Below are 112,500 nucleotides of genomic sequence, written 5' to 3' on the forward strand. Positions count from 1 at the left end.
GTCCTGCATTTATTTGTATAATGAACACTGTAATTTTGTAATATATGCGATTATGTGTTTGATTCTGTCTGTTAGGTACACCCTGAGCACCTCCAATTCAGCCATCGCCGCTCTGCTGTGCGCTCTGTACCCACACTTCCCTGCTCACAGCACCGACAACCGGTGAGAAACACACACACACACACACACACACACACACACACACACACACACACACACACACACACACACACACACACACACACACACACACACACACACACACACACACACACACACACACACACACACACTGTAATAAAAAGACCTCGGTCAAATTGTGTATGTAGTTGCTTCATAAAGGAACATTTTGTTTATGATTGATGGGTGAAAGACATTTAAGATATTAACAAAATACTTGCTGTCAGTCGATCAAGTTTTTCCCCAAAAGGATATTCCTAAAACCTTTTAAAAAAAACTAAAAGATATGATACATTTATTTATAAACTCGGCAGGTTTTTCAGTTGTTTTTGTAATAGAGAAGCTTCCATCATGCAAAGATAATGACCTGCCTGTTATTCTCTGAATGTGTTACTGTGTCTCTTTGTTTTTTCATCGAAAGATACTAAACTACTACTGTAGTCATTAGCAGAGTGTTGATGTTGTGTGTCTGGCTGCAGCTACCACCTGCAGGCCCTGCGGCACCTGGCTGTTCTGGCTGCAGAGCCGCGGCTGCTGGTGCCCGTGGACGTGGACTCTCTGAAGCCCTGCTACGCCCTCTTAGAGGTCACCTACAAGGTACGTTGCAGCCTATCCTGAGATCCTTTAACCGTGCCTTATGATTGCACTTTTAGCTACAGACAATATTTTAATCGCTTTTATGAATTGTCTTTTTTTATGTTTTTGTTTTGAATTATTATGTTTGAAATGCCTATGTGAAGCACTTTGAATTGCCTCTGTGTCTTTAAATGTTCTATACAAATAAGTAACCTGACCTTGAACTTTACGTTCATCAGGTCACGCCGACAGCTACACACAAATAGGGCTGCACAGTTAATTTAAATGTTATCATAATTGCAATATGGACTAGTGCAATTTCCAAAATATGTGAGAAGGGTTATCTGGAAAAAGTATTGTGGTACTGCAGAGAAGTCCTGGCCTACAAATATTAATCTACAGACTTAATAAAAAATCCTTGTTTGGTACAAAACCTATTCAAAAATCACACCATGATTATTTTTAACATGTTTCTTAATGAAAATGTGTATGTAATGTTCTCAGAACTGGTCATTCCCTCTCGTCCTTACAGTGCTTAAGTATAGAGCAATCTTTTTTAGCATTGCTTCACCTCGGCAGTACCTTCAACATCCAACATCTACAAGTTAACATGCCTGACTGACCTTTGTTCCCTTGTTTAATATGTGTAGTGAAACATGACCTAACACTCAAGTAACATATTTTTCTCTGTATGATGGCATGTACTTCCTTCCTCTCTCTTTATCGCTCTCTATCTCTGTCACACATGTTGTCAATATCTGCATTTCCTCTTGACGAGCTTTTTGACATGCAACCACACATACTGCTTACATGCGAACACAAACTGTAATGTAGGTGAGAGAAAAAAAAACCTCCGCCTTCACGCCAGAAATACTTTTCTGTTTTTCTATTTGCTAGCATTACCGCTGTCAGCTGGACAGCTTCCTCAAACTGGAGGTGTAATTGGTATATTTTGTTCAAGCAAAGACCAGCTCTTGACCTGTAACCTTAAATTAAGTTCACTCTTTATCGGAAAACGTAAACTACCACTGCATAACAACTACACTGTGGCATCTCATCCACATGTATGCTTTACTTGTTGGGTAAAGCAGTAGATGTATGTGTTTGAGTAGCTGACCAGCTAACATTTATCATTGTTAATGTGATTCCCAATTGCTTCTTTTGAGCAGTCTTCTTTGGGATCGTGAATACACACAAATTGTACATGGGGAAAACATCTCCACATCATTAGTGACAAATAAAGAGGAATATAAAATAAGAAATATATAATACAACACAAATAAATAAATACATGACTACAGAGTTAGGTGTTAACACTAAAACGATCCTAACTTGAATATATTTCACTTGCCGCCGTTTAGATAACAAATGCATTTGAGGAAGCTCTATAACGAACTCTCTTAACAAGCAATGTGTTTTCAGAAACATGCACAGTAGTTTGTAGTAAGATAGTGGTCCGGAAAAGACTTTAAAATTGTTTGGGATTGCTCTGAAAAACGGCATCTTTTCAAATCCAAAAGCCCTCCAGTGACACAAGGAGTCACGGTGCCTCTTTGTGCCAGTTGGAGCCAATGTGGTTCAGACTTCCGGTTTTGCGTCTCCAAAGTGACAGTGTGTCCATTCATTCACATCACGTGCGCTCTGTCACCACTCTTTCCACATTTGGAGACTCTTTCATAAAAACAACAACCCGTTATAATGTTCGACCAGAAAATGAGACGGTTAAATAAGAACTAGATGTTTCTCCATTTGTTCGATATTTTTACCCTGCTATTATTATCCTCCAGTCTGTGAAGTGCATCGGCTTTTAAAACATGTACTTTCAACAGCAATTGCTGCAATACCGTAGCTGTGTCTCAACAGATGCAGTAAATAGCTCCTGAATTACAGGAACAGTCATTTCTACACATTTTCATGCTGCTTTTTTTAGATGAGGCTATTTGAGAAATCGGTTTTGTTTCAGAAGCACTGTGAGGTTCTGCTGCTTGAAGTTTTGTAGTTGTGAAGTATTTTGATTTTAAGCCATACTGAATATCTTTTATGTTTTTCACAATACTTCTTTAATGTTTGAGTAAACAATCATCCACGTGGCTGTGCTTAAAGTAAAATGTCTGACCTTTAGAGAAAATGGGAAACACCGAATATAGTCTAACTGTTTCTAAACCAATGGGATTGTAGGTGGAGTTTTATTGGAGGCCTGTGACTGTAAGTTTGCCCATATAAATCCACGATCATGTGGAAACATATTTTAGAGGAAAGTGAATTAGCAGCACCTCCAGGTTTATGCCATTTTTGTGACAGATACAGAGATGACAGGAAATGAGGGGGAGATAAATATGCAAGACATCCCAGGATAGACTCAAACTGAGGAAGTCAGGACCACCTCTGAGAGCATGCCTCACCTCAATTTAATTCATATCTGAAAGCTCAGTGTGACACTGTGAACATCATCAGTGCTTACGTCACTGCTTGTGTGAGCGAAATGCAAATAAATTATACATCTTAAGCCTTGGAGGTGTGTTTTTATCTACTGTGTAACAGCAGGACCAAGTCCAGAATGGACATTAAAGACAGTTCGACTCAATCTGAATTAAATTGAATGAAAACATCTTTACATCAATGAAGTTCTGTTTATCTCGAATCTGTTTTTGGCATCCAGCTATTTAGTTTTACTGCTTCTTAAACCAAATGGTCTCTTGTACTCTTTCATTGATAAAGGCTATATAGAGTAAGGCAATGCCACATGAAGCCACGCTGGGTATCAGTCCAGCTTTGATGCAATGACGCCATTTTCTATTGTTTTAGGAGACAAAGTGGTACGACGAGACGACTGTAGAACTGATGGCTCCCACCATGCTTCCTGAGCTGCACCTCCTCAAAAAGGTAAATCCTGAGAACAACAGAGTCTAGTAGAAACGACACTGTTCAGTGTAGCTCCCTCTCTACTGAGGACTAGCTACGTGATATGAATGAAGGATATTGATAAACGCGAAAAGAATATAAACGGCATCAATCACTTAATCACTCAAATGGTTTAAACAAGGCATACCCCCATTTATTAATTATTTTATTTTCTGATGTGTGTGTTCATTTCTTTATTGCAGGTAAAGGTAAAGGGGCCGAGATACTGGGAACTGTCCGTAGACCTCAGCAAGGAAACACAGCATCTAAAGTAAGTATAGAGGGATTCAACAGTGCTTGCATCTAATCAGTCAAATAAAAACCACTAAATAGACAGTGTGTGAAAATGTCTAGGGGTAGAGAGAAACAACATACACCAGTGTAGAATTGGTATAATTATAGGTATTTATTTATATATAATAGTGGTAACAAAATGATAAAGGCATACAGCCTGGCACAAACAAAGGGCCAACATACCGGTTGACAACAACCAACAGAAAGAGAACTCCAAAAGGGAGTCTTACAGATTATTCACAGTATTGCATAGTACACAAAAGGGAAACAAAAACCTCACTTTTAACGTGGTACCCGTAACTGAAAAGGCTGTAGAAAACACAGCTGCTACTAATCGACAGGTGCTAACCGCTAAGCTACCCTGGATCCTATTTACACAATTACACTGCAATATCTACCTAAACACAGAAGCTCTAAGTTAACACGCTGTTAAACAATATAGCTTTCACACAGAAGTCACTAAACCATCACAAGAATATCAAGAGGCTCGAGGCGTCTGTCCCACATCACAGAGCCTTCAGAGTGATAATTGCCCCCAGGCTTTGTAGTCATCTCCAGCCGGCTGTGCGCTGCGATTGGAGTGCGTCGGGCCCGGCGTGCTCCAATTACAATCTTCAGGCGTGGACCAGAGGATGGGCAGCCAATGACGTCAGGGCTACCGCACATCTCACACACACAGCTGAAAACACTCACAGACAGATTACTGAGCAGATAGAAGGCGGAGACCGTAACACCCCCCCCCCCTCCCCTCTAACCGGAGACGTGCGAGACAGACCTCTCGATCACTCCCTTCCTCAGAGTCCGAACTGCCAGGAGACGGTGGATTGCAGCGAGGCGGAGTGAACGGTGCTTTAAACTGCCCACCGCCCTCACTGTCACCACCCCTTCCTTTAGCAAATGAAAACTCTGCCTCATCCCTCTGACTTAACATCTCTTCCGATAGGACATTTGTGGCGAAGGTGGCTTCGTCACTATGGACTGACGGCTTCAGGCCGGGTGATATGGCAGTTTGTTGGCGTGATTGCACAGTATAGGTTGTCTGTGGCTGATGATTGTGTGCACCTGGTGTCCTGTGGTGTCTCCTCCCCCCTCACCTGTGTCTTGTTGTGATGATTGGAGTGTGGGTATTTAGGCTATGTTGCCCTGTCTGTTGAGAGGGGTGTGTGTGTGAGATCCTTGTGGCTGCAGGATGGGTGAAAGGAGAACCGCAGATTGAGGCGGTGAACTTTGTGCCCATGTTTTTAATAAATGCCCACGCCGGGTTATATTTTTGGACGTTCTGCCTCTGCCTCCTTGCTTGGTCGGGCCGCTCAATTGTCAGCTTCACAATTGGTGTGAGAAGTGGGATTTGACCAAGTGAGGAGGTGAAAATTGCGTGAGGGAAGAGGAGGGACCAAGGAGAGGAACCGCGGCTGTGAGTGGCTGTGCCTGGAACGGACCAGGGGGCCACGGCTGTTTGGGCAGCAGGAGACGAGAGACCAGCAGGAGGAGCAGCGTTTGCGGGTCGAGGAGGCGGACCCGGACCCACGAGACTGTAGAGACACTGTGCTTCCGGGGGAGAGGGGGAAGGAAATGTGGCGAAGGTGGCTTCGTCACTATGGACTGACGGCTTCAGGCCGGGTGATATGGCACTTTGTTGGCGTGATTGCACAGTATAGGTTGTCTGTGGCTGATGATTGTGTGCACCTGGTGTCCTGTGGTGTCTCCTCCCCCCTCACCTGTGTCTTGTTGTGATGATTGGAGTGTGGGTATTTAGGCTCTGTTGCCCTGTCTGTTGACAGGGCTGGGTGTGTGTGTGTGAGATCCTTGTGGCTGCAGGATGGCTGAAAGGAGAACCGCAGATTGAGGCGGTGAACTTTGTGCCCATGTTTTTAATAAATGCCCACGCCGGGTTATATTTTTGGACGTTCTGCCTCTGCCTCCTTGCTTGGTCGGGCCGCTCAATTGTCAGCTTCACAATTGGTGTGAGAAGTGGGATTTGACCAAGTGAGGAGGTGAAAATTGCGTGAGGGAAGAGGAGGGACCAAGGAGAGGAACCGCGGCTGTGAGTGGCTGTGCCTGGAACGGACCAGGGGGCCACGGCTGTTTGGGCAGCAGGAGACGAGAGACCAGCAGGAGGAGCAGCGTTTGCGGGTCGAGGAGGCGGACCCGGACCCACGAGACTGTAGAGACACTGTGCTTCCGGGGGAGAGGGGGAAGGAAATGTGGCGAAGGTGGCTTCGTCACTATGGACTGACGGCTTCAGGCCGGGTGATATGGCACTTTGTTGGCGTGATTGCACAGTATAGGTTGTCTGTGGCTGATGATTGTGTGCACCTGGTGTCCTGTGGTGTCTCCTCCCCCCTCACCTGTGTCTTGTTGTGATGATTGGAGTGTGGGTATTTAGGCTCTGTTGCCCTGTCTGTTGACAGGGCTGGGTGTGTGTGTGTGAGATCCTTGTGGCTGCAGGATGGCTGAAAGGAGAACCGCAGATTGAGGCGGTGAACTTTGTGCCCATGTTTTTAATAAATGCCCACGCCGGGTTATATTTTTGGACATTCTGCCTCTGCCTCTTTGCTTGGTCGGGCCGCTCAATTGTCAGCTTCACAACATTGGACACAGTGAGCTCAGCTGGTGCAGCCAGTATAAGTAACCCCCTTTTCACCAACTCATCCACTACCAAAGCCTTCAACTCTTTTTTTTTAATAATTGCTTACTCACCGCAAGACTGAAATGCTGCAATATCTCATTCAAATCGTTCTTACGACACCGGTCCAGCTGCTCATAGACTGACAGACTAAGAAAGACTCAAATCGAAAAGTGCCATACTCAGATGAACTGCTTACAAACCTTACCAAATTGTTTCCAGCTATAAAAAAACACCTATAACCCCAGGAATTATGTTAAATATCCCGGACGAGCCCCCATGTATGTTACGCCCCTCTCTAGGGGTAGAGAGAAACAACATACACCAGTGTAGAATTGGTATAATTATAGGTATTTATTTATATATATATATATATATATAATAGTGGTAACAAAATGATAAAGGCATACAGCCTGGCACAAACAAAGGGCCAACATACCGGTTGACAACAACCAACAGAAAGAGAACTCCAAAAGGGAGTCTTACAGATTATTCACAGTATTGCATAGTACACAAAAGGGAAACAAAAACCTCACTTTTAACGTGGTACCCGTAACTGAAAAGGCTGTAGAAAACACAGCTGCTACTAATCGACAGGTGCTAACCGCTAAGCTACCCTGGATCCTATTTACACAATTACACTGCAATATCTACCTAAACACAGAAGCTCTAAGTTAACACGCTGTTAAACAATATAGCTTTCACACAGAAGTCACTAAACCATCACAAGAATATCAAGAGGCTCGAGGCGTCTGTCCCACATCACAGAGCCTTCAGAGTGATAATTGCCCCCAGGCTTTGTAGTCATCTCCAGCCGGCTGTGCGCTGCGATTGGAGTGCGTCGGGCCCGGCGTGCTCCAATCGCAATCTTCAGGGACGGACCAGAGGATGGGCAGCCAATGACGTCAGGGCTACCGCACATCTCACACACACACAGCTGAAAACACTCACAGACAGATTACTGAGCAGATAGAAGGCAGAGGCTGCAGTCGGATAGTTTAAAAATCAGCTCCTAAGTTCTAACCCTATCGTCTATTCCTTGACCTCTGAGTGAAACGTCACGGGGTTAAGGGATAGTGGATAGGAGAATTCAAAAGGATTTAGGAGAAGAGACTGCGGTACTTTAGAGAATCCGAATGCACTTTCACTATCAGACGTGTTTATGATGCGCCAGCGGACGTCATTGTGTGCGTCTGCTGCTGTGGGGAAACTATGGAAACCACAGTTTTCTATACAGCGGACGACAACATGGATGTTTAATAAGAACGAGGGACTACTGTGAACTCATCTAGAGACTCTGCACCGGGCTCTGAAGCTGCTGCTTTGCTTTATGAACGTGGACAACAGAGAAACATATTCTTCATGACCAAAGTTGGAATTGAAATAAAAAAGGAAAGTGAAACTTATGCTCGTCACCCTCTCCCTCCGGTCCACATTAATACAAATGATCCCAATACGTATGATTGTATGAACTAAAGATCTTAAAATCAATACAAATGTATTTATTATAAACGTTAGTCCTTACCATCTATCACTGTGTATATCACCATTCAAACATCTTTTAAAAGTTGAACAAACCCCACACAGCTCAGTAAAGACTGAAATGTTGACTTTATTTGATCATTTCAGTAAAAACTAACGTTCATATTTCTCTCTTTGATTATAATACTGATGAACGTTCAAAACAAAGCACTTTGGCAACTTACCACCTATGTTTTAAAATGCTTAATAAGCACCGTAACTTTCATGATATCATTTCTCGGTCATAATCGGTTGTTTCCGTGAACGGCCGAGACTCGAGTGACGGCAAATGCTGCGGCTGCAAGGCATTGTGGGGCAGCATTTTCGCTTCTGCTGTCGGTTAGGGAGGTCCAGTGGTTCCTAAGCTAAAGGAGGTTATAAAGGAAGTTTGAAACCTCCTTTCCTTTCATTCTCATCATTCTAGAGAATTCGAACGGCACTTATCATGGCTGCCACTGAGGGACTTCCGGGTCATTTCACTCCTTTAGGAAGGTTCCTAAGCTAAATGGACTATTCGACTTCAGCCAGAGACCGTAACAACCTTCTTTGTCTTTTTGTGCCACAGATTGATTAGCAGAATCCCGAGGGAAGCTCTGATCTCATGTATTGACCAATGAGTCGTCAGATGTAAAGGTCAACCTGTCTCTGAATACTTACCTCTCCCTCAGGTCCATCCTGTGCAGAGATGGCGTGTTGTACGTGAAGCTGCGGGCTGGACAGCTGCCCTACAAGGACGACCCTCAGGGCTGGAAGAGTCTGCTGGCTTCAACCGTCAACCGCCGCAACTCTGGAGTCAGAGCGTTCAAGGTGCACACATGGATATCACATGCCCAATATCAGTAGAGTCCATTTAGTTTTTGTAGTGCTATGAGGATATAACTGGGATACATATTGTATTTTCCTCTGTGTGTCTATTATTGTGTCTTAGTAGGGGCTTTATATTGAATACGTCCAGCTGTAGATGTTGTGACGCCGTGGCTCAAGGACGGACAAAAGAAGGAGACCACACATGATTCATTTCCAATTAAAGTACATTTACTTAAAGGGGACCTATCATGCAAAATGCACTTTTTGATGTCTTTTATACATAATGTGTCCCCGGTGTGTCAGGGAACTCACGCAGCGGCAGAAAATAAAACCCTCTCTCTTTTCCTCCGTACACAAATCTCTAAAAACGGGGCTACAACGGAGCTGATCCAGATTTGCGGCCGATATGACATAATATCGGAAATGTAGGCTGGTTTTACACCCACGGCCCTATCAGAAACGTTGCTATCAGAAACAATGCCAAAGAAACTGTTTTGGACGTAATATGGTCGGTGTTTACATTAACATCGCTAACACTCAGAGCTAACCTGGACTGGAGAGCATGTGTGTGAAGAAGCAGGAAATAAAAAGGAACTCACCTTGTGGTATAACCGGCAAGAGAGAAAGCCTTTGAGCTCCATACTGTTTCAGAAAGAGTCCTTGATAACCCATGATATCGTTTCATCACGGCAGTATTTAGTTTAGACAGTAGCTGCCGGGTCCCGCATGAGCTCAGACCCCTCCTTTTTTTAATCAATTTTTTTTTTTTTTTTTAAAGCTTTATACCCCAAATCAGCACTTTTGAAACAGGAAGTGAAATAGAGCGATATAAGGCATGGCTAGAATGGGTGATCTGTTTGGTATTTTGAGCAAAACACTTCATAGACATGTTTTTTATATATCTGAGACCTATGCTATTGCCTAAAAATAGGTGACCTTTAAAGAAACTAAGTTAATTAGGAAGTCAGTTAATCAGTAATGTGTGTAGTGTACGGGTATGGGGCCGTCACAATGTTCTGACACATTTTCAGAATAGATTACATCGAACAGTTTATCACTAACAATGTTAATTGGTTTTTCACATGTCGTTGCTGTCAAACAAACTACAGGTCTGAAATGCCCTTAGTTTTGCATTTCATATAACATTTAAAAACCTAAATCTGCACTAATAACCAGCTATAAATAGACGTGAGTTGAACTGAACTGACCCCCTCTCCAGTGGCTGGATGTGTCCGGTGTTGGCAGGTTGTCACTACAAGTAACGCAGGCCGCTGTGTGTTTGACAGACTATTACTGGTTTCCTGATGGCCTCAGTGTGAGCTGTCAATACACCTGCAGGTCCGCAGAGATACCAACAAACATTACTGTTTTATTCCTGTCTTTGTCTGTGTCCTTCTCCCCTTTCTCTTTTTGTTTATATGCATTCATTCTTCAGTGAACAACTTTTCTGGCACCCTTTTCTTCCTTACCTTCCTCTTTTGTAACCTTCCTTGCTTCTCTATACATTATTCTGTGCTGTCTCATTAAAATAATTGTGAAATGTTCTTATGTGTGTTTCTGCAGCCTGAAGCCATCTCTACGTTCACCTCAGAGCCGGCCTTGGTCTCATTTGCAGAGTTCTTCTGTAAAACATCTGAAGAAATAAAACAAGTGAGTTGTACACACAAATAGCCGCTTTCACACCAAATACTTTGCCGCACTTAGTTCCCAGCACTTAGTACCCCCATGGAACTAAGAGCCGATCGCGTTCACACCGGAATACCCTGAGGGAAGATTACGCAAATGAAGCCGCTGACTTCTTCTTCTGCTTTGGGTTTACTGGCAGGCCGCAAACAACTTCACGGCGTATACTGCCACCCGATGTCCCCGGCCCGAAGTCCCTGGAGTTGGGGACTGGCTTCAGTAGAAGCTGCTAAGAGTCCCAGCAGCTTCTACTGAAGCCTTCCGAGTAAATCACCAGAACGCCGACACCTCCTCATCTCCACCGCTCCCATGTTTTTTTTTGTGTTGCCATAAGTTATTCTCTCTCCGTTGGTGCGTGGGGCTAATGCTAATGCTAATGCCAGCAAATACAATGGCGGCTTCACACATATTTTTGGTTTGCAATTCGCCCAGCCAATCAGAAATGTAAACTTTTTACCACCTCTCTAGCAGGCCCTAAAAAGGGGGTAAAAGTTCTCATGAACTAAGTTCTCTTTTCCCAGGAACTATCGGAACTAAACGGGAAAAGTACTCCGGTGTGAAAGCGCCTTAGTTGTAGCTGAGGCCACTGTTGCTCCTTGATTGCATGCCATCTGCTATTTGAGTTTCCATATTGTTTTGTAAAAGGTAATGAAGTAAGAGATTACAGTTGTCTCTGGATTAGCTAACTAGTTTCACCTGTGTCTGTGGTGTTGATGGAGATCTTGAAAATATCCAGACAAAGACATTTAAACATGACTTAAATGGCCCAAAACAAAATATTAATCTCTGATATGCAACTGCCTTAAAAGGCTTGGAAACTTCAAATGAAATTAACTTAAATGTAGAACACTGAGAGCAGGCACCAAAGGTTTTTCTGCTGCAAGATGGCAGTTGTTTCAGCCTTAAACACAAATGACTATTTATAGCACATGTGATTCACTGAGTACCTAAAGAATTTAAATAGATTGTATAGATTGTCATGAACAAATGCTCACTTTGCTTATTAATCACTTGACTCTTATTTTCCGAGTTAAGAGGTGGTTTAAGGTTAATTAGTTGGATTGCACATAGTTCACTGGTTTCAGATTGAAATGGAATAAAATGACTCATTCTGTCGCCTAACATTCGGTAATTGAATTTAATGACATGGCAATTTTCAGTCCTTCAGTTTCATTCAGAAAACCTTTAAGGTCATTTGAAGTCATTCATTTGTATATAGGAAGCCTGTTTAGAAAAAAAAAACTTAAGATGAAATGCACTTTCTGATACGTCAGTAGTTGTTGAACTTAAATGTCAAACATTTCCTGAAATTTGAACTCTTGCTCACAAATGAGGAAAAAGTTATATTTTGGCTGCTTTTTCGCAAATAACTTATGAGGTTAGTTATCTGATTAACAGCATATGTGCTCAAATGGAGAAGTGCAAACTGTTTCCAACAAACCATCATTCAAACTTTTACACACCAAACCAGCTACAATATGAACTATGAACTATAGGCTCAAATCAAATATAAATGAGTTTGGCATATGAGATTCTAGGAACTGTTTTTTTTTTTTACTTTTATACGTTTTGAACCGTCACCTAACCTGTGTGTTTCATGTTTGCAGAGAGATGATACTCTCGTGTTGTTCTCGGCGATGCTGTACGAATGTGTGACGCAGGAATGTCCGGAGATGCTGCCCACCTATATTGCTATTGAGCAGGTAAAACACACACACACACACACACCCACACCCACACACACACGCAAATATTTAAACTTTACTTTAAACAATCTCGCCATGTTTAGTACATAACTTTACCAAGCAACAATAACTTGACGAACAATTGGTAGTTAAAGGGGGAGTTCACGTTTTTTGGTTGTCGGTCTTCAAAAATTGATTTACAAACCACAGTGAAATTAACTGAAATCATTTGAAAATCATCTATGCTTTAGAGAATGATAGAACAAAATGTAAAACATTTGCAATTTAGGGATTAAAGATAACATTTAAAGTTGAAGGTAGAATTTTGTGAATTGTCAAGCATGAAAAGCTGTTTGCTGGTTGCAATTGTGTTTCATTGTTGCCTGTCTCTACACCAGAACTTATACAAAACTTTCACCATGAGAAAAATGCAGCTGTAACGTTACTAAAGCTGGAGTTATGCTTCTGAGGAAATATTTGTAAATGTATTTTTTTGTAGACCTACACAACTGAAAAACAATTCTGATCAGGTTGAGATACATGTGAGGAGTCATACAGTCTACTTTAGAGAAGCCTACATTTTTACTATTTGTAATCATGGGAAGGATCTTAAAGGTAAGAATGGAGAAACCAGCTCGAGTGCGCCGAAAGAAATCGGCCCTTTCCTTCAGACTTCCTTACAGAGCCCCTCCTCGAACACACACGAACGCGCACATGACCAATGAGGGCACGAGATAAGTTTGTGCACAGATGGAAGGCTGACAAGCAGGTAGGCCATCCAGTTATTTTAGCCGGGCCGGCTCAGATGATTGGTCGTGCTTTTTACAGCGCCACGGCTTCCACAGATGACATTTTTTTATGTATTTATTGTCAAAGCATTTAATGTATTCATTGCTATCGGGATGTTAAGAGCATTCCATGGAATATAACAAAAAGTGTTTCTGAAGTGAATTACCTACCCCACCTTTAACATCAACCCAAAAAATTATTTTGCAGTAAAGTTTTCTTTTTATAAACCCATCCAATTAAAAAACTAGACATATGAAAACATATGATTTCTACCTCAGGTATCTCCACTTTTCAGGGCCTCAGTTCCTCTAATTAAGGATGTTGTCAACCTTTAGGCTCGCTCATGTGAAATATCTTGTGATAAAAATCTATTCTGCGTTCGACTCATGGCTCAGTGGGTAAGACTAGCTGTCCATGAGGTGGGGCTGAATCCGGGGCCTGCAGTCATTTAAAGGTCCCATGTCATGCTTTTCCGGTTATTACCCGTCCCCTTGTGTGTTATGAAGGTTTTTATGCATGTAAACGGTCTGCAGAGTCAAAACCCTCAAAGTGCACCCTGTAGGGTGTAACAGAAAATACCTCCCCAAAACGCCTCGTTGGAGATACGTCACTGTCCATTTGATTCTTCCGGGTACATCATGATGTCATGTCGTCCCCGGAACGAAATGGACCAATCCGTGGAGCCGTTACGTTAAGCCCCCGCTGATTGGTCCAAATTGACCAATCCACGGACTTCCTCACACACTCAGTGCAGGCAGCTCTGCTGATCTCTCCTCCCTGGCTGCAGGCTGATAACGGACAGTTGGGATCGCGGCGAAATTCTCTCTGCAGACCCATTCTCACAGCGTTTATCAACCTTTTTCTTACTCAATATCAAGCCACACTTATTGTTTTTACTTCGGCTGTGACTTTGTGTGTGCTCAGGGTGAGTTTGGCTGTGTTCCGCTGTGTATCGCTAAACAAGGAAATCACCCCTCCACGGCGCTCAGCGCGATTCACAACGTCCCGACTGGTCCCGACCAATCGGAGCACACTGGGCTCGCGGGGGGGGGGGGGGGGAAGAGCTGCAACGGGCCGTTTAGTGGAGAGAGTGAATACACAAACCAATGTGAGTTTGGAAAATTGCACAGTATAAATCTATTCTAGTAGACCTCAACAATGGAATTATGATCAGTGGAAATGGCCATGACATGGGACCTTTAACACAGTGATTCTCAAACTTTTTTCAATAATGTACCCCCTTTGAAAAAAATATTCAACCAAGTACCCCCTGATCAGCGTAAAAACTAATTGTTAGGGAACATTCCTATAAAGAGGTACAGTACAGCCTTGCACCATCAGTGTCTGATTTATTAAAACAACAACATTGTGCGGTCTCCCAGGCGGTGGGGGCTCTGCGTCGGAAGGATCTGCTCCAGACCTTCCCCCTGTGGCAGATGCGTCTGGTGGTGGAGCTGTGGGACAGCCGGGTACAGCGGGGGCCCAACAACCGCCACGACGCGCTGCTCACCTCCGAGTTCCTGCCCGTCATGAAGAACATGGTGGATGTGGCACTGGACAGCTGGCTCAAAGGTGAGGTGTGAGGTGTGAGGTGTGAGGTGTGAGGTGTGAGGGTGTGTGTGTGTGTGTGTGTGTGTGTGTGTGTGTGTGTGTGTGTGTGTGTGTGTGTGTGTGTGTGTGTGTGTGTGTGTGTGTGTGTGTGTGTGTGTGTGTGTGTGTGTGTGTGTGTGTGTGTGTGTGTGTGTGTGTGTGTGTGTGTGTGTGTGTGTGTGTGTGTGTGTGTGTGTGTGTGTGTGTGTGTGTGTGTGTGTGTGTGTGTGTGTGTGTGTGTGTGTGTGTGTGTGTGTGTGTGTGTGTGTGTGTGTGTGGGCATATAAAAAAATGTCACAGAAGAGGCACAAAATACCAAATATGTACTGAAAATGACCATAATATTGCCTCTTTAAAACCCATTAAAGCTTTTAAAGGGGTAATATACTCCTTATTCTTAAAGGTCCCATGTCATGGCCATTTCTACTGATCATAATTACATTGTTGAGGTCTACTAGAATAGATTTATATTGTGCAATTTTCCAAACTCACATTTTTTTTTTCTCATACAGCATCTCTGTATGTGTATTCACTCTCTGTCCTAAACGGCTTGTTGGAGCTCCTGCCCCTCCCTCCCTCCCTGTGAGCCCAGTGGCCGTCTGCGAGACACAGCAAAACGAAACACACACACACACCCGCAGCCTGGCTGGGAGTTTGTGTGTGTGCCCAGGCTGAGTTCCTCGCTGTCTCGCCGACCCCACACCAGTGAGCCAGCTCACAGTGTCCCGCTCCTCGCAGCAGCGAGCCTCGCAACGTCCCGCCGTGTGTGTGTGTGAGGAAGTCCGCGGGTTGGTCGAAACGTCACGGCTCCACGGACGTAACGTCACTATACCCGAAATACGTCACTATACCCAAGAAGTAAACAATGGAAAAAGAGAAATCTCCAACGAGGCGTTCTGGGGCAGCATAGACAGTTTTACTCGCTACAGAGAAAACTGGGTGGGACTTTTGGAAACAGTTCTAAATTGGTTTGAATCCTACCAAAAGGACAGAAACAACTTTGTTTCTATCGGTAAATACACATCTGAGTTGACAAATATGACATGTGGGGTTCCTCAAGGCTCCATCTTGGGGCCTCTTCTCTTTAACATCTACATGCTACCACTGGCTCAGATAATGAAGAATAACAAAATAAGTTACCATAGCTATGCAGATGACACACACATTTACGTAACAATTTCACCAGGAGACTATGCTCCAATTCAAACACTGAGTAAGTGCATTGAACAAATCAATGACTGGATGTGTCAGAACTTTCTCCAATTAAACAAAGATAAAACTGAGGTAATGGTTTTTGGAGCCAAATCAGAACATATAAAAGTTAGCGCTGAGCTTCAGTCTGCAATGTTCAAAACAACAGATAAAGCCAGAAATCTAGGTGTAGTCATGGACTCTGACCTGAGTTTCAACAGTCACATTAAAACAGTTACTAAATCAGCCTACTATCACCTAAAGAACATATCTAGGATTAAAAGACTAATGTCACAGCAGGATTTGGAAAAACTTGTCCATGCTTTTATCTTCAGTAGACTCGACTACTGCAATGGTGTATTCACAGGTCTCACTAAAAAATCTATTAGAAAGCTGCAGCTGATTCAGAACGCCGCTGCTCGAGTCCTCACTAACACTAAGAAAGTGGATCACATCACTCCAGTTCTGAAGTCTTTACACTGGCTTCCTGTGTGTCAAAGAATAGATTTCAAAATATTGCTGCTGGTTTATAAAGCACTGAATGGTTTAGGCCCAAAATACATTACTGACCTCCTGCTAAACTATGGACCATCCAGATCTCTCAGGTCTTCAGGGACTGGTCAGCTTTCTGTCCCCAGAGTCAGAACTAAACATGGAGAAGCAGCGTTCAGTTATTATGCTTCAAATATCTGGAACAAACTCCCAGAAACCTGCAGGTCCGCTGCAACTCTTACTACTTTTAAATCCAGGCTGAAGACTTTTCTTTTTGTCGCTGCTTTTAATTGAACTATTCATATCTTAAACTGCACTGTAACTTTTATCCATGTATTTTCCTTTTAATGTTTATTTTATTAGCTTTTCTTTTTTAATGCTTAATGTCTTTCATTTTTTGTAAAGCACTTTGAATTGCCTTGTGTTGAAAAGTGCTATATAAATAAACTTGCCTTGCCTTACAGGGTGTACTTTGAGGGTTTGTGACTCTGCAGACCGTTTACATGCAGAAAAAGCTACATAACACAAGGGGACGGGTGATAACCAGAAAAGCATGACTTTAAAGGTCAGGGAGTTAAAGTCCCTCTACAGGAAACCTGCGTGAGCTGAAAGTGAGAAAGCATTCCTCAAACAGTTCACATCTCATATAAATGTTGATCAGACGAGCGAGAGGAGTCATTTCTTAACATTAACTAAAGGAATTCACATTTTGGGAGTCTAGAAAACGAATCGTTGACTATGTGTTTCAGCTGGATTTCCTGTAAAGGGTGTAGCACGATAATGACTGACAGCCTGTGTATCACTCCCACAAACACACATTCCATACCTTGTGTGCACACACATGCACACACACACACTTACAATAATAAATGCACACTGAGAGGCGTGGGAAACTGCTGTCATGGTAACAGTTCGAACATGCTTTTACGTTCATGTCTCATGAAGACTTTGGCAGACATTTCAAAGGGAAAACAAACTAGCAACTTGCTTGACATCAACTTTCAGGAATGTTGCTTTTGACTGGAAGTCACACATGATGAAATCGGTTTTCTGATACAATCCTGTTTTTGTAGGATTTTTTGTTTCTACTTGGTTCCATTTGTCTTTCTCAGAGGTCCTTCTTTTTCGATAAAATACTGGTAGTGTTTTACAGACAGAGAACTATCCTAAGGGATGCAGTTCAGAGGAGTTTTAGTTGATATGGTTTTTAAATGATCTAAGTGTTCCAGTTTGTGTTTAAAAATGTGTTTATTATTTACTGTCTTTATTTTGATTTCTATTTAAAATCCAAATGAATTCAGATGAGGCATTATAAATCTAGTTTCCCCTGTGCGCAGATTGTATTTACTGGCCAACAGTGATGTGAGCAAACGTGTTTGATCAAATGTTTTTACATCTCACACCCTTTTTTTTCCAATCATAAACCTGCTTTTAAATGTGTCTTTTATTTGTATCCTGTTTAAAAAAGACATTCATTTATTTAAATCCCCCCTGTAGGTACACCTGATAAAACATTGTGTGCCTTGTTTGTGTTTCCTAGAGAACAGCTCAGTGTTGAGGTCCTACATGAGGGGCGAGGCCCTCCCTCAGAACGGACAGTCCATGGCGCTGGCCTGCTTCCTGGTGTACCGCTCCATCCCCTGCCTCAGGAACACAAACACTCAGCTGGAGAGTAAGACACACTCGCTCCTCTCACTGTCGCTGAACAGACATAAGAACACATCACACACAGTTCAAGTAGAAACAAATGTAAAAAGATGGGTCGTCAGTAGTTTTTAACGCGTTAACTTGACAGCCCTACTTTATACGCTTATACAAGTTACTTTATACAGTAACAAACGAGCATTTGCTGTTTACACTTCTCAGATTGTGTCATTATCAACTGTTAAATATGAAATAAAGCAAAGATTAGGAAAAGTGCTTTGTTCTAAACCTTTGTCAACTTTCTTCTGGCATTAATGGTCTAATGATTCCCCTAAGTTTTAACTTCACTACCCCACAGTATACTTGATATACAAATAGTTCACACTAGCTCCATCTCAGACTAACAGAGTATTTATAAATTAGAAGTACTTTGACAAATTAATGAACTTACTTTTATCAAGTTACATGATTGAATTAAACGTGTAATGTTTTTTTCTGCTGGAGGATATCACTTGGCAAAGAGAGCATACAATAATTTCAACATCAATAATAACTAAATGTTTATGACCCCATGCAGCTGTCTGGTGTCTCCTTAAGCCAATCCCCATCCCAACATCCTCACGCAGGACTCTTCTGATGCTCTCTCCTCTCTCTGCAGGCTGCAGCTCTCTGGGAGATGTGTTGTCTCGTAGCAGCCAGTTGAGGATCCCTCTCAGAGATCTACTGCGCCTGGTTCCCGTCCTGCTGGGCTCTGGCTCCGGAGCATTCCCTCTGCAAGCATTTTGATCCCGATGCTCAGTACTAGTCACCTGGCTAGCTACCTCTCACAGGTGCTCTTCGTAACCGTACGTTCCCACTGCGAGCACAGGTAGGATCTGATTTCTGTAACACCTGCGAGTGTGGGCAGGAAGGGGAACAACGTAACGGCTGTCCTGCCTCTGAGATGAACTGGAAAACACAGACTTTGTTTCCTTCTCAGGCACTAATTAGTAGAGTTTTGTAAAATAATGTTGCCATTTAGTTTGTTTTTTACAGCATGAAGACATTAGGCTGCAGTAATGATGCAGCACATGTGCCATTTCTTTGGTACAACAAATCCAGTACCGTGGCTTTTTTTAGATAGGTGCCTCTTCCTCAATGTTCCAACAGAAAACACATTTTCTCCACCGCCAAACAAGGACATAAAGGACCGGTCAGTACACGATGGGAGGATTCGCCGGTAGTTGTATTGATGTCGCCTGTGAGCTCAGGCCACTGTGTTCTGTCAACGAGAAGACAGGGGCTATCAAATAAAAAAGTACCTGCACACTTGATGTTACTGTGAGTAATTATGTGTCTACATTTCCCAGTCAGCCAGTTCTGGTGCTGATCCGGACGACTTCCTTTTTATTTTTACTCATAGTATGTCCGCTTAGATGAATTACACTTCTTTAGCTGAAACTGCTCAGGCTTCTTAAAGCGTGGTCCATCATGTCTTTAGTGTTTTACACAGATGTCGTTGTGGTTACGATCAAAATTCACTGTGGGTTTTCCGGGTGGTTCCCTGCATTAAGGGAGTCCCCTGATCTCCTGTAATAAAACACTTTTTTAACAGCTCTGATCATCTGGCCTGTAAAGAAGCTGCTTGCCTCTAATGTTTGTTATTTAGGCAAAGTAATACAACGAGAAACCAAGTTCATGAAAATAACAATAAACAAATACTTATTTTAGCAGACCAAAGTGCCCAAAATACACTTATTCAAACCACTTAAGGTTAAATGGTGAGGGCTGCTAAAAACCAGACAAATATTATAAGAGTTTGCAAAAAAAAGGGTAAAGACTGTTTCAGTTATGTGCAGGAAAGATTACAAATGTTGCCGATGGGAATAATCTGACATTTAAAAGGCACATATAGCATTTAGAAAGTCCCAAAAATACAGTCACACAGCAGGAAACATGCACACAGCTTGTAATGTGATATAGTCCACAGGGCCAGGGTGCTTTCTTGAATACATTTGCACAGTTATGTGAGACTGTTGAATTTTCTCATGCAGCTGGACCTCAATGATGTGTTCAGCCAACAAACCCAAGAATGTGGGACTTTCCTGCCGGTGCATGAACGCAGCATAAAAACCAATAACATGGAGACAGTTTATATAATTCTGAATAAGGGGATCCCACAGTGTCAAATTTGGAATGCCTTTCACTTTTAAAATCGTCGAAAGGTCTTGGATTTTGATAACTAACTGAGTTTGGAAACCTTAATGTCATGTAGCTAGCGCGTGGGAGGATACAGTGTGTGTTTGCACCGAGTCTTTGATGTTTTCTAAACAACAGCTCTGAGGACATTCCAGAGCAAATGGTAAACACACGAACAAACAAGCAAAACACACCCTCCGCAGAGAGCTGCAACACACAGATCTGCTCCTCACTCACATCAGCGTCTTTCAATTAGCACTTTTAATTGTTTTACCGTAAAGTTAGTGTCAGAGTTGATTAAATAAAGTACCTCATAGCCAAGGTCATCATTATTATGAATGGTAGTCAGTGGTTAGCTGCACAAAAGCAGGATATAGTGATGTCTTTTCTATCTGTCGTTAGTCTTCTCTACCTCATATACCGGGGATCATTTCTCTGGTTTTTGGGCCGAACAAAGCACAGGATTTGAAGCATCTGTTTAGCTCTGGTGTTTAAATGTGGGCAGACTAGCATTTTCATTGTGCTTTTTGCTGAGCAAAGTATTTAAAAAAAGCCTTCTCAACGTTTTTTCCCAGCATTTGAATTAGGAAAATCCCTTATAATATCCCCCAGACATGACACATACTTTTTTATAGTTTGAAATACTTTTTTTAGACCTGACTGCATGTTCTTTATTTTTCACTTTGCCACAAAAGCACATTTTGTAGTTATGTGTATATATATATCCAAGTACTTCCTGGCTTTTAATTACCACATCAGTTATTATGGTGGAAATTGACCTGAACTATAATACTTTATTGTGTCAGCACTGTTGTGCTCTTACTTTGTGGATATTTTACTGGTTGTGTGTGACAATGGAAGTTTCTTTGTGCATCCTTTTTTCTTGAGCGCTAATAACGTTTACATTTTTAGAATCTTTGCCAACAGCAGATCCTGGAGTGATTGAAATAGTGATGGGGAAAATGACCATCTTTCTCTGTAAAGTCAAAAGTAACTTGACTGAAAATGTTCTCGAAAAACAGTCGATACAGTTAACTCTAGAAAACTCACATTTAACAGTCTCTTTCTGCTCCAACAGTGGTACAAGAAACCAGAAAACCACGAGGTAGCAACCTCTCAATCACAAGGTAGCCACGGTCTGATGCATTCACTGCCCTATTATGTGCTTTACTCCAAATGGCGACATAATTCACTGAACGGACACCATGACCAAATCAAGGGTAATCTATATAGTCCAATATCACAAAACAGATTAACAGATTAATAACAACATTGTAAACAATATGAGGTAATGAAGAAGACTTGAAAATAGCTATCAAGACAAAAAACTCTTAATGAAAATGTTTAATAAAGTTCACTATCAGTTCAGAAGTCGGGCCAGCTGGGCATTTGAAAGAAAATGCAGCTTCAAAGCACTTTGCGCTGGCTTCACTTGCAGGTTAATCATCACATTTACCTCAGAACACATGTCGTAGTCCATTTTTTAAATAAAAAACATCTATATTGATTCTGACTTTTCTACATCCAACTCACAGGTTTATCATTACTTTGAGAAAAAATATTATTAATATAACCCTTTTAGAAGGGAACATATGGTCATTTGTTCTGGGAATGTCATTTTCTAGCCTGAGACCTGAAAAACAGGCTCAGGGCTTGACAGGTTCAAGTCAAAGTCAGGTGGTTTTAAAGACCTGAAGTCTCCACTGAAAGCCTGTTTAAAAGACTCTTCAATATTTACTTCTGTTTCATTGAAAGTAAATATTCATTCATTCATTCATTCATTCATTCAAAAAGCTGTTTATTGGCAACATTTCACATTTACGCTTATTTGTTCTCATGGTTATGTCTTGCAAATGTGAATTCACCTTTAGAAATATAATAATTTTAAACCTTTGGTATCATAGTTTAATGTTTCCTATTCGGCAAACAGACCTGGTTGAAACTTGTGATAGAGATTAAAAAGAGAATTCAAACGTTTCAAAAGTGAAACTAAACTGACTCTTACTTAATCTGTTCTTCGTTTCATTGTGGTACACCAGCAGATAACACTTGGCAATACTCAAATAGAAAACACTTTTGACACGAATGTGACTTATTAAAATGTCGAGTGTGTTCAGGAACCGAGGCGGAGGAAATTAGGCCAGGTCAAATTAACCCATTAAGTCTAATATATAAAACCACAAACATTAGCCTGATTTCCTTCTGGTGAGCCTGGTTCCTATAGGTCTGTCACATTAATAACGACTTATTGCACAGTATTTTAATGACCTTGATTGCGTTTGCTCATCTCAAAATTGTGCATTGTGTTTACGTGCCGATTGTATACATTAGTTTGTCGTCAACATGATGCCAGAGTAAAAACCATTATAAGATTTGGTCATTGAGTATTTTTTTTAACAAAGCCCAAGAGTGAATTTTAGCTATTCTATTTGTTGGGTGGTTATTTTATTTCTATTCTAATTATTGCGAGTATTTACCTTTTTTAGTGACATTGCAATAACAAAAGTCAATGACATTATTTTAGGGAATTAAAAGTTATATAATACGAGCATTATATCGATGCTGGCCTAAAATAGTTTTAAAATTACAATAACATTGTGGAGTTTGACATTTTCAGGTTGAACTTTAAAATGAAATCACAAATAAATGATAGGTACACCATTCTTGCTGTAAACCTGTCAGCCTCTATTAATTTTCATTTATGTATATTGTATATGTTATGATGAAGATTACCTTGTACATTGAATAACCCGTAATATTGGGGGCTTTCCTGTTAACTAGAGCTAGCTTTCCACTAGTAGGCAGGGGCGGACTGGGACTAAAAATCAGCCCGGGACTCTCGAGCGGCCCACTTCGGTACCGCTAGTAAATACCGCTAGTAAATACCGCTAGTAAATACCGCTAGTAAATACTGCTAGTAAATTGTCAAAGTGGGGGGCTGGTGCTAGTGACTTATCTGACCAGCCCACCTCGGTACCGCTAGTAAATACCGCTAGTAAATACCGCTAGTAAATACCGCTAGTAAATACCGCTAGTAAATTGTCACAAGCTGGTGCTAGTGACTTATCCGACCGGCCCACTTCAGTACCGAACGTCCCGATGGCCAGTCCGCCACTGCTAGTAGGCCATCTCGAAAGACAATGTGGAGATCCAACCTTTTACAAGGGTGTTAGATCACTAAATGCGCTTCCAAAATCAAAACCCCAGTACCAAAATATTAGTTTTCAGTTTGGCTCATGTCCTTCGCCTCCCTCGCTTCTGGTATGTTGATACTGCGTTATGCTGTACTTACTTTAAAATAGCTCTTGGTGGTGAGAACACAAGCTCAGACAGGAATGCAGATTGAGAAAGGAACAAAAAACAAACAAAACTACATAGCAGAACAAATAACACGCCAAAATACAAATATTATCGTACTGTATCTGTAGAGGTTACATAGTCATGGGTTGAGCTAACTTTTAATAGATCACCACAATACTGAATCTATAATACAGGTGGTGTGTAATCTAAACTTTCTATCGTTGCTTTTTTTGAAAGTCACACATCAGATTTAAATGACCAGGATTGTCATTGTGTAATAGTGTGGGAGTTGTGTTGTGTCCCAGACTACACCGAGGCATGTGTTGTGAAACAGACAGCCTCGAGTGTTTTAATAACCGTGTGTCTGTATGAGCCTGTGGGAAAAAAGAGTTCTGACTATAGGAAAATAATCCTGTTTGTTTCCACAATAAGCCCAGCTAAGTGTCATAATGATCACACCTTCTCACCCACTGGCTTTTCTCACATCTGACTGTACAGAGAGAGTTTTGTTTCAACCCTTTACATAAACAACCTCACAAAGGACACTTTAAAGCAGTGGTTCTCAACTGGTCAGGCCTCGGGACCCACTTTTTACTTTGTCAATACATCGATTTGCGACCCAACATTTTTGAACCACTTAAATCTATTCAACAAAAAATCTATATAGATATATACGCTTTTCAGCATACAATATTAATTAAAGTGAAGTACAGTGCATATGTCCCTTATATCCCTTCACAGAACTACAGTATGCTTTAAAAAAAGGTTTAATGAGATGATGGAATCAAAGCTGAACATAAAAACGTGACATTCTGAAAAGCCAACCCCAGAAGGGGGTCTGGGGGATTTTTTAGAAATACTAACATATAAACTACGCATTCTGGTACACTCTGAGAAGAAGAAATATATATATATATATATTACCCGACATATTAATAATATTTTATGCCATTGTTTGTTTTTCACTTTGTTCTGACAACTGAACTTGTCTGTGTGAATTACTTTGTGGGTAAGGGTAGATAGCCCCCATTGTTCTGTGACCTGTCAGTCATCAAACCGGGGGTCATATTTCATTGTGTTCATTTTTATCTGAAGTTGTACCCATATAAAGAGTTGTTCTACCGCAAAGTTATTCTCAGTGGGGACGTCCGGCAACAATCTTGATTCTGATTGGCCAGAAGACTCGAAAAAACATCAGCAAAGATGTTTTATTGACTACTTCATGCACAGCGTTAGAAAATCGGGCCTTCAAAATAAAAGTTTGACTTGTTTCCCATAAAACAAAAACAAACAAAAATAGTTTTTTTTACATTTGTTTTCTTCCCTCACACATCCGACAAGGGTCCGCGACCCACTTTTGGTTTGCGACCCACCAGTTGAGAACCACCGCTTTAAAGGACTCTGATCTGACAGCAGCTTCCTTATAAAACCATATTTAATAAAGCACAACAAAGAAAGAGTTAAACTTCTTTCTATCCTTTGACATTTGTTCGCTGCGTCCTGGCAGCTGGGGGATAAAAGATAATCCACATTTACTTTCTCTTTATAGTTTTGAAATTGCACTCCTCAACCCTTTAAATTACGAGTAATTGATACTAGAGCTTGATTTTGAAAAGAGAGAGAAGAAATGAAAGAGCAATGACTAACACGTCTCATCTTGTTCGCCTAATATCTACAAAAACTAACGTCTATTTGTGAGTTATTAATGGTTTTCATGTTGGGTTATGTGCTGTTAGCATCTCTTGACCTAAGTATAACAATTGTACGTTGCTCTTGCCCCCTGTTTTCAATCTTTATATAAACTAAGCTAATCACCTGCTGGCTCTTAAAAATATTAAACGCACAAATATAAAGGTGGCTTCACTCTTTTCAGTTTACTAATGGCAAGTAAATCCCATAAACAAATGAACAAAACAACAACTATTCCTGAAAGAACAAGTTGTCTCCTTGCAATACCGTCGTCACGTATATTCAAGATCAACCTGAAGAAATAACAACTTATAATTCTATAGAAAAAAGGATAAATACATGCATTTGTTTAATAAAATTGCATTTGTCCTGCATTCTTACCCTATAAATCCCAATCAAAATGATCTTGGAATTCTAGGGACACACTGATCTGGGTTATATTTACTTTTATTACTCACTTCAGTGCGAGTCCAAAAATAAAAATCCTACAATAGATTCCTTAAATTTAGAGGATGAAAGGGTTATTTAAACATCTATACTAGGACGCGTTTCCACACACATGTCAATCGTAACAGGACATTTCGCACTTCTCATTCACGCAAACACTGGGCAGGGCATCTCTTCGTCCATTTCAAATACAGAAGTGTGTATCTACAAGAGGAAGTCATCATATCTGTCCCATTGCAGCTTCAGCAGAACAATGACTGACAGAGGTTGACACTTACAAACATGCAAAGCAGTGACAAGACACACAACACACCTCACATTTCCCTTTTTTCAAAACCTGGTGACGACCTTTGAGTAAGGCATTAAACGTAACATGAAACAAGCTGCAGGGAAGTCGCCCGAGCTCTTGACACAACTTCTGCTTTTACTTCCTCTCTGTGAGGTGTGTGAAAATGTGCTGAATTTCCCTGACATTTTTTTTTAAATGCATGACTTCTTGTCATATATCTGCACAATCTCCTGTATTATTAGTGAATGAAGCATGAGGGGAGGAAAAGAGGAAATATCCTCTGCATGTGTCCAGTGGAGCTTGTTTTGTTGAACGCAACACTAATGTAATGGTATATTTGTGGTATTATTTGAAAAGTAATTGAAGTGATTCATTGAATAAAATAGTCTTCTTGAGTTATTGATCTCTGGTTTTTGGTATTTAGTATTTAATCAGTGTTTGGGGGTCGGATTGGATGGAACAACTGTTATTACAATGGTTTTTGGATTAAAAAATGCAACTTTGAAGCTTGTAACTTAGACGTAAGAGACGTATATCATGTTCTTTGTAGCCGAAACAAATGGGTACAGGACTTCTTACAAAAAACAAGTTTTAATTTACTCTCCCTGGACTCCAATGGCTGGATGAAAGAACTTGAAGACCACCTGCTGAGAAACATCAGCCAGGTAAGTTTTCACGAGGTCGTAAGGGTTAGTAATAGGTTTGTTTGTTCAATGAATGAATATGTCTATGTGCATTACAGTATGTCTCACTGTCTGTGAGGGATCCAGTACGCTACTGACAACCATAGAGCTTCATTCACGACGAGGCGTCCCTTCTGCACAGAGAGGGAAGGACTGAAAGGAGGTGGGTGTGACCAAAATTACAAAATGCATTACACTGCAGGTCTCGCAGCCACTTCAGTATGAATGGTAGAGCTGCTCAGGACATCTGGTGCAGCAAGTAAGAAAGTTAGTGAGGGAGATAGAGAGGGCGAGGAAGCGCTCACGTGCTTTGCTCTGTGTCCAGGATGACTTTTACTCCACCAGACAAAAGTTTTAAAGTGAAAGAAAATGTCAGGTTTGGTGCAAATCTACAGTCTATGGTGCAAATGCGCGCCGTGCAAAGTAGAAAGGGAAAGGACGTGCAAAGTTTGCGCCTGAAAGCCAGTGATGAGGGGTAAGTGCGATTTTTTTTTAATGAATAAAACTCACTTCTAAGTTTTAACTTCACAGGTGTACTCTCTTCAAACTCCAAACCAGTAAGCTGTTGGTGGTTTTGATACAATTGCATTCACTTAGGTTGAATGTGTGCAACTACACAGTGATATTTCAACACTTTACACAGAAGTAGACATTGTACAAACTGCAGTTTCTAAGAAGTGAAATGCATTGCTCACTCATGCGTAATGGGCGGTTTGCAAGATAAAAGGAAGTATGCGGTGTCAGACAGAGATAGTAACCAGGTCTTCCTCTTTCTTTTGGATTTCAAAAAAGTTGTTGAATGACATGACTGTACACGCTTTTCTATGTTTGTACCCTGTTTGTTCTGCCTGTATGTGTGTGTTGTATCCATGAATGAACCACAAGCGTCAGAGGAGCAGCATCCGGGTTTTATTAACATTCTTGTGACTTGTGTTAACTTCACTGATCTTTTTATAGTCTGATGATCATTATCAGCATGTGAAGTTTGGATGGTGAGCGTCACCTCCTGGAGAGAGTTACCAGAATCCGGTGGGCGTCACTTAAATACTTGAATACTGCACTCTCAGTAACTAGCATATGCTGCGTTCAGGTGCTGTCGGAAACGAGTAAAGCGGCCTTTTATATGCACCTGCATCAGAATAAACTGATTGGCCTTTTATTTAAACATTATGACAAAACAAACTGAAAATGGTGATATTTAGCTGTTAACGTGGTATGTGCTGCAGCAACAGTAAAGAGAATATTAGACTCATAATTCAGGTTTTCGTTTGAAAGAACCACACATTTCATGACTGAATTTGGTACCACTTTACAATAAGACTACCCTTATAAAGGACTCATAAAGGGTTTATAATTAGGTTATGAATTAGGTTGTAAACACTTTATTAATCATTAAGAACGATTTATAAACCAGTTCTAATAGTTTTCATACATCAACGCAGGCTCACTATTTGGCAAAATGACTAAGCCTTATATTGGCTACTTAGCGGGAATCAAGTCAGTGAACAACAGATACCAAGGATGCTGGCTGATGAAGAAGACAAAGTAAGCTAAGTAGCCAATATAAGGCTTAGCAGTACAGATATGTGGGCTCACTATTTGGCAAGCAACCGGTCACAGTTGCCCTGTTTATCTCATGTCTTATAAAAGCTTATTAATGATTTATAAAGTGTTCACAGCCTAATTAATTACAAACTATTCGTAAACCCTTTATAAGGGTAGTCTTATTGTAAAGTGGTACCCTGAATTTTACAGTGATACACTTAACATAAGTGTGGATGTTGCCTATTCATACTCTGCTGCCTTGTCAGAATCAGTTTTCTTACAATTGCTCAGGACAAGTACTAAACATTTTGCCCCAAAGTCCATTCAGTAATTCAACTGCTTTGGATTGCATCACACAATCTTCCAAAATATGAAAGCCATGAAAAAGACCACAAGAGGAAAGAGACACTCCAGAAAAAATTCTACCAAATGTTGTCTTATTTTCACTTCCTAAGAATTTTTTTTTCTCCCACTCGGAAATGTTCAATGACTTTCAAGACTCAGAGATCTTTTATCTTAGCGGGACTTACCGTCTAGGATAAATTGATCAAGTTGAAAGAAAAAAGCCTGACACGACATCGCTCAGCTTTTTATTACCTTCCGTTACCCGTCATCTTGTCACCATTTAATTTCTCCATCATTTGGATCAAAAAGATAGAAGATGAAGATAAAGTTGGTGTGTGTGTGTGTGTGTGTGTGTGTGTGTGTGTGTGTGTGTGTGTGTGTGTGTGTGTGTGTGTGTGTGTGTGTGTGTGTGTGTGTGTGTGTGTGTGTGTGTGTGTGTGTGTGTGTGTGTGTGTGTGTGTGTGTGTGTGTGTGTGTGTGTGAGTTTCATAATGAGTGACTTGGGGTTTCCCTGCCCCTGTTTCTTCCATTCATGTGGCTGGAGATGGAGGGTATAGAGCTGTCAACCCCGGAAACCAGCTGAATATTGAGTGAATGAGTTTGAGGGAGAGAGAGGAAGAGTGACTGTAAATGTGTGACAGTGAGCAGGAGTGTGTGCGTGCCTGCGTGTGTGCTACAGCAGTGAGATAGATTGTGTGTGAGGGAGAGGCAATACAAGGGAGTGTTTGCATATTTTATTTATACAACATACCTTTGTGTGTTCTTTCAGATCGTTGGTGTGTGCGTGTGTGTGCGTGCGTGCGCTTGGCCTTATTAGCACAAGCTTCCTCTTCCTAACTTTCACCATTGTGCATCCCTAGCGACTAAATAATATGATGCTTAGCAGGAAGGAACAAACACACACACGTTAACCATGACATCATATGTTTTTGGCACCGACACAAGCTAACATATAACATTAAGAATACCTATACATTGGAAAGATAAACTGCATTATTCCCAGACAGATTTGATGAGATGTAAATATTCCAGCTGCTGCATACATTAAATTAAAGATAATCTGTAACTCACATCAACATCCAATCATCAATGGCAATGTTACTATGGCTGGTAATAAACAAAACTATTTATATACTTGTATTTTATTATCATGGAATCATGATTATGAGTAAACATAATTCCTGCAATTGAAATACTGCTTGTCTGCGAGTCAGTCGTGGCCTCGTCCGCCTCTGTTGATCTTGTTAATGCTACTGGGGGCAGTGCTTCTCCAGAACTGTGTGCGGTCTTAAATTCGTTTTGAAATCAAAAAATCGGAGCAGCTTGCAAAGCAATCAAAGTGAGACTTAAGGATTAGGACAGGTGATCCTTTCAACCCTTGCACACATGTTATATTTCATATGGTAACAAACAGTACACAAATAAATCAAAAAGCCAAACAATCAAACCTTCTCTGTTTATAGTTTCTCAGACGTTAGGAATGGCTGATTTGTAGTTTCGACTAGTATGGGACAAGACATCTGAAAATGTCATATAGTGCTCTTTGGAAATGCGCTGGGATTTTTAAAAGATAGACAACAGTACTTATTTCATTCTCAATTCATTAATTATGAATATCCCATTATTTTGCAACCCAACTTAGGCAAGCTTTGCATAGAGACTGGAATCGGGGGTGCCGCTAGCCATATTATTAACCTTTTAAATGTTTTCCACCTGGATATATTGTAGATATTTCTGTAATATGAAGCCTTAAGGATGGGAATTGATTCAGCATTATGAAGTGGCACTTTGATGAGAGTTAAGAATGACCTCTCCATCATACCTGGGATATTCAGCTTTTGTGTCGTGTGCTGAGGTGCTGCATGGAAATGCATTCAAAGCAGGAAGTGACTGATAATAGGTGGCTCTATTTGCTACGCCACCGCTCACACAAATGAGGGGAAATGAACATGAGAGATGTTGCTATGGAGATGCAAGCAGAAGTGGAGAAAGGTGTGAGCCAAAGGTGTGAAGTTCATCACAGGTTCAAATTCATCCGTCACAGCCGAGTGAAATAACAGTTCAATATATCGTCAGATGGTCAGTTGAAGTATTTGGTAGAGAGAGAAAAATACAGGAAGAGGAACCAGACTTCATCTAACCAATCAACATATGGCTGCAGAGGGAAGTGAAAGCATGTTGAATGCTCGACTAGAATAACCTAATATAATCCCAGTTAGTGTTGCATAGTCAGGCCTCCCCTTTCTGTCATGCTCAATGAAGTCTGAGGATATTCCTTCTGGAAATCTGAGCACACTGTTGTTGGAAAGAGGCTAGACGAATAAGAACAGGGCAAATAAACTTTTGTCACAATTCAAACACTACAGAAAACAGAAGAGGAAGCAAACAAAATGAACTGTCCAATCAAATGGCTGAAAATGACTGCCTAAAGAAATTACCATGTTTTTTTTTTTAGGAACAAAAAGATTTAATTGCTAAATGCGCAACTGGGTTAACAGCAGGTAGCTCATTTCTGTCTGATGTTTGATGCTTGGTAGGTGGGGTAGTTGGAATGAAAACATCTGCTACTTTTGGTGGCTTAATTGATAAGAAAAAACCAAATCGTTGACGTTGCAGATCATGTAAAACCAAAACAATGAGCTAGCAGATGCTAAAGCGCTCTGCTGAGCTGAGGGGAACTGCTGGGTCATGTCGCGTTCACACCACCGGGACTACTCAGTGCCGGGAACTCTTTTGGTACTTTTTAGCATAGATATATATAAACACTAGATGACTCACCCGCGCTGCTGGCCAATGGAGACCGACGTTGCCACTTGGCCGCCATCTTGCTACAGGGAGTTCTCTCATTCATAACATTATGGTTTACTATTTAAATAACCATAGCTTGCTCAATTTTCAACCAATTTTCAAACGGTTTGGTTTTTTATAAACATCAAAGATGTAGTTATGATACTGCATACTTATAATCATGGACTTTCATATGAAAATAACATTAATCAGATAAAGCAATAGCTATATACACACACACACACACACACACACACACACACACACACACACACACACACACACACACACACACACACACACACACACACGGTATTTAAATTAAATATTTGCCGGTGTATATATTTCCATTTATTTTATTATATTGTTAATATTTAAAATAAATTATAAAATTAAAATACATTTATATTTTATATATAAAAATCGGTCTCATGTTACCACTCTGTAAGACAAGAGTTGTTAATTTAGCAATGCCTTAGCTTTAAGAACAGGGACACAACTAATGACAATAGCATATGTTGGTATATTATTTAGATATTCACACCTTTATCAGAAGAACCAAACCAACATAAAATGTACTCACAGACAGGCCAGTTCTGTCTAATTTATCACAATTATTTTTGACATGAGATCTTCATATCATCCTAGTTTTGTATTTAGTTTCTAGATTTGTAAACAAATCCAGAACCTTTGAAATATGTTATTGAAAAAAGACCAAGAATAATATAAACTGTACCATGTGTCCTTTTGTGTCCTTCTGTAGTCCATTTGTGGTTTGTCTCATCCCGGCTGATATATCACAAAATCCACTGTTTAAATTGTTCCCTATATTGCCCCTATGCAATATAGGGAACAATTTAAACATAAACTATCCTATGTGTCCTTGGGTGTTATGAAAGGCGGCCCTCCAAAATAAATGTATTATTATTATTATTATTATTAAGAAGAACACATGGCACACCAACAATCAATCATCGTCCAGCCTCAGCTTTGGTATTCTTTCACATGTTATGGGTTTATTAGACTGAGCAAACATAAACATATGTGGGGAACATAGTGCTTCGTCTCCTGTCCGGTCAAATTCCTCACTCCTGAAGTGCTCACTGCAGAGCAGTGTCCTGTCACAGGAAACAAAACCGTCCCTTCTTTGGGCGAGTTCCCACTGCCTCCTCCTCTCTTTGGTTTTGGGAAACCTTAAAAACATGAGAAAGTAGCCAGATATATAAATTATTATCAACATGTTCCTCCCTTCTTTCCTTTAACATTAAGGGTAGGACAAAAATACAGTATGTATGCATGTATGTATAGCCTACTTTAAGAATAAGACAATCACACTAAGAGTAATAAAAAAGGTGTCCAATAGAAACATTAAATTGTGTAAAGAAATGGTAACAACATATTCTAAAGAGGCTGGGTCAACAACAATCTTGCAATACTATTATCTCACATAGCCCCACTGATCCTGTGTAGCAGGACTTGTAATGTACATACATCCACTAAGTAATTAACGATTATCCTAATTTTAGTCATAATATTGTCATATCTTACACGTGAAAGGTGATCCCACGGGTTCTTGTTTCCAGACTGCAGTGATTGGAGCATCCGTAGGCTGCACAAAAGTCCGGCATAGTCAGGTACTTCTGTAAACACAAAGCCAGCAAATTCCTGTATCATAATGCACGATGTTTTTAACAAGCCAAACCACTTGGAAGAAATCATGTGTAACTTAAGTTGTGTTGAAAGAAAGAGCAGTTCTGCTTCTCCCACTGGTGTAAAGTTGCTGGGTCAACTTTGTAATACTAGGTCTCACTGACAGCCTCTTGTTATTAGCCAGCTAATAAATACAACCACATACACAAAGAAAAGCTGCAATTTCAACATGTCCAAGCATCCTGTATCATAGCCATGCTAATCATGTTTATAATAAACCAAACCGTTTGTAAATCAGTCAAGATTTCAGTGAGTTAAGAGTATTTTTGTGCAGATCACTCACCTTACAACAGCTACCATAACGCGAATCAGAGTAACTGTTAACTGTAGCAAGATGGCGGCCGGTCAGCTACGCTGGAAAATCTCCCATGAGCCATCTAGTGTTTATATATATCTATGCTTTTTAGTCCCTGCTAGAGAGGTGGTACGAACCTGGTGACAAAAGAGTGCCAATTTCTATTCTATTTCTATTGGCTGGGCGAATTGCAAACCACGCCCCGTTAGACTCTGAATTTGTTTTGTTAGGCAGCCATGTTTTTCCTCGCTACAAAACCACATCCACACCTGAGCGAGTAGGTTGTTTGTAGTTGAAAGCAGTTATGACAACACGTACTACAACACCGGAGCGGTGGAATGATGAGGAAGTGTCGGCGCTTCTGGCAATTTACTCCAAGGACGGGATGCAGCAGCTTCTACAGAAAGCAGTTCCCAACTCTAAATGTTTTGAGCGATGTTCGCAAAAGCTACTTGAAATGGGAATCGTGCACAGTGCACACGGATGCCGGATAAAAATTAAAAAACTCAGGCAGGACTATAAAAAAATTAAAGACCACAATAATAAAAGTGGTAACTATAGAAAGACCAGTAAATGGTACGAGCGCTTGGATGATCTGCTCGGCCAGAGACCCTCGTTCTCCGGGACAACGGCGACCATCGACTCGGGCACGCTGCCGTGGGAGCTCGCTGAAACGGCGGATTCAGTCGGCTGTGAAGTGAGCAACGACGACAACGACGAAGGTAAAATAAACTACTTGTACTGGGGTTTTTAATATGCACATTACTGGTCTCAGATGTACTTTTATTTGCTCAGTAGATCGAGGTAGCCGTGAGCAGGCTGAACTGGCTAACACTGTTAGCCAGCCCTGAGCTGGCTAATAACATAACATCTAACTAGCTATTCTCGGCCGCCATGAAAACGTTTTGTCTTGTGAATAAGTGGGCAGTGTTTTCTGTAATGTGCTTCACTAACTCATGGCACTACATGTGTTTGTTTCAGGCGAGGCGGGACAACTCGCTGGATTGGAAACGAGTGGACTTTCCTTTCCCGATTGCAACAGCAGCCGTTGCTCGTCTCCCTTTCCATCAACCAAACGCAAAAGTACGTTCACGTTTACTTCATTCATGGTACAATTAAGAATTATGAAACATCGTGGAAAACGTGTTTGCCTAGGCAGGCGTTTACACTTTTCGCGCCCATTTTACGCTCACAAAATTGTAAACATCCGGGCTAGGTCACATGACTTCCGGTAAGAAAACGTAACGTGTGTGTCTGTGCCTAACCCTATCAGTCGGAATAGCCCTAACAGCCTGACCGTGTCCCTTCTGCCTGTAAAACTACATGGTGATTAAATAATGTTTCCTCTTAGGAAAGCGCGCACAGGACACACGTGATGAGAACTTCTTTGTCACCATCGAGACTATGGAGGACAGGCGTGCCATGGCCAGCAAGGCGATGCACGAGGACCAAATGATGCTTTTACACAAGGCCCAGGAAACAGAGGACAGGCTGATTGCGATGATGGAGCGCCAGGATGAACGGGACGCAGTCTTGGCACAGCTAATGGGGCAGCAAATGGAGCTTCAAAAGACTTTTCAGCAGGGGTTTCTGGGAGTGCTTTCAGAGCTAGTGAAGTCAAACAGGCCTTCCTCCCTGTAGTATTGTTTTAAATATTGACACACAGCGGTGTTTCCTGGACATGGAAACATTCAGGGCTTAGCCCACAGTTCAACTCTTACAGTGCTTTTTTTATATATTTGTTATAAGTGTATTTTTTTGGGTACATTTTATTTAAGTTGATTTTCTATTGTTATTATATATATATTGCCACTGTTTTTTAATACTGACACCTAACTTGCACTAAGGTGTGTCTGTTACATTGTTTTGAACTTCATCGTTGATGCTGAATTCACTATTTAGTAGATAATCATGTGACACTTTAACTTTGCACTACGGTCTGTCTGCTGAGCCTACCTATTGTATTTGCCAGTGTTATGTTTTGATACTGACACTTATTGATCTGCTGCTGATAAATAAAAGATAACCTCCATGGCGATTTAACAGATAATGTATCTTGCTTATTTCTCCTCTGACACTATCTTTACAGTGACCTGTGTAGCACTAGCATCCTAAAATCACATTTAAGTGATTATTCTGATACCATCATGTTTCATCGGTTATAAACTGGCGAAGCTTTAGTTGTGTCCCACCCACAATGTGGCTTTGAAATGGATAATTTCATTGTATTTCAAAATGGCGTCCATCAACACAAGCACTATTTATTTATTTATTGAAAGAGAAATGGTTAAGTTTGTAATTACCAGTGTTGTGAGTTCAATATTTTAATCAATTATAGTAAGGGAACATCTTAGTGTACCGAGTTCCTCTCAGGAGGATATATAATAAAGGTGTGTTAACTGCTGAGCCTATTTAATGTGCATACGACACCTGGCAGTTTATTATATTGCCACACTGTTTTGATACTGACATATTTTCTTTGCACAAAGGTGTGTCTGCACTATTGTAATTGTGCCCGTCTTGAATGTGGTAAATAAAAGAGAGAACCAAATGCACTGTACAAAAGATCAAAAGATTTTATTGTCAATTTACAATATACAATTTAATCGATGTTGAGATGCCTCATAAGGGCTGTGCGCATTTCTTTCCCCCCAGCCTCGCCAATATTGGCTGGCACATCAAGCTAGGTCGCCGCTGGTAAGGCAGTCCATTCATCCCTGTATTCATCACCATTACTCTCACACAGGTTATGTAATATGCAACATGCTACCACCTGGGTTCTGATCTTGTCAATGTTGCAGTCGTTTCTTTTCATCAAGCAGCGCCACCTTCCCTTCAGTCTGCCAAAAGCATTCTCCACCACCACTCGTGCTCGGCTTGTTTTGAAGTTGTACACACGTTGCTCGGGTGTGAGCCTTGCATTGTCCTGGAAAGGTTTCATCAGCCATCTTTGCAGGGGGTAGGCTGAGTCACCAAGGATATAGTAACCCACATCATGTCCCCCAATATTCCTTGTTACCTAAGGAAGTAGACCACCCCTATCCACAAAACTACATGTGAGGACATGCTGAACACTCTGCTATCATGCATGCTACCTGGTAAGCCAACAAAAACACTCCAAAAGAGGCCCCTAGCATCCACAACACCCTGCAGGACGAGCGAGTGCCAGCCTTTGCGGTTGAAATACTCGTTATGGTATTCCTCTGGTCTCATAATGGGGATGTGTGATCCATCTACTGCACCAACACACTGTGGCACACCCCATTTGCGCTCAAAAGTTAATGCCATCTCCTCTAACTTCTCAGAGTTCGGCCATGGCATACACTCAGGAAGAAGTAGGCTCACAACAGAGGAGCAGAACTCCTGCACACAGCAACACACCGTAGAGATGCCGACTCCAAACAAATGAGAGATGGTCCTGTACTCTGAGTTGGTTGCAAGTTTCCAAGGCGATTTTTTTAGGCACAGGGACACACTCCCGGAAGTTGGTGTCGCTTCTCCCCAACGTTGCTCCCAGGCGACAAATTAGGTATTTGAAAGATTGCTTGGACATTCGGAAATCTTTCATCCACTGCTCATCGGTGTACGTTACGTTGGAACCACCGTCTCCCACCAGGCCGATGTTCTATTGTTCACCCAGAGAGAGCGCGGGACACGACGCGCTCCGTAGTATTGGCATATCTGGAACACATACAAAGGCACAAATTAGCTCTACATAACTCCACAAATCCTACGTAGTATTCATGTGATTTTACTGAACTTACCATCGCTGTTCTTAGGGCGTGAAAACGCTGATCGTCATCAGCCATCTTACGGCGAAACATGGCTATAGTGTGTGCCTTTCGTCGTCCAATCCTTTTCCGAAAGCTTTTTAACCGCCTTCGATTCCGAACCAGCATTGCACTTACAGCATCCGACGAGTGGGTCAAATCCCTAGTTGGCTGCAATAACCCAGTTACAAAGCTGTATAACATGAGTACAAAGACAACAAGCTCATTGAACTCCATCATGTCTGAAAGTAAACAAACGCCTCATACAGCGGGTGGGCTTTATACCCCCTCCCCCGTGTAGTTCTTCTTCTCTCGTTTTTTTGTTGTACTCGCCGTGAAGTGGTTTTGCGGCCTGCCAGTAAACCCAGAGAAGAAGAAGACGAAGTGACGTCAGCGTAATCGTGCCTCAGGGAAAGTACTGCGGTGTGAATAGCCGCTTTCACACCGCAGGACTTGCGGTACTTTAGTGCCGGCACTAAAGTACCACTAAAGTACCACGGCACTAAATCCGCCAGGGGGCTAGTGCCAATCGCATTCACACCGCAGTACTTTCCCTGAGGCACGATTACGCTGACGTCACTTCGTCTTCTTCTTCTCTGGGTTTACTGGCAGGCCGCAAAACCACTTCACGGCGAGTACAACAAAAAAAACGAGAGAAGAAGAACATCAACCCTTGTTTGGTGTTTTTCCCTTATTTATCTAAAACAAATGACATGATAAATGACTTGTGTTTATGTGTGTAAGACTTGTGTTTCTGATAAATTCAACCACCTGTCTGCTCTCACATTCTTCTATTCTGCAAATTTGGGGTGGGACACAATAAATAAAGCTTCGCCAGTTTGTTTGTTTTATTGCACAGTCAAGACATAACAATAACGGCATCATGCTGTTCCAGGTGTGTCGTATGCATGTAAATTGAAGTTAAATAACAGTGTGAAATGTAAAATAAAGTGTAAGTAGTTTCAAAACAATGTAACAGTGGCAATATATATAGCAGCAGACACGCCTTAGTGCAAGTTAGGTGTCAGTATTAAAAAACAGTGGCAATATATAATAACAATAGAAAATCGTTACCACTCTTATTATTGTGGTCTTTAATTTTGTTATAGTCCTGCCTGAGTTTCTTTATTTTTACCCGGCATCCGTGTGCACTGTGCACGATTCCCAGCTCAAGTAGCGAACATCGCTCAAAACATTTGGAGTTGGGAACTGCTTTCTGTAGAAGCTGCTGCATCCCGTCCTTGGAGTAAATTGCCAGAAGCGCCGACACTTCCTCATCATTCCACCGCTCCGGTGTTGAAGTACGTGTGGTCATAACTGCTTTAAAGTACAAAAAAACCACTCGCTCAGGTGTGGATGTGGTTTTGTAGCGAGGAAAAAAATGGCTGCCTAACAAAACAAATTCAGAGTCTAACGGGGCGTGGTTTGCAATTCGCCCAGCCAATAGAAATAGAATAGAAATTGGCACTCTTTTGTCACCAGGTTCGTACCACCTCTCTAGCAGGGACTAAAAAGTACCAAAAGAGTTCCCGGCACTGAGTAGTCCCGGCGGTGTGAACGCGACATTATTGGTACTAACGGAACTAAAGTACCAGGGAAAGTCCTGCGGTGTGAACGCGGCTAATGCGATTGGCACTAGCCACCTGGCGGATTTAGTGCCGTGGTACCTTAGTGGTACTTTAGTGCCGGCACTAAAGTACCGCAAGTCCTGCGGTGTGAAAGCGGCGGTACTAACGGAACTAAAGTACCAGGGAAAGTCCTGCGGTGTGAACGCGGCTATTGTTCTCTGTGCATTTGTCACTGCTAGAGACCCCTTTCACATATTTGAAGTAATTCGATCCATTGTGAATACAAATATTACTCAGCACTAACAATTTCAAACCGTCAGAGCATACAAACTTAAAGCCAAACTTACTCCCACCAAAGTGACCGAGCTGGCTGCTACAGTTCAGTCATTAACAGAAGAGTGAGTGAGTTTGCTTCACTTCCCTGAGCATGCTGCAGTCAGCAGACGTCTTTAGAGGCTTCCTCTGCTGCAGAGACATGCAAACCACAGGTAGCTCATTCAAATGAAAGTAAACCTTGTGTCTATTTGTGCAGGGTCAAATACAAATGTGTAGGCAGCGATTTACATCACACACACACACACACACACACACACACACACACACACACACACACACACACACACACACACACACACACACACACACACACACACACACACACACACACACACACACACACACACACACACACACACACACACACACACACACACACACACACACACACACACAAAGACTAAAAATAGCTCGAGTCATCTTAAGGCCCTGACACACCAAGCAGTCACCAGAGGACTAGCCGACGCTGAAGTCGGCTGTTGCCTGGCCGTGTTCTCCTGCGTTTTGGCCATCTGTCGCACGGGAACACACCGCACCGACTTCAGTGCATGAGTGGCAATAACTCTCCTTACCAGCAGGCGGCGGTAGTGTGTATTCGTCATTCAAAAGAGGCAACAACCGGAAGACAGAGAAGAAGAAGAGTATCTTTTCTCCGTAATAGAGAGGCGAAGTCCCTCCCTTTCCGGGAGCCTCCATGGGACCCCGGAAGCGTAAAATTATACATTGAAGTCAATGGAGAGAGAAAGGTTATCTTTTGATCCCGTTTGAATTGTGCCACGAATGACACATATGATGTTTGTCAATTTAAAAGAATATTTTGCAAGTCAAAAAAATTAAAATGTGTCGTAAAACTGAAGTTACACATTTTTTTGTGTGAAACCGCTGAGTGAACTACAGGTCTCTTGGTCTCGCACAATACGCGTCACCATCACAAAGATGGCCGTCACGTTAGCAAATGTCACCTGTTTCTTTCAGAATGAGAATACAAGTATAAAACGAGGTGACTACAAGTCTGGACACGTTGAGAGCTGTACATACACGAAAGGGGAGTTATTCGGTTCTGTAAGAGCAGCGGGACCGGCTTTACAAGATGTTGGTGAGTAATATGAGTGCAATGTGTAACGTTAATGTCAGCTAGCTAACATTAGCTAACAAGGTACACTAACGTGTTTTGTTTCAGTAACTAGTGTTCTCCTTTAGAACTTCGTGGTCTCTGTGTATGCTGTGGATAACATTAGTGTTCACAAGAACAAGGTATACTCCTGTGTTTTGTTTTAGTTGCTCTTCAGATTGAAACGGCCAGTTTTATATCGACTATACTACTGTATGTGTGATCTCCTTTTACATCTCGTTGTGTCGTTTGAGTTTATTTGCTGTGTGTAGATTCAAGGGTTTTGGTTATCTTGTCAATTTGTTTGGTTATCCAGGCACAGCTGTGCGTGACTCCCTCGGGTACACTGGTATGTGTTTTCCTAATGTAGAGAGCATTGATTAATTAATAAACTACACACTGAGTCTAGATCCTGACCTAGAAGTCCTTTTTTATTGTTGATCAAATGTTTTTCAAAAATGTATTCATACACATTTAGAAAAATACAATGTACAATCACAACCAGTACAACACAAATTACAAAAAATACAGAAAAAACAAACAATAACAACAATCAGACAAAACTATGGAAAAATAACCCCTCCCACCCCAGATCCGGACCATCCTTGTATTATTGCTCATTCAATCTATTATAGCATGCTAACAAACATGGTACTTACTTTATTTGTACAGATCTGCATGGGAGGCGATGGCGCGATGCAGAGCGCTGTCTGTGATTGTGCACGGGGGATGTACAAATGCAGCCACGCTGCAGCATTGGCAATATGTGCCATGTGGCAGATCAGCTCCACAGATGTTGAGTGCCAGTGGAGGAAGCCTGGCACTTCCAAAGTAGTCCAGCCGGTGTCTCAACTCTACCAACAGTGAGAGGAGACATACAACCCACTGGCCAGAGACATCGCCACTCAGGATGTAGACTGGTTCAGGTCTGCACTGAGGGGCGCACAGTGTGGCATGGCATGGCTTCACCTGAGCCAGAGCCGCGGCCTCAACATCAGGCCATTGTCACCGTGCCGGAGCTGGTGAAGGGGGTCGGGGGCTTGAGGCAATTCTTGCCTCAATGCGACTGAGCAGAGACCAGCAAGCTGCCATCCAGACAGCCACCGGAGGACAGCGGACAAAGTGGCAGTTACACAGGCGGGGCAGGTTGACAGCCAGCAAGTTTGGTTCTGTGCTGCGGTCGGGACTTTCATCCACTCCATGCGCGTCCCTCATGAAGAGGGTGCTCGGGGGGTACAACTTGGACGGAGTCATGGCTATCAACTGGGGGGTTTTAAACGAGGCCGAAGGGGTGAAGGCTTTTGTGCAGGCCTCTCAGGAGACAGTGTTCGAGTCTGGTCTCTTTGTGAGTGAGTCGGTGTTTTGGGAGCATCCCCCGATGGACTTGTGCAGCCATCTGCCCTGCTGGAGGTGAAGTGTCCACCATCATTATATAGGATATATATATATATATATTTGTATACATATCTGTAAATTGTATAATTTTATTTGATTTAAAAGTATTTTTGATCTCTGTCTATAAACACAAACTGAGTAAGATTGACAATAAAGTTGACTTTATTGTATATAAATATATATATTCTTTATGAAAATAGTTGACTGTTGGAGAAATGAATCCAAATGAAACGTTGGACTGAACTACAACTACGCCTTTAAATCTCTACGGACTGTTTTTCAGTGGGATGGCAAGTTCCTATCTTTAAACATTTATTAGTTTTTTCTCAGAACAGATTTGATTTTCTGAAGTTAATTTAACTTAACCATGTAAGGTCATTATTAAAAAGGTACAATCAATTTGTTTAGGGTTGAATAAAATAATGATAAACATTTCATTTGGATAATTTACTGACAGAATAAGAAACTCAATGATGCTCTACTCACCTGTTCCTTTTTATAAAGTGAAACAGTTGAAACGATAGATTTTAGTAAACTTAAAAACAACCTTCTCCAAAAGCTATCAAGGAATATACCTAATACTTGTTTTAGAACTTTATTACATATTTTTATATAAATAGTTTGAGTGATCCATAATTGACAGAAGCTTGTGTTTACACTGACCTGTCACTCATATATTAATGTCTTTGTAACTTCAGTAAACCACGACCTCACTCATTTCTTTCATCACGGTTCAGTAAACTAAGTGACACATGAACCAGTTTAATAATTATAATAACGTAGGATTGCAACTCTTTGAAACTGTAGGTGGCTCTTAAAAGAGCCGTTGTGTTTGGGTGTGCTGGTCTCAGGTCAGTCTAAGCCCTCTCTCGCGGATGCGGCGGGCCAGCTGGATGTCCTTAGGCATGATGTTGACCCTCTTTGCTTGGTTCATTTTACTGGGGGGCAGCTACATGGATGTCGGTGCAGTCCACAATCATTGTGCAGTTGAAGGCAGAATTAATGTATTATCGACTCAGAATGAAGCACAACTTCATGTCATACAACACATTGACTTTATTTGTAATTGTGTAAAAAAATAAAGCATTGATTAGCAAGCAGGACCTGCAGGAACAGAGCACGGTGATGGATGGAGCTGGGAAGAGAGAAGAATAAAGAAAACAGATCAACTTCATTATCGGATATTAAAAATTCAATTTCAAAACAAGTTGCCGCTCCTACAGTTTTCTAGTGTGTAAAGATGATTTCACTTGACCTATGCACAATATCACACTCAATACATGTGTGTCTCTGGGGGGTGCATTGTGCCTTTGATGTATATAAATAATATACCATAACCAAATACTATTACGTACAGTGGAAATCAGGTTGCCAGAGCAGGTCAGTGTGCATGTTCCTCAGGGTCTCAGCAGTTACAGGTGAGGGAAAGGAAACAAAAGAGAAAAAGGTCAGTAACAACACTTTGAAGTAACAACACTTTGAATAATTATCTCTTCTAATAATGTTCTCTCAGTAATCACTCAACTACTGTCTTTCCAACAAACAGATTGACTCACTATCATCACGATGAAACACGTCCAGAAGAATGGACCACAGATGGAAATTAGCTATTAGCTATAATCTGGCATATTGCATCTCTTCTCTTTGCTGAGATTAATGTTTTTGTATGCATGGTCCTTCTATAAATAAATACATGTCATGCAAAGCTGCCTGCCTGCCTGCCTTCCTTCCTTCGACTCTCCCTGAACTGCCTGATCTTTTAATGTTCAATGTTAACCATTTGAGCAGATAGCATTAAGTAGAAAAGATCGCATATGCTAATCTGCCGTTAGCCTACCTCCCGCCCCCTTAGCACCTGGCGATAGGCTCCTCTTCAAATGTTTCAGAAAATACTTAACATCATGACTACTCTTACTGTTTAACATTTGGGTTCACTTCATGTTAAGGCTAATACAAATGACAAGGCTAAGTAATGTGATGCTAACTAACGTGCTCGCTACTAGCTATGTAGCTAGCTTGACTGTGTTCCATGCACAACATGTGTATTACCTGAGATCTCTGATCCAGCGACTCCTGGTCCTTTCATCAGACGGGAAGCGATAGAACGAGCTATGATCTATAAGTATGATCACTTATGTGATTGCAACCTGGTACAAAGCACACAGGCATCTTGTAAAAGTGAATTTATTTTTAGCAATCTCTTATTTATTGGAGGGAATAAATCAGTTATGAGATCTTCTTCTTCGCTTTAATTACGAGTCGCTCGCAACCACTTGGAGCATTATCGCCTGTGACATCACTTATGCGAGCCAGAATGGGATTTGGGATTTGTAGTCTTTGTAGTCGCGTATTTTTCATAGTCTTATATTTCAACAGTTTTACGACAAAATGTGACTTTTTTGACATGGAACTTATTGTTTAAGATTGACAAACATCATATGTGTAGTTCGTGGCACAATTCAAACGGGATCAAAAGATACGTGTTCTCTCTCCATTGAATTCAATGTTAATTTTTCGCTTCCGGGGTCCCATGGGCCGGAAGTAGATGGGCGTGACTTCGCCTCTCTATATCATACAGAGCTGGCCTCTCCTGGATCAAGGTGATGAGCAGGTCTTCGTTTGCATCATTCCAGATCGCCATGATGAGATGAAAATGAATAGCAGTCTGTGTGTGCCTTCTTAAATCGTTTGTTTACGTCCCTCACTTCCGCTTCGCTTCTCATGCACTGATTTGCTAGCTGAACAGCCAATCAGAGTGATTATTTGGTCCGACTGCCAGACCCGATGCATGGCCGATTCAACATGTTGAATCGGCCATGCATCGGGTCTGGCAGTCCAAATAAGGCGTGTCATGGTCGACGGTGTGGGACACACCAACCTGACTACGGCGCCGCGAATGCCCGACAGCCTCTGACGGCCTCTGACGGCCTCTGACTCCCAAAATCGGGTTGGTGTGTCAGGGCCTTTAGTCCCATGTGTAGTCCTTTTGGAAGCCATTGAAACATAGATTTGTCCTGATTCAATTAAATGAAAGCTGCAACTATGCATGGAGGGGATTTACTTTGAACTCTACTAATACAGGATTCTGTGTTTGATTAACACCTTAAAAAAAAGGTTGCAGCTGCATTTCCATTTCCATGTTCTCACTTCAGTTGAAGCAGTACCTTGTTCCTCTGTGTGTTCCTGCTGTTTCACAACCTTTAGTTCCCTCTTCCCAACCGCGGTGGATACAGTCACAGCTAAAAAGTGGCTTCTCTTAACTTTTTTTTGTTGAACATTGTGTTTTCCCAAGCAACTACTATGTCTCTCTTTCAGCAGGAGTAGTTTCAGGGAAGTGTTGTAGACTCTCATTATGGTCTTGAATAATTAGTTTGACATACAAGGAAATGCTTATTTGCTGAGCGTTGGATTAGAAGACCGAGCCCTCTTATAAATGGAGCCAGGGTCGGCAGATAATGAGTATAGCTTAGCATAAAGACTCAAAGCAGTGGGAAACGGCTAGCTAACTCCTACAACATGAAGCCACCATGAGGAAACGAGCAGAGCAATCAGGAAGTCACTGTTGCTGTTCGTCAGGGAATGATTACAGAAATCTGTATTGGCCAGAGATGCTGCTGAAAAGATAACCTTGTATTCTTTTGAGAAATATTTCCCGCACACAATTCACCCTAAATGAAAACACTTCTGTATATGTAGATTGAAAACACGAGCTACCATGCTGTTTGTAATTAGATAGCTTTATCGTTGGTAGGCACGTTATTGAACTTTGGTGAGAACAAGACTTGGGCCCCTGCCTCCAGTCTCTATGCCCAGCTCAACCAATCACATCATGGTTTTAACTTCATATTTAGTACAAACATGAACATCTTCAAACTATTGGCAAGAAAGCCAAATAAATGTTTCCCTAATCGCCACCTATTCCCTTAATGTTCTTGGATTACTTTTCACCCTGATATGAATACGTCCTGCATCATATGAAATGAAATTGCACAGAAAGAAGTACCTCCACCCTTGAATCATAGTTCAACTTCATACATTGTGCAGCCTTACTTGGAAGTGCTAAAAGCTTTCACATCCTCTTTTGGCCCTGAAGATGTCGGGACATTGCAATGGTGACACGATGTTGAATGACAGAGTGTTTGAGTCCCCATTGGAATACTATTAAAAAAAGGATGTGTGCAGTGTGCACTTCCTCTTCTGACTTTGTCAAGCCTCGAGCGATTCGGACATGATACCCCTGCCAGGCAAAACCCCTCATCCTCACCCTCACCCTATCTCACTCATCTACACTTTTCAGGAACTAATAACAGCGACCTTGTTTGTAGCTCGACAGTCAGCATGTTGCATATTTCAAACTAGCCAATGGGCTTTGAGCTTTTTCCGAAAGCCTGTGAATTTATGAGAAACAAGATCTTTTATCTGAGGTTGAAAAACCACAAATTGTTTGAAACAATTTTCACATGACAAGAGCATTGTTTCCGTGAGGGTTTTTAGAAAAGTCTGTGAGGGAGTGAGAGGAATGCATGTCTGTGCTCACCTTAGTGGGAGTGTTTAGTCTTTTATGTGGATTTTATGAGGTTGTTTGTGCATACTATAAGAGTGAGTGGGTGCATACCTGTCGCTCCTGTGGCCAGCTGTAACCTTTTATACTATTATTTTGTTGGCATGCTAATGAGGACAACCTTTCAGCAACAGTCATGTCAGGTCTAAATGTGTCTGACTGTGTGTGTATATATATATATTTGCACACATATTTTCACATGTTTATATACATTTGTTTTTATATTCGGGACTGTGGGAAACAGTTTTTCGATCTCTCTGTCTGCACACACAAACTGGAAGATTGACAAGTTGACTTTGACTTATCAAATTAACTGTTTATCTTCTGAAATCTTATCAGCTGATAACTGATGAGAGTCTGTGTGGGTGGGTCTTATCACGTGTTTGTTTAACTACCTCCATGAAGACAGACGACAGGAAGGCTGTTTTTCTTTACTTTCTCTTTCTCAGAATGATGTCTCAGAAAGTGTCTGATGTGGTAGCACAAAAAACAAGAAAATAGCTAATTTGTTTTGTTGCCAATGCTATCCAGATGCTTTATTTGCTCATTGGTGTCACAGAAGAGGTCTAGGCCTGAGGGCTAAATGTGCTAATAGGGAGAGAAGAGGATGAGGAATAAACAGAGAACTAATGTGTAAGAACAGGACTGTTAAATAAGAAGATGTCACAGGTTTGTTATAGATAAGCAGAATGCAGTCCATATAATAGTGCCGGAGCCATATTGCCAAAATCTTCTGCCAAGATTTATCTTACTGTCCCAGCGATGTAAATAACCATATATAAAATGGTCTATATGAAATAGCTTCAAGGCCAATTTTGGTATTTTTCTTTGTGAAATGAAGACTCATTTAAAATACATACGTTATAGTTCCAACTTATTTACAAAGAAACACATTATAAATATTTCCGTTTATACTCTGATGATTGCAATGAACCGAATGGTAATGTGAAGTTGGATATCATAAAGAAAAGTCACTATCTGTTCCTCAGAACATTTCAGACATATTTGAGAAGGGCTGGGCAATAATTACATTTCATTTATGCAATGGAACTGTATTTCATAAACATGTACTTCATGATATCCTTATAAACAATAATGGCATCTCCCGTGATAATAACAAGCGCATTGTGGATATTAAACAGAGTTTGAGCTCGTTATCTCAACATAGGATTTCATCACGATACCACTCCATTCAACTTTGAATTGGACTTTGAGTTGCTCTGTCAGAATTGTAGTTGTAACAGCTCACTCACACCCATCATGTTTGTGGTTTTTGTGGGCAGGTGCTGTTGGGGCGGCCTTGCTGGTTTACAGTTAAATCTACTGGAGTGGTTTCCAGTAAGATGCAACTGGGTGGATGTACGATGTCTGACAGTTCATGCCTCTAACTAACGGCTCCCCATGTGCTCAGTATACTGTAGTGGGGTTTTTAGTCAGAGCTACTGGTTTCCAGTAAAGACCCAGTGCCTTCACAGCAGAGGAAGTGGTGGTGGAGGCTGAAACTGTTCAGAAAAAGAAAAGGAAAAAAGTTCACATGCATATTGCTTATCATTTATGTAACATGTGTTATTTGCATCATTATCATATCTGTTTTTATTTCATTGAGCTGATGCTACAGTAACTTCATGTGAGCGACACAGTGACAGAGAAGGGTTCAAAGCCACAGCACACTACAATTAACACAAGTTCTTTTTTTTAAACAGAGCTGATATTTGCTTTTGTCAGAAAAACTACCAAAAAAATTATGTCCAGATTAATTTTAAGATATTTTGACAGTAAAGCTACAAAAAACACCCAATTTGAATTTTTGCTCTCTGCAGTTTTTAGCACACCACATAAATGCACGTGTAGCCAACGTCATCACATTGTGCTAAACACAGGTTTATATCGCCATCTGGTGGAAAAGCACAGCCATGCAGCTAAGTGTAGGGACCTTATACAGTCTCGTGTAGGGACGCTCTTCCGCCAAATATCTGTCTGAACAATGAGTTGCTGCCGCAGAGAAGAAAAGACACAGCAGGTTAATCTGATGATGTTGAAGTAGGATTATGTAGTTGGATTAAACAGGTAATACTTTTTTATATGCTGTTAAAAGCATTGAAAATAAATGCATCTTAATAAACGTGTAATGGGAAATGTTCATTATATCTTTGGCATTTTATAAACTGAACCATTAATAATCTATTAATCAAAACCACAAGCTTGATTTAACTCCTTGTTAGCAACCGTTTTAATCATTATTCAGTTATCTATTTTTTCTTTTTCTTTTAATATATTTTTTTATTGAGTCAGGCACAATGAGTTACATAAATACGGTCTTTAGTTTTCCTCCTCATCATTCGGTGGTCAGGTAGTACTAAAAAAATGGCAGTTTCTGCACATGGTGTCAATACCACGTCCAAGGCCTCAGCAAGGTGTGTGTCCAGTGTCCTTGTAGGCGAGGACAAGACCAAAACATATGAGTCATGTTTGCTGGTGACATGTGACATCTGTTACAGGTATCCGTGACATTAGGGTGTATTTTGGAGAGTTTAGAGTTGGTGTAATAGATACGGTGGACAACTTTAAGTTGTATAAGGTTGAGCCTGGAACAGGACGTAATATTGTTCACTCTCGCTAATGCGCCATCCCAGACCTCATCATCTATTGCTTGGACTAGTTCCTCTTCCCAATCTTGTTTGATTTTACCAAGAGATGTTTCTGTGAGACAGGAGATGGAATTGTAAATTCTTGAAACCAGACCTTTTTTGGTTGTTAGTGTCCAGAATTTAGTGAATTATTGAATCCGGAGGGATAATGGGGAAGGAAGGGTTATTTAGTTTAACCCAGTTACGGACCTGGAAGTAGCAAAATAGATGAGAGGCTACATTTGTCAGAGAGTTGGCTAAAGCTACCGAAAACATTGTTGATGTAAAGGTCCCTTACTCTGATAAGACCTAATCTCTGCCACATAGAGAAGGCTCCATCAGTGTAAGGGGAGAGAAAGAGATGGTTGTTGCGAATGGGACGAATAGAGGATCCATGAAGTCCATGAGCCTTTCTAAATTGGGACCATATTCTTAGGGTGGAAACAACTATCGGGTTATTCGAATATTGAGTCGGCCAGCTGGGTAATGTAGATGTAAGCAAAGCCAAAAGTGAGGTATTAGGACAGGATTTGGCTTCTAGCTCACACCAAGTCAATGTTGGTTCCTTAATCCATACAATTATTTTTGGATATTGGCTGCCCGATAGTAGTGTCTTATGTTTGGAAGCGCCAATCCTCCTGTAGATCTGTGCCTTTGTAAAAGCTCTCTCCTAATTCTACTTCCCTTGCCATAAAAAAGAGGAGATTAGTGTGTCTATTTTACAAAAAAGTGATTTGGGTAGGAAGACTGGCAGACATTGAAAGAGGTACAGGAAGCGAGGAAGCACGTTCATTTTTGGAGCGTTTCCACTTGGCGAGTACCGGCTAGCGGGTCCTAATTCACAGTTTTTCTGGCCCCATAAAATCCTGGTTCTAGGGCCAGGAACAACCAGGCTGAGTCGGGCTGAGTATGCTAAACTAGAGAGAGAATAGCTGGCAAGGGGGCTACAACTACAACAAGATGAACATATTTGACCGTGTTTTAATTGTAATACACGTTTCAAAATGATGCCGAAGCAACAACATACTGATACCGGTTAGTAAAAACCATGAATTAATGCTTTGACAAGTCTGCAGACAGACGGCAGAGAAAAACCCTTTTAAAATGCGTGTTTTCTAAATGTAGCTTGGCTAAGCTAACGTTATATTTGCTCCGACCGTCCACACTCACAACAACGGCCTATCCAGACATAAATAAACCAGCGACTGTATTCGCCATGACACAGGCAGTCTGTGGTTTGTACTTGTTTAACTTTTGTCTAGTTTCTGAACAGAAGAGCTGTGAGCTCTGAGTGCTAACAGCTAACGGCTGTGTTGTTTTTCTGGGGCTCTCATTGAAGATGACGTCACGGCTCCGCCGACACTGCGTTACTATAGTAACTACCCAAGCGCAGCATTAAAGTGAGCCGGGCCTAATAAGGCCTAACCAAACCGGGCGAGGCCGAGCGAGGCCTGCAGTGGAAACGCGCCATAAGATACAGTTTACCCTCCCAGCGAAAGTTAAATGTAAATGATTCCACCTTTCCAAATCAAATTTCAGTTTGTCAATTAGTGGTGGGACGTTGTTTTTGTAAAGGTCTGAGATTATTCAGTTATCTTGATCTCATTTGATTATATTCTCTTTATTTGAGTTATTGAGTTAGACGGCCTTTAGACCTGGAGAGAAAAGAAAGTCAAGCACACATTTATAATTGTTTTATTTAATAGGCACCATACATATAACCATAGCAACATTGCATTACTGATATCTGGAAGAGGAGGGCTTTGCAGCATTTAACAATGTGGAAAATATACTAAGAAACTGAATCTTTTAAACATAGAAATCTTGTTATATGAAATCCCTTAACTGCATAGAAAAGTCTATAAGGGCAACAAAGACACAGATATATGTAGGGCATACTTAAATCAATAGAAACAACTAATTTGGTAAACATATCAACAAATAGTTATGTCTTTGTCAGTTTTGTAGAGGTTTTTGAAGGCTCCATTTTATTCTCAGCATCTCACTGATAAATAAATGACCTTGTTGACCTTGGTGTATGTCCCTGTGATCACCAGAAGAGGGCAGTGTTTTCCACATCATCCCCTCAGCTGAGTGTCTGTGTGCTGGAATTGACTATTTGTGAGTTTGTGCCCTGCAGCACACAGTCAGTGGTTTCTTTCAACCTCTGTCATTTCCAGAGGGGGAATATTTGAAACCCGACCCCCTGAGGAATGGCTGCTATCGATTGGTTGGGTGTCAGCTGCTGGTATTGATCGGCGACTTCGGGGGAGAGCAGTGAGAAGCAGGCAGGCTGTGGTTCACACACAGTGGAGGAGCTCAGCTGTGCCAGTGCATTAGGCTAATTCCAGTGTGTGTGTGTGTGTGTGTGTGTGTGTGTGTGTGTGTGTGTGTGTGTTTGTGTATTGATTGAGCTGTAGTTTAAGTTCTCTAGTATTGTCCAACAGTGAAGCAGCTGTACCATCTCAGGACACTACTCAGGATGTATATGTCCATCCTCGAGGGAATACTGCACTGTTTGTCGCCTCTTCTTTTACAGAGAACAGTTGCTGTTCAAAAAACAAAGAAAAAGGATTCCAGTTTATGGTCATCATGTTCATCCTCTTATGTGTGAGCATGCTAACATTTGCTAATTAGTACCAAAGCACAGCTCAGTTGATGAGAAAGTCATATGTTCATTATTTTAATTATTATGTATATTAATAAAAAAAGACAAAAAAAAAACATGTCATTTATCTATTTACTATATTATTTAATTATTACAGTTTATCCCGAGGGGAATACAAATGTCTAAAACTAATTCTTATGACATTTTATCCAATAATTATCAAGATATAGAACTAGAGGTCAACAAGATCACTGTATCAGGTTTCTTGTCTATTATTTAAATAATTGTTGAGATATTGTCTGAAACAAATTAACCCTTATGTTGTGTTCGGGTCTTCCGTGACCCGTTTCAATTTAAAATTATATAATAACTACGCTCTAGTTTTTTGATTGGAACAAGGCTTCATGATGTCCTCCACAACAGCTGTATAAACACCACAAAACTGATTTTGACTATTTTTGCCAAGTCTGAAGGTCTCTAAAAAAAAGTGTATAATTTGGTGTTCGGGTCTGGGAAGACCCAGCAGAATTGTTTTGGGTGACTCGAGGTCAAATTTGGCCCAATCAAGATTCATCCTTGACTTTAGACGCCCCACCCCCCCTTCATCAACTGTAAACAAAAAAATCTCGCAACATGCACCTGGTCTCCCCTCCCTCTGCCCCCACGGGAACTCCACCTTTCTCAAAGAATATGTACACTAACAATTGAACCTGAACACACACATGCAGGTGTGCAATATGTGGTGTAATGTGTTTTACAACAGGATTGTACGGTTATGAATGCATTATAAGTTAGTCATGATGTAGTTGAAACAATATTGGATGATAGTCATTTTTGTGTTTTGGAGATAAATCATGGGTCAAAATTGACCCGCGAACACCATGAACGGTAACAGCTTTTGAACACAACACAAGTAACAGACAGACCAACAATGCCACCACTGACTGGATTACTATGCCACAAAATGCATGATTGACTCATGAATAAAATAAAAATAAAATAGAATATTGAAGTGCAAGTAATCTCACGTTTGAAACTTCAACCAACCACTAAATAATTTGAATTTGTACTTATGAAATGAGTTAATGGTTAAGCTTTTACCAAAATACTTTCTGATAAATGTTCTGTGACTCAACTCATTGTGGAGCTCTAATATAAACATTTGTAAAAGCAGTGACTTAGGAAAATGGTGAATTTGATTAAGTCATGCCTTGATGATTCCCAGTGTAATGAATGTGGGCAATGATAATAATAGTAAAGTATCAGATTGGGCGATACTTTTATTAAAGCATGAGTTTCAACGAGACACTGAGTCATAACTGGACACCCACCTGCAGCAGAGACCCTGGTGGTCTCACTCAGGCTTTAATCAGGGGGAACACACACACATTTCCCCTCTTTCTGTCACACACAGCCAACAGCATCAAACACATGCACATCTGGCAATACACACACATGCCTCACACACTAATACAAACTCATTGGCAGAGGCCCCCACACCGAAAAGGGAAATGTCCTCACTCCACTCCTTTTCTATCCCAGCACCCCCCATGTCTGTCCGTGTGTCCCGGTGGGCTAATCAGAAACACAAAAGCTTCTCAGTGAACCGTCTGGATGGACATGAGTCAGCCCCTCTGACTCATGACATACATCCAGACCAATCTGTGGGAGGGTGAGGAGGGATGTGGGACAGAGAACACTCCCCGGTCTAACATGTGCCTAAATGAGACGATGATTACTTTAGGTTGAGACTGATTCATCTTTATTTTGGGTTCTGCTCGCTGGTTGCTAAGTAAATATCCTGTTAGGATGCAATACGTCAGTGTTACCGAGTGACTACTGTCTGATGATGTTACCCTCTTCGATAATACGTTTTTCTACAGCATGTTTTGTGTTTCTGTCTTAGAGAGATTCGATTTTTACATTTGATATTTAAAAAATGCAACAGCCAGTCTGGTGGCAGCTTTTTTACCTTTGCGTTGCTCTTTTTGGCATATTGTTCTTTCTAAACTGCAAACCTGGTAATGACTTAGGATATCATTATTATCATATATCATATTTTCTTTTGGCTTTTCTGTTGTGTAAACTGACTTTAGTCACTAATGACCACTTCATATGACTCTTTACTAAGGTACCAAAGTATTTCTATCAGGAGTTGATGGAATAAACTGCTTCAAAGCAGGTCAGATAGATAGTTAGATACATACATACATATATAGATAGATACATAGATAGATATACAGACAGATATATAGATAGTTAGATATATACATATATAGATAGTTAGATACGTAGATAGACAGACAGATATATAGATAGTTAGATAAACAGACATACAGACAGATAGATAGATGGATAGATACTGTAGATAGATAGATAGATAGGTAGATATAGATAGATAGATAGATAGGTAGATATAGATAGATAGATACTTTATTGATCTCAATATGGGAAATTATTTCGTTATAGAAGAATGTGTTCAGACATTGAAATACAAAAACTTAAAATTGAGGTAGTCTTGCTGTTTTTGATGAGCATTTTAAGCACCAAGCACTGTTTTTCTAATGAAACACAACATCACTGAAAACTGGAATTTGCTGTCTCAAAGAAAATGTTCTTTAAAAGAAAGAATGTGTGGTCTGGTTTCAAGCACTGCTAAAATGAAATGCTCTGAACATGCAGACATAATACCGTGATGAAAGCAGAAGACCAGGTCTCCAATGTGGACAGAAACTGACCAGCAAGAAGTAATGACTTAAAAGTAATTACATGCCAGTTTGAGGAGGAAAATCCAGCTCAATTAGTTTTAAGACGTTTATATTTAGAGAACAGTTGTATTTTTGTCCTTTTTTAAAGAGGAAACTCAAACCGTTGATGTAAGACAGACATGTTTGTATGCCTTTAGCAGATGTTTTAATAGTTAGAAAGCTCTTCAGGGTCCCATTTCTGTCACTTCCTGTATGACTACGTACATTGCGTCCAGCTTTGTCAAAGAGCATTTGTGTGTGTGTGTGTGTGTGTGTGTGTGTGTGTGTGTGTGTGTGTGTGTGTGTGTGTGTGTGTGTTAGGAAAAGTGTGGGAGCTCCAGAGGAGGATGTATGTTACAACATTCCCATGATTTCCTTCGAACAGGAGACCGAGTTGGTTGGGTCGGGAATTAGTTTGTATCAAAGAGAAAAGGCTGACTTGTTCAATTTAGATTCAGAAATCCAGAATGTATTACTTTTAATATAACAGATCATTTCGTGTGTTGCCTCTCTGAAATACGTAACCCTGTCCTGAAACAGTATCAGAATGTGTGTAAGGTAACATCTGACTGTGCAAGAGATTTGCATTTAAAAAAAAGACAGATGATACATTGTCAGCACGATGCAGTCATTCTTGTTTCCCTTTACCAGTCTAACAACTGATGTGTCACTGTTTAAAACCATGGGCAAGATGACAAGTTCCTAAATGTCACAGAAAGTAATGGTCGGGGCTGAGGGTGCAGATGTTTCAGATTTACAAAAGAAAATACAGATTACATGAAGTGATAGCATTTCCAGTAAGAGTCAAAGATGGATCCATCTGTAATGATTAAAGGTCCCATGTCATGGCCATTTCTACTGATCATAATTGCATTGTTGAGGTATACTAAAATAGATTTATACTCTAAACTCACATTGGTTTCTCGTACAGCATCTCTGTAAAGTCTGTGTATTCACTCTCTGTCCTAAACGGCTTGTTGGAGCTCCTGCCCCCCCCTCCCTGTGAGCCCAGTGTGCTCTGATTGGTCGCGAAGCTGAGAGGCTCGTTGCTGTGTGAGCTGCTGCAGGGAGCAGGCAGGCTTTCCGTGTCGGCGTCTCGGCGATACAGGAGAACAAGCGAAACTCATCCTGAGCACACATAAACACTCACATCCGAAAAACAATAAGTGTGGCTTGATATTGAGCAAGAAAAAGGTTTATAACGCTGTGAGAATGGGTCTGTGGAGAGCATTTCTCCGCGATCCCAACGTAGTCCGAAAAACGTTTACCCATTTAAACCCAGTGGCCCATGGTGGTGGTGGGTTATGGTATGGCCAGGCGTATGTTATGGACGACAAACACAGGCCACTCGATTCACAACATTACCCTAACCCTACCCCTACCCCTCACACCAGATACTGCCTGGTTTTCGGACCCCCCCAGACCCCCCCAATAAAGCAAAACTGCACGTTTCAGAGTGGCCTTTTATTGTGGCCAGCCTAAGGCACACCTGTGCAATAATCATGCTGTCTAATCAGCATCTTGATATGCCACACCTGTGAGGTGGGATGGATTATCTCGGCAAAGGAGAAGTGCTCACTATCACAGATCTTTTCAGATTTGTGAACAATATTTGAGAGAAATGGTTATTTTGTGTATATAGAAAATGTTTTAGATCTTTGAGTTCATCTCATGAAAAATGGGAGCAAAAACAAAAGTGTTGCGTTTATATTTTTGTTCAGTGTATGTAGGAACAGCCCAACGCTGTACATGTCCGGCATGAATCGCTGAAAGGTTTGGGAAGCTTTGTTTCGTGAAAGGCTGGCAGAGGGTGCGGCCATAGCTCTGGGCGTGGCTACTGGGTATCTCTACGTAGCGATACCCAGGAAGTAAATGAGAAATCTCCAACGAGGCATTTGGGGAGGTATTTTCTGTGTTAGAGTTTTACTCGCTACAGGGTGTACTTTGAGGGTTTTTGACTCTGCAGACCGTTTACATGCATAACAACCTTCATAACACACAAGGGGACGGGTAATACCCGGAAAAGCATGACATGGGACCTTTAAGGGGTCATCACAGGTCACCACACATGAATTTCTTGACGCAAGGTTGTGAAAACATTCACTTTCAACATCAGCCTTATTTCCTGTTTTGACCGAGCTTCACTTTTGCTAAACCACTTTGGGCTATTTTCTGTTTGTGCTTTACAGGATTTCAGATTAAGTGTTTTAAGAGGCAAAAATTGACATAACATCACATAATCACATAACTTTTCCTCAAAGCTCAGCTGTGCACTTAACTGCACTGGGATGTGTGGTAACAAAACCTTGGTTTGGAAATGAGCCTTTTTGACTTTTTTCTAAAATATAATATGAGATATTAACCTCACATTTCTGTGATGAGGACAGAGCTGTAGACCTTCAGGTGGCGTATATCAGGTGGTTTACAGTACAGTACAAATTATATATTTCTTTATAATAACAAAACCAGGCAGAAGTGACTCTGCACAGCCTGAAGTTGAGACATGCCTTTACAGAAGTCAAAACTGAAACCTAGACAGAGATGCTGCAGCTGCTCTGAAGATAATTGGGTACAGTGTTTGCCAAGAAATAGTTTCAGCAAACAGCACCTGCTAGAAATCAAAGCTTTTAAAAAGTTATATACTTTTATCTGTAGGTATTAAACAATCAAGATACGTTATTTAATTAGCTTTAGAGTTGTTGGTAGGTATATAACTTAGCCCCTTATAGAGATATAAAGTCAAGGAATTGACTCAGTAATGTCTGGGTCTATTCAACTTTGGCTAACATTAGCCACATAAGCTACTTGTCATATCAGACCAAGCAATGCTGTAGCAACAAAAGCCCTGATGGTACTAAATGGAGTGTGATTTATTATCTTTTAAAAGTGTCGATTTCTTTCAATCATAAGGTTGATATTCATATAATGATTCCACTCAGAAATGTACCCAAACAGATTAAGTATTTCCTCAAGTCAGGCGATTCAGTTACCCTTCACTGGACGGAAATCATTTAACCATGTCTCTGGGAATTCTGGGAAATGGCAAAAATATGTTTATTTTGGAATGTAGCCGCAGATAGTGCTGCTTCTCATGACACACATCGCAAGGTCAGTGTGTGTGTCCCCTTCTCAGGCTTTCTTCTGAGAACACACACACGCGCACACACACACACACACGCGCGCACGCACACGCGCGCACACACACGCGCGCACACACACGCACACAACAATAAATAGTTGGAGCAGTTTGAAGCTGAGTGAGGGAGGAAGCTTGCAGTTTGAGTAAGAGATTATTTTGCGTGTGTGTGTGTGTGTGTGTGTGTGTAGGAAGTGGTTTGTCACTGATGACTCAGCCGGGCCGAGCCTCTCATTTTCTCTCCCTCCCTCTCTATCATCTACTTTTCTTTATAAACTCAATTCATGTCTCTTTTTCTACTCTGTCTCTTTTTTTTAAATGTTCTGTCCTTCTCTTATCTTCTCTCTCCCCCTTCTCTACTCTATTCTCCTCATGTATCCTTGACCTTTGGAGGTATTTTGATGCGAGAGTGTGTGTGTTGGTCTGCCAATACACTCAGAAATGTGTGTGGGAAGCTAACTGGCTTCTTTCAGTGACATTAAAACATTCCTTTTGTCTCCTTTTTCCTCTCTTCTCTTTCTTTCTTTGCTCTTCTTAGTGTGCAGTGAAGACTTTTTGATGAAGAGCAGGATGGAGACTGACAAACCGGTGAGTAAAAAAGCGCTGGACCTTTTTTCAACATTGGCTGGTATTTATCAATCTTTGAAGCAATGCAGTTCAAGGAAAGTCTCTTTGCTTTTACATTTCAATGCATTGGCTGGTAGAAAAGACTGCGCCGTTATTGTAGATCAACATTTGTGCTTTGAAATCTTTGAACATAGGGTTGAAAAGCAGGAAGGATTGAAGAACTGAATGGAAATTATTGCGTTATAACATTTTTGGACTTTGGCGGATTCGACTTGTGTGTGAGGCGCTGTTTGGCTGCCTGATGGTACTTTCAGTTGATTTATAATCTCTTAAATCTTTCAAAAGCAGTTCATAGCACAGCATGCAAAGAGGGTTTCAGCCCGATAGCAATGTGATATAAATGTGAACTGTAATGTACAAATGAACTGGATTCTCCTAGTGATTCGCACTGCGAGGACTAATGTGTTGAGATATTTGGCGGTTGGTCTTGTTGTGGCAAATATCGGCTATATTTGGCACCTGGCACATATCCCGCTACTTCCGAACTTAGTCATGTAATCACGGTTTGACGCACTGACCGCGCCTGTGAAGGGCTGAAGTGAAAGTAAATCCCGCTGATATCACAGCAGCTGATGGTACAAGAGGATCAAAGAGCTCCACCTTTAATCACCTTCATCGATCTGAGTACCGGAGTCTTTTATTGACGTCATTGGGAGTTTCACAATCTGTATTGACGCACAGTGTACAAGATCTGAGAGCAGAAACACATATTGCACTCAATTTTGAATCCACTTGTTGATTGGACTAGCTATGAGTGGCGACTTGTTTTCTTCACAGATTGCTTGTGTAGTTTAGTAATCATTTGTAACACATGCTAACAATTGAAATATACATTTTCCTCAGTGGCTTCTTTGTAGGTCCAGTAATACTGCAGCATCAGAAACTTGAGACAAACGTTGCCAACACGTATCAATTCCTCCAGCCAACCTCAGAGCATCTGACTGTATCAGCTCTCCTTGGCATCTCCATGCTCCACCCTCTGGCAGCCATGTTCACATCAGGACCGTACTCATGTAGTATGTGAATACTATCTACTTTGCTGATTGGGCAGTGAACATTTCACCAGTGCATCAATATGACTTTCTGTTTGTCTGATCCTCAGCTAGCTTGTAGTGTCATGAAACCATCCCTTCTAAAAAGTATTTTGGACATCAAAGCTGAAGTTATTACAATACTGAGAGTACATTCAGAGTGTCTCTGACACACAAAGAAACGTCTCATAGTTTAACAGCCCTTACATTTGAATGATTGTACAAATACATTCTGGCGTGTCATGTTACTTGTAAATCTGACTGACACCACAACAAATGCCTTCATGCACACTAGCGGTATCTATCACATGCTAGCAGTAGTGCTGAATAACACAAAGTATTCTATGCTAATTTAGCTTACTGAGCTAGCTAAACATTAGTATTATGGTTTGCAAAGGTACATTTCCCATTGCAATATCTATGCAATAGTTACATTAAATATAATGTACACATGTAGAGTTGTAGAAAATACATGGTGTACAGACAGTAATGTACACTCTGACTGTACATACAGTGTAGCCTATACTGTATACTATAGTAGGTGTGTAACAGTGTAATGCGTATAGTCTACTCTACACTCTACCTTTCAGCAAAGCTTTAGGGATTTAGGCTCAGTCAGCTCAGGGACTGTTTGGTTACTTCAGTTTGGTAAATGAAATAAATGTTTGAACTTTGTAGTAGTTCACTGTAGTTGCTGTCATAAGTCATTTGTAGACTAAGTGGCAAAAACAGTTTTTTTACATTTGTACAAATGTAGACACAAGTTGGAAGGGAGCACAATAAACCTGACGAGTTTGAATTTGAGTTGATTATAAGTTAATTTTCAATTGATAATTAGCTCACAATAAGTTCACTTTAGTTACTCACGCAACTTGACACAAGCCATGGGTTCAGGTCCGGACTTATAAGTCCGGACCTGAACCTCCGGACTTGAGTCCGGACCTGAACCTGAATGTGAGTCCAGGTACGCAGCACTACACACACACACACACACACACACACACACACACACACACACACACACACACACACACACACACACACACACACACACACACACACACACACACACACACACACACACACACACACACACACACACACACACACACACACACACACACACACACACACACACACACACACACACACACACACACACACACACACACACACACACACACACACACACACACACACACACACACACACACACACACACACACACACACACACACACACACACACACACACACACACTGCCTAACCTATGCCAGCCCTGTTCCATGAAGGCACCCCCCGTTTACCGTAAATAAGTGTTTTTGTCATCCGTGGGCTTCGATCTGGTGATGCAGTAAGTTTTGGTATCGTATCCGTGGCCGAGTATCACTGAGAGATACTGAGAGCAGTGCAGCGTGGGTAGGCGTGGGAGGGCTGCGTTAGAGATGACTCAGCGCTCTGTTGCCGGGTAGAAGAGCACCAAACATCTCCCACCCCCATACATCTGAAGGAATACAGTATCTGATGTAGCCGTCAATGTTACCCTGACCTTGAATAAACTTTAAACTGAACAAGGATAATATTTGCATGACTCATTAAGCAGCGCCAATGTTCCCTCTAGTGCAAAGATAGCTCTGTTTAAATAATGGATTAATAGATTAAAAAAAACAGAAATACCTGGAAAATATTGTCGTGGATGGACTAATATTAAAGAAGTCCACTTAACAAGGCTGTGTTACTTGCTGTTTACGCTTCTAAAGCTAATTCAGAAAGCTTATTAATGGCATCCAGTGAAAATCTAACCAAAAGTATTTGTGTAGCTAGTTAGCACTGACTTCATACTTAAGCTGCAACAGTGGCCTCTTAGATGCCCTATGCTATGCTTTGTAACCAGAAAGCTCTACAGTAGTAATCATAATAATGATAAATTGAATTAATATAGCGCTTCTCATCTGCCAAGACAAATCCCGAAGCGTGAAACAGTACATTCTGAAGCTAAGGAAAGGCAAAAGCAAGCTGCAATAAAAAGAAGAGAACAACAAAGTTCAGAAGAAGCTAAATAGGGCAAAAATAGTTGTTATGTGCATGCGTGTCGTGTCTGCACGTGTATTCTTAGTAGTGGTTTGAATCAAACTTGCTTTGTTTTTTTTTAACATGAAACCGTGACATTGGCCTTAAAATGTTTCTCACTGCAAATACTTTATGTGTCAGTAGTTGCGACTTATGCCGTCTAAATTAAATGAATTGGATCCAGACGGTCAAGGAAATGTATTATTAAATGTAAAGTTGTTGTGGTTGTGTTTTTTTGTTTTTACTATCACACATTTAAATTGGATTAATATAGAGACATCTATACTGTATTGCAGGCAACAATTGAGAGCTGATGATTGAGTTGGCTACCTAAGTGATGATACACAGTGTGTGTGTGTGTATATGCTCATCACTCATGTCAGGTTCAAGATCAATAAATGTCAAAGCTGAGATGAAAACAAGGCAAGGCAAGTTTATTTACATAGCACCTTTCAACACAAGGCAATTCAAAGTGCTTTACAAGAAACGAAAGACATTAAGAAAATGGCATTTAAAATCAGTCATTAAAAAGAAAAGATAATAAAATAAACATTAAAAGAAAAAATACATGGATAAAAGTTTAAGATGTGAATAGTTCAATTAAAAGCAGCGGCAAAAGTCTTTAGTCTGGATTTAAAAGTAGTCAGAGTTGCAGCGGACCTGCAGTAGTAGGTCACTAGTTTGCGGGCGGGCGGTCGCGTGTGTGCGTTTTTTGTTGCTTATTTACTCATCAGAATTGTCCTGTGAGTTAAAGTAAATGACTAAGTGCACCACAAACATCCCTCTGCTTATTAGTGAGGAGTTGTAAGAAAAGACACAAATTACAAAGATGTTTTCAGAAGGTTCGCTGTCTCGTCTTTTGCCTAAAACTTCTCTCTTATTTTCTGTCACTCTTTCAAGTCTCATAGACAAATGAGTAATTTCCTCCTGCCTGTAGAGACGGTGATTCCTGCGTTGTGAAATATGAAGGTTACGCAGTTCAACTTGTGTTTTAAAATGGCTTTGAGGTCTGTTGGCCTCTAGTGGCCTCTATGATGCATTATTTTTGTATCGTTGCTTTTAACAGTCAAGCTTGTTTTACTCACTGTTTTGAATTTAATACAAACTTTATACTTTTGTTGTGTCTACTTTTCCTTCTGATAGATTGATCCAAATCAAACAACATACAGAACTTAAAAAGTGAAAACAAATCTGAATATATTATGAGCATAAACTAGGACTACAAGGACATTTCCTGTATTGGTTGATCTGCGAAAATGAATTGGCAACTGTTTTTATAATGAATAATTTTAGTCATTTTTATGCTTTTTATTTTGTCCTATCTGATAGTAAATTGAATATTTTTGGATGTTAGACTGCTGGGAGAATAATTATAGCAATTATAATACCTCTCTTTGGGATTCGTGAAGTTATGACATGTCTTTCTTACGCACAAAACCAACAAAAGATGTCGCCAGTTTGGACAATTGTCAGGGAAGTACTCAGACCCCTAATTTAAGTACCAATATCATAGTCTCAAATTACTCCATTTTAAGATGTTGTGGTCTGTTACACAAAGCCTCCATAGTTGTTCTGATAAGGGCGTGATACTATAAGAAAAAAAAACCTGTTGGTGCTTTTATCCAAAGTAAAGACAATGCTTACAGTGAACATAATTTAAATGTACCACTCATAAAGCTGCATTAACATGTAACTGTGTCTACTTTAACATAACTTATCAGAGTGTTTGGCCCTGATAAAGACTGTACATTTGTGCTTTCCAGGAATCATTGGCAAAGTTTGACTGTTTACACTTTATTACAGTGTAAACAGTCAAACTTTGTAATGTGTATGGGTGGGTGTATGAAACCAAAAGCAGGCAGATGACTGACACTACAAGTCATAACACTGGTAAATAGCGACCGTATGATGAGGGAGAAAACAAGACAGAGAAGGATGCATGTACATGCCTTCTCCACTAGAGGGCGCCTCCTGCCCACAGAAAACACCCTGAGCTCCCATCACTGTTTTTCTCTGCAACAATCCTCCATTTTATCTGCGTCTAAAATACTCTTTCACTCAACTTAAAGCTTTGTTTTCGACGCTTTTATGTTGAATTTCGATGTACCACCAACATAAACCACACACCAACACCGTTACGCGTTTATTAATCAAAGTATGAGCTGCAGGAAGTAAGCTATGTTATTATCTTTTAAGTATTTAACAGTTTAAACAAACACTTAAAACAATACTCTTTCAAATAATCGCTATACTATACCAGTAATATGACTTTAAGCTCTAATAATGAAGCTCTGGCAATAAACTCTGAGTTGACAGCCATTTTATGTTCACCTGCTTCATGCTGTGTGTTTTCTCTCTGATGCATTTCTGGTATTCCTACGAACTGAATTTCGCTGCTATATTTGTACATTTCACACATAAGTATTGGCTTTTACTTAACTACGTCAACTTCTTAATTAAAAGTCACTTAATATGTTAGTTTTTGTTATTATGAAACACTGGTTTTGCTGTCAACTATTTCGCAACAGATCTCCCTTTGTCGTGCACCGTGTAGTCCGTACATTAATTATTAAAGGTGGCCAGTTAGTCAATTTTTCAGTTTTTACGATAGACAAGACAACCACAGGTTATATGTGATTTTTAACAAAACGAAAAAAATACACATGAGTTTTCCAACATGGGTTTATCAATTAATGTTTGAACTGCACACCACATACACCCGTTTCAAAGAATAATAACACAACGTATAAATAAGTTAAATGCATTTGAATAGTGTCTAATAAACAGTGCGTTGAAGCTGTGGATATTAAAGCATTTATCAAATATATTTTTTTCTTACCCCGGATAGGATAATAAAATAACTTTAAAACGTTAACACTTTACAAAGTGTCTCAGCACGTCGTTACTTCAGTAGATTTTATAAAATTCAAAAGCAGCAAAGTCTCTTCATATTTAACAAAAGCACTTCTATTACCTTTTCTGCTGCTGCTGGAAATTAAATATACAATGGCTGTAGCTTCAAAAAAAGTGTGACTAATTACTGGTCCGAAAGTGATGAGTAATTATTAGTCTACTATGTTTCCAAATGAATGTCTGTGTATTTTCGCTTCTTGTTTTTGTAACTCAATCAGCCACAGATTTAAACACAATATGTTGAGACATGATGGCCTGCAAAACTCATAACATGTCAGCCGATGCTCTGCTGCTTTCACAAACAACACGGAGCTAAAAAGGAAGAACAATGAAATAAAATAAAGTAAAAAAATATGACATTTGTTTTAAAATGTTAACATATTAGCGTCCTGTATCCAATGTGTTTCCTTTACGTTTGTAAAGTGGAGCTGCGGGGATTTAAAGGCGAGACGTTGCTTTTATTACCACATTTAATAACCTATTAATACAGTACTCATTAATCTTGTTATCACTCATGTGCATATTATTTCACGTATCGTTTCACAATAGCTTCTGCAAAAGTTGTATTTATCTATTAAAAACCAGAGGAACTCCAGTAATTTAACGCTATGCGCCTTTTAGGTAAAAAGGTCCTCATTGAATCAGCACTTCAGGTATTTCCTTCATTATAATACGGTTGAGTTCTTAGGAGAAAACAAATCCCGTGCGATTTAAATAACATTTCTAAATGTCAAATTTTGCATGACTTGAAAGTATCCGTTTGTGTCGTTGTTTACGGCACATTTTCATTCTGTAAACATCAAAACAACACCGACTGATATTCTAAATGTCACAGCAAAATATGCTTCCTGTGAGATGACATGGCACACATTAGATCTTTATTCTTCTCACACTTTGTTTCACACACACGGAGAAGGAAAACCACGCAGAGATTAACGATGTGTAAAGAAATGTAGACTGCGCTTTATTAATGATACCGAAATAAAGTAAAGACTGCCGTGTCTCAAAATAATAAAAGCGTTACATTTGAAGTGGTTTATTTAATAATTCTTCCATCTTTAAAGAAACAGTTATTCCAAAACGGTAAAAATGTCAAGTTTTTGTAATTTAGCAAAACTAATTAATCAATCTAGCTCTTTTTCTTTTTGATTGTGGAATTGATTAAAAATATTTACAGTGACGTCCATTTTCTCTGTAAACTTGAACTTTATAGTACATGGCTACAATTATGTGTAAGATAAAGAGAACCTGAATAACTCATATTTACCTCAATAATTGAGTGATAACAGAAAAACATCCCAAATCAGTTGTAAACATGATAAAAGCAGCACTGAGTCGTGAAATCTACTTCAGCTTTTCGAATTTCATTTTCTTTGAACTTGAATATATAAGGTTTCACATCTTAATTCTCCTGTGAGTGTGTTTCTGAGTCACATGCGGTTGTGAGGAAGATAACATTTAACCCACTGTCTTTTCTCGCTTTAAGTCAACGTTAAATTGATATTAGAAATGTTAAAGGTTGCTTTCTGCAGGCGTAGAGGATCAGACGTTTAATGTAGGATCCTCTACATTTTTTGCATTGTGTCGCTTTTGCAACCTGGGCAAACGGCTGCTTCAAGACAACACATATATCAAGTGTGTGGGGAAGAATAAAGAGGATGCTTTTATTGTTTAGCCTGTCTTAATTATAAATGGTGTGGATAAAAAGAATAACACATTAAATCCTTCCTGATGTGTATTTATTGCAAACTGTGATATTATACATCATATTTTTTATGAAGTGGACATTTTGAACATTGTAAAGCTGTATAGCCAAAGAACACTTAAGATTAATTCATATATTTCTAGATTTTATTTATATATTTAAGGGTTTTAGAGGTGCCATTTTCTGTTATGGTGCTCTTATGTTCCTGTGATGGTAAAATAAGGCCTTGGGTATTTAATTGTGTTAGTAGTGGATTTTTACTATTTGACATGTGTAATAGATAGATAGAACTATTAACAAAGCACTTATATACTAATAAAGGACTGGCTTATCTAAAGCCAGTTGAGTAGCACTTGAAATGTTTTTGCTCTATGAAACCTGATGTACTTATATGATTCTGTTTCTTCAAGTTTTTATTTTGTTGGTCGAACGCACTTATTGTAAGTCGCTTTGGATAAAAGCGTCAGCTAAATGCAATGTAATGTAATGTAATGACTCCTCCTGGCGTATTTTAAGAGTTATACAAATATTAAGAACATGTTTTTATTTGTCTGCTGTTGTTAAGATACTTGGTATTCGAGGTAAAAACAGAGATGAATAAAACATTTGAGTAAATGATTTCAAAGCAGTCTAGTGTCAAACTCTGCACAAACATAATCCTGCACACTAAAACTCAAACCTTCAAATGTGGTAAAAAATAAAAGGCAAAACATATTTTTATATACAACATTTTATTTGTCTTTATTTCCAAACATTTAGGAAGTGTCAATCACAACATTTTCTCTATCCCAACGGGGAATTCAGGAAAGACACTTTAATTTGTCCTAAAGCAACTCAGCTTACAGTTGGTATCCGTGTTTTGTGCTGGTCCCCTCGTTCATGTGGGACATCATTTAGATGGAAATCCAACCTTATCCAATAGCAGATAAACCTCAAGTGAAACTACATAACTAAACAAACAAAGCGGTACTTTCTTCCAAACGGTAATCAAATAATTGGAGCACACACCTGCTTCTTCTGCAGGCATCAAAGGAGAGCATGCTTTATCACTCTGTTAATGATAATCCTGTGTCTATAAGTGAATGTTCAGTTTCAGACATAAGGGAGACAAAATATCTAACCGTTACACTCGGGAAGCATAACATGCGACATCTTAATGAATATATTTAAGCATCATCCTGCTTCAAGGTGACTGTAGTGGCTATTTGTCAACAACAATAAAACTTCAAAAGGCCACTGAGGCACCAGGTATAGTGGATCTTACGCAGATCATGAGTTGGTAATGAGTCCATTGTCCAGACAAGGCATCAACGTTTTTGTGGTATTTATTAGCTTCACCTTGGCAAGAACAATACAGCAAAAGGTGTTTACATGTTTGCTGAACTCAGTCCTGACACTGGTACAAAACCATAGACCTTCCCGGTGCCCACTGACTGCTGCCTTGCCCTGATTGACTTCAATAAACCCAGCTGTGTGCCCAAATTGACCCATCACCTTCAAAATAAAAGCATTTTTAGCTGGAACACAACGTAACTTAAATAATATGGCTGTAAATTAATTAATTCTACAAAACAAAAAATAACAAATAAATACATTAAATAAATGTGAAAAATACTGAATAGCTTCCATAGTGACGCTGATGACTTCTTTATTTAATTTAAGCTGTTATTAATGTATCTTATTCTATTATCTCTCTTATTTCTGGTCTGCATCACTTGCAACATTTTCTGGCACTTTCTAATTCAATTTCTGTTTCTTTTTCTATCTACATTGCATCGTTGGGGGAGCCAGGGACTTTTTAAGACTTTCATTGCCAAAACAAGCTATTGTGCACATGACAATAAAGCCTTAGAATCTTTCGTTCAGTGTGGAGACCGTATTCTCGGATCTGATTCAGGGGACCTAGTTTCGTGAAGAATCTAATCAAACAACATCTGAGACGATTGGCAGTGAAACGATGTGCTTCTCTCAGGTGTGCATGACAACAGATTTAGGTTCTCTAAAGCCTCCATGCAAGAGGATGTTGAATCAATAACCGCCTCACTGTTTACATCTGTCAGGGATGTAGTTGTCCTACAATAACTGGGTCACTTAGAAATGCTGAATTGCAGAAGACATGTTTTCCAGTTAAGGTCTTTTTTTAAACTGTATGTAATCACCTGTATGCACGTGTCATATTTAAGGAGGAAGTTAACGTGTGTGACACCTGATGTTTGAGTTGCTGTTGTTGTGAAGTTTAATAAGGAAATGATAGGCAAAGGCAAAGACTCGCCGTGACGCAGGCCAGTAATGGGAACGTTGTGTTGAGTCCAGGTGTGGTTTTTTATTACATCCAACTCCTTACTTTCTCTCTTCCACATCCAAACCTCTAACCACCAGCACGCTCTTATACATGGACGATCTAGTGAAATTATATATGTTATTTTGTTTTCTAAAGGCTTTTGGTAGACTGGGATATTTATGGGTCACCTTGACAAAGATCTTACATTTTCTGTTTACGCAATATGTATTTTGCAGCTTGTTGTAGAGAAACTACTTTGTCAGGTTAAGTATAAGATCATGGTTTGGCTTACAGTAAGACATACATTTAGAGGACAAGGACTTTTAGCTTTAAGGGACACAAACAGCGGTCTCCTGCCGAGACTTTGATTAGATATTAGTATAAGTATTTTTGATTTTTCGCAAACACATGTAATACGGAATGAATATGTTTCCTCTTAAACTCTAATTATTGTGAGACTGCCAATAAGGCTTTTCAGCATCTTTTGTCACGCTGACCCTTGCTGACAGATGCGGGTTCAGAAAGTATTATTGATTCTTATTTGACAGTCAGTTTCAGGTATATTATATTTCAAGGCTTTTATTGTCATTCGTGCATAGCTACAGTAGTTATGTCGATGACAATCTCAGGTCCCAGGCTCCTCCAACAGTGCAACACAATAAAACAGATAAAATAGTGCAAGTAAGTACAATAAAATAGAATAGAAGTAGTGCCATAATATATAAAACTGCTCTCAAAGACTGCATAAGTCAGCCAGCTCTTTGAATCTCATAGTCAATCAAATGCTAATATAGAAGTCCACCATCAGCTGCACCATTCGGATCAGACGGTGTTCTGATCATGATCACTGGTTTAGGGTTAGTTAGTACATGTTCCTGTGATGGTAAAATAAGGCCTTGGGTACTTAACTGTGTTAGTAGTGGATTTTTACTATTTGACGTGAGACTCCTCCTGGCATATTTTAAGAGTTATACAAATACTAAGAACATGTTTTTATTTGTCTGCTGTTGTTAAGATACTTGGTATTCAAGGTAAAAACAGAGATCAATAAAAAGTGTTAGGGGTCAGTCACTCTGATGGTAAAGCGTTTTAAGCACATGTTCATCGTGTGTGGTAAACTAGCATCGTAGCATCATTAAAACTCTGAGAAACCTTAGCCCTTCTGTTCCCGTCAGCGGATTTGTTTAGTTTTCAGGACTTAAGTAATGTCTTCCTGTATTTGTGTCTCTTTAGAGCAGTGGTTCCCAACCTGGGGGGTGCGCCCCCCTTGGGGGGGCGCCAAAGATCACAGGGGGGGCGCCAGGCCTCAGATGATTTGAGGCCAAATATCATATTTAGACTTTTTTTTTTTTACATATAATTGTAAGGCATGATTGTCACTAAAAGCCTCTTCTCTACATTACAAAAAAATATAAAAAAAAATTGACTAATTAATTTTTAATACAAATTCAAGTTAGTATTAAAGGCATAAAAAGACAGAAATGTATAATTCTTTCTTTAATATAAATGTTTCTTCTGCCCATAAAGTGTCCAAACCAGGCTTGTCTGGATAAGCGCATTTTTAAAACATAGTCATTGTCCATGCCGGTTTCAGTTGGATTATTTGTCACAGTTGCTCCATTTTGTAGATTATTTACGACTTTTGAATCCACATAAACACATCAGCAACATCCGGCTTACTTTGAGCATGTGTTTTAAACAGTTTAATCCCTTTGTGAATTGTTTCCACTTCCGCGCCGTCCTTTAATTTCTTCATACAGCGGGAATCCAAATGAATTAATCCTGAGTCCAATAACCATCAAAGTCACTCCAATAGTGCTCCTTAATTACGCTTTCATCCTCCTTAACAAAATACTTCACATTCATCCAGTTTGTGACAGCAGTTGTAGCATTTTTGAGACTTTTAAACTTGAATTACCGCTGTTGCGCGCCCCCCCCCCCTTGTGTGTGTGTGTGGGGGGGGGGGGGCGCAGTCATTTGGGGGGGATCTTGGGAAAAAAGGTTGGGAACCACTGCTTTAGAGGACTGGACCGTCAGGGATAAGGCTTTGAACAAGTATTTGTAACCTTCGTATTGGGAATAAAAACTCTGGCACTATTTGTATTGGACTGATTCATTTCCTAATCATTTTTGCAAGAATACTGGACGCAGCCGGAAATATGGAACTAATTACAGTAAAAGTTAGGATGAAAGGTCTGGGACTTATTTTAGTAAGCGTTAAGTTGTTGATAGTACTTTTCCTGGGGAAAAAAATAAGAAGCATACTCTGTAGATTAGATATGTTGAAATGTGCATTCTCTTTTTGGTGTCCATCAGAAACATTGTCTACACACACACACACACACACACGCACGCACGCACGCACGCACGCACACACGCACGCACGCACGCACGCACGCACGCACACACACACACACACACACACACACACACACACACACACACACACACACACACACACACACACACCTGAATCACTACTGTAAATTGAGTACAATAATAGCCAGCTGGCTGAGTCTTTCTGTCACTTTCTCTGCAGGTTGATGCATTTCCTGACGTTCAACAGGCTGTCAGTGTGGCCTTTAGAGCAGATGAGCATGACCTTAACCTTTTAACATTAAGAGAACAACTCATTTGAATATTGCACACAGCTGTAATTAGCAGGTGCATCACATCGCAAGAGTGTAAACATATGCAGCTTTACAAAATTAATCTAGAGATACAAAGTGAAAAGAGAAAGGGAGTTGATCTCTGGACGGAAGGTGTGTGGTTTGGTGACTTTGTCGTGACATCTCTGAGCTTTTAGCTGTGCACGCAATGGCTGAACACATACAGAAGAGAAACCATTTTGTTGTGGCCTCCATTCCTGATGGAAGTGAGTAATATCCTGTTGAAGAAAGAAAACTAGTCAGGGCGTCTCCTTCAACATTTAGGGGGCTACATCTTGAAGGAGACGCCCTGACTAGAAAACTAGACGCCCTGACTAGTTTTCTAGTCAGGGCGTCTCCTTCAAGATGTAGCCCCCTAAATGTTGAAGGAGACGCCCTGACTAGTTTTCTTTCTAATGTCAGGGTTAAGGCGATGTCTGTGGAAACTGCAGGGGGTCCAGAGAGGAGGGGAGGGAGGAGGTGAAGTGGGTTTTGACTAACAGCTCTCTTCATGAAGATGGAAGTGAGTCGGATCATTAAGGCGGATTCATGTTTTTGGGGACAGGAACGAGGGTGGAGTGTTTTTGAAGCATGTGAACTACAGACTGCAGCAGGGACCTGTTGAAGATGTCTGTGAACACCTTTGTGACTTTAACGCCCCCCCCCCCACACACAGACACACACAATCCAGCACCAGTCACTTCTTTTTACGCTGCTATGGACATTTTTGAACTTCCATTTGTACATCATCTTTGTTAATATATAACCTGCTCACTTGAAGTTATTTTGTGGTTTTTTTGTAAGTTATTGAGTGTTCTTGCATTTTAATGTGTGAGTTTTTTGATACCCCGGGACTGTGGGAAACAGTATTTTGATCTTTCTGTGTGTACAAACATATTTTGAAGTTGACTTTGACTTTGAGGCCCAACAGCAGCATCTCATAGTTAAAATGTCCCACCCTTGTCAGTGAAACACTTCTTTCATCCCCCCATTGCTCTTGCGATGTTTTGACAGTGTGTGCTGATTTGGGACTCGCACCTGCAATGGACCCTGTGCTTCAGCTCCCTCTCCTTTTCTTCTGCTTTCTGATGACGGGCGTCCCTCTCTCCACCACCCTCCTATCCTTGTGTTGTGTTTTTTATACGTCAGGCGATTCTCTCCAGTCGACCCCCCATCCTTTTACTACTACTACTACTACTACTACTACTACTACTACTACTACTACTACTACTACTACTACTACTACTACTACTACTACTACTACTACTACTACTACTACTACTACTACGTACTACTTTTATGTTGGGTGATCCTCTCTACTCTGCCAACCATTGACCTTCAACCATGAGTCATCTGACCCTCTCAGGAACCATCATACCCACACAGTTCCTTTCTTCACTTCTGTAGTATCTCATTCATGTGTTCCACAATTGTCTTAAAGGCCACATGACATGGTCATTTCTACTGATCATTATTCCATTGTTGAGGTAGAATAGAATAGATTTACATTGTTCAATGTTCCAATATCACATTGGTTTCTGCTGTATCTATTAGCTACTGTTTGAGTGATTAATTACTACAACACGGACACATGTTTGATGGTTAGCATGTTATCTGAACATATCTCCAATTGACAAAAATATATAGATCAGTTCCGAGTCAAATCTGCTCAAAAATATATGAAATAATGTGTTTAATTATGTGTACAATACTCAATTTAAATCTTTCTTTATTCCTAATTAATACATTCATTGTTTTCTATAAAATGTCAGACTGATGACAAGAAATTACACTTTTTGTTAGATAGATACGTATACCCATATATATGTAATTCAACATCAAAGGAGACAAAGAAAACCACCTCACATTTCGAGCCTAAAAGCAAGCCTGAACCAGTATATTTAGCTTAAAAATAATTCTTATCAATTAAGTTTTTATGGACTATTAGTTTGAGCTTTACAATCAGCTGTTAATGAATGTTGTTTAGAGAGGAGAAACCTTAATATGGCTGCTGCATCACTGAAAACCTACAGAACAACAGAGACATATTTCAGTTGAGAGGAGTGTGTGGGCTTTATTTAGCTCCAGAGTTGGCACGCACACACACACGCACACACACACCAAATGTTAAATGTCAGCATGCAGATATGCCTCCTATCACACATCTCCCTGAATACTAAGCATGGAACCCACAAAGCTTTTCTCAGTTTTGTTTTTCACAAGAAAAAAAAGTGTTGTTTCACCTTAAATCTCGTGTTTGGAGCTGAGATTTATATTCATATTCCTGGAACTCACGCCACAATATCCCGACCACTCATCACCTGTTTATCAGAAACAGTCGATGGGTTTCTCCATCCTGGTCTGTTCTTGTGACACGCTGCTGTACGAGGAAGCGATACGGTAATTTGAGGTGAAGAGATCATGTGACAGGGGACTGCTTACCGCCTGCATCGTATCTGATCTGAAGCGGTGTCATGTTTAAAGCAGTGACTGACTCACACACCTGAACTGCACTTTTATCATATCCCTTCAGATGCATGCTTACTGCCTGGGTACAGCTCTACTAATAAGGCCTGAAACAACATGTTTTTCTATATTAACTAAAATCACTAAAAAACGTATTGCTTTTGATATATTGTTTCCTTGTTTTAATGTTAAAAAGGAACATCGTTTTTTTGGAATAGAGCCAAACACTGGGCGGATATATTGCTTGATAATAGTTAATTGATCATTTCAATTTGGCAAATAATTAACAAGTTATGTTGTAGTATAGATTAGACGTAATGTTTTCGTACAGTATAGAATGGCAAATATACTGTACATTTGGATTTCCAGTGGTCGAATATTATTAAGTACATTTACTAAAGTACTGTACTTACGTAAAAAATGTATGTTCTTGTAATTTACTTGATAATTTTCACATTAAGATGCTGTATACTTTTACTCTAGTACATTTTGTAGGAAAATGTTGTACTTTTAACTCAATAATGTATTTATCTTACATATTTAGTTATTAGTAACTTTGCAGTTTAAGGTTATTAATAGAAAACATGAATCAACTAATACATGATTATATATCATTATAGGTTAATCTTCCCCGTATATTATAAAGTAATTAAAATAAACCCAATTTTTACCAATAATATTTCATTTGTTTTAATTAATACAATCATTTAAAATATATGGTGCTTTGATGTACCGTTCTGCATAAAGATTACTTTTACTTTAGGTATATTTAGCTGATAATACTTTTGTACTTTTGACTTAAAGGTGGAGTCGGTAATTCACTTCAGAAACACTTTTTGTTATATTCTATGGAATGCTCTTAACATCCCGATAGCAATGAATACAATAAATGCTTTGACAATAAATACTTAACAATATGTCACCTGTGGAAGCCGTGGCGCTGTAAAAAGCACGACCAATCATCTGAGCCGGCCCGGCTAAAATAACTGGATGGCCTACCTGCCTGTCAGCCTTCCATCTCGTGCCTCTCCATTCTCACCTACCTTTACCTTTAAGTACAGTTTCTGAATGCAGGACTTGGATATGTTCACACTGTAGTCAATAATCCAGTAATTCTTCCACCTCTGGTGATTTCACAGCACACTTTGTCAGCTGTGAATTGGAAAAAGATTCAAGGGATTTCTTTAGAAACCTTTGTATGTATTAAGAGGATCTATACAGGAACAGTTTGGTCCACACTGTTGCAGGAAGATAAACAAGGCTTGCCTCAGTGGGACCTGATATCTTGATTTATTGTGGCTCTGCTGTAAACTGCTTTCATCTCTCCGGAGTCACCGGTGAGTTTCAGATGACGTTTTATCTTGGTGCGCTCACCTGTTCAAATATGTGCACTCGGATAATTGGCCTATTGTGGATGTCTGGAAACTTACCACCAAGCCTTAAGTTTGTTGTTGTGTTTTTATTTCAAGTGAAGGATGGATTAAGGAAACTCTGCAGCCCGTAAGGCTTTCTGAAAGTCTTCCAGAAACCCGCTGTGTGGTCGTCAACACTGTTTAAAATCGAGAGAGAGAGAGAGAGAGAGAGAGAGAGAGAGAGAGAGAGAGAGAGAATCACATGGGAAAACACATGGTACTTCTTTTAAACTGACACAAAATGATGAGTGACTTTTATTTGTGTGACATTTAAAAAATGTTGGACCTTTTAATCACCAATTCACATCTGTGTCTTTATTTCTACACTCTTCCTCTTTGTGTTGATTATATCTATATTTGCACGAGAAACTGTCACGTGTGGGTAACTCAGGTGTTGTCTTTGAGTAGTTGCTTCAGACAAATATTCTGAAACCCTTCAGGAAACCTACATTGCACATTATTTAGTGTTTAAATCTTTCCACCTGAATTGACACAAACACACAAAAACTCGAAATCTTGCCAAGTATATGTGTCTAATATCTAGAATACAAATACACCTGATATAAGACATTGTTATGACACACAGACAGATAATACTTTGCAAGCTAGACAGTAAAACGAGTGTTCAGTCTTATCAACAGTAAGACCATGCCATTGTGTGTGTGTGTGTGTGTGTGTGTGTGTGTGTGTGAGTATGTATGTGTTTGTGCGTGAGAACCCTCCTACTTGTGGTTGTCTTCACTCCAACATCGTAGGAGGCCTGCAGTCTCTCACATCAGGACGGATAGACGAATGCATGCCACACACACACACACACACACACACACACACACACACACACACACACACACACACACACACACACACACACACACACACACACACACACACACACACACACACACACACACACACAAACACACACACACACACACACACACACACACACACACACACACACACACACACACACACACACACACACACACACACACACACACACACACACACACACACACACACACACACACGCGCACACACACACACACACACACACACACACACACACACACACACACACACACACACACTGAGTGGAGAGAAAGTTCTCACGTTGTAGGACACTGTGAGACAGCAGCAGTCAGTTTACCTCCCACATGTGTGTGTACTGTCTCTGCTCCTTGTATGTTCTTTTATTCTGTGGTGATTTAGAAGTGTATTAAGAAGTCTGTAGATGTCTGAAAGAGCCCAAGCTATCAATCACGCCCATCTCAGAAATACAAACTCTGGCAGGCTTCAAAATGCATTCTTGGGGAAAAAAACGTGTTGTTTGTTTGCTGTCCATGAAAAAATAAATAATTGAATCATTACTGGATTTTGGGAATCAGGAGTTGTCATGTGATCATTAGGAGTGTGTCACGGGCCAACACTATGCTGGACTGCTATATATACTATAAATATACTGTATCATCACAGCTCAAAAAGGCTTAAGTTGTGCAGAGACTAAATGTTTCTGTAGTATCTTGTATTCACGTGTGTGTGGATAACTTGGCATTAAGTCCCATTGTTATGTAGGGGGAGGCAGGCCAACAGCAACAGTTCATGTTGCGGGGGATCTGTTGTTAGATAAACCCAAAGGTCAAAGGTTTCTATCAAAGCTTTTTGTCTTCCTAACACTCAGTGGTGCACAAATATTAACATGTCTCCTAAATCATAGAAGAGATAATAAAACAAGACTGGAAAACTGTCCCACAAAAGAACTTCTTACTCCTGTTTAAAGGTGGGGTAGGTAAGTTTGAGAAACCGTCTCCAGATACACTTTTTTTATATTCCATGGAATGCTCTCAACATCCCGATAGCAATGAATATCTGAAGTGCTTTGACAACAAATTCATAAAAAAATGTCATCTGTGGAAGCCGTAATGCTGTAAAAAGTACGACCAATCATCTGAGCCGGCCCAGCTAAAATAACTGGATGGCCTACCTGCCTGTCAGCCTTCCATCGGGGCACAAACTTATCTCGTGCCCTCATTGGTCATGTGTGCGTTCGTGTGTGCTGGAGGAGGGGCTCTGTGAGGAAGTGGCCGATTTTCTCCGGTTGTGTATTTTAAAATTCTAGCGATCTCGAGCCGGTTTCTCAAACGTACCTACCCTACCTTTAAGTAATGTTTGGTGAAAACTACAGTTGTAACATACCTTTTTAAACACTTGTGCTCTGAGCTAAAAGCTAACATCAGCATGACACCATGTTCACAATGACGATGCTAAAATGCTGACGCTCATCAGGCTCTGTAGGTTTACCATATACTCACCATGTTCAAACTTTAAATGTAGTCTGTCCGCATGCTTTTTCCATGTATTTGTTGCCAGGAAGTGTTCTTTAATGGTGGGCATGCAAAGTGTAGTCAAAGTCAACTTTATTGTCAATCTTTGAGTTTGTGTGTACAGACAGAGAGATCGAAATACTGTTTCCCACAATCCCGAATACAAAAACAAAGATACAAATATGTAGATACCTATATATATATACACAATCAAAAGACACATTTATACATATGCACACATTAAGACATAAATAAAAGCACAACAATCGATATATACAAAATAACAGTCACTTAAATATCTTTGAGAATCTACTAACATTAGTGCAAGACCGTCCATAGCAGCGTACAAAAGTGTCTGGTGCTGGCGTTGAGTGTCAAAGGAGGACTGTTATGTTGCAGCACGGCGTTGGCAACCTACCTGCAGACAAATTCTAAACAAATCAACATTATTTTCACATCAGTATCCTCTCACCTCTCACTTCATAAAATGCGTTGTAACTCAGTGTAACTTAAGGACATTTGAGCAGACAGGCCTCTTTGTTTGTAGATCCTCTACACTTTTGCATATAGGAAGAGATGGACGTGCTCTTTCCTATGAGCTTCATTGCACTTGGAAACAGCAGGTATCTGTTTCCTCTAGGATTCATGTATTTAACTGCAATACAATCATAGTCATGTACAAGAGTTAATGTCTAATAAAGTTGCAGTAGTGTTTGACCTTCAATACTCACACCGATGGTGTGTTTGTCACCTCTGATTCTTTCTCAGTGCAGCTGATCAAAGTGTTTACATAGCCTCACCCACTCTGTGTGATATCAGTGATTGTAGTTTCGATACGTCAATCAGATGTATTTTTGGCTTTTATGGCAGCTTTCTTGCGTCTCAAACACAATTCCTGCCCTTTATTTTAAAGACTTAAAGACTGTAAACTGAAGGTTAGTTGATAACTAAGTAAAAGTTGTTATTGTGCTCGCAAAAAAAGGCCTGAATGGTCAAACTACATGCTGGAATAATACTCTGGATATGGTGTTATTTTAATGCAGTAATACTGTAAACTTTTAAATGAACAGTGAATGTGTTCTTCTGAACAACTAATAACAGTTTTCTTGTCCTTTTAATATGTTTTCTTCACTGTTATTTATCCCATAAACGAAGAGCATTGAGTTCAAATATTATGATGTCTCATTTTATCACCTACTACTAATACTTCATTCACACCAACGCAACTCCGGTTCAAGCTCCATGCTGGAGCTTTTCAGGTTCAGAACCGGTTCTTCGGTTTAGCTCCGGCTCTTTTCACACTGCCCAGAGTCCGACTGGTGCTGCGTCATTGCGTCTTCGTTTGCGTCATGACGTAACCATTTGCGTGCCTGCTTCATAAAGCCAAAGCGCACGGAAACCCCTCACAGCTGACACCGACAACAACAATGGCCGATTGTGCTCCAGCTTCCTCTGTGCCTCTTCAGAAGACCAGGGAGGGCCCTTTCTCATTTCATCAAATCCCCCTCCTCTGTCCTCCGGTAGTGACCCGGAAATGAATTTCAGCGCGCCATGTTGAAGGACATCTCATTTCTCTAAATGCACTTCGAGGAACGAGGATCGAGCGCCGAGGAGGCTCTCTGGAGGAGCTATAACCGAGGATACACTGATGGGTCCTCCACGGTCCTCCACGGCTCCTTCACGAATGCATTTCCGGGAACAGAGATGTTTCAAAGTGTCGTGACGCACGGCCGGACTTATCTCAGCCAATGACAGCTCTGCATGCATCCCCTGGATATTATTTTATTAACTGCTTTCATCGCGACGCGATATTTACAGTGAGAACAGCTGTGAGGTCCGTGCAGAAAGCAGAGCAGTGTGTATAATATATATCACTCAGTATAACAGGCCTACTCTTTTTATTTGCTGTAGTTTAGTAGATATCTTCAAACAAAGAGTCGATATTTTCTAAAACCATTTAGTGCTTCACAATAAAATACACAACGGCTGTAGCCTGTTAACCAGTGGCGGCTGGTGGAAAATATTTTTGGTGGGGCTATTGATAGAGTGAGTACAATTTTTTTTTTTGGGAGAAATGACCCCTTAAATTAGGACTTCTGGTGATGTAATGGCGCGTTTCCAGTGCAGCGCGGAGCTCGCTTTAATGCTGCGTTCAGACCGGACGCGATGCGAATATTCGCTTCGCTCTAAACGCTCCTATCGCATCGCTCTAGTCGCTCGAGTTTCACCGCAGCTGCCAGCTGTGTTTACTCGCATCATTCAAACAAGACGCGCTGGCTCGGGAGCTACAACTACAACAACATGAACATATTTTACCGTGATTTAATTGTAATACACGTTTCTAAATGATGCCGACGTAACAACATACTGATACCGGTTAGTAAAAACCATGAATTAATGCTTTGACAAGTCTGCAGACAGACGGCAGGCGAAAAACCTTTTAGAATGCTTGTTCCTGAATGGAGCTTGGCTAAGCTAACGTTATATATGCTCCGACTGTCCACACTCACAACAACGGCCTACAGACATAAATAAACCAGCGACTGTATTCTCCATGACACAGGCAGTCTGTGGTTTGTACTTGTTTAACTTTTGTCTAGTTTCTGAACAGATCGTATCTGTCCCTGGCTGTTTGAAGAGCAAGCATGTGAAACAAAAGATAGCATTTACCTGTTTGCATCCAGCTAGCCATGTGAGAAGCCTTGTTGATACGTTTTGTCTTTTTCACGAGCTTGCTGTATATACAAAACGGGTTGGTCCGGTCCAAGGTCTTTAAGTATCAATTTATCTCCCAAACTTCTCCTTTCAAAAGGATTGGAGAGTAGCTCTTGGGCGGACCGAGGTTCCGGCGACTCCACCTGCACACCATTCTCATCCAAATACTGCGTCACCTTGGTCACGCACGAGTCTAAAAAACAACTCACGTCAACGCACGTAAGCAACATGGGCGCCAACGTGAGCGCCCACGTGACCAAAATATTTGACGGCGCTGATTGGCTGAAATTATGTTTCGGCGGCACAGTTTACTATTGAGACTTTTGCAACCTGCTGGTTGCTGATGTTTCGCTAGGGGGCTCTGCCCCGTAATGATAAACTAATGCCATGGGCAAGGCCAGGCAGGAAACAGGTGACTTATCAGTAACTTTAGACATCGTAACACAATTTTAAACGAGATTGTATTGTAGATTATACATTTTTGTGATACCAATTGTATGATATTTACCTTGTTCATTAAAAATTAAAATATAAAATATAATTTTTTTTTAAATATATATTTTTTAAATATATATTTTTTTATTTAATATTTATTTTTATTTTTTATTTTTTATCTGGCAAGAGGTGGGGCGGCGCCCCTAGCGCCCCTATGGGCCGGCCGCCACTGCTGTTAACTGTATGTGCGTGTGTGTAGTGTAGATGTGTGTGGTACAGTGTGTGCGTAGATGCAGCGGACAGACGGGTCTCAGTTGGTTTGATGTCCTCTGCTTACTTTTAATACTTGTAAATAAAACTTTTGGCCCGTAATTTATTTTCCTCATTGTAGCGACCAGAGAGGGGGGGGGGGGATATATCCAGTCTCTGATAGTGTTACGTTATTATGAGAGTGCTCTGTTTGATTCTGAAATTGTATTTATATAAATACATATGTGTGTGTCCCCGCATCTGTAGCCTGTTATTGTCTCATTATACCGCACTGTGAATGAATCAAATTAAATATATAAGTGTCATGAACACATCTATCCATCAGACAGAGTGCTGCTGTGCCTCCTGTCATGGACGTCTCTCTAAAATGACTGCTCAGAGGAGAGGAGTTCTCATTTCTCTAACGCCTACTGCTTCCCCTCCTCTCTCCTCGGTTCCCCTCTTCGGCTCCTCGGCTCGCATCTCCTGTGGGCGGGACTAAGTCTCGAGGTTAGGAGTCGAGGAGGGGAGTTAGAGAAATGAGAAAGGGCCCAGATTCCCAGCAGGTAGCTGGTCTCTTCAGTGGACCACTGCTGCTTGTTAAGTTTCTCCATCGTTGTGTACAAACTGGAGCTCCGAACTGGTCCTGAAACACCGTTGGTGTTGGAGTCCTTTTGAATAGGAAATTAGGGCTAAAAGGAATTGTTTTCATAGAGGTTTGATTCTCTGAATATTCTTTCCATTAGTTTCATTTCATTTTGTCCGACCAGCAGTGCAAAATGATTTAATTTGCTTAATGTTTCAACAGCAAATTCATGAAGAATTTTGAGTTAATCCGCTGATCAATGTAGGCCTATGTCTTTGGAAAATGATGTGGAAGGGAAATCAATTTTCCTCAGGGAAACCTAAATCACTTAACGTTAAAGAAAATAAGTTTACATAATCAGCCTGTTCCCCGTTTCACGGCTGTGCTTGATGTAATTACAACACAGAGCATGCTAGATATTTCAGATCAATATACTGATCAGAGAGGTGTCTCAATTCTTTCCCATTTGTGGGGTTTTCTTAGGAGCTTTTTCTTCTATGCTGCGGGGGTCTAAGGGGTTTGATGCTGTAAATACTGTAATCCCCCTGAGGCAAAATGTGTTATTTGTGATATTGGGCTTTATAAATACATTTTGATTGATTGATTGGTTTATTGGATTCTTATCAGGTTCAAAAGATGCTTTGCAGTCAACCAGAGTTTGATGCAAAATTAAGAAAGTGGACGTGTTTGCTCCCTTTATTGGAAAAAGTCCCGACCTTATCATTGATACGCATTGATCTTGTAATGTTTTGACAGTTTGTGCTAATTTGAGACATGCACCTGCAATGAGCGTTTGGCTTGATTCTTCTGCTGACTGCAGTACATCTCATGTAATAGAAGATGGCCGACTATCCAGCCGCTCTCCCTCTCTCTCCCTCTCTCCCTCTCTCCCTCTCTCTCCCTCTCTCCCTCTCTCTCCCTCTCTCCCTCCCCCTACATGCTTCAGGTCGACTCCACTGCAATTGAAAAGACACAGCATAGCTAGCTAGAGTGTGTACCACGCCTTTTTGTTTAATTTCCTTACAGCCTCCTTACAGTTTGTCCTCCACATGAACGTACACACACACATTCAGGTTGTGATTTTATTAAAGGGATGTGTACCAAACAAAGACATTTGATTATGTCTATAGACAAAACATTTTTTATTTGAACATCGGGACATCTATGCAGCAACACAATATATTTTTCCTAAATAATATTAATGCATATTTAGCCTGTAACACATATTGAGCCTCCTGGGATTTGAATATTGCATAAGTCCATTTTGCGATTGCATTTCGTAAACTGTGCAGCCTATACTTTACCTTTACAATGAAATGACTAGTGTTTGGGGAAACTGATAGTGAACTGTAGGTCGTCAGCCATTCCAACAACTAATGTAAACACCATGTAATGCACTGGCAGCTCAGTGCTCCTGAATATTGCCAGAATGCACTTTGACTTGCTTTTGAGCATTTTTATTTGTAGTGGTTTCACAAACTCTTGTTGACTTCCTCTCGTTGACTTCCCCTCGGAAGATCCCTGTTGCCACGATTAATCACGCTCCAATACTCAGCTGGACTTCTGTGAAATGACCCATCAAGATACTAGTGTGTTGGAGTTTCAAACATCTGTTAAGAGCTAGAAAAGCATTGAGATATTGAGCTACATTTGTGGGTTTTCCCCATAAGACTAGGACATGATAGCGGCTCAATTTTACACTCAATATTTAGGCACTAAAATGGCTGAAGTCATTTCTGGCACACTCCTGATGAAAGTAGTAGATTTTCACCATAACAAACATTTACACACATTGCATTGTGTCATTAACCACACATGCACCATAAGCCTGAAAAGCAAGCACATGTGATGGCTTAAAGGCATTCATAATAATATTTCTGTGTAACTCTAACTACCTGAGCTGCACCAATGTGCCGAAAACTAAGTGGTTGAGTGAAGTGATAATAATACATGATATTAACACAAAGAGAACAGAGGAAATTGTATTTTGTCCAACATTAGACTCTCATACTGTCCATATTGTTACCTCGAATGTAAAAATCAGGCAGCGACTTACATATGAATACTTGGATTTAGAGATGTCCCGATCCGATCACGTGATCGGGGATCGGAGCCGATCACGTGATTTTCAAAAGATCGGAATCGGGAGAAAAAAATCTGGGATCGGGAATTGTTTTGAATTTTTTTTTTTTTTATAAAATATTTTTATTATTTTATTTAATGTTACAAAACAAAAATGACCATGTTCACGTCTTAAAGTCATCCTGAGTACTTAGTTTTGGTTTTTAGTTTTGAGCTACGTTCAACACGACCAATCTAATACGCCACCTGAGAAACAAACAACAACACGACGAGTACACAGCGGCCACTCAGGTATCGGCACTGAAACAACCGATACTTTCAGAGACTTTTAAAAGGAAAGAGAAACTGCCCCAGAACAGTGAAAAGGCCAAAAAAATAACAGCCAAGATAGCTGAATTCATCGCGTTGGATGACCAGCCGTTATCTGTTACCTTTTTTTTCTCTTAATGCATTGCATAAAGATCGGATCGAGAAAAATCGGTATCGGCAGATTGTCAAAATCAAATGATCGGAATCGGATCGGGAGCAAAAAAAGGTGATCGGGACATCCCTACTTGGATTTAATGACCTGTTGAATATATCCGCAAAAAAAATGTGTTCCCTCACCCACCTCAAGTTTTTTGGGGCGAGTTGACAGATTTGTCTTTAGTTTTTTTACATCAGTAATCATGAGCATTTGACAGTATTGCAATACTACGTGTTACACATGTTTTTCCACTGCTTTAAAGCCAAAATCGCTTCGCCAAATGCAAATCGGCTCCAAGAGAAACCATGAATGAACCTTCTATAACAAACATAGAAGCATTGTGTGTGACCCCGACCATGACCTGAACAGCCAATATGAGTTTTTACCAGCAATTGGAGATACAAGGGTCCCACAGTGTAACAAGGTTAGACTGAGGCACTGCTTGTGTGCATGAATCCTGAAATTAAGTATGGAATGTAAACCCAGATCAAATGTCCGTGAAAGTACTGTCTTCAGTGATAGTAATATTGAGCTGCTGTATGAACAATCTGAATGGATCTGAATATAAAGCGTTCTTTTGAGTTCAGGAGGATTACTCATTCACTTTCTCCACATAGTTTCCCCGAGCTCCACTTTCACAACGTTTCTTTTTGACGCCAGCTGCGCTCAGGCAGGGCGTGCTATTAGTCACAATGAATAAAATTATAACCACTTTTTATTATTCGGTCCCTAACACCACATGCTTCAGAGCTCTCTGCATGATTTCATTCAGAACCATCTGGAAAACAACGCAGCAACAAATTGTCTCACTTTCTTTGTTGCAGAAGATATAATGATTATATTCTTGACACGGTTGTTATCTTTAAGTTCAGTTACTGTGGAGGTGTCTGAGGCCTAGTTATAATTGGTTGTTTGTCACCACTTCAACACTTTCAACAGAGGGTGGTGTCATTCTCACATCTCGCTGCAAAATGGAGACGTTTGTGTTTTTAGGCCACAGCTCTCCTACGACTTTTGTTTTGTCTCTGATGTTCAGCCTCCCACATTTCTCTGCTCTGAGCTGTCATTTGAAAAGCAGGTCTGCACGCACCACAATTAAACCAAAATGACTCTTTCTCTCTGTCTCTTTTTCATGTCTCTTTCACTGTTCTCTTGTTGTTCCTGCTTCAGAACATTCAGAAGCAAACAAAGGAAAGGAAAGTACATGTGTTCTTTCAGTGTCAGTGAAAAAAAGAGAACTGCTTTGATCGATGAAGCATTACAGGTAGCAGGATTCAGACTGAACCGTGTTGTTAGTCTGAGAAACTCATTTCTGGTGAAATTATGGATATATTGCAGAATATATGACAAACCTTTTTTTATTTCCAAATTCAAAAGCCCTCTATCTCTTTTCGGTCTTGTTTGTTTTACAGTTTAAGAATTTAACTTTTTTTTACTGTCCATTATTTCTTTTGACAGTCTCTTTCTATACCAAAACTATGTGTAAGACAAGTGCATACATTAATACATTTCCTAATGCTCTCACTTGTGGAGAATTATTTGTTCCCCTGTACATCTTCCTTATTTTTTCTGCCTCTTTCTTGCCCCTTATTTTATTTATTTTTCAACTGACAAATACCAGCGGCAGTGAAAGAGGAAAAGCAGCTCCCCTACTCACCGTTCTCTCATCTTCTCTGCTTCCTTTTCACTTTTTCAAACACACACCGCGCTTGTTTTGCATTAAAGCAGAGGCATCGACGTCTTCTCCTTTGCTCTCTGACTAATTGTGAGAATAAAAAAAACACCACGGAGAGCAAACCTGACTTTCCTTTGTCATTTTAGTCCACACAGTCACGCTGGGTTACGTTGTGTCTTTGAGTTGCAATTTGTGAAATAAGTCGGTGGTACGATGGTCTCCAGTGACGGCTGTTTACGTCCCACAGAAACAAACCCAGGCTCGGCTGTCTGGGGAAAAATGGTCCACCTCAGATCTGATTGGACTTTGAGTCTACTGTTTTAGTCAGACTCTGGGAAATTGTAGTCGGCTGGTTGGTGTTTTGTCACAGGCCTCTGAACGTTCCTCAAGTGTGAATCAAAATTAAACTTTGTAGTGTAGGAAAGAGTGCTAAGTAATTTATTTTACCCTTTACTGGAGCACAAACCGTTGGCGTTGGTTAGGGTTTTTGTATTTTAATAAATAAAACTACGAGTGATAGTGAAACTCTGAATCAGAAAGAGAAGCACTTTGATGGATGATCCTTTAAAGGTGACATATGAGCTCTTGAGTGGTGGGTGGGAGCGGTGTTAAATGTTGGCAAACGGTTATTTTATTTCTTTAGATACAATTTACATTTCTGAAAATGTATTATTTTAGATTAAAATGACTAAATAAGAGGGGTTAATATGCTAGTCGATTTATGGCACTATGTATTATCTCTGGTAGTTAAATGACTGTGATTGTAAATGATTTAATCTTGTTCTTTAGACTATTTTAAACTGATTTAACAATTTAAATTCTCTAATGTGAGCCTTGCACAACTCTTTAATTGTCTCTATGAAATAACTGGTGGTATTAAAAGTGAAGCAGATACCGACAAGCTATCACAACATTTATTTATGTCATTTTTTTTAAGTCCTTTTCGTAATTTGTGACTGTAATTTGTGTTGATTTGTGTCAGACTTGTTTTCTTCTTATAAATAAATCCGTAAGTCATATTGAAACTGTGATGCTCTGGAGTGATAATATTACCAGAGCACCGGGGGAAATTTGCCTTGTGAAATGTTCGGTTCTCTGACAACCCACTCAGTTTCGACTGGAAAAAAAAAAAATCTTTTAACCTTTTCACAAACAACAAAATGCATGAAAAAAAAGGGTGAAATGAGGGTGGCTGAATATGATCCTGCAGCTGGGTGCACGGAGCCATAATTGAGCAGAACACACTCATCTGAACACACGATGTGAATCACTTTCTGTATTTCTTTGAATGCTTAAACGTGTTTTACAATTTCTAATTCACGTATCCTGTCTGATCATTTATTTCTCGTTTGTGACTGAGATGAGCACTTTCAAAATGAGAGTTTAAATATTTCACAGGGTTGAATATAATATACATTATTGCCGATGACTGACTTGTGACTATTGTAGTTGCACTGTAATTCATGATTCTGAATTTTTTGAGGAAGTGTCCTTAATTCACAATTTAGAGATGTATCGCTGCGGATGACTCAAATGTAATCTAAATTAAAATAGCTTCGGGACATTTGCTACTTAGTTTATTATATGTTAGATGTTGTTTTAATTATGAAAGAGGTACAAAATCGGTACTGCATTTTAAATTTGACAGATAAGACCTCGGTTGCTGATAATGTTATGTGTAATCATTTAAATGAACACACAAATGATTCTGCCTGTGAAGATGTTGCCTGCAGTGTGTTCTCTCAGACACAGTGTGTGCAGACTCCCTGATCTTAAAGGAGACGATGATTAAATATAAACATGTTTATGGTTTCAGTCCGGCAGCGTTGCGTGCTCAGAGACCGTGGGTGGAATCACTTTGTTGCCACTGGCGACTGTTAACTGGCGACTAAGTCACCTCAATAACGTGTGTGTGTGTGTGTGTGTGTGTGTGTGTGTGTGTGTGTGTCTGAATGCATGCATGAATGTTATTTAACATGTTAGCATCTCTTAAATGACTACTAAATGATAAATAACATCAGTTGTGAGCTTTTCAAATATAGTCCCATGAATATTAACAATAAGAACAATACTGTAGTGACTCATTTCCAAGGGGTCTTGTGAGTGTGTGTTTATACTTACATGACTGCATTAGGTATGCTTTTATGCATTAATGTGCCTTTGTGTGTAAGTTGGGGAAATGTGTTTGCACTTTTACTCTTATAATTCAACATCACATGCAAGATGTGTGTGCATTTGGTTCTTTTTTTGTTTACTTCTGCAGTTTTGTTGATGTGTTTGTTCCTTAACATACAGTGTGTGTGTAATATACGTTCTTTCTGCTTCAGTTGTTGTTTCTATCAATAGAATATTTATCCTTTTTCCTCATGATGAACATGAAGGTCATCAGGAAAATATTTGTGTTAAAGCAACCCAAGTGAGTCTTATTTTACCCAACAATAACCCTGCACCCTTTTTCCCGCCTATACAACAATGTAATATCTAACCGTAACCCTCCTCCAAACAACACGGAGGAATGCCTCTAAAAAGAAAGTCTTGTTACGTGTAGCCTTGCACCCCATTTGTTTTTCTCTTCATGAATTCATTCTGATATGCCAGATTTTAAATAGAAAGGTCAAAGTATTTCCTATGTGCTGAAATGCAGCTTCCCTTGGGTTGAAATGAGCTTAGTCAAGTCTGATCTGAACTTCCTGCACCAGACACATGTTATGCTATTACTCCTACTGCGTATTGTACGTGTACTTGTGTGTGTTATTTCTGACATCTGGCTGTATGAGTGCACCTCTGAAAGTGTGTGTGGGTGTGTGTATTTGAGATGAATATCTGGCTGTGTATGTGCTTCTATGAGTCCGTTTACTTCCGTAGTACATGTGTGTATGTGTGTGTGTGTGTGTGTGTGTGTGTGTGTGTGTGTGTGTGTGTGTGTGTGTGTGTGTGTGTGTGTGTGTGTAAAATGATCACCCATATAATATCAGTCCCACTGTGTATGTGTTTGTGTGATTTATATCTGACAGTAGTAAGTGTTTGAACATGCGGTTGTTTTGTATGTCGTCCATTATTTGTGTCCGTTTATTCATACGGCACATCTCTGTGTACATACATGCCCATATATGTGTGTGTGTGTGTGTGTGTGTGTGTGTGTGTGTGTGTGTGCATGTGCACTTTTTAAACATTATAAAATATTATAGTGTTGCGATGTTATATTATTAATATAGGCATTCTCAATAATACTTAATTTCTGGCTGTTCACCTGCTTCTATCAGTCTGTGTTCTTGTTTATCTGCAGATACAAATGGGTGACAAATGAAAGGAAAATGTTGCAGAAATGAAACGCACACACTGAATCATCCGTGTTGAAAATGCACTCGCACAGTAGTGAGTTGTTTGTTATGACCCATTGTTTGCTTATATTTTAAAATGTCCTCCGAGTTTTTTTACTCAAATTAAAATAAGTCTATTTTTTCTTGCACAACAAGCTCAAATCTTACCCAACACTGTCACAGATTATTTAAAAAAAACAAAATAATTGACATATTACATTGAATAATAACAAATATTATTGTAAAAATGCAGATTAAATAAATTTGCAACTATACAGTACTAAAAGCAGATTCTTCCATACAGGATACATGCTCTGATACATATTATGTATATTATGTTATGTCTTTATATTCACAAGATCTCAACCTAATATAGCCTGCTGACAAACATCATTGAACATCACATTTATTCTGGAATACAAGTGCTGTTCTGTAATTTGTAAAAAACCTACATTTTATTAATGCACTTTTTCCATTAATTTGCCAGCCATCTGCATGCGCCTTTATATGTGTGCATCAGTGTTTGTCACGGTGTGTCATGTGCTAGCATGTAGCTTGTGAGTGTGGATACAGAACTGTGCATGTATTTGCATAATCGTGGCCGTGTGACAGAGTTTGTTCCCTCTTCTCGCTGCTCGTGGTCGGTCCGGCTGACATTTACACATTCAAATCAGAGACTGTTCCAGACACAGGACAAGATATCCGTGCTTCACTCACACTTTAAACCACTAACGTCGCTACGACTCGTAGATAATCTGTTCATTGTAAGACAAATGTCACACAAAGTAACACATATTCCAGGAGAAGCTTCAGGAACTAAGAGGCACAGCTTTGTTTTTAATTTCACCACAATCTTGATGTCATATTTTACTGAAGTGAACGTCAACAATACTGGGGCAAAAAGTGATCAAAAAGTGAAAACCATAATAACAGATGTGTGGTTTAAAAACAGGTTGATGTACATAAATACATGTCAACAACACACAATGAATAACGTTTACTTTAATACAATTTCTATATTTATAGTAAATTATTGTTTTTAGGCGATGTATCTTCCCTATAATCATTTTCTGTTTGCATTTGACTAGTGTGCATTGTTTACTACAAGGGTGAAACTACAATTATAAATATAACAGAAATACACATTACATATGGAACAAAGTTTAGTAATATGGACAATTAAGCAGTTGGTTTCAGAAATATGGTACATATTCCGTTGTTCTTCTTGACATCAACTTTTTTTTTAAACAAAACGCTCTGTGAGAGGATGTTTTTAACTTCATACAGCAGCATGTTCACTTTCACCTCAGTAAAATATGGTGTATTCAAATATAATACATGTAATCATTATTGTACAATCTGTACCTCATCAGCTAAACATATACATATTTTTTTTATATATCTGGTACATTAGTAATCATCAAAAGAAAATACTTATTAGGCTTTTTGATTTTTTAAAACTTTTTTACCGCGTCATTTTTTGTGTAACATTAAAAATGTGGGATTATTGTTGTGTTAGCAGTTCATCTAATGCTGCCAGGAAATCAAATCGTCCTACTATTACCACACACACCTTGATATCTTTACCATAATTTATACCCGTTATTACAACTTGTAATGTCTATTCTATCAGTATTGACTGAGCTCTTCCCATCCATGTGAAGTTACACGGGTTAGCACACAGAGGGTGTGAGTGTGTGATCGTGAGTTTAATATTGAACATCCAGTCAGTCGCTTTCAGATTGTTGATACAAGGATGTTAAATGTTTGTGAATGTTTGTCAAAGGACTTCAAGTACAAGGATCCTGACTTCTATTAAAGCAATATTGTTTTAGAGTTTTTATATGTTTAACTGCTATGCCTGTCATCTTTGCTCTATGTGTTTGTGTTGTCAGGAAGCCTTTGCCTCAGGAAGCCTTTGCCTCCTGTCAGGTCATCATTGTGAATAAGAATTTGTTCTTAATTGATTTTCCTGGATAAATAAAGGTTCTACTACTAGCTGTCATACAGGTATTCTGCTAAATGCATTCATTAAACATTCTGGATGTACAAACCTCTCCTGTTTATCATTTGTTGTACTATTTCCCAGCATTTATGACATTACACTGCCGATACTTAGCTGACTTTGTGGTGCTTTGGATAAAAGCGTCTAACAAATTACATGTGTTTACTTTGCACAAAGACAAGGTGGCGTGACTGTCGCTCTTTAGTCTATGAACCTAACCCTAAAAACTAAAGCCAAGATTATGACATCATTGCATTCAATGTAGTCTCGTAGTCTATCGATTATTTATTTTACATGAAGGGACCACAAACTTCCTTTTACCGTATATGCTTCTCACCATGTTTGATATGCCGTGCCTTGTTCATGTGTAAATACAAAATGGTGCATTACATAAACAGTGTTGAAGCGGCCTCTACCAATGTTTTTTTATCATCTGTCAGAGCGTCTTACTGTATGAGGACAGCAGATGTTCTTTTGTGGCTGATCACTTGTGCAAACACAATGCATGTGAAGTGCATCACACAACCCCCATTTGGAAATTAACCCTTAATGCTTTCACCTATAACACTTGTATTATTCTGATCTCTTTTTGACCATTTTAGTTTGAATTGTTCTGTGTAACATCCCTTATTCTCCCTACAAACCTGTCTGTAAAGCATGGCTAAGATACCATTTATGCATCAAAGAGTACAAACTAAAGTCTTACTGCTAAATGTCGACTGACACTTGACTTTAACAGATGTGTATCCCACAATCCACCACGGTATACTGTGTCTTAAGAGCCTGGACAGGCTCTTAAGACACAGTATACCGTGGTGGATTGTGGGATACACATTGTTACTTTGAAGTGGTAAAAATAAAATGCTGCATGAAGTAGGGTTTAGTGTGGGTATTTTAAAAGAAGGAACTTACATCAAGACACTTTCAGTTGCATTATGGGAAATGGAGGACTTAGTTTGACCTATATAGGAATTGAAATGTAATATAGCCTCTTTTACTCAGCTTTGACTACTTTTGATATTTTTCTTGCACATTTTCAAGTAAGTCAGTTCTCACAACTATGTTGATGTGACAGATAATGTAACCAGGTGGCACACAATGTTACCTAAGTGGGCTAAAATCGAGAGATAACAAGATTGTTTTTGTGAGCTGTTTTTACTGTGTGTGAGAGTCCGAAGAGTATTGAGAGAACTTCCCATAAATATTACTCTGACTCATGTTTTTTGCAAGATGCTGAATGCAGGTTCCCAGGAATATTAGTCGTATCTAAAGCTTGGTCACTTCTGCTATACCAGGCATTACCAAGCAGCGACCTGTATGGAAACCTCAGCTTAACGTTAAAATGCATCAGTCTGCTGAGAATTGAAACACAATGATTGTGGATTTTCCCTGTACTCCGCAGTCTCAGAGACTCACTGATATTAAACCTCTCACTTCCTTTTTGAAGCCGCTTTGTTTACCAGCTAACATGCTATTTTTACCGGTGGCTCTCTGCACGCTCACAGCCTCAGCTTACCGTCGGAGAGGATGTGTCCTCTGAAGCTCTTCTGGAACAACACACACTTACTGTACTGTCCCTTTCACACATGACAGACATTAGTTTGTAAAGCTTGCTTGTTTTTCCTTTAGTTTGAAAAGTTTAAATCCAGTGCAATGCCCACGGATGAATGATACATCATGTGAGGTAGTTTCTTTCAGTTTTTTTTGTCACTTTATTGTTTCAGATAAGAAACTTGATTTAAAATCAGGTCCACAAGATACAAAAATACAAAACAACAATGAATAATGCAAAAGAAAAGATACAACTGAATTTAAAATGTAATTTTTGTTCCTAAAATACATTAAAAAAACACAGATCACTACATTATAATATTACAAATAGGGTTTGTTATTATTTAGGGTCGTATGTGTGACTAATGTGTTTTATATACATTCAAACAGAGCCAGTGTTTTGCAATAAGCTATGCTAATCACCTCCTAGCACTTTAGCTTCATACAGCTGAGTCACGCTGCTTCCTGAAAATGACAAAGGGAGAAGGAACATACTTGGTGTCTGGTTTAGAGTAATGTATATCTCTTGTCAACGTTGACACGATATATAGCTAGCAGCAGCTCATATTGACACAAAATGAGACGGTCACAGCATGTTGAAATGTAATACATGTATATTCTTTCTTTGTGAGGCTTTTTTTGCTTTCTATGCTGAAGCATGTTGAGTGGTTGTGTGGTCATTTGTGGGGCTATAGTTGTGTTTTTATGTTTTTTTTGTCAATGAAGTTAAAGTAAGTAACAGCAGTAATTTAGCTGCCTGGCTCCACTTGCTGTGAGTCATATCAAATCTGATTCCTTGCAGCTCTTACAAAAGTGTTAATGTGCCGAAACAGATTACAGGAGGACAATAACCATCAGGTCCAAAATGTGTTACAGGTCTGTGAAAAGACTTACAGACAGTTTCCTAATAAACACGTCATTTAGTAGCCTATACAGCAGGCCTACTGTTGGCTAACTTTTGATGTCAGTAGTATACAAGTCAGATGAGAAATTCAGTTCACATTTATTTAGACAGAGAAAAGCACGATATGGCCAAAAAGGCTTTTCATTTTTTACACAATGTGGGGTCGCCTTGTTTGCATTTTTAGCAGGAGTATGATAGTATTACATCCTGGCTCAGGGCTTAGATGCTGTGAGCCGCTAGCCTCTACCAAAAGTAAATACAAATATTTCTTATTAGCTGGTTTGCCATCCTTGTGGACAGGAGAGTATGGGAAGGAGAGGAGAATGCTGTGGGGAAAAGGACGAGAGAATGCTGATGGGAAAAGACTGGAGAGTCTGGTGGAGAAAGGACGGGAGAATATTGTGAAAAGAGGGGGTTGCTTTTGGGAATGGACTGCAAGAGTACTGTGGATGGGGGTCGCTGTGGAGAAAGGACAGGAGAGGAAAGGACGGCAGATTGATGTTGTACTGTATTTAGCTACCTGCTGCTGTTTGAACCACAATGTGTTGTTTCTTCTACATGAGGCAACATGTGGGTGTGAGGCTTCGGAGTTTAAAGTTCAAATGCATCTTTGATGACTAATTACTCATCTAATTACTTTAACAATGAGTACTTGTTCCTTACAGTGTTGTGTTGTTTTGTCTTCCCCTCTTTGTGTTGAGACGTAGGCCTATACAAACGGCAACTAATGGGGCAAAGCCTGCGAGCTAGTTCAGGCAGTCAACTCGACACCAATGATACATTAACACGCGACGCACCTCATCCCTCTTACAACCAACCAAACACATTCTCCTAAACAGGCCGCTGTAGTGACCACTCATTAATACACTGGGGTTCATAATTCACACATGGAACTACAGTTGGGGTTTTGTTTCCACACGGACATGTTACGTGTTTTCTATATATGTTGTGTTCCCTCCTGGCTTCTCTCTTCTTCCCGGACTGTAACCGGACAACAGCTCTTTATTAAAGTACCCTTTTGCACCTTCATTGCACCGCCTCCGACTCCCTATCTCTCGGCACTGCACCGCTCTATTTAAGCTGCCAGGTCTTCCTGCCTCTGCCTCGCTATGCTGCTGCTGCCACTGCTGTGTTCACTTGCTAATGCTACGTTCATGTTCCTGCTGCTGTGTTTCATGTTGCTGCTGCTGCTCGCCTGCCCCACCACCACCCCAGCTTCCACCTGTAGGCTCGGGGGATAGTTATCTAATCATCACTCAATGTTCTTTGTAAATCTGTGGAGTGATGAGGCGGAGGCCCGAGCCTAGACGCCAAACGCAAACTATATGAATCAGAATCAGAATGCCTTTATTAGCCCCACAGAGGGGACATTTGCATCGTTACAGCAGGAAAGAGCCACAGACAGCTTAAGGTTACCTATGTTAAGAAAAAAGTACTATGATGTAATAAAAATATAATATAAAAAATAAAAGTAAAAGAAAAATACTTCTTAAAACAGTTCTTAGGATTTAGCAGCCAGGTATATATTACACAGTTATTAATGGCATATGTATATAATGTATATATTGCACATATATCACTGCACATAGTTTGATGGTATTTAACTGCAGCAAGTTACACAATTTACAAAATGCAAAAAAAACACACCTTGTAACGGTTCTAAGGGTTTAGCAGCCAGGTATAAATTACACAGTTATTACATAGTTATTAATGTCATATATTGCACATAGTTGATTGGTATTTAGCAGCAAGGGGTGATATAGTCTGTGTTGTGTGTAGGGGAGGGGGGTCTACTGGGGCTGTGCAGGTTGTATAGTCTGACCGCTGCAGGAAGGAAGGACCTGCGGTATCTCTCTGTGAGACAGCTGGGGTGCAGCAGCCTGTCGCTGAAGGAGCTGCACAGTGAGGACAGGGTGTCCTGGAGGGGGTGGGACATATTGTCCAGCAGGGAGGACAGCTTGGCTGCCATTCTCCTGTCTCCCACCACCTCCACAGTGTCCAGAGGACTCCCCAGGACAGAGCTGGCCTTCCTTACCAGTCTGTCCAGTCTCTTCCCGTCAGCAGCCGAGATGCTGCTGCCCCAGCAGGCCACACCATAGAAAATGGCTGATGCCACAACAGAGTCGTAAAAAGTCTGAAGGAGTGACCCGTGCACCCCGAAAGACCTCAGTCCCCTCAGCAGAAAGAGTCCGCTCTGTCCCTTCTTGTACAGAGCAGCAGGATTATCAGTTGGAGATCATGCTGCTTATAATAAACATATTAAGAAACACATGAGTTGTCTGACTGAACATGTGTTGTGCTTTTGAAGCACTGTTAAAGTTACAGTGTAACCAAATGTGTACTTTCCTACATTGAGAAACAGTAGTGTTAGCAATAGTGTTTGGAGTAGTGGATCTAGTAATAATCAAAATGAGTTCAATTGTGTCAGCATTATTGGTGTCTTGTTGATGCAACACGGGAGTTGCAATGGTAGCTTAGTCCATTATGCTACACGAAAAACAAAAAACAGTAGCAGTGCATTTGCAACAAGAGGAATGGAAACAAAGCAAAACAATGGTGAATCCTTTGGGCCGATAATATGGCCGGCATCTTTTAACATGTAAAAAAAAATCCTTATCAGGGAAACACTGTTTACTAGAGGCCTTACAAGGTTGTATGATGGTGGGAAGTCAGCTGCTCTTAATCCAATTGCTCTATTGTTAATGAGTCTATCTCTGTCAGTGCTCCAGTAAACATTCAAGAGGAAATGAGACCCGAAAGATAACAATTAAAACAAAAATAACCTGCCGCTCCATCTACATGCGCTCTCACCAGGACATAGTGTACACTTGTCTAAAAAGGAGGCACGGTTGATTCGATTTTTTTTCAGTCCTGTGAAGTAATAACTGTTTGATATAAAGAGCAATTTGCACAGGTGAGATGTACATATGGAAACTGTACACAACATCATTTAAGTAGATCTAAATCAACTTTTAAACATATTTGTTTTGGAGGCCTTTGGCAGTTTCCAAGCACGTGAACAATACACTGACACTACATCTTGAGCCGTCCTGACTCACCCTGCGGCACGGTGAAGACACACTGAAGACACACTGAAGACACACTGAAGACACACTGAAGACACACTGAAGACACACTGACAATGATTCCTTTTATTTGAACCTGGATTAAGTGTTGCAATCTTTTTTTAAATGTTCTGTTGTTGTGTGGCGAATTTAGTTTGGGTCAAAGGTTAATTGAGGATAAGATTATTATTGACACGTGAGTTTTATGCACAGCGTGTCCTGATGTAACCCTGTCTCCTAAAAATTACGTTCCCACAGAACTAAACTGCATTCTCAATTACGTTTAGCAAGAAACTTATTTTCTCCCACGTTACGTTCGTTATGAACGTATCTTAAATACGTTTATTTTCTACATATCTTTGCTATTTATTGTCTTGCTTATAATGATGATAATAGTCATTTATAAATATCCTTTTAGAGCACACATTTGAAATCATTAGGCGAGGCTGTAATTTTGCCAGCTGTTACTCTCATGAGCGAGGCAGAAAATAATAGTTTTAACATGCCAAAAAGCTGCTGTGTCGTTTATTGCACCTCAAACATTAAAACAAATCCAGTTACGTGTTTCTGTACTTCCTCTAAGAAGAAAGGACAGTAACAGAAGATCTCTGTGACACCAGATGTGGTGTTGTTAATGCGATATGATATCCGAAAAACATTTCAGTTTAGGATGGCCGAAGACACTACACTACCCATAATCCCCAGCTATCGTTTGGGACTACAGTCCCGTTGACAAACCCCGTGATTAATCTTCAAGCTCTGTGATTGGATGTTGGAGTGGCAGTGCGCCAAGGTTACGCCGAGCGTCAAGCTCTTTGAAATAGAACGAAACCACGGCAGACTATTCAAAACTGGACTCGAACGCCCCCCCAGAACTACACATGCTGGCTATTGTGTTTCGCAACATGTTCTCTATGGCACCTCTCTAATGAGAATTGTAGTTTTAAAAGACGTTTTCGTTTTTCCAAAAATTAGAAGTTGACAGTATTAAACTGTGTACAGCCCTGGAGGTTTAGGGGATAGGAAACACATTGGTGTGTACACATTTAAAACATGTAATTACTACATGGGTGAAAATCGCTTGTATCCATAATGGGCAGCATTAATATATATTCTACTCCACTACAATTCAGAGGTTAACCTGGTATTTTTACTCCACTACATTTACTTTAGTAACTCTGCAGATTCTGATTAATGATGTGAAATATAAACATCCTTTAAAGCAGACTTTAGTTACACCTGAGTAAAATTCAGGGAAGGTGATTGTCAAGTGCCAACAATCAGGCGAGATATTTGATAGTTGGTGCTTGAGAAGACTAAACATTTATCTGCAGATCTCTATAAAGTATATTAATTACTCATTATTCTCTACTAATAGTTAATTATAAGACATCTATCAATATGTGTGTACCTCCACCATTAAACTGTCAAATTCTGCACATTTCTTATACTATCTACTACATACATAAGAGTATAATTAATGTGTATAATATCAGTTAAAATAAGTGCTTCAACATAGTTAACATTGCAGGAAAGCAATACATTAGACGTTAAGTACTTTCTCAGGCTTAATATTTATCTGTAGATAGATACCCCCAAAGCTTTTTTCTTATTTGAAAGAAGACCTTAACCTAAAGTATTATTTAATGTTTAAATAGAGGTTAATTAGTTTGTCTGTTTTGCACATCCTCCTATTAATATCTTTGTACATCGTGCACTAAACTGTTTTATTGTAGAGATCACTTACAGTATCTTCTTGATTTTTTATATTCTATATTTCTATCACAGACCTTCTACTTTCCCCCTATGAAAGTATGTACTCTTAATATCTTTTTCATCAAATAACATTATTCAACAAAAATAACATTATTCAACAAAAATAATTCAATAACATGCTTTAACCACTAGGCGGTGCACACAAGGCACACACAGCATACTAATAATAACTTTGTATTAGGACACTTATGTATGTATAACATCTGAAGATGTGTAGTTTTATTCATGTTTTTACATAATTTTACAGGATATTGCTGTACTATTTCTCATGCTTTACTTCTACACATTAATATCTGATTTGTAAAACATCACAGACAGAAAGGCATATCCGTCATTTAATGGTAAGCTATTGAAATTGTGATTCCATAGATGTGTCTCCCATCACCCAAAGTCTCTGACTATTCTCTCAACTCAGTATTTACATTCTGATATTCAAAGAAAATCAGTCCTTTTCTATCAGCTGTGCACCGTTATGGTGTAAATGTAACCTATCTACCAATTGGATCAAATATCAAAGACAGCCGAATTAGTGTTGATACTGCAAGGAGACGTATTTTGTGAAAAGAAATGCAAGGTGTTGTTTAATTGTTGATATATTTATGATCCACGTCACATATTCAGTTTTGGCGGCAGTTCTCCTGTTTGTCCAGAAGTCTTCTCATCAGGGCTCTATAAATAAAGAACTACAGCAGATGTGTAATATGTAATGCAGCCGAACTGTGTATTACAATGCCGTTATGTGATGACTTCTAAAGAGAAAAGCAAGAACACTCGGAATAAAGTATTATTATTTATTCTTTTCGGATATCATATCGCATTAACATCATATCCCAACATGCATTGCGGCTAAACATCCAATCAACGAGCATCAAGCTGAGGATCTTGGGTAATCTGTTCAGTGTCTTTGTGTGTATCCTCAAAATGTCCCTTATAGGCCTACGTCTGTTTCCGGTGACTTTATTTACGGCTAAAAAGCCCAAGATTATAGAATTAAACGAATAAATAAAAACAAGAATAATTGTGTGTTATTGTTGAGTAAATAAGGAAAAAAAGATTTTCAAAAATACAGATTTCAGTATTTTGAGGCTCTAAGCCCCATTTCTTTTCCTCACAGACGGGAAAAAAAGTCCGACATTATACGATTTAAAATAAAAACATAAAACACTGGCATGTAATTTACGTTAGAATAAATAGAATGGTTTTGAATAATAGATGAGAGTAAAATCTACTTCACTTTACGGCCCCGCCCACTTTTGGGGAAACCAACGCTGTCATTTGAACGGCGATCAAGCCTGAAGCCACAGAGATCTTCTGTTACTGTCCTTTCTTCTTAGAGGAAGTACAGAAACACGTAACTCTGGATTTCTTTTAATGTTTGAGGTGCAATAAACGACACAGCAGCTTTTTGTCATGTTAGAACTATTATTTTCTGCCTCGCTCATGAGAGTAACAGCTGGCGAAATTACAGCCTCGCCTACTGATTTCAAATGTGTGCTCTAAAATGATATTTATAAATGACTATTATCATTATTATAAGCAAGACAATAAATGGCAAAGATATGTAGAAAATAAACGTATTTGAGATACGTTCATAACAAACGTAACGTGGGAGAAAATATGCTTCTTGAAGATATGTAGAAAATAAACGTATTTGAGATACGTTTATTCTGTGGGAACGTAATTTTTAGGAGACAGGGTTGCCTGATGCTGACAGTGACCCCCAGGCAGAGTTGTTGTCTCTTTACCTGACTGCCTCTCCATAACAGCGTGGGAGGAAGAAACAGAAAGGTAAAGAGGAAGAAAGACAACTGAAATGTAAGCCGCGTGGAAAACACTTTACCGCCGGTACACAATGTACAGACTTATACTTACATAAAGGGAGAACATGGGAACATGTAAGTGGACTTTAAAGGCACCTAATAAATATTCGGTAATGGAAATGAATCAAAATAAGGGGAAAAATAAGATGAGGTGAGATAATGCTTCGGTTTAAAATGTATAATAGTTATCAAGATGGATGGATGGCAAGGACGATGGCAAGCAATGTATTTATTAATTTAAGGCACTTTACTGCTGTGTGATCATTTTATGATATTTAAAGTATTTAAGGGGCATGCTGGAGACCAAACATACATTGAAGATATAAATTAATTAGAATAAATATATTTAAAAATGGAAGAGAAGTTATTACACAGATTCAAAGTAGACCACCCACATCCTCTGACACTGTCTCTCTATTACACACACGCACGTACGCGTGCGCGCGCGCGCACACACACACACACACACACACACACACACACACACACACACACACACACACACACACACACACACACACACACACACACACACACACACACACACACACACACACACACACACACACACACACACACACACAGCCCTAAGCTTTATTCAAATCGCTGCCCACTCACAGTCCTCTCAGCATCTGTCTGCTGTGTGGGTGGGGTGGGGATGGACTTTCAGCTTAGACTACAAGTGGGAATTCTGTGTGTTGTATAAAATTACTTTTAAATATTGCTTGGCTTTCAGAGTGTTCTGGAACTTTTCACATAATCTAATATTTGAAAATATTGAGAAAGCTTTTTTGCATGTGTGTTTTACTTAATTATGGAACAAAATGTCGGAACGATTTGTCTTTCCCTCTGTCTCCCTCTTTCAATTCTGTCTCTACAATAAAGGCACACAAATCATTAATAAAGAAAGAAATGACTTATTCAAATTGAGATTTTCTTTCTTTTGCAGGGCTAAGGCTCACTGCAGGAATGCTTTCCACGAAATTCACCAAACCTGACTCCTGATGAGGAAGACACCTCCGCACAGCTCATCGGGTAAGAACAGGAAGTCTGATCTGTAGTGATATCAAACAAATCACCATTCCTGTTGTGTGTATCAGCATTGATTGCTGTTCATTGGAGATATGAAACCAGAGCCCAGTCTGCTCTGATTGGTTAGCTGGCCGGCTCTGTTGTGATAGGTCAACCACTTAGAGATGTCCCGCCCCTTAGCCTTTCACGTACAATGTGTTGGAGCGCTAGCCAATACAAGCGTGAGCGTTACACAATGATGTGACTTTGTTACAGAAGTAAACAAAGGAGTCCAATGGAGGCGTTTCAGGCAGGGGGGAGGAGACTTTCTCTGGAGGGAACTTTGGGATTCTAGTCTTTGCAGACAATTAACATGCACTGAAACCTATATATCCCACAACAGCAAAGGTAAAACCCCCCAAACGCATAATAGGGCCTCTTGACTATATTCTGTGATTCACCCAAGTGACTAATGTCAAAACGCGTCCAGACACTTTCAGTGGTTTGGTCCTAGAACAAAATGACGTCACCGTTTTCCATTTCCATGTAGCACGTGAAAGGGATTTGAATATGATCTAAATGTGACCTAAATGTTTTGAAAGGCCTGTTTCATGCAAAATGTAAAAGATGTTCTCATTTTCACTTGAGGTGAATCATGTGATGTTTTCTTTTCAGTCCAGTCAAAACAACAGGTTTCTAATTCACACCTTATTTACCCAGATTTCAGAACACATTACATTACATTTCATTTAGCTGACACTTTTATCCAAAGCGACTTACAATGACCGATTACAGGGACATTCTCCCTGGAGCAACTAAGGGCTAAGTGCCTTACTCAAGGGCACACGAGTGGTGGTGTTCCAGGCGGGATTTGAACCTTCCGATCTTCAGCCCACCTCACTATCCATTAGACCACCACTACCCCACATCCTCCCTCCTCTTCTCTCCTTCTTCAGCTTTCCTTCCTCTTCTACCGCTAACATTTCAGCTGTTCAGTTCTCTCTCTAATGCTGACTGACAGTGAGTGCAGCGGCTCAGATTAATTAACTAAAGTGGAGGCATCCATTCATCACAAAGACCCGATGATCAATAATAATGTGTCATGGCGTCAGACAGGGCAAAACATGCGAGTGTCAACACCAGAAGCTCTTACGTTACCGAGTGTAAAGTATGTGTGTGAACGTGTGTGTAAAGTATGTGTGTGAACGTGTGTGTAAATGTGTGTTAGGAACGTTATGCATCACACAGATTGACTGCCTGGCAACAGAGGCGATGCCAAGGACTATAAAGCAGCTGATAACTGCAGCTGACGAAGCATTTTGAAAATCTAGAGATGAGAATGAATTGACGCTGCAGTTAACAAGACAACGTGGGCTTTTATCAAGGTTACATTTCATTGTTTTTATATCAAGGTTGCCAGATGTACAGTAGGTGTGTTTGAAGAATAAAAAGGGAAACAATGTGGTTGCAGGACTCACATAACCCTCACTTCTCATGATATAACTTTGATAAGTGCCTTCAGGGTTATCAGAGTAACCTCCAGTATCTGAAGTACTCTGATTTGACAGGTCACAACATGTTTACATCTACATCAGTTATTAAAGTGTGAGCCAGTTGCTCGTGCGGTTAACCGCAGCAGCTCATGCGTTTCTGTCAGCTTGTTGAAACACTTGCAAGGACAACATGCCAAATGTACGAGTATAATGGGTGTCAGTACCGGCACGTAAACACAGTTAATGAACTAAATCAATCGTGGCTTTCTGATTAAAATGCCATCACTGTAAAATGCAGGCTTTAAAAGTTTTTTTTAATCCATTTGGGTTTAACGTTTATGTATTTATTAATTTACACAATGTGCCGTATCTGTTTTGTCAGCCTAGTTACTCACTAACTGTTCTCACAGACTTATTTTATATGGTTAAAAAAAAAAGTGAATAATGTAAAAAGGGAAGGAGTAATCAGCTAACGCCTATACTTTTTTGCGGTCAGAAAACATTTGCTAGGATTGGTCCCTATTTCAAAGTAATGAGTTTATTTATTTTACTTGTTGTTCAATTGGAAAATGACCAAAAAACGGACTAAATGACAGACAAACTGAAACAAATGAGTAATCCTGTAACTACTCATACATTAGCCAAAGGAACTCTATGAAAGCAGTGTGTTGGATGGGATAACAGATTTAGCCAGTTGGCCATTTCCCCATATGACACAGTAAACATTGTTTAAAAGCATGACTATAAACTCTTTAACATTGTACTCATTTCCACATTGCTCTTTCCAAATCCTGACCGAAACGTCCCCATTGCCACACACTGAGAGAAATGTTCACCAATGACATCAAACAACAGTTTGGGCCGTTACATAATAGTAGTATGTCATTTAATCCGGAGGATGTATTTGCAATGAGCTGCAAAACATGTTTTTGTTACACTTCATGCTGGTTTTCGTATGGATACAAATGTACACATATTCAATTATTAACTGAGTTTGAGTCATGCTGGTAGGCGGACTTTGTTTGCTTTGGACAGAACTAGAAAACTGTTTCTTTGTTTTTCCAGTTTTTATGCTTTAAGATAACCTAACCGACAGCTGGCTACACCTTTTAAAATACACACATGCAATAAATAAAGCACATTACTTAAACTGTCAAGATATACGGTTTGTAGGGAGTGTGTTTGGTAGCATGTCTTCAACTCTCTTGCAGAAATCTGCGGCTTCATGTTTTTAAACCGACATGATCCAGTTTGTTGGTGGTTTCGATTATATGTATGCGATGTGTGAGCAGCAAAATACACTTTAAATTCAAATCTAAAAGAATTATAAATATATCTTGGGAGTTTGTAGAAGGTCATTTAATGTTTTTCTACTTCAGATTAAAGCCATTTAAGGATAGGATTGTTTTCCACGTTGAGTCGATACCACAGGTTAGTTGTCTAACAGTCAATGCTGCGATTATAATGCCTTAAAATAAATGAAGACCTTTCTAAGCTTTGATTTGACAGTGACGATAGTTATTTATTTGCAATTTCCAGTGAGTGAGAGTTTCTGACGCATCTGTGGGCAGACTGATAGGTGCATCTGCTCAACAGATGTACTGTACTGTACGTAGGTGTGCCCCATTAAAATCTATGAAATGTTGTTTAGACTGAGGTGAATGTGAATGTGCGTCATCTTGTCCCCACTTCCTGCACAGCTGCATTGTTTTCTTTGGAGCAGATAACTGAGAGTCGTCGCTCCAGCTCTGAATTCCCTTGTTCTCTCCTGCTGAGATTTCCCTCCTCGAAACATTTGTTTCACATTGATGCGTAGCCACCAAATTAAAGTAAGCCATGCATGATTCATGTTATTAATTGCAGCTGTGCGTTTTGCTACTCTATGAAAGAAAGAAGGAAATGGTTTGACGGGTATGATAATAATAATAATACATTTTATTTCAAAGCGCTTTTCCAGGTGCTCAAAGACGCTTTACAGTGGTTTGATAAAACATGATAACATAGAATAACATTTTTTTTTTAATTAAAAATTAAAACAGCAACACAGCATAATTCACAAATTAAAAGCCAGTCTGAAGAGGTGTGTTTTGGTCAGTGTTTTGAAAGTGGGGGGGTCGGTGCAGTGTCTGATGTGTTGTGGAAGGGAGTTCCAGAGGGTGGGGGCAGCGATGGAGAAGGCTCTGTCCCCCCAGGTTCGGAGATATGTCGAACACATCTTTAAAAAACAAGTCTTCAGTCCCAATACACCCTAAAATGAAACATACAATGAAACAAGTTTGGCCATATTGTCCTGCATTTAAGAGATTCATTCCTTTTTTAAATTTCTGCTTTTTCAGGCACACAAGGTCATAGTGTCTGTTTCTATATGGGCCTCTTACGACATTATTTTAAACATATTTTAATGTTATTATATTTTCGTATAATAGTTCTCTATCTCTGTTTTTTTATTTTTTGTTTTACTTTTATGTATGCACCATGACATCAAGTCAAATTCCTTGCACGTGTCAACCTACCTGGTAATACACTTATTTCTGATTCTGATTCTGATTAAAATGTGTATAATCAATAAGATACATGTTAACATGTAAGCAGAGGCTGACAAAAGACATAAAAAGTCAATAAAAAGATACACTGGATTGTCATGAACGTTTCAAATCTCTTGCATCTTAGCTAAATGTACTTTATATACAGGAAGTCAAGGGCAGATACTGTAGCACACAGTTTATCCACAGTTAAGATTCAGGTAATGGCTAAAAGGAGGATTGTCAGGAGGAAGACAAGTCCCTCGCCTTCACCTTTGATCTCCAGCCAATACCTGCAGCGGGTGTTAAGTACTCTTAAACCTGATGCCACTTTATCAAAGAGACAACAAGACAAAATACCAACTCATCCATCAAACTGATTAATCTCCTTTCACCGATAATGAATGGACTGATTTATTAGGTGGAGATATCGCATGGTCTAACCTCTGATCTCCAACCGATCTGCAATTTGTATTCACCCCTACATGGTGGAGTGAGTGTCAAGAAGGAGCTAAAGCATGACATGAATCTAATTTACAAGCAAATGAGTGGCTTGTATAAATGCTATGCTTCAATATCGTCATATTTTTCAGACTTTAATAAACTTGTAAGCAGACTAATAGGGCAACAATTCTCACATGATTTAATGTGTCATATTATTATATAAATAATCGCTACAGAATCTCTAACATTATGTAAAGAAACTTCAGAAATTACAAAAAACTGGGGCTAAATGTATTTGTAGAAATTCCATATTTAGCAGTTAATCTAGCACATTTAAAAAAGATAGCTAGTTTCACATAATAATACATTGCTAAAAAATAACTAGTCATTATGGCAGTGAAAAAGCAATAACACAGGTCTGAAGCTCTGTGCTGATCAGCTGTCTCCTGTGTTTACTGACATCTTCATCACCTCCCTGGAGACATGCCACGTCCCAGCATGCTTCAAAACCTCCACCATCATCCCGGTTCCCAAGAAAACAAGGATCACAGGATTAAATGACTACAGAGTCGTCGCCCTGACCTCTGTGGTTATGAAGTCCTTTGAGCGCCTTGTCCTGTCCCACCTGAAATCCATCACAGACCCACTCCTGGACCCCCTGCAGTTCGCCTACAGAGGACGACGCTGTCAACATGGCCCTTCGCTTCCTCCTCCAGCACCTGGACACAGCAGGAACCTACGCCAGGATCCTGTTCGTGGACTTCAGCTCCGCCTTCAACACCATCATCCCGGCTCTGCTGCAGGACAAGCTCTCCCAGCTGCGCGTGGCCGACTCCACCTGCAGGTGGATCACAGACTTCCGGTCTGACAGGAAGCAGCACGTGAAGCTGGGGAAACACGTCTCTGACCCCCGGACCATCGGCACCGGTTCCCCTCAAGGCTGCGTTCTTTCCCCTCTGCTCTTCTCCCTGTACACCAACAGCTGCACCTCCAGTCACCAGTCTGTCAAGCTGCTGAAGTTCAGACGACACCACGCTCATCCGACTCATCTCTGGTGGAGACGAGTCTGCCTACAGGTGGGAGATGGACCATCTGGTGACCTGGTGTAGGGACAACCACCTGGAGCTCAACGCTCTCAAGGCAGTGGAGATGGTTGTGGACCTTAGGAAGAACGCAGCCCCACCCGCCCCCATCACTCTGTGACTCCCCAGTAACTGCCGCTTCCTGGGCACCATCATCGCCCAGGACCTCAAACGGGAGCAGAACATCTGTTCTTCCTGAGGCAGCTGAAGAAATTCAACCTGCCAAAGACGATGATGGTGAACTTCTACACCTCCATCATCGAGTCCATCCTCACCTCCCCCATCACCATCTGGTACGCCGCAGCCACAGCCAAGGATAAGGGCCGGCTGCAGCGGGTCATCCGCTCTGCAGAGAAGGTGATCGGCTGTAATCTGCCATCCCTCCACGACCTGCACGCCTCCAGGACCCTGAGGCGGGCAGGGAAGATAGTGGCCGACCCCGGACACAAACTGTTCAGCCCCCTCCCCTCTGGCAGGAGGCTGCGCTCCATCAGGACCAAAACCTCTCGCCACCTGAACAGTTTCTTCCCCTCCGCTACCGGCCTCTTAAACAAGGCCCGGCCCCCCCACTGACACTTACCTCAGCCACAACGTAGTCTCAATATGCATTACTAAGCGTCTTTGAGTTGTGTAAAGCGCTATATAAATAAAATGCATTATTATTATTATTACATTAATGCACACAATGTTCATACTGCTTACTGCACATATTTCCTGTTTCATATTTCATATTTTATATCCTATCGGGGCGGTGGTGGCGAAGTCGATAGGGACTTGGCTTGGTAACTGGAAGGTCACCAGTCTAAGTCCTACCGAGGTGTCCTTGAGCAAGGCACCGTTCCCTACACTGCTCCTTGGGCGCCGTTCAAAATGGCAGCCCACTGCTCCTAACACTAGGATGGGTCAAATGCAGAGAAACAATTTCCCCATGGGGATTAATAAAGTATATCAAATCAAATAATTCATTCATAGCATTCAATTTCCATGTAAATTACTGCTTTATTTTATTGCTATTTAACTATATTTTATTACGGTGTCCTTAAAGATTTCTTGTTTTATATTTTATGTCTGCACCACGACATCAAGTCAAATTCCTGGTATGTGTGAACCTACCTGGCAATAAACCTGTTTCTGATTCTGAAAAAAAGGTCCTGTACATTCAAGGGCATCAGCTTTAAAATATGTTTTACAATTAAATCACTTCACGTAATTTAAATATCAAACGCAAAAATATGAAATGTACTAACTTTAGAAAAACCTCCCTTTATATCAGTATCTATACTCAACATATGCTGCGAGTTTGATTTAATGCTCATTAAACTTCATTGATAAATAATAAAACCTGATTTATTGTACTCATTATCCCAATCTAATTTCTGTCCCATACAAAATACATATTTCTTTTTTTTACAAATGTGCTTTTTGACTGCAGGTGTATTCAGAGATAAATCAAGCATATTGTCACTTTTTGTTTTCCTTTATAAATGTTCTCTGCATTTTTTTAAATCTGCCCTCAGAGAGCTTAATGCATTTCCACTTTATCAGGCATGAAGCGGAGCACAGAGTCATCCATCAGACTTCACTTCAGTACATTATCCACCACAGTTATACGTCTTTGTCCTGAGTGGAGAGGATCTCTGGGGTGAATAAATGCCCCTGTTTGTTCCCTTTTTCCTTCACTGTTCTGTGTAAAGCCAGGCATAAAGAGGGCAGCCGACTCATTCAGCTCCTCAGCTCCTCACACAATGATTAACAGTCTCTGAACCCGAGACAATTTCAAACCATCTGTCATGGCTGCGCTGAGGAGAGAGGCTGGGTTATAAAAGGAAAACAGTCATTTATCTTTTTTCTCGTCGTCTAACAAGGTCTTTAATCACAGTGTCCACCTCTGGGTCTGTAAGACGTTTATCAGCAGAAGGAGAGCCTGTCAGTCAGGAGAGGGATCTGAATTAACGGTCACCTATCATGCAAAATGCACTTTTTGATGTCTTTTACCCATGAATATGTGTCCCCGGTGTGTCGGGGAACTCACACAGTGTCCGCAAATAAAACCCTCTCTCTTTTCCTCCGTACCCAAATCTCTAAAAACGGGGGTACAACGAAGACATCTTCCAAGACGGCAAATCACCATGAAATACTTGAAAATAGTCTATATGATTGGTATTAGGAACAAGTTGAAATGATTTTTATTTTGTCTTTTTAATTCACTAAAAAATATTTAAATAGACAGATATTTTAAAAGACACACTTGAACAGAAAGGAATGTTTATGTATTAAAGAAACAAAACATTTTATAAAAATGTTTACTAAATATTAATAACGCACAAATTAGGAGGCATGGTTGTCAAAATAAAAAGTATTCAGGCTGTGGAAGACCAAGTATTGTTGCTTCCTACATTTAAGACACTTTTCCAGATAAATAGGCCAAGCTTAAGTTGCTGTGTCCTTTTATCTCTTGTGTAAAGTCTGTCTGCTGAATCACTTCTGGCTCCAATTATCTATCAATGTTGTGTTTATTTTACTGTGAAAAATACCTTTAAAAAAGCCAGAGTCTCCCTGAGAAGATCTCCGCCTCGTACTGGTCGTATGGTTTTAATTAGGGACTTGTTCTGTGTTAAACATTGCAAGATGGCCAAGGAGTCAAATGTGGGGCCAGTACAGTAAATGCATCATTTCCCCCAATAGAGGGCTTTTCTGTTTTCTATTTGTCATCAGTTTTTCTTGACCAGATGTATAAAAAGCTTTTTTTAATGTCATTTTTAACATATGCACAATTCAGTATACATTCACCCATTACTGCCTGTTTGTAGAGTGTATGTGTGTCTTCAGTCTGGACACACACCGGGCAGAAAGTTTAGAAGGAAAGCAGCTTCTTATATATTATGTACAGATGTTTATCAAATGCAAGTGTAGAAGTAACTTAAGACAAACCTTTATTGATCCCAAAGGGAAAGTCAGGTGGCGGAGCAGCAGCAGCAAAGAGAGACTTAGTATATATGTGAGTTATGTATGTACATAAGGTGCAAGTCGTTTTTTAAATGCCACTAATACTCTTAATGTCTTTCATGTTTGTAGAGCACTTTGAATTGCCTTGTGTTGAAAGGGGCTATATAAATAAACCTGCCTTGCCTTGAGGGTTTCATCATAGCACTGAGGTCATGTAGAAAGCGACTTTAGAAAGAGAAGAAGCCTGTGTGAATCAGAGCAAGACAATGTGGGTCAGGGATGAAATGGAAGAAGCCTGTTGAGCTCAGCATACTTCCTGAGTTTAGCAGAAGGGTCTGTAAAAAGACTGACGGTACACCCATAGACAAACTCAAACTGAGGATGCTGTCCTTTGTTGGTGATGTTTTTGAAGGAGAACAACAATTAAAAGCTCTGGATGTATATTTAGGACACACACGCACACTTTCGACAAGATATACTAACTGATATTTTCTACATCCTAAACTATTTAGTTTGCTAGTATTTAGTACTCTGATCTTCAAATCAAGGCGCTAGCAGTTAAATCACACCTCTTGACAACATGCCAAAGTATCGTGGCAGTTGCTGTACATAAAGGCGCCGCTAAATACTAATGTTTTCTTTCTTTCACATCGTCGTTTTTTTTGCATATTTTGAATATCAAAATGTGTTTTTTATATATGTTTTGTTTTTTTCGTCATACAACACTCTTTCATGCTCATTTAGATAATCTATACTGCTGGAAAGCTTAACCTATAATGATACGTTTCTTTATTACTTGATTTATATTTTGAATGAGCCAATAATCTAAATCTGTAAAGTAGCTAAATCGTGAAATAATGGTAGTGGACTAAAATACACATTATCACTTCAAAAATTAAGTAGAAGTATCCAGTATATAAACTACCAGTACCTAAACATTGTAATAGAGTACTAAAAGTACTTAGTAACACAACCTATCCACTGTTTTATGTGTTTATCTTAGCCTTGAGCAATGAGCTAAGAGATCATAGCGAATGAAACAGACTTTAGGAACACTGGGAAAAACAGAGCATAGGTGGGTTTTCCGTCGCACTCTGACCATTATTTTCTCTGTTTGTGTTTATTTAAGATGGGTCCAGTAATGACCTCATCATCATGAGACCCAGATGAGGTGGTGCTGCCCGTCACGGCTGCTGCTTCCTGCCTGAGAAACAGAGATGGGAGTCGCCTCAGGGAATATTTTCTCAAACAGTGAAAGGCTTTGAAGTGGTTTGAGGGTGCAGTAAGTACGTTTTTCAATCTGTTTTGTAAAATAACTTTACGATGAAGACACAAGCTGTGAAAAATGTAAAATTATTAATATTTGATAACGGTCTACAGGCATCCTTTCAATGAAATGGACGAAATTAGCATTGATAGAATGTCATTTATCAAAGTGTATGTATTGAAGTATAGTGCATTTTATTGCGTTCCTGTATGTGTTGTATCTTGATAATGCACTCTGTCTATTATGTCATTAATCAAATAAATACATGAAATCCAGTGTTTGTTTTGGTATTTGATATAAGGTCAAATTTAGTAAATAAATGCACTAAAATGATTCTTTTGCACATCTTGAATAATAGTGCTTATGGTACAGTCCGTATCCATCCCTGCAGATCAGTATATTACGAAATGAATCCATGTTTGAGGTCATGAGTTAAAGAAACACATATGCAGATTAACCGATGAACTGACTTTAGAAAGAGAAGGACAAACTGGAAGAGGAAGGAGGCTTGTACATCGGAGAAAAGATAGAGGAAGAGGAGTTTAGCAGAAGTGTGAGTACATGATGATACACCCATATTCAAACTAAGGATGCTGTCCTTTTTTGGTGGTTTTATAAGGATAACACACACACACACACGCACACACACACACACACACGCACACACACACACACACGCACACACACACACAACAAATACATAGTTGGAGCAGTTTGAAGCATTGACCGTGTAACTTACATTTGTATAATTGTTGTTATCAGAACAAATATTAAAATCATATACAACAGGTACATGATTTTGTGTTTTTTAGCGTTAAAGAAATCTATTCATTTTCCAGTCATGACCACTTTTCATGTTGGGCATAACAGTACACACACACACACACACACACACACACACACACACACACACACACACACACACACACACACACACACACACACACACACACACACACACACACACACACACACACACACACACACACACACACACACACACACACACACACACACACACACACACACACACACACACACACACACACACACACACACACACACACACACACACACACACACACACACACACACACACACACTTGTTTCTTGGCTGACGACAATACTGCAAAGTGATAACAGCAGACAACAAGTGACTAAAGAAATGTCATCTACACATTTTATTTGCAACTCTGGGTGTGTTGTAAAACTCCAGTTCCACAAAATACAAAGGGCAACAACACATTTTATTGACACAACAAATGTTATAACATTCCTGATGTGCTCACACTTTTAAACAGGCACTAAGCAAACTACGGTCAGTGTTGGAAGAAGTAAGCTGATCCTTAGCTTAGTAAAAGTCCTGATTTCAAAATGTTACACAAGTAAGAAAAGTATAAGCAAAGTATAAGCATCAATTATGTCAGTTAAAATATGTAAATGTACTTACTTACTTTCAGCCAGGTGTTAATGCTAAGATCATCATAGCTAAAAGTAAAAGTACATCTAAACACTTTTAACTTTCAATAATTGTTTTGGAAAGAAGGAATATTCAAGATTTATTTCAGTAGGATAAGTTCAGTATATCTGGCCTCCAGCTGTGAGCAACATCTCTGTTTCCTTTGACCATTGTGGGTCACTAACAAACATCTATTTACTTTTAGAATCCATATGAATAAAATCAAATAATCAGTTTTCCTTTTTTAATACACTATACCCTCACTACTAAGGAGGATACAACACTTGGCGTATACACTAAATCAGACTTAATTTGATTTAAAGTGAACCCTGCCTGAGACAGACATTTCACAAAGACGCACCACAACAAACTAACTTACTGCTCAACAGAATAACCTACTGTCTGGTAATAGCAGCATAACACTATAGTATTGTCTTAAAGACAGCTTAAAATCGGATTTGGCAAGCTCCAGTACTCTTTCCAAGGGGAGCCTCAATTAGTCCACACATTGTAAATCATTGTTAATACTTTCACAGGTGCAGCACACACATTCAGACATGCAGCATGCAGGCAGGCAGGTGGGTGACCCAGGTGAAGCTAGTGTTACACAGTCCTCTGATAACGTGAGTCACAGGAGTGTTCTCGCTGCAGACGTCATACGATAAGAGGAGTGTAAACAGATATTCATCTAGATCTGCTTCACGTGTTCTCTGGCACCTGGACCTCTGCCTGTGTGTCACTTACAATGCCTCCTGTCTCTCGCCTTTTCACTGTGGTACACTCATTACAGTTTCAAAGAGGTAGGCTTGCTAAGACTCACTTGGTGGAGATCCATAAGGCACTTAGACTTCCATCGTAAACAGTCCGTAACCATCTGTTGCAACCAACAGTCATCACAACTTCCTAACCCCTGCAAACGACACTATGTTGTACCCAAATATTATTTTTGAACAGGAAATACAATGGTAAGCAGTTTTAGTGTAACTGGCAATTAGGCTTTTCTTTACTGGGCTTTTAATACTCGAAAGTGTCTGATTTAATGTC

The 112,500-nt window shown here is 40.0% G+C and overlaps 2 protein-coding genes and 4 long non-coding RNA genes across 8 annotated transcripts in view; 3 read left to right on the plus strand and 3 right to left on the minus strand.

Annotated features, from left to right (window-relative positions):
- anapc1 (anaphase promoting complex subunit 1) overlaps positions 1 to 19,292 on the plus strand; it is a 67,749-nt gene extending 48,457 nt beyond the window's left edge. For 2 of the 3 annotated variants that reach the window (XM_034100909.1, XM_034100910.1), the window contains exons 44-53: positions 76 to 162; positions 660 to 777; positions 3,562 to 3,639; positions 3,861 to 3,928; positions 8,767 to 8,905; positions 10,469 to 10,555; positions 12,196 to 12,291; positions 14,445 to 14,634; positions 17,876 to 18,007; positions 18,638 to 19,292. In XM_034100909.1, coding sequence (XP_033956800.1) covers positions 76 to 162; positions 660 to 777; positions 3,562 to 3,639; positions 3,861 to 3,928; positions 8,767 to 8,905; positions 10,469 to 10,555; positions 12,196 to 12,291; positions 14,445 to 14,634; positions 17,876 to 18,007; positions 18,638 to 18,765 — 1,123 coding nt within the window. In that variant the 3' untranslated portion in view covers positions 18,766 to 19,292. Of the gene's footprint in view, positions 1 to 75; positions 163 to 659; positions 778 to 3,561; positions 3,640 to 3,860; positions 3,929 to 8,766; positions 8,906 to 10,468; positions 10,556 to 12,195; positions 12,292 to 14,444; positions 14,635 to 17,875; positions 18,008 to 18,637 lie in introns of those variants that run through there. The other variant, XM_034100911.2, reaches the window with a different exon arrangement.
- A 7,502-nt stretch (positions 19,293 to 26,794) lies between these two features.
- On the plus strand, positions 26,795 to 110,272 carry LOC117459716 (uncharacterized). Its single transcript, XR_011644489.1, has 4 exons — positions 26,795 to 27,040; positions 57,645 to 57,694; positions 100,182 to 100,267; positions 109,860 to 110,272. It is a non-coding gene; the product is annotated as an uncharacterized lncRNA (long non-coding RNA).
- On the minus strand, positions 31,692 to 33,325 carry LOC139435196 (uncharacterized). Its single transcript, XR_011644473.1, has 3 exons — positions 33,236 to 33,325; positions 32,791 to 32,882; positions 31,692 to 32,435 (listed from the first exon to the last, which is right to left on the minus strand). It is a non-coding gene; the product is annotated as an uncharacterized lncRNA (long non-coding RNA).
- Positions 33,552 to 35,397, plus strand: LOC139435195 (zinc finger and SCAN domain-containing protein 32-like). The gene is made up of 3 exons (XM_071205653.1): positions 33,552 to 33,969; positions 34,229 to 34,330; positions 34,599 to 35,397. Exons 1-3 carry the CDS (start codon positions 33,552 to 33,554, stop codon positions 34,886 to 34,888), a joined length of 810 nt encoding a protein of 269 aa, XP_071061754.1. The 3' UTR covers positions 34,889 to 35,397.
- LOC117459717 (uncharacterized) lies at positions 35,801 to 37,555 on the minus strand. Its single transcript, XR_004553555.2, has 2 exons — positions 37,012 to 37,555; positions 35,801 to 36,928 (listed from the first exon to the last, which is right to left on the minus strand). It is a non-coding gene; the product is annotated as an uncharacterized lncRNA (long non-coding RNA).
- On the minus strand, positions 42,464 to 43,944 carry LOC139435213 (uncharacterized). Its single transcript, XR_011644496.1, has 2 exons — positions 42,783 to 43,944; positions 42,464 to 42,562 (listed from the first exon to the last, which is right to left on the minus strand). It is a non-coding gene; the product is annotated as an uncharacterized lncRNA (long non-coding RNA).
- Positions 110,273 to 112,500: the final 2,228 nt, after the last annotated feature.

The sequence above is a fragment of the Pseudochaenichthys georgianus genome, chromosome 15 (assembly GCF_902827115.2).
Source record: "Pseudochaenichthys georgianus chromosome 15, fPseGeo1.2, whole genome shotgun sequence".
NCBI classification, from domain to species: Eukaryota; Metazoa; Chordata; class Actinopteri; order Perciformes; family Channichthyidae; genus Pseudochaenichthys; species Pseudochaenichthys georgianus.

Bases quoted from the DNA above. Each gene is read 5' to 3' on its own strand.
- LOC139435195 (XM_071205653.1), top strand. From the start codon at position 33,552: ATGACAACACGTACTACAACACCGGAGCGGTGGAATGATGAGGAAGTG. The intron at 33,970-34,228 runs GTAAAATAAACT...TGTTTGTTTCAG, and splicing joins CAACGACGACAACGACGAAG to GCGAGGCGGGACAACTCGCT. The intron at 34,331-34,598 runs GTACGTTCACGT...GTTTCCTCTTAG, and splicing joins TCCATCAACCAAACGCAAAA to GAAAGCGCGCACAGGACACA.